The sequence below is a fragment of the Ranitomeya variabilis genome, chromosome 2, assembly GCF_051348905.1.
Source record: "Ranitomeya variabilis isolate aRanVar5 chromosome 2, aRanVar5.hap1, whole genome shotgun sequence".
Classification (NCBI taxonomy): Eukaryota; Metazoa; Chordata; class Amphibia; order Anura; family Dendrobatidae; genus Ranitomeya; species Ranitomeya variabilis.
The window spans coordinates 402,405,983-402,550,161 of NC_135233.1; positions in this window are offsets into that span (position 1 = coordinate 402,405,983).

Here is a 144,179-nt window from a genome sequence, read left to right on the forward strand (position 1 = left end):
GAGTGCCAAGTATATTTTCAGTTATATTTACGGGTTGGATCCCCAAACTTGTGCACCTCCCAAGAAACCCTGAGTGCCGTGGTCACCTCTTTCCGTAACAAAATATAATGTCATGAAAAAAACTCCCAAATAATAATAATGCCCCAAAGTAGAATATATATAATATAACTACTATAATACTGCCCCTATGTACAAGAATATAACTACTATAATACTGCTCCTATGTACAAGAATAAAACTTTTAAGATACTGCTCCTATATACAAGAGTATAACTACTATAATACTGCTCCTATGTACAAGAATATAATATAATACTGCTCCTATGTACAAGAGTATAACTACTATAATACTGCTCCTATGTACAAGAATATAACTACTATAATACTGCTCCTATGTACAAGACTATAACTACTATAATACTGCTACTATGTACAAGAATATAACTACTATAATATTGCCCCTATGTACAAGAATATAACTACTATAATACTGCTCCTATGTACAAGACTATAACTACTATAATACTGCTCCTATGTACAAGAACATAACTACTATAATACTGCTCCTATATACAAGAGTATAACTACTATAATACTGCCGCTATGTACAAGAATATAACTACTATAATACTGCTCTTATGTACAAGACTATAACTGCTATAATACTGCTGTTATGTACAAGAATATAACCACTATAATACTGCTCCTATGTACAAGAATATGACTACTGTAATACTGCTCCCTATCTACAAGAATATAACTACTATAATACTGCTCCTATGTACAAGACTATAACTACTATAATACTGCTCTTATGTACAATAATATAACTACTATAATACTGCCCCAATGTACAAGAATATATCTACTATAATAGTGCTCCTATGTACAAGAATATAACTACTATAATACTGCTCCTATGTACAAGATTATAACTACTATAATACTGCTCCTATGTACAAGACTATAACTACTATAATACTGCTCCTACGTACAAGACTATAACTACTATAATACTGCTCCTATGTACAAGAATATAACTACTATAATACTGCTCCTATGTACAAGAATATAACTACTATAATACTGCTCTTATGTACAAGAATATAACTACTATAATACTGCTCCCTATCTACAAGAATATAACTACTATAATACTGCTCCAACGCCAAGAATATATCTACTATAATACTGCTCCTATATACAGGAGTATAACTACAATATTACCGCCCATATGTACAAGAATATAGCTGCTATAATACTGACCCCTATATACAAGAGTATAACTACTATAATACCGCCCCTATGTACAAGAATATAACTACTATAATACTGCCCCTTTGTACAAGAATATAACTACTATAATACAGCTCCTATGTACAAGAATATAACTACTATAATACTGCCCCCTATGTTCAACAATATAACTACTATAATACTGCTCCTATGTACAAGAATATAATTACTATAATTCTGCTCCTATGTACAAAAATACAACTACTACAATACTGCCCCTATGTACAAGAATATAACTACTATAATGCTACCCCTATGAACAAGAATATAAATACTATAATACTGCCCCTATGTAGAAGAAATAACTACTATAATACTGCTCCTATGTACAAGAATATAAATACTATAATACTGCTCCTATGTGCAAGAATATAACTGCTATAATACTGCTTCTATGTACAAGAATATAACTACTATAATACTGCTCCTACATACAAGAATATAAATACTATAATACTGCTCCTATGTGCAAGAAGATAACTGCTATAATACTGCTCCTATGTACAAGAAAATATAACTACTATAATACTGCCCATATATACAAGACTATAACTACTATAATACTGCTCCTATGTACAAGAATATAACTACTATAATACTGTCCCCTATGTACAAAAATATAACTACTACAATACTGCTCCTATGTGCAAGAATATAACTACTATAATACTGCTCCTATGTACAAGAATATAACTACTATAATACTGCTCCTATGTACAAGAATATAACTACTATAATACTGCTCCTATGTACAAGAATATAACTACTATAATACTGCTCCTATGTACAAGAATATAACTACTATAATACTGCTCCTATGTACAAGAATAAAACTTTTAAGATACTGCTCCTATATACAAGAGTATAACTACTATAATACTGCTCCTATGTACAAGAATATACTATAACACTGCTCCTATGTACAATAGTATAACTACTATAATACTGCTCCTATGTACAAGAATATAACTACTATAATACTGCTCCTATGTACAAGACTATAACTACTATAATACTGCTCCTATGTACAAGAATATAACTACTATAATACTGCCCCTATGTACAAGAATATACTATAATACTGCTCCTATGAACAAGAGTATAACTACTATAATACTGCTCCTATGTACAAGACTATAACTACTATAATACTGCTCCTATGTACAAGAATATAACTACTATAATACTGCTCCTATGTACAAGACTATAACTACTATAATACTGCTCCTATGTACAAGAACATAACTACTATAATACTGCTCCTATATACAAGAGTATAACTACTATAATACTGCCGCTATGTACAAGAATATAACTACTATAATACTGCTCTTATGTACAAGACTATAACTGCTATAATACTGCTGTTATGTACAAGAATATAACCACTATAATACTGCTCCTATGTACAAGAATATGACTACTGTAATACTGCTCCCTATCTACAAGAATATAACTACTATAATACTGCTCCTATGTACAAGACTATAACTACTATAATACTGCTCTTATGTACAATAATATAACTACTATAATACTGCCCCAATGTACAAGAATATATCTACTATAATACTGCTCCTATGTACAAGAATATAACTACTATAATACTGCTCCTATGTACAAGATTATAACTACTATAATACTGCTCCTATGTACAAGACTATAACTACTATAATACTGCTCCTACGTACAAGACTATAACTACTATAATACTGCTCCTATGTACAAGAATATAACTACTATAATACTGCTCCTATGTACAAGAATATAACTACTATAATACTGCTCTTATGTACAAGAATATAACTACTATAATACTGCTCCCTATCTACAAGAATATAACTACTATAATACTGCTCCAACGCCAAGAATATATCTACTATAATACTGCTCCTATATACAGGAGTATAACTACAATATTACTGCCCATATGTACAAGAATATAGCTGCTATAATACTGACCCCTATATACAAGAGTATAACTACTGTTGTGAATTTGCTTTTTGCTCCCTCTAGTGGTTACTAGTTTTTTGACTCTGGTTTTTCTGTCATTCCTTTTATCCGCACCTGGGTCGTTAGTTAGGGGTGTTGCTATATAAGCTCCCTGGACCTTCAGTTCAATGCCTGGCAACGTAGTTATCAGAGCTAGTCTGCTGTGCTCTTGTCTACTGATCCTGGTTCCAGTTATATCAGCTAAGTCTGCCTTTTGCTTTTTGCTATTTGTTTTGGTTTTGTATTTTTGTCCAGCTTGTTCCAAAACTATATCCTGACCTTTGCTGGAAGCTCTAGGGGGGCTGGTGTTCTCCCCCCGGACCGTTAGACGGTTCGGGGGTTCTTGAATTTCCAGTGTGGATTTTGATAGGGTTTTTGTTGACCATATAAGTTACCTTTCTTTATTCTGCTATCAGTAAGCGGGCCTCTCTGTGCTAAACCTGGTTCATTTCTGTGTTTGTCATTTCCTCTTACCTCACCGTCATTATTTGTGGGGGGCTTCTATCCAGCTTTGGGGTCCCCTTCTCTGGAGGCAAGAAAGGTCTTTGTTTTCCTCTACTAGGGGTAGCTAGATTCTCCGGCTGGCGCGTGTCATCTAGAATCAACGTAGGAATGATTCCCGGCTACTTCTAGTGTTGGCGTTAGGAGTAGATATATGGTCAACCCAGTTACCACTGCCCTATGAGCTGGATTTTTGTATTCTGCAGACTTCCACGTTCCTCTGAGACCCTCGCCATTGGGGTCATAACAGTTTGCCAGGCCAGTATTAAATGTTTAATGCATTGCAGAAGAGGGATTATAAGAAAGAAGATTCTGAGTTTTTTTTTTTTTCTTCTTCCCCTTTACCTCAGAGTGGCTATGCTTGCTGCAGACATGAATGTCCAGACCTTGATTACAAGTGTGGACCAGCTGGCTACTCGTGTGCAGGGCATACAAGACTATGTTATCAGAAATCCTAGGTCAGAACCTAAAATACCGATTCCTGAACTGTTTTCCGGAGACAGGTTTAAGTTTAGGAATTTCGTGAATAATTGTAAATTGTTTTTGTCCCTGAGACCCTGTTCATCTGGAGATTCTGCTCAGCAAGTAAAAATTGTTATTTCGTTCTTACGGGGCGACCCTCAGGATTGGGCTTTTTCGCTGGCGCCAGGAGATCCGGCATTGGCTGATCTTGATGCGTTTTTTCTGGCGCTCGGTTTACTTTATGAGGAACCCAATCTTGAGATTCAGGCAGAAAAGGCCTTGCTGGCTATGTCTCAGGGGCAGGACGAGGCTGAAGTGTATTGCCAAAAATTTCGGAAATGGTCCGTGCTGACACATTGGAACGAGTGTGCACTGGCCGCTAATTTTAGAAATGGCCTTTCTGAAGCCATTAAGAATGTTATGGTGGGTTTTCCCATTCCCACAGGTCTGAATGATACTATGGCACTGGCTATTCAAATTGACCCGCGGTTGCGGGAGCGCAAAACCGCAAATTCCCTCATGGTGTTGTCTGAACAGACACCTAATTCGGTGCAATGTGATAGAAAAACCGCAAATTCCCTCATGGTGTTGTCTGAACAGACACCTGATTTAATGCAATGTGATAGAATCCTGACTAGAAATGAGCGGAAAATTCATAGACGCCGGAATGGCTTGTGCTACTACTGTGGTGATTCTACACATGTTATCTCAGCATGCTCTAAACGTATAGCTAAGGTTGTTAGTCCTGTCACCGTTGGTAATTTGCAACCTAAATTTATTCTGTCTGTAACTTTGATTTGCTCACTGTCATCTTATCCTGTCATGGCGTTTGTAGATTCAGGTGCTGCCCTGAGTCTCATGGATCTCTCATTTGCTAAGCGCTGTGGTTTTACTCTTGAACCATTAGAAAATCCTATTCCTCTTAGGGGTATTGATGCTACACCATTGGCTGCAAATAAACCGCAGTATTGGACACAGGTTACCATGTGCATGACTCCTGAACACCGCGAGGTGATACGTTTCCTGGTTTTACATAAAATGCATGATTTGGTTGTTTTAGGGCTGCCATGGTTACAGACCCATAATCCAGTCCTGGACTGGAAGGCTATGTCAGTCTCAAGTTGGGGCTGTCGTGGTATTCATGGGGATTCCCTGCCTGTGTCTATTGCTTCTTCTACGCCTTCGGAAGTTCCGGAGTATTTGTCTGATTATCAGGACGTCTTCAGTGAGTCTGAGTCCAGTGCACTGCCTCCTCATAGGGACTGTGACTGTGCTATAGATTTGATCCCAGGCAGTAAATTTCCTAAGGGAAGACTGTTTAATCTGTCGGTACCTGAACATACCGCTATGCGTTCATATATCAAGGAGTCTCTGGAGAAAGGACATATTCGTCCGTCTTCTTCCCCTCTTGGTGCGGGATTCTTTTTTGTGGCAAAAAAGGACGGATCTTTGAGACCTTGTATTGATTATCGGCTTTTAAATAAGATCACTGTCAAATTTCAGTATCCTTTACCGCTGTTGTCTGACTTGTTTGCCCGGATTAAGGGTGCCAAGTGGTTCACCAAGATAGACCTTCGTGGTGCGTACAACCTTGTGCGCATTAAGCAAGGTGATGAATGGAAAACCGCATTCAATACGCCCGAAGGTCATTTTGAGTACTTGGTGATGCCTTTTGGTCTCTCCAATGCGCCTTCAGTTTTTCAGTCCTTTATGCATGACATTTTCCGGAAGTATCTGGATAAATTTTTGATTGTTTATCTGGATGATATTTTGGTTTTTTCTGATAATTGGGATTCGCATGTGGAGCAGGTCAGGTTGGTCTTTAAAATTTTGCGTGAAAATTCTTTGTTTGTCAAGGGCTCAAAGTGTCTCTTTGGTGTACAGAAGGTTCCCTTTTTGGGGTTCATTTTTTCCCCTTCTGCTGTGGAGATGGACCCAGTCAAGGTCCGAGCTATTCTTGATTGGACTCAGCCCTCGTCAGTTAAGAGTCTTCAGAAGTTCTTGGGCTTCGCTAACTTCTACCGTCGTTTTATCGCTAATTTTTCTAGCATTGTGAAACCTTTGACGGATATGACCAAGAAGGGCTCCGATGTAGCTAACTGGGCTCCTGCTGCCGTGGAGGCTTTCCAGGAGTTGAAACGCCGGTTTACTTCGGCGCCTGTTTTGTGCCAGCCTGACGTCTCACTTCCCTTTCAGGTTGAGGTGGATGCTTCGGAGATTGGGGCAGGGGCCGTTTTGTCGCAGAGAGGCCCTGGTTGCTCTGTTATGAAACCTTGTGCCTTTTTCTCTAGGAAGTTTTCGCCTGCCGAGCGAAATTATGATGTGGGCAATCGGGAGTTGTTGGCCATGAAATGGGCATTTGAGGAGTGGCGTCATTGGCTCGAGGGTGCTAAGCATCGTGTGGTGGTCTTGACTGATCACAAAAATCTGATGTATCTCGAGTCTGCTAAACGCCTTAATCCGAGACAGGCCCGCTGGTCATTGTTTTTCTCCCGCTTTGATTTTGTTGTCTCGTATTTACCTGGTTCAAAGAATGTGAAGGCCGATGCTCTTTCTAGGAGCTTTGTGCCTGATGCTCCTGGAGTCGCCGATCCTGTTGGTATTCTTAAAGATGGAGTTATCTTGTCAGCTATTTCTCCGGATCTGCGACGTGTGTTGCAGAGATTTCAGGCTGATAGGCCTGAGTCTTGTCCACCTGACAGACTGTTTGTCCCGGATAAGTGGACCAGCAGAGTCATTTCCGAGGTTCATTCCTCGGTGTTGGCAGGTCACCCGGGAATTTTTGGCACCAGAGATCTGGTGGCCAGGTCCTTTTGGTGGCCTTCCTTGTCAAGGGATGTGCGGTCATTTGTGCAGTCCTGTGGGACTTGTGCTCGAGCTAAGCCTTGCTGTTCTCGTGCCAGCGGTTTGCTCTTGCCCTTGCCTGTCCCGAAGAGACCTTGGACACATATCTCCATGGATTTCATTTCTGATCTTCCGCTATCTCAGGGCATGTCCGTTATCTGGGTGATATGTGATCGCTTCTCCAAGATGGTCCATTTGGTTCCTTTGCCTAAGCTGCCTTCCTCTTCCGATCTGGTTCCTGTGTTTTTCCAGAACGTGGTTCGTTTGCACGGCATCCCTGAGAATATTGTGTCTGACAGAGGATCCCAGTTCGTTTCCAGGTTCTGGCGATCCTTTTGTAGTAGGATGGGCATTGATTTGTCATTTTCGTCTGCTTTCCATCCTCAGACTAATGGACAGACGGAGCGAACCAATCAGACTTTGGAGGCTTATTTGAGGTGTTTTGTCTCTGCTGATCAGGACGATTGGGTGACATTCTTGCCATTGGCTGAGTTTGCCCTTAATAATCGGGCTAGTTCCGCCACCTTGGTTTCACCTTTTTTCTGCAACTCTGGTTTCCATCCTCGCTTTTCTTCGGGTCATGTGGAGCCTTCTGACTGTCCTGGGGTGGATTCTGTGGTGGATAGGTTGCAGCAGATCTGGAATCATGTGGTGGACAACTTGAAGTTGTCACAGGAGAAGGCTCAGCGCTTTGCCAACCGCCGCCGCGGTGTGGGTCCCCGACTACGCGTTGGGGATTTGGTATGGCTTTCTTCCCGCTTTGTTCCTATGAAGGTCTCCTCTCCCAAATTTAAACCTCGTTTTATTGGGCCTTACAAGATATTGGAAATCCTTAATCCTGTATCTTTTCGTCTGGATCTTCCTGTGTCGTTTGCTATTCACAATGTATTTCATAGGTCCTTGTTGCGGCGGTACATTGTGCCTGTAGTTCCTTCTGCTGAGCCTCCTGCTCCGGTGTTGGTTGAGGGCGAGTTGGAGTACGTGGTGGGGAAGATCTTGGATTCTCGCCTCTCCAGGCGGAGGCTTCAGTACCTGGTCAAGTGGAAGGGCTATGGTCAGGAGGATAATTCCTGGGTGGTCGCCTCTGATGTTCATGCGGCCGATTTAGTTCGTGCCTTTCATGCCGCTCATCCTGATCGCCCTGGTGGTCGTGGTGAGGGTTCGGTGACCCCTCACTAAGGGGGGGGTACTGTTGTGAATTTGCTTTTTGCTCCCTCTAGTGGTTACTAGTTTTTTGACTCTGGTTTTTCTGTCATTCCTTTTATCCGCACCTGGGTCGTTAGTTAGGGGTGTTGCTATATAAGCTCCCTGGACCTTCAGTTCAATGCCTGGCAACGTAGTTATCAGAGCTAGTCTGCTGTGCTCTTGTCTACTGATCCTGGTTCCAGTTATATCAGCTAAGTCTGCCTTTTGCTTTTTGCTATTTGTTTTGGTTTTGTATTTTTGTCCAGCTTGTTCCAAAACTATATCCTGACCTTTGCTGGAAGCTCTAGGGGGGCTGGTGTTCTCCCCCCGGACCGTTAGACGGTTCGGGGGTTCTTGAATTTCCAGTGTGGATTTTGATAGGGTTTTTGTTGACCATATAAGTTACCTTTCTTTATTCTGCTATCAGTAAGCGGGCCTCTCTGTGCTAAACCTGGTTCATTTCTGTGTTTGTCATTTCCTCTTACCTCACCGTCATTATTTGTGGGGGGCTTCTATCCAGCTTTGGGGTCCCCTTCTCTGGAGGCAAGAAAGGTCTTTGTTTTCCTCTACTAGGGGTAGCTAGATTCTCCGGCTGGCGCGTGTCATCTAGAATCAACGTAGGAATTATCCCCGGCTACTTCTAGTGTTGGCGTTAGGAGTAGATATATGGTCAACCCAGTTACCACTGCCCTATGAGCTGGATTTTTGTATTCTGCAGACTTCCACGTTCCTCTGAGACCCTCGCCATTGGGGTCATAACAAACTACTATAATACCGCCCCTATGTACAAGAATATAACTACTATAATACTGCCCCTTTGTACAAGAATATAACTACTATAATACAGCTCCTATGTACAAGAATATAACTACTATAATACTGCCCCCTATGTTCAACAATATAACTACTATAATACTGCTCCTATGTACAAGAATATAATTACTATAATTCTGCTCCTATGTACAAAAATACAACTACTACAATACTGCCCCTATGTACAAGAATATAACTACTATAATGCTACCCCTATGAACAAGAATATAAATACTATAATACTGCTCCTATGTGCAAGAATATAACTGCTATAATACTGCTTCTATGTACAAGAATATAACTACTATAATACTGCTCCTACATACAAGAATATAAATACTATAATACTGCTCCTATGTGCAAGAAGATAACTGCTATAATACTGCTCCTATGTACAAGAAAATATAACTACTATAATACTGCCCATATATACAAGACTATAACTACTATAATACTGCTCCTATGTACAAGAATATAACTACTATAATACTGTCCCCTATGTACAAAAATATAACTACTACAATACTGCTCCTATGTGCAAGAATATAACTACTATAATACTGCTCCTATGTACAAGAATATAACTACTATAATACTGCTCCTATGTACAAGAATATAACTACTATAATACTGCTCCTATGTACAAGAATATAACTACTATAATACTGCTCCTATGTACAAGAATATAACTACTATAATACTGCTCCTATGTACAAGAATAAAACTTTTAAGATACTGCTCCTATGTACAATAGTATAACTACTATAATACTGCTCCTATGTACAAGAATATACTATAATACTGCTCCTATGTACAATAGTATAACTACTATAATACTGCTCCTATGTACAAGAATATAACTACTAAAATACTGCTCCTATGTACAAGACTATAACTACTATAATACTGCTCCTATGTACAAGAATATAACTACTATAATACTGCCCCTATGTACAAGAATATACTATAATACTGCTCCTATGTACAAGAGTATAACTACTATAATACTGCTCCTATGTACAAGACTATAACTACTATAATACTGCTCCTATGTACAAGAATATAACTACTATAATACTGCTCCTATGTACAAGACTATAACTACTATAATACTGCTCCTATGTACAAGAACATAACTACTATAATACTGCTCCTATATACAAGAGTATAACTACTATAATACTGCCGCTATGTACAAGAATATAACTACTATAATACTGCTCTTATGCACAAGACTATAACTGCTATAATACTGCTGTTATGTACAAGAATATAACCACTATAATACTGCTCCTATGTACAAGAATATGACTACTGTAATACTGCTCCCTATCCACAAGAATATAACTACTATAATACTGCTCCTATGTACAAGACTATAACTACTATAATACTGCCCCAATGTACAAGAATATATCTACTATACTGCTCCTATGTACAAGAATATAACTACTATAATACTGCTCCTATGTACAAGATTATAACTACTATAATACTGCTCCTACGTACAAGACTATAACTACTATAATACTGCTCCTATGTACAAGAATATAACTACTATAATACTGCTCCTATGTACAAGAATATAACTACTATAATACTGCTCTTATGTACAAGAATATAACTACTATAATACTGCTCCCTATCTACAAGAATATAACTACTATAATACTGCTCCAACGCCAAGAATATATCTACTATAATACTGCTCCTATATACAGGAGTATAACTACAATATTACCGCCCATATGTACAAGAATATAGCTGCTATAATACTGACCCCTATATACAAGAGTATAACTACTATAATACTGCCCCTTTGTACAAGAATATAACTACTATAATACTGCCCCTTTGTACAAGAATATAACTACTATAATACTGACTCTATGTACAAGAATATAGCTACTATAATACAGCTCCTATGTACAAGAATATAACTACTATAATACTGCCCCCTATGTTCAACAATATAACTACTATAATACTGCTCCTATGTACAAGAATATAATTACTATAATTCTGCTCCTATGTACAAAAATACAACTACTACAATACTGCCCCTATGTACAAGAATATAACTACTATAATGCTGCCCCTATGAACAAGAATATATATACTATAATACTGCCCCTATGTACAAGAATATAACTACTATAATACTGCTCCTACATACAAGAATATAAATACTATAATACTGCTCCTATGTGCAAGAAGATAACTGCTATAATACTGCTCCTATGTACAAGAAAATATAACTACTATAATACTGCCCATATATACAAGACTATAACTACTATAATACTGCTCCTATGTACAAGAATATAACTACTATAATACTGTCCCCTATGTACAAAAATATAACTACTACAATACTGCTCCTATGTGCAAGAATATAACTACTATAATACTGCTCCTATGTAAAAGAATATAACTACTATAATACTGCTCCTATGAACAAGAATATAACTACTATAATACTGCTGCTATGTACAAGAATATAACTACTATAATACTGCTCCTATGTACAAGAATATAACTACTATAATACTGCTCCTATGTACAAGAATAAAACTTTTAAGATACTGTTCCTATATACAAGAGTATAACTACTATAATACTGCTCCTATGTACAAGAATATACTATAATACTGCTCCTATGTACAATAGTATAATTACTATAATACTGCTCCTATGTACAAGAATATAACTACTATAATACAGCTCCTATGTACAAGAATATAACTACTATAATACTGCCCCCTATGTTCAACAATATAACTACTATAATACTGCTCCTATGTACAAGAATATAATTACTATAATTCTGCTCCTATGTACAAAAATACAACTACTACAATACTGCCCCTATGTACAAGAATATAACTACTATAATGCTGCCCCTATGAACAAGAATATAAATACTATAATACTGCCCCTATGTAGAAGAAATAACTACTATAATACTGCTATGTACAAGAATATAAATACTATAATACTGCTCCTATGTGCCAGAATATAACTGCTATAATACTGCTTCTATGTACAAGAATATAACTACTATAATACTGCTCCTACATACAAGAATATAAATACTATAATACTGCTCCTATGTGCAAGAAGATAACTGCTATAATACTGCTCCTATGTACAAGAAAATATAACTACTATAATACTGCCCATATATACAAGACTATAACTACTATAATACTGCTCCTATGTACAAGAATATAACTACTATAATACTGTCCCCTATGTACAAAAATATAACTACTACAGTACTGCTCCTATGTGCAAGAATATAACTACTATAATACTGCTCCTATGTAAAAGAATATAACTACTATAATACTGCTCCTATGTACAAGAATATAACTACTATAATACTGCTCCTATGTACAAGAATATAACTACTATAATACTGCTCCTATGTACAAGAATATAACTACTATAATACTGCTCCTATGTACAAGAATAAAACTTTTAAGATACTGCTCCTATATACAAGAGTATAACTACTATAATACTGCTCCTATGTACAAGAATATACTATAATACTGCTCCTATGTACAATAGTATAACTACTATAATACTGCTCCTATGTACAAGAATATAACTACTATAATACAGCTCCTATGTACAAGAATATAACTACTATAATACTGCCCCTATGTTCAACAATATAACTACTATAATACTGCTCCTATGTACAAGAATATAATTACTATAATTCTGCTCCTATGTACAGAAATACAACTACTACAATACTGCCCCTATGTACAAGAATATAACTACTATAATGCTGCCCCTATGAACAAGAATATAAATACTATAATACTGCCCCTATGTAGAAGAAATAACTACTATAATACTGCTATGTACAAGAATATAAATACTATAATACTGCTCCTATGTGCAAGAATATAACTGCTATAATACTGCTTCTATGTACAAGAATATAACTACTATAATACTGCTCCTACATACAAGAATATAAATACTATAATACTGCTCCTATGTGCAAGAAGATAACTGCTATAATACTGCTTCTATGTACAAGAATATAACTACTATAATACTGCTCCTATGTACAAGAATATAACTACTATAATACTGCTCCTATGTACAAGAATATAACTACTATAATACTGCTCCTATGTACAAGAATAAAACTTTTAAGATACTGCTCCTATATACAAGAGTATAACTACTATAATACTGCTCCTATGTACAAGAATATACTATAATACTGCTCCTATGTACAATAGTATAACTACTATAATACTGCTCCTATGTACAAGAATATAACTACTATAATACTGCTCCTATGTACAAGACTATAACTACTATAATAATGCTCCTATGTACAAGAATATAACTACTATAATACTGCCCCTATGTACAAGAATATACTATAATACTGCCCCTATGTACAAGAGTATAACTACTATAATACTGCTCCTATGTACAAGACTATAACTGCTATAATACTGCTCCTATGTACAAGAAAATATAACTACTATAATACTGCCCATATATACAAGACTATAACTACTATAATACTGCTCCTATGTACAAGAATATAACTACTATAATACTGCTCCTATATACAAGAGTATAACTACTATAATACTGCCGCTATGTACAAGAATATAACTACTATAATACTGCTCCTATGTACAAGAATATAACTACTATCATACTGCCCCTATGTGCAAGAATATAACTACTATAATACTGCTCCTATGTACAAGAATATAACTACTATAATACTGCCCCTATGTGCAAGAATATAACTACTATAATACTGCTCCTATGTACAAGAATATAACTACTATAATACTGCCCCTATGTGCAAGAATATAACTACTATAATATTGCTCCTATGTATAAGAACATAATGCTGCTTCCTACGTATTATCTTGTTTGTGCCTTCTTCCCGTCTTATATTTATAATTATGTATATTCTTTTTATATTTCTTCTTTCCCCCCAATTTGATTCACTTTGGCCACTTTCCAGACATTTTTTCGCTTTCTGTTCATTGCACCAGTGAGACAACCCCCATCCTCCCTGGCCGCTGCGGTATTACCCTTATTACTAAGCGCACATTGATGATACCAGTGCAGCTATATGATAACATTTAATTACCCATATGCTGCAGATGTTAATGTTAACAATAAAGTGAGTGTAAATCTCTTTACAGCCGGTGAGACCCCCAGAGCAGAGCGGAGATGGCGTCTTATACACTACATATCTTAATACAGCAGATGCTTTCAGCACCAAAACTTCTGCAATATAAAATGTCTGGATAGATGGTAAACAAGGGGGGCGGTAAATTAAATTGAAGCCTCCATCAGATAATGAGAAGATGCTGTAATTAGGATCCTTCCAGAATAATTAATCATTAAGAATAATGTATATTACATTTTCTATGGATATAGCGCTCCCGGGGAGACCTTCTCTGGTGCAGGAATGGATGTCAGACCCCGCTGAGCGATCCACGGCACGTCATCACTTTATAGGGATTTCTGGAAGCAGTCGCGGCTCTTTTACCTTATCGGATTCTTATTGTAATTAAAGTTAAACTTTCATCCTCAGCAACACAATTTTATTATTTAACCCCAAACATCTAATAATTATGAAAGTATTTCCTACACTGACATCTACTCCAATCACATCTGAAGCTGCAACACAATGTTTACATTTTCTCTTATGACAAGGAACAGGTGTTGGGGCAAATGTTTGACTGTGACAGAAATTGACTACAGATATTTCTAAGAATTACATGGAACGCTTCATGTAACTAGAGAACATCATGTTACTAAAAATCATCAGACAGCAGATAATGTGACATCAATTGATGGGAACGGATTACAACTGTGACATTTGGAGTTTAAAGGATTATTTATAACTAGTGTTGAGCGATACCTTCCAATATCCAAAAGTATCGGTATCAGATTGTATCGGCCGATATTCAAAAAATATCGGATATCGCCGATACCGATATCCAATACCAATGCAAGTCTATGGGACAAAAATATCGGAATTAAAATAAACCCTTTCTTTCCTTGCAGGTTATTTCTACCTGAAGGAAAACAACTAAGAATAATGTAGGATGTATTGGGGGAGGTGGCGGAGACATTAAAGGCATAGAGGTTTAGCCCAATCAAATGGAATAGCAGGAATTATTTATTTTTTTTACGATGTTCGGAGTTACAAAGCTATTGACTATGTTAAGATTTTTTATATTTAGTCAGATATTTATGTTTCACTACTTCCATGCTGTTCACCTTCTTTTTAACTTCTCCCACTTTCTTCTTCATCATCCTCAGCAGCAGCATCTTTTTCATCAACTTCTCCTTCACCTTATTCATCTTCTTCTTCTTCACCTTCTTCGTATTATTCTTTTTTTTTACATTCTTCATATTCTTTTTATTCAACTATTATTCTTCTTAATAATCAACTTCTTCATCTTCTTCATATTCTTCTTCATTATATTCTTATTTGTCACAGGCCTTCCTGTAGTTGTTATCTATAAAAGTTTGAAGATTACACCTTCCGTTCTGCCTGTCACAAAAGATTTACAACAGGATTGGAGCAAGTTGAAAGGGAACCTTTAACCCCCCCCCAGGTGTTTGCAACTAAAAGAGCCAACTTATGCAGCACTAATGCTGCGTTTGGACAAGGTGGCTCTTTTAGTTATGCTCCTTGCACCCGCTGAACTTAACACTTATAAAATGTGTCCCCTCATACCCTGAAACTGTCAAGGAGGCGGGACTTTCCTTCTTCATGAGACGTAGCACAGTCGCCATTCACACCCCCTTGGCGCCGGGTGCCGACTCCTCAGCATTGTTTGAATCTGTCCCGGAGCCTGCGCGGTTATGTTATCCCTTGGCCATGCACAGTTAGCGCTGCCCGTCTTTAGACATCATTTGTTGTCAGGCTGGCTGCGCCTGTGCGGCTGCCCTGCCAGAGATCCTGCCACGCAGTGTCTTCTGATTTATTCACACTGCGGGACTGGGATTCATGGGCATGCGCAGTGCATATCTTTGTCTTTCACTCATCTCCTTCCGCCTTCTTCAGACTGTGCCACATCAGCTGATCCCTAATCGCATGCCACGGCCGTGACGTGGCACAGTCTGAAGAAGGCAGAAGGAGATGAGTGAAAGGCGAAGATATGCACTGCGCATGCCCCTGAATCCCAGCCCCGCAGTGTGATTAAATCTAAAGACACTGTGGGGCTGGGATTCATGGGCATGTGCAGTGCATATCTTTGCCTCTCACTCATCTCCTTCCGCCTTCTTCAGACTGTGCCGCGTCAGCTGATCCCTAATCGCATGCCACGGCCGTGATGCGGCACAGTCTGAAGAAGGCGGAAGGAGATGAGTGAGAGGCGAAGATATGCACTGCGCATGCCCATGAATCCCAGCCCCGCAGTGCGAATAAATCAGTAGACACTGCGGGGCGGGATCTCGGGCAGGGCGGCTGCACAGGCGCAGTCAGCCTGACAACAAATAATGTCAGAAGATGGGCAGTGCTCACTGCGCATGGCCAAGGGATAACATAACAGCGCAGGCTCCGGGACAGATTCAAACAACGCTGAGGAGGCGGCGCCCGGTGCCAAGGGGGTAGGAATGACGGCTGTGCTGCGTCTCATTAAGAAGGAAAGTCCCACCTCCGGGACGGTTTCACAGTATGAGGCGACATATTTTATAAGTGTTTAGTTCTGCGTGTGCAAGGAGAATAACTAAAAGAGCCACCTTGTCCAAATGCAGCATTAGTGTTGCACAACGTGGCTCTTTTAGTTACAAACGCCTGGGGGGGACAGGTTCCCTTTAATTTCTGTTGTGGTGTCAGCATGGAGGTAGCAGGACACATTGCCGGATACACAGCAGGGGAGCAGCTGACGTTACTGAACCTGTTGTGAATTCCGCTCTTGGGCTCCCTTTGGTGGTTGTAAGTAGCACTTTTGTGAGTTCTGCTCTTGGGCTCCCTCCGGTGGTTTTGAGTGGTATGGCTGCTTCTTGGATTTAGCATCAGCAGCTGCTTCCACTGATCGTCTTTCTGGCTCGGCTATTTTAGTCTGGCCTTATCCCTCAATCAATGCCAGTTGTCAATTATTCCTGCTTGGAGTCACGGCTCTTTTGGATTTCCCTGACACTCTGACCTGTTCATCAAAGATAAGTCCTTGCTTGTCCTTTTGCAGTCCTCTTGTTGTGGACTTTACTGTTCAGCACATTCTATGTTTTGCTCATTTGTCCAGCTTATCAGTATGGATCTATTCAGCTAAGCTGGAAGCTCTGGGCAGCAGATTTTGCCCTCCACACCTTTAGTCAGGTGTGGAGATTTTTGCATTTCTCTGCGGTGGACTTTTTCTAGTTTTTATTACGGACCGCACAGTGTTCTGTCCTGTACTATCTATCTAGCTAGAAGTGGCCTCCTTTGCTAAATCTTGTTTCATTCTATGTATGTCATTTCCTTCTCCACTCACAGTCATTATTTGTGGGGGGCTGTCTATCCTTTGGGGATTCTCTCTGAGGCAAGATAGCTTTCCTGTTTCTACCTTTAGGGGTAGCTAGTTCTCCGGCTGTGACGAGGTGTCCAGGGAGTGACAGGAACATCCCACGGCTACTGCTAGTGTTGTGTTAAGATCAGGAACTGTGGTCCGTATAGTTACCACCTGCTCAGAGCTAGTCGCATGTCGTTCCTAAATCACCAGTCCATAACAGTACAACTGGCCAAAAATGAGTTGAATGCATCTCAAAAGAAGGAAAAGAAAAAGAGTTCTGAGCCATTTTTTTTCCTTTAGTCTGTTTTGTCTTTTTCCTTCCTCTTAATCTCTGGGTGGTTCAGGGTTTGTTTTCTCATGTGGATCAGCTTGCTGCAAGAGTACAGAGTATCCAAGATTATGTTGTTCAGACTCCGGTTTTAGAGCCTAGAATTCCTACTCCAGATTTGTTTTATGGGGATAGATCCAAGTTTTTGAACTTTAAAAATAACTGCAAATTGTTTTTTGCTCTGAAACCCCGTTCCTCTGGTGATCCCATTCAGCAAGTTAAAATAGTTATTTCTTTGCTGCGTGGTGACCCTCAGGACTGGGCATTCTCCCTTGAGTCAAGGGATCCGGCATTGCTTAATGTAGATGCATTTTTTCAATCGCTCGGATTATTGTATGACGAACCTAACTCTGTGGATCATGCGGAAAAAACCTTGTTGGCCCTGTGTCAGGGTCAGGAAGCGGCAGAATTATACTGCCAGAAATTTAGAAAATGGTCTGTGCTCACTAAATGGAATGAGGACGCTCTGGCAGCAATTTTCAGAAAGGGTCTTTAAAGCCCTTAAAGATGTTATGGTGGGGTTCCCCACGCCGGTTGGTTTGAGCGAATCTATGTCTCTAGCCATTCAGATTGATCGTTGCCTGCGCGAGCGCAAAGTGGTGCACTGTTGTGAATTTGGATTCTGGGCTCCCCCGGTGGCCGCTTGTGGAATTGGACTTGTCATCCTCTTTCCTGTTTCACCTGGTTCCATCAGTAGTGGGTGTCGCTATTTAAGCTCATTTCTCTGGTGGTTTCTTGCCGGTCAACAATGTTATCTGATGCCTCTCAGTGCTTGTTCCTGCTTCTAGACAACTACTAGATAAGTTGGACTTTTGTCCATGTTTTGTTTTGCCTATTTGTTCCAGTTCACAGCTGAAGTTTTGTTACTGTGTCTGGAAAGCTCTCGTTGATCAGGGATTGCTACTCTGGCGTTATGAGTTAATGCCAGAGTTTAAGGTAATCTCTGGATGGTGTTTTGTTAGTGTTTTTCTGCTGACCATGAAAGTATACTATCTGTCTTCTGCTATCTAGTAAGCGGACCTCAAATTTGCTAAGACTATTTTCCTGCTGCGTTTGTTGTTTCATCTGAACTCACCGTCATTATATGTGGGGGGCTACTGTCTTCTTTGGAATATTTCTCTAGAGGTGAGCCAGGTCTTATATTTCCCTCTGCTAGCTATTTAGGTCTTAGGCCAGAGCTGGGCATCTAGCGATAAATAGGAAATGCTACCTGGCTATTTCTAGTTGCGCGGCAGGCTTAGTTCATGGTCAGTATAGTTCCATCTTCCGAGAGCTTGTCCCTCTATAGGCTTGCTATGATCTCTGCCTGCAGAGATCATGACAGTGGATGATTGAGCTGGGGATGTAAGGGTATTCATGGGGACTTACCTTTGGTTTCTATTTCGTCGTCCATTCCCTCTGAAGTCCCTGAGTTCCTTTCTGATTATCAAGACGTCTTTGACGAACCCAAGCTTGGGTCGTTACCTCCGCACCGTGAGTGCGATTGTGCCATAGATTTGATACCGGGTTGTAAATATCCAAAGGGTCGTTTGTTTAATTTGTCTGTGCCGGAACATGCTGCTATGCGGGAATATATAAAGGAGTCTTTGGAAAAGGGACATATTCGTCCATCTTCTTCTCCCTTGGGAGCTGGGTTTTTCTTTGTCTCAAAAAAAGACGGCTCTTTGAGACCATGTATTGATTATCGGCTTCTGAATAAGATCACTGTTAAGTATCAATACCCATTGCCATTGCTTACTGATTTGTTTGCTCGTATAGAGGGTGCTAAGTGGTTCTCTAAAATTGATCTTCGTGGGGCGTATAATTTGGTGCGGATCAGGCAGGGGGATGAGTGGAAGACCGCATTTAATACGCCCGAGGGCCACTTTGAGTATTTGGTCATGCCTTTTGGTCTTTCTAATGCCCCTTCAGTTTTCCAGTCTTTTATGCATGATATTTTCCGCGATTTTCTGGATAAATTTATGATAATATATCTGGATGATATTCTGATTTTTTCTGATGACTGGGACTCTCATGTCCAGCAGGTCAGGAGAGTTTTTCAGGTTCTGCGGTCTAATTCTTTATGTGTGAAGGGGTCTAAGTGCGTTTTTGGGGTCCAGAAAATTTCCTTTTTGGGGTATATTTTTTCTCCCTCTTCCATTGAGATGGATCCCGTCAAGGTGCAAGCTATTTGTGACTGGACTCAGCCCTCCTCTCTTAAGGGTCTTCAGAGATTTTTGGGCTTTGCCAACTTTTACCGCCGATTTATTGCTGGTTTTTCGGATGTCGTTAAACCACTGACTGATTTGACCAGACAAGGCGCTGATGTTGCTAATTGGTCCCCTCATGCTGTAGAGGCCTTTCAGGAGCTTAAGCGCCGTTTTGCCTCTGCCCCTGTGTTGCGTCAGCCTGATGTGAATCTGCCTTTTCAGGTTGAGGTTGACGCTTCGGAGATCGGAGCTGGGGCAGTGTTGTCGCAGAAAGGTTCCGACTGCTCCGTCATTAGGCCTTGTGCCTTCTTTTCTCGCAAATTTTCGCCCGCAGAGCGGAATTATGATGTTGGGAATCGGGAGCTTTTGGCCATGAAGTGGGCGTTTGAGGAGTGGCGCCATTGGCTCGAGGGGGCTAGGCATCAGGTGGTGGTATTGACTGACCACAAAAATTTGATTTATCTTGAGACTGCCAGACGCCTGAATCCTAGACAGGCGCGCTGGTCTTTATTTTTTTCTCGCTTTAATTTTGTGGTGTCATACCTACCGGGTTCTAAGAATGTTAAGGCAGATGCCCTTTCTAGGAGTTTTGACCCGGACTCTCCTGGTAATTCTGAACCCACAGGTATCCTTAGGGAGGGAGTAATTTTGTCGGCCGTTTCTCCTGATCTGCGGCGGTCCTTGCAAGAGTTTCAGGCGGATAGACCGGATCGTTGTCCGCCTGATAGACTGTTTGTTCCGGATGATTGGACCAGCAGAGTCATCTCTGAGGTACATTCTTCTGCATTGGCAGGTCATCCCGGAATTTTTGGTACCAGGGATTTGGTGGCAAGATCCTTCTGGTGGCCTTCCCTGTCACGAGATGTGCGAGTCTTTGTGCAGTCATGTGACGTTTGTGCTCGGGCCAAGTCTTGTAGTTCTCGGGCTAGCGGACTGCTGTTGCCCTTGCCTATTCCTAAGAGGCCTTGGACACACATCTCGATGGATTTTATTTCAGATCTGCCTGTTTCCCAGAAGATGTCTGTCATCTGGGTGGTCTGTGACCGTTTCTCTAAAATGGTCCATTTGGTTCCTCTGCCCAAGTTGCCTTCTTCTTCTGAGTTGGTTCCTCTGTTTTTTCAGAATGTTGTCCGATTGCACGGTATTCCTGAGAATATTGTTTCTGACAGAGGTACCCAATTTGTGTCTAGATTTTGGCGGGCATTCTGTGCTAGGATGGGCATAGATTTGTCTTTTTCATCTGCTTTTCACCCTCAGACTAATGGCCAGACCGAGCGGACTAATCAGACCCTTGAGACATATCTGAGGTGTTTTGTCTCTGCTGACCAGGATGATTGGGTTGCTTTTTTGCCATTGGCAGAGTTCGCCCTCAATAATCGGGCCAGTTCTTCCACCTTGGTGTCCCCGTTTTTCTGTAATTCGGGGTTTCACCCTCGATTTTCCTCCGGTCAGGTGGAATCCTCGGATTGTCCTGGAGTGGATGCGGTGGTGGAGAGATTGCATCACATCTGGGGGCAGGTTATGGACAATTTGAAGTTGTCCCAGGAGAAGACTCAGCGTTTTGCCAACCGTCATCGTCGTGTTGGTTCTCGGCTTTGTGTTGGAGATTTAGTGTGGTTGTCTTCTCGTTTTGTCCCTATGAGGGTCTCTTCTCCTAAGTTTAAACCTCGGTTCATCGGCCCTTATAGAATATTGGAGATTCTTAATCCTGTTTCTTTCCGTTTGGACCTCCCTGCGTCCTTTTCCATTCATAACGTTTTTCATCGGTCGTTATTGCGCAGGTATGAGGTACCTGTTGTACCTTCAGTTGAGCCTCCTGCTCCGGTGTTGGTTGAGGGTGAGTTGGAGTACGTTGTGGAGAAAATTTTGGACTCTCGTGTTTCCAGACGGAAACTCCAGTATCTGGTCAACTGGAAGGGTTACGGCCAGGAGGATAATTCTTGGGTCAATGCATCTGATGTTCATGCTTCTGATCTTGTTCGTGCCTTCCATAGGGCTCATCCTGGTCGCCCTGGTGGATCTGGTGAGGGTTCGGTGCCCCCTCCTTGAGGGGGGGGTACTGTTGTGAATTTGGATTCTGGGCTCCCCCGGTGGCCGCTTGTGGAATTGGACTTGTCATCCTCTTTCCTGTTTCACCTGGTTCCATCAGTAGTGGGTGTCGCTATTTAAGCTCATTTCTCTGGTGGTTTCTTGCCGGTCAACAATGTTATCTGATGCCTCTCAGTGCTTGTTCCTGCTTCTAGACAACTACTAGATAAGTTGGACTTTTGTCCATGTTTTGTTTTGCCTATTTGTTCCAGTTCACAGCTGAAGTTTTGTTACTGTGTCTGGAAAGCTCTCGTTGATCAGGGATTGCTACTCTGGCGTTATGAGTTAATGCCAGAGTTTAAGGTAATCTCTGGATGGTGTTTTGTTAGTGTTTTTCTGCTGACCATGAAAGTATACTATCTGTCTTCTGCTATCTAGTAAGCGGACCTCAAATTTGCTAAGACTATTTTCCTGCTGCGTTTGTTGTTTCATCTGAACTCACCGTCATTATATGTGGGGGGCTACTGTCTTCTTTGGAATATTTCTCTAGAGGTGAGCCAGGTCTTATATTTCCCTCTGCTAGCTATTTAGGTCTTAGGCCAGAGCTGGGCATCTAGCGATAAATAGGAAATGCTACCTGGCTATTTCTAGTTGCGCGGCAGGCTTAGTTCATGGTCAGTATAGTTCCATCTTCCGAGAGCTTGTCCCTCTATAGGCTTGCTATGATCTCTGCCTGCAGAGATCATGACAGTGCACCATATGGCAGCATCCTCTGAAGAGAGTCCTGAGCCTATGCAATGTGATAGGATTTTGACTAGAGCAGAACAGAGGGGATACAGACATCAGAATGGGCTGTGTTTTTACTGTCGTGATTCTTCTCATGCTATTTCTGTTTGCCCTAAGCGTATTAAGAGGGTAGCTAGATCTGTTACCATCAGTACTGTACAGCCTAAATTTCTCCTGTCTGTGACCCTGATTTGCTCATTGTCATCCTTTTCTGTCATGGCATTTGTGGATTCAGGTGCTGCCCTGAACTTAATGGACTTAGAATTCGCCAGGCGCTGTGGTTTTTCTTTGCAGCCTTTGCAGAGCCCTATTCCTTTGAGGGGTATTGATGCTACACCGTTGGCCAAGAATAAACTTCAGTATTGGACTCAGCTGACTATGTGCATGGCTCCAGCACATCAGGAAGATTGCCGTTTTATGGTGTTGCATAATTTACATGATGTTGTTGTATTGGGTTTTCCATGGTTACAAGTACACAATCCAGTGCTGGATTGGAAATCTATGTCTGTGACTAGTTGGATACATAGTGACGTTCCTTTGATGTCAATTTCCTCTTCCCCCTCTTCTGATGTTCCTGAATTTTTGTCAGATTTCCAGGATGTATTTGATGAGCCCAAGTCCAGTTCCCTTCCTCCACATAGGGACTGTGATTGTGCTATTGAATTGATTCCTGGCTGCAAGTTCCCTAAGGGCCGACTTTTCAATCTATCTGTGCCAGAGCATGCTGCCATGCGGAGCTATGTGAAGGAGTCTTTGGAGAAGGGGCATATTCGGCCGTCTTCGTCACCATTGGGAGCGGGATTCTTTTTTGTTGCCAAGAAGGATGGCTTCTTGAGACCCTGTATTGATTATCGCCTTCTTAATAAGATCACGGTCAAATTCCAATACCCTTTACCTTTGCTTTCAGGTTTGTTTGCTCGGATTAAGGGGGCTAGTTGGTTTACCAAGATTGACCTTCGAGGGGCATATAATCTTGTTCGTATTAACCCCTTCACCCCCAAGGGTGGTTTGCACGTTAATGACCGGGCCAATTTTTACAATTCTGACCACTGTCCCTTTATGAGGTTATAACTCTGGAACGCTTCAACGGATCTTGGCGATTCTGACATTGTTTTCTCGTGACATATTGTACTTCATGACAGTGGTAATATTTCTTCAATATAACTTGCATTTATTTGTGAAAAAAACAAATATTTGGCGAAAATTTTGAAAATTTCGCAATTTTCCAACTTTGAATTTTTATGCCCTTAAATCACAGACATATGTCACGCAAAATACTTAATAAGTAACATTTCCCACATGTCTACTTTACATCAGCACAATTTTGGAACCAAATTTTTTTTTTGTGATGGAGTTGTAAGGGTTAAAAGTTGACCAGCAATTTCTCATTTTTACAACACCATTTTTTTTTAGGGACCACATCTCATTTGAAGTCATTTTGAGGGGTCTATATGATAGAAAATACCCAAGTGTGACACCATTCTAAAAACTGCACCGCTCAAGGTACTCAAAACCACTTTCAAGAAGTTTATTAACCCTTCAGGTGTTTCACAGGAATTTTTGGAATGTTTAAATAAAAATAAACATTTAACTTTTTTTCACACAAAATTTATTTCAGCTCCAATTTGTTTTATTTTACCAAGGGTAGCAGGAGAAAATAGACCCCAAAATTTGTTGTACAATTTGTCCTGAGTATGCTGATACCCCATATGTGGGGGTAAACCACTGTTTGGGCGCATGGCAGAGCTCGGAAGGAAAGGAGCGCCACTTTTCAATGCAAAATTGACTGGAATTGAGATGGGATGCCATGTTGCGTTTGGAGAGCCCCTGATGTGCCTAAACATTGAAACCCCCCACAAGTGACACCATTTTGAAAAGTAGACCCCTTAAGGAACTTATCTAGATGTGTGTTGAGCACTTTGACCCAACAAGTGCTTCACAGAAGTTTATAATGCAGAGCCGTAAAAATAAAAAATCATATTTTTTCACAAAAATGATATTTTCGCCCCCATTTTTTTATTTCCCCAAGGGTAAGAGAAGAAATTAGACCACAAAAGTTGTTGTGCAATTTGTCCTGAGTACGACGATACCCCATATGTGGGGGTAAACCACTGTTTGGGCGCATAGCAGAGCTCGGAAGGGAAGGAGCGCTATTTTACTTTTCAATGCAAAATTGACTGGAATTAAGATGGGATGCTATGTTGCGTTTGGAGAGCCCCTGATGTGCCTAAACATTAAAAACCCCCACAAGTGACACCATTTTGTAAAGTAGACCCCCTAAGGAACTTATCTAGATGTGTTTTGATAGCTTTGAACCCCCAAGTGTTTCACTACAGTTTATAACGCAGAGCCGTGAAAATAAAAATTCCTTTTTTTTTTCACAAAAATGATTTTTAGCCCCCAGTTTTGTATTTTCACAAGGGTATCAGGATAAATTGGACCACAAACATTGTTGTCCAATTTGTTCTGAGTACGCTGATACCCCATATGTGGGGGGGAACCACTGTTTGGGCGCATGACAGAGCTCGGAAGGGAAGGAGCGCCATTTGGAATGCAGACTTAAATGGATTGGTCTGCAGGCGTCACGTTGCATTTGCAGAGCCCCTGATGTACCCAAACAGTACAAACCCCCCACAAGTGACCCCATATTGGAAACTAGACCCCCCAAGGAACTTATCTAGATGTGTTGTGAGAACTTTGAACCCCCAAGTGTTTCACTACAGTTTATAATGCAGAGCCGTGAAAATAAAAATTCTTTTTTTTTTTCACAAAAATGATTTTTTAGCCCCCAGTTTTGTATTTTCACAAGGGTGTCAAGATAAATTGGACCCCGAAAGTTGTTGTTCAATTTGTCCTGAGTACGCTGATACCCCATATGTGGGGGGGAACCACTGTTTGGGCGCATGACAAAGCTCGGAAGGGAAGGAGCGCCATTTGGAATGCAGACTTAAATGGATTGGTCTGCAGGCGTCATGTTGCATTTGCAGAGCCCCTGATGTACCCAAACAGTACAAACCCCCCACAAGTGACCCCATATCGGAAACTAGACCCCCCCAAGGAACTTATCTAGATGTGTTGTGAGAACTTTGAACCCCCAAGTGTTTCACTACAGTTTACAACGCAGAGCCGTGAAAATAAAAAATATTTTTTTTCCCACAAAACTTATTTTTTGGCCCCCAGTTTTGTATTTTCCCAAGGGTAGCAGGATAAATTGGACCCCAAAAGATGATGTCCAATTTGTCCTGAGTACGCTGATACCCCCTATGTTGGGGTAAACCCCTGTTTGGGCACACGGGAGAGCTCTGAAGGGAAGGAGCACTGTTTTCCTTTTTCAACGCAGAATTGGCTGGAATTCAGATCGGATGCCATGTCCCGTTTGGAGAGCCCCTGATGTGCCTAAACAGCGGAAACCACCCAATTATAACTGAAACCCTAATCCAAACACACCCCTTACCCTAATCCCAACAGTAACCCTAACCACTCCTCTAACCCAGACACACCCAACCCTATTCCCAACCGTAAATGTAATCCAAACCCTAACCCTATCTTTAGCCCCAACCCTAACTGTAGCCCCAACCCTAGCCCCAACCCTAGCCCTAACCCTAGCCCTAACCCTAGCAATAACCCTAGCCCTATCACTAGCCCTAACACTAGCCGTAACACTAGCCCTAACCCTAGCCCTAACCCTAGCCCTAACCCTAGCCCCAACCCTAGCCCTAACCCTAGCCCTAACCCTAGCCCCAACCCTAGCCCTAACCCTAGCCCTAACCCTAACCCTAGCCCCAACCCTAGCCCTAACCCTAGCCCTAACCCTAGCCCCAACCCTAGCCCTAACCCTAGCCCTAACCCTTGCCCTAACCCTAACCCTAGCCCTAACTCTAGTCCTAACTCTAGCCCTAACCCTAACCCTAACCCTAATGGGAAAATGGAAATAAATACATTTTTAAATTTTTTTATTTTTCCCTAACTAAGGGGGTGATGAAGGGGGGTTTGATTTACTTTTATAGCGGGTTATTTAGCGGATTTTTATGATTGGCAGCTGTCACACACTGAAAGACGCTTTTCATTGCAAAAAATATTTTTTGCGTTACCACATTTTGAGAGCTGTAATTTTTCCATATTTGAGTCCACAGAGTCATGTGAGATCTTGTTTTTTGCGGGACGAGTTGACGTTTGTATTGGTAACATTTTCGGACATGTGACATTTTTTGATCGCTTTTTATTCCGATTTTTGTGAGGCAGAGTGATCAAAAACCAGCTATTCATGAATTTCTTTTGGGGGAGGCGTTTATACCGTTCCGCGTTTGGTAAAATTGATAAAGTAATTTTATTCGTCGGGTCAGTACGATTACAGCGATATCTCATTTATATCATTTTTTTATGTTTTGGCGCTTTTATACGATAAAAACTATTTTATAGAAAAAATAATTATTTTGGTATCGCTTTATTCTCAGGACTATAACTTTTTTATTTTTTTGCTGATGATGGTGTATGGCAGCTCGTTTTTTGCGGGACAAGATGTCATTTTCAGCAGTACCATGGATATTTATATCAGTCTTTTTGATCGCGTGTTATTCCACTTTTTGTTCGGCGGTATGATAATAAAGCGTTGTTTTTTGCCTCGTTTTTTTTTTTTTTTTCTTACGGTGTTTACTGAAGGGGTTAACTAGTGGGGTATTTTTATAGGTTGGGTCGTTACGGACGCGGCGATACTAAATATGTGTACTTTTATTGTTTTTTTTATTTTATTTAGCTAAAGAAATGTATTTATGGGAATAATATTTTTATTTTTTTTCTTTATTTAGGATATTTTTTTTATTTTTTTTTTACACACATGTGGGGAATTTTTTTTAACTTTTTTACTTTGTCCCAGGGGGGGACATCACAGATCATTGATCTGGCAGTGTGCACAGCACTCTGCCAGATCTGCGATCTGCTGTGCAGGGCTGCAGGCTTACCAAGTGTCTGCTCTGAGCAGACACTCGGTAAGCCACCTCCCTCCCTGCAGGACCCGGATGCCACGGCCATCTTGGATCCGGGACCTGCGGATCACATCGCGTTGCTTCGGGGGTCTCAGGGAAGCCCGCAGGGAGCCCCCTCCCTGCGCGATGCTTCCCTATACCGCCGGTACACCGCGATCATGTTTGATCGCGGTGTGCCGGGGGTTAATGTGCCGGGGGCGGTCCGTGACCGCTCCTGGCACATAGTGCCGGATGTCAGCTGCGATATGCAGCTGACACCTGGCCGCGATCGGCCGCGCTCCCCCCATGAGCGCGGCCGATCGCGTATGACGTACTATCCCGTCGGTGGTCATACGGGCCCACCCCACCTCGACGGGATAGTACGTCAGATGTCAGAAAGGGGTTAAACAGGGTGACGAATGGAAAACTGCATTTAATACGCCCGAAGGCCATTTTGAATACCTTGTGATACCTTTCGGGCTTTCTAATGCTCCTTCTGTATTTCAGTCCTTCATGCATGATATTTTCCGCAATTATCTTGATAAATTCTTGATTGTGTATTTGGATGATATTTTGATTTTTTCTGATGATTGGGAGTCTCATGTGAAGCAGGTCAGGATGGTATTCCAGATCCTTCGTGATAATGCCCTATTTGTGAAGGGGTCTAAGTGCCTATTTGGAGTTCAGAAGGTCTCTTTTTTGGGGTTTATTTTTTCTCCTTCGTCTATAGAAATGGATCCTGTTAAGGTCCAAGACATTCATGGCTGGATTCAGCCCACATCTGTGAAGAGCCTTCAGAAATTTCTGGGCTTTGCTAATTTTTATCGCCGTTTCATTGCCAACTTCTCCAGTGTGGTTAAACCCCTGACTGATTTGACGAAGAAAGGCGCTCATGTGACGAATTGGTCCTCTGCGGCTGTTGAGGCCTTTCAGGAGCTTAAACGCCGATTTACTTCTGTCCCTATGTTGCGTCAGCCGGATGTTTCTCTTCCTTTTCACGTTGAGGTTGACGCTTCTGAGATTGGGGCAGGGGCCGTTTTGTCACAGAGGAATTCCGATGGTTCCTTGATGAAATCATGTGCCTTCTTTTCCCGAAAGTTTTTGCCTGCGGAACGCAATTATGATGTCGGTAATCGGGAGTTGCTGGCTATGAAGTGGGCATTTGAGGAGTGGCGACATTGGCTTGAGGGAGCCAGGCACCGCGTTGTGGTCTTGACCGATCATAAGAATCTGATTTACCTCGAGTCGGCCAAGTGGCTGAACCCTAGACAGGCTCGATGGTCCCTGTTTTTCTCCAGTTTCGATTTTGTGGTCTCATATCTTCCAGGATCTAAGAATGTTAAGGCAGATGCCCTCTCTAGGAGTTTTTTGCCTGATTCTCCTGGAGTTCTTGAGCCGGTTGGCATTCTTATGGAAGGGGTGGTTCTTTCTGCCATCTCCCCTGATTTACGGCGGGTGCTTCAGGAATTTCAGGCTGATAAACCTGATCGCTGTCCTATGGGGAAGCTGTTTGTTCCTGATAGATGGACAAGTAAGGTAATTTCTGAGGTCCATTGTTCGGTGTTGGCCGGTCATCCTGGGATTTTTGGTACCAGAGATTTGGTTGGTAGGTCCTTTTGGTGGCCTTCCTTGTCGCGGGATGTGCATTCTTTTGTGCAGTCCTGTGGGACTTGTGCCCGGGCTAAGCCTTGCTGTTCCTGCGCTAGTGGGTTGCTTTTGCCTTTGCCTGTCCCTGAGAGGCCCTGGACGCATATTTCCATGGATTTTATTTCGGATCTTCCTGTGTCCCAGAGGATGTCTGTTATCTGGGTGGTTTGTGACCGGTTCTCTAAAATGGTCCATTTGGTACCTTTGCCTAAATTGCCTTCCTCCTCTGATTTGGTTCCATTGTTCTTTCAGCATGTGGTTCGTTTGCATGGCATTCCGGAAAATATTGTGTCTGACAGAGGTTCCCAGTTTGTTTCCAGGTTTTGGCGGGCCTTTTGTGCTAGGATGGGCATTAATTTGTCTTTTTCTTCGGCGTTCCATCCTCAGACAAATGGCCAAACTGAGCGAACTAATCAAACCTTGGAAACCTATTTGAGATGCTTTGTGTCTGCTGATCAGGATGATTGGATGGCTTTCTTGCCGTTGGCCGAGTTTGCCCTTAATAATCGGGCCAGTTCGGCTACTTTGGTTTCGCCTTTTTTTTGTAAGTTTGGTTTCCATCCTAGTTTTTCTTCAGGGCAGGTTGAGCCTTCTGATTGTCCTGGTGTAGATTCTGTGATGGACAGGTTACAGCAGATTTGGACTCATGTGGTAGACAATTTGACGTTGTCTCAGGAAAAGGCTCAGCGTTTTGCTAACCGCCGTCGGTGTGTTGGTCCTCGGCTTCGGGTGGGGGATTTAGTTTGGTTATCTTCTCGTCATGTTCCTATGAAGGTTTCTTCCCCTAAGTTCAAGCCTCGGTTTATTGGTCCTTATAAGATTTCTATGATTATCAATCCAGTGTCTTTTCGTTTGGCCCTTCCAGCCTCTTTTGCCATCCACAATGTATTCCATAGATCTTTGTTGCGGAGATATGCGGTACCCGTTGTTCCCTCTGTTGATACTCCTGCCCCGGTGTTGGTTGAGGGGGAGTTGGAATATGTGGTTGAGAAAATATTGGATTCTCGTTTTTCGAGGCGGAGGCTTCAGTATCTTGTCAAGTGGAAGGGTTATGGCCAGGAGGATAATTCTTGGGTGGTTGCCTCCGATGTTCATGCCGCCGATTTGGTTCGTGCTTTCCACTTGGCTCGTCCTGATCGGCCTGGGGGCTCTGGTGAGGGTTCGGTGACCCCTCCTCAAGGGGGGGGTACTGTTGTGAATTCCGCTCTTGGGCTCCCTCCGGTGGTTGTAAGTAGCACTTTTGTGAGTTCTGCTCTTGGGCTCCCTCCGGTGGTTTTGAGTGGTATGGCTGCTTCTTGGATTTAGCATCAGCAGCTGCTGTTGTGAATTCTGTTCTCGAACTCCCTCCTGTGGTCAGGAATGGTACGAGTTCTGTCCATGGACTCCCTCTGGTGGCTGTGAGTGGAGCTGCTGGTTCTGTGGTTCGGTCTTCAGCTGACCTCGTTTAGTTCTGGCTGGCTGCTCTATTTAACTCCACTCAGATCGTTACTTGATGCCAGCTGTCAATGTCCTAGTACTGGTTCAGTTTTCTCTTGGATCATTCAGATGACCTGTCTACTCCAGCAAAAGCTAAGTCCCTGCTAGCTGTTTTGTTCACCACTGTTTTCTTTTCCAGCTTGCTATCATGATTTTGTCTTGTTAGCTGGAAGCTCTGGGATGCAGAGTGGCACCTCCGCACAGTGAGTCAGTGCGGGGGTCTCTTTTGCACACTCTGCGTGGTTTTTTGTAGATTTTTGTGCTGACCGCAAAGATACCTTTTCTATCCTCAATCTGTTTAGTTAAGTCTGGCCTCCTTTGCTGAAACCTGATTCATTCCTGTGTTTGTGACTTCCATCTTAACTCACAGTCAATATGTGTCGGGGGCTGCCTATTTCTTTGGGGAATTTCTCTGAGGCAAGTTAGGCTTAATTTTCTATCTTTAGTGGTAGTTAGCTCTTAGGCTGTGAAGAGGCGTCTAGTCAGAGTCAGGTACGCTCCACGGCTATTTCTAGTGTGTTGTGATAGGATTAGTGGTTGCGGTCAGCAGAGCTCCCACTTCCCAGAGCTAGTCCTGTATTATTAGTTTGCTCATCAGGTCATTTCGGGTGCTTCTAACCACCAGGTCAATCATAACAGTACAGCTGGCCCGTAAAGTGTTAATGCATCTCAATAGAGGGATAAGAGAAGTTCTGAGACCATTTTTTTTTTCCTCTGCAGCGTGTTTTGTCTTTCCTTTCCCCTAAATCTCTGGGTGGTTCAGGACACAGGTGTAGATATGGACATTCAAGGTCTGTCCTCTTGTGTGGATCAACTCACTGCAAGGGTACAAGGCATTCAAGATTATGTAGTTCAGAATCCGATGTTAGAACCCAGAATTCCAATTCCTGATTTGTTTTCTGGGGATAGATCTAAGTTCCTGAATTTCAAAAATATTTGTAGATTGTTTTTTGCTTTGAAACCCCTCTCCTCTGGTGACCCCATTCAGCAAGTAAAAATAATAATTTCTTTGCTACGTGGCGACCCTCAAGACTGGGCATTTTCCCTTGCACCAGGAGATCCTGCATTGCGTAATGTAGATGCGTTTTTTCTGGCGCTTGGAATGCTTTATGATGAACCAGATTCTGTGGATCAGGCAGAAAAAATTTTGCTGGCTTTGTGTCAGGGTCAGGATGAAGCGGAGGTATATTGTCAGAAGTTCAGAAAGTGGTCTGTGCTTACTCAGTGGAATGAGTGTGCCGTGGCGGCAATTTTCAGAAAGGGTCTTTCTGAAGCCCTTAAGGATGTTATGGTGGGATTTCCCACGCCTGCTGGTCTGAATGAGTCTATGTCCTTGGCCATTCTGATCGATCGACGCTTACGTGAGCGCAAAACTGTGCACCATTTGGCGGTGTCTTCTGGGCAGAGGCCTGAGCCTATGCAATGCGATAGGACTTTGACCAGAGCTGAACGGCAAGAATACAGACGTCAGAATGGGCTGTGTTTTTACTGTGGTGACTCCACTCATGCTATCTCTGATTGTCCTAAGCGCACTAAGCGGTTCGCTAGGTCTGCCACCATTGGTACTGTACAGCCAAAATTTCTTTTGTCCGTTACTCTGATTTGCTCTTTGTCGTCCTATTCTGTTATGGCATTTGTGGATTCAGGTGCTGCCCTGAATTTGATGGACTTGGAGTTTGCCAGGAGCTGTGGTTTTTTCTTGGAGCCCTTACAGTATCCTATTCCATTGAGAGGAATTGATGCTACGCCTTTGGCCAAGAATAAGCCTCAGTACTGGACTCAATTGACCATGTGCATGGCTCCTGCACATCAGGAGGATATTCGCTTTTTGGTGTTGCATAATCTGCATGATGTGGTCGTTTTGGGTTTGCCATGGCTACAGGTCCATAATCCAGTATTGGATTGGAAATCAATGTCTGTATCCAGCTGGGGTTGTCAAGGGGTACATGGTGATGTTTCACTGTTGTCAATTTCGTCTTCCCATCCTTCTGAAGTCCCTGAGTTCTTGTCGGATTACCGGGAAGTATTTGATGAGCCCAAATCCAGTGCCCTACCTCCTCATAGGGATTGCGATTGTGCTATTAATTTGATTCCTGGTAGTAAGTTTCTGAAGGGCCGACTGTTCAATTTGTCTGTGCCGGAACACGCCGCTATGCGGAGTTATATAAAGGAGTCCTTGGAGAAAGGGCATATTCGCCCGTCCTCGTCACCGTTGGGAGCAGGGTTCTTTTTTGTGGCCAAGAAGGATGGTTCTCTGAGACCTTGTATAGATTACCGCCTTCTCAATAAAATCACGGTCAAATTTCAGTACCCTTTGCCGCTACTGTCTGATTTGTTTGCTCGGATTAAGGGGGCTAGTTGGTTCACCAAGATAGATCTTCGAGGGGCGTATAATCTTGTGCGTATTAAACAGGGCGATGAATGGAAAACAGCATTTAATACGCCCGAGGGCCATTTTGAGTACCTGGTGATGCCATTCGGGCATCTGTGTTTCAGTCCTTTATGCATGACATCTTCCGAAAGTATCTGGATAGATTCATGATTGTATATTTGGATGATATTTTGGTCTTTTCGGACGATTGGGAGTCTCATGTGAAGCAGGTCAGAATGGTGTTTCAGGTCCTTCGTGCTAATTCCTTGTTTGTGAAGGAGTCTAAATGTCTCTTTGGAGTTCAGAAGGTTTCATTTTTGGGCTTCATTTTTTCCCCTTCTACTATCGAAATGGACCCTGTTAAAGTTCAGGCCATTTATGATTGGACTCAGCCTACTTCTGTGAGGAGCCTACAGAAATTCCTGGGCTTTGCTAATTTTTACCGTCGCTTCATCGCTAATTTTTCTAGTGTTGTTAAACCATTGACTGATTTGACCAAGAAAGGTGCGGATGTGGTCAATTGGTCCCCCGCGGCCGTTGAGGCTTTTCAGGAGTTGAAGCGTCGTTTTTCTTCTGCCCCTGTGTTGTGTCAGCCAGATGTTTCGCTCCCGTTTCAGGTCGAGGTGGATGCTTCTGAGATTGGAGCAGGGGCTGTCTTGTCTCAAAGAAGTTCTGATGGCTCGGTGATGAAACCATGTGCTTTCTTTTCTAGAAAGTTTTCGCCTGCTGAGCGCAATTATGATGTGGGCAATCGAGAGTTGTTGGCTATGAAGTGGGCGTTCGAGGAGTGGCGACATTGGCTTGAAGGAGCCAAGCATCGCGTGGTGGTCTTGACGGATCACAAGAATCTGACTTATCTCGAGTCAGCCAAGCGGTTGAATCCTAGACAGGCTCGATGGTCGCTGTTTTTCTCCCGCTTCGATTTTGTGGTTTCGTACCTTCCGGGTTCTAAGAATGTGAAGGCTGATGCCCTTTCAAGGAGTTTTGTGCCTGATTCTCCGGGAGTTCCTGAGCCGGTTGGTATTCTCAAACAGGGGGTAATTTTGTCTGCCATCTCCCCTGATTTGCGGCGGGTGCTGCAGGAGTTTCAGGCTGATAGACCTGACCGTTGCCCAGCGGAGAAACTGTTTGTTCCTGATAGATGGACTAGTAGAGTTATCTCTGAGGTTCATTGTTCGGTGTTGGCTGGTCATCTGTTGTGAACTCTGTTTTCAGGCTCCCTCTTGTGGTCACTGGTGGTATGGTGTGACTTTTGCTTTGGGCTCCCCCTGGTGGCTTTGTTTGTTATCCTGCTGGTCTCTGGCTATCAGCTGGTTCGTTATCCTCTGGGAGGTTCCTATATAGCTCTGTTTTGCTTTCACTTGTTGCCGGCTGTCGATGTAATCAGTGCTACTCAGATTCCTTCTGACTACCTTGCTCCCAGTCCATCCAGGACAAGATAAGTTTTGTTTGCTCATTTTTTGATCAGCAGTGTTTATCATGTTTTCTTGTCCAGCTTGCTAAAATGTGATTCCCTCGCTTGCTGGATGCTCTAGTGGACTGAGATTCTCCCCACACACCATTAGTTGGTGCGTGGGTTCTTGAAATTTTAGGATGGATATTTTGTAAGGGTTTTTTATTGATCGCATAGACCCCTGCTCTATTTTCTGCTTTCTAGTACTAGTGGGCCTCTTTTGCTGAATCTGATTTCATCCCTACGTATGTGCCTTCTTCTTACTTCACTGTTAATATTTGTTGGGGGCTTCTATATCTTTGGGGATTATTTCTCTGGAGGCAAGCGAGGTCTTTCTTTCTCTTTAGGGGTAGCTAGTTCCTCAGGCTGGCTCGAGACGTCTAGGAATTTTTTTAGGCACGTTCACCGGCTACCTCTATTTGTGTTGGATAGGTTCAGATTTGCGATCAGTCCAGTTACCATCTCCCTAGAGCTTGTCCTTAGTTTATTCACTTGCTGGTCTATTCGTGATCCTCAGCCACTAAGGATCATAACAGTACAGCCGGCCTTAAAGTGTTAATTGCATGGCAGAAGCAGGAGAAAAGAAGCCTTGAGAATTTTTTTTTTTTTTTTTTTTGCCGTGTGTCTAGCTGCTGTGGCTAGCTTCTCTCCTCCTCTTAATCTTGGTGTGGCTCTGAGTTCAGCTGCTGACATGGATGTCCAGAGCTTGGCTTCCAGTCTGGATCATCTTGCTGCTAGGGTTCAAAGTATTCAGGATTTTGTTGTTCACAGTCCTATGTCAGAGCCTAGAATACCTATTCCGGAGTTGTTTTCTGGAGATAGATCTAGGTTCCTGAATTTTAGGAACAATTGTAAGTTGTTTCTTTCTTTGAAACCTCGTTCCTCTGGTGATGCCGTTCAGCAAGTTAAGATTATCATTTCCTTTTTGCGCGGTGACCCTCAAGATTGGGCCTTCGCATTGGCTCCAGGGGATCCTGCATTGCTTAGTGTAGATGCGTTTTTTCTAGCCCTTGGATTGCTCTATGAGGAACCTAATCGTGAGAACCAGGCTGAAAAAACGTTATTGGCCCTCTCGCAGGGGCAAGATGAAGCAGAGGTGTACTGCCAGAAATTTCGGAAATGGTCCGTGCTTACTCAGTGGAATGAGTGTGCCCTGGCTGCAAATTTCAGAGAAGGTCTTTCTGAAGCCATTAAGAATGTCATGGTGGGGTTCCCTACGCCTGCAGGTCTGAATGAGTCAATGACTCTGGCCATTCAGATTGATCGGCGTTTGCGGGAGCGCAAACCTGTGCACCATTTGGCGGTGTCTTCTAAACAGACACCTGAATCTATGCAATGTGACAGAATTCTGACCAGAAGTGAACGGCAAAATTATAGACGGCAAAATGGGTTGTGCTTTTACTGTGGTGACTCAGCTCATGTTATCTCAGCATGCTCTAAGCGCAAAAAAAAGGTTGATAAATCTGTCACCATTGGTACTTTACAGCCTAAGTTCATTTTGTCTGTTACCCTGATTTGTTCCCTGTCATCTTACCCGGTTAATGCTTTTGTAGATTCAGGTGCCGCCCTGAGTCTGATGGATTGGTCATTTGCCAGGCGCTGTGGTTTTGATTTGGAGCCTTTAAAATTCCCTATTCCACTAAGGGGAATTGATTCTACACCATTGGCTACGAATAGACCTCAGTACTGGACACAAGTGACCATGTGCATGACTCCTGTTCATCAGGAGGTGATTCGCTTTCTTGTACTGCATAATTTGCATGATGTCGTCGTGTTGGGTCTACCATGGTTGCAGACTCATAATCCAGTCCTGGATTGGAAAGCTATGTCGGTGTCAAGTTGGGGTTGTCAGGGAATTTATGGTGACGCTCCTGTGGTGTCAATTGCTTCGTCCACTCTTTCTGAAGTCCCTACGTTTTTGTCAGACTACCAGGATGTATTTGAGGAGCCCAAACTCAATTCTCTACCTCCTCATAGGGACTGTGATTGTGCTATAAATTTGATTCCTGGTAGTAAGTTTCCTAAGGGACGACTTTTCAATTTATCTGTGCCGGAGCATGCTGCCATGCGGAGTTATATAAAGGAGTCTTTAGAGAAGGGACATATTCGCCCGTCCTCATCCCCTCTTGGTGCAGGATTCTTTTTTGTGGCTAAAAAGGATGGTTCCCTGAGACCCTGTATTGATTATCGCCTTTTGAATAAAATCACGGTCAAATTTCAGTATCCTTTGCCATTGTTAACTGATTTGTTTTCTCGCATTAGGGGGTCTAGTTGGTTTACCAAGATAGATCTTCGTGGTGCGTATAACCTTGTGCGTATAAAACAGGGTGATGAATGGAAAACTGCATTTAATACGCCTGAAGGCCATTTTGAGTACTTGGTGATGCCTTTTGGACTTTCTAATGCTCCTTCAGTCTTTCAGTCCTTTATGCATGACATCTTCCGTGAATATCTGGATAAGTTTATGATTGTGTATCTGGATGATATTCTGTTTTTTTCGGATGATTGGGAGTCTCATGTTAAGCAGGTGAGGATGGTCTTTCAGGTCCTGCGTGACAATGCTTTATTTGTGAAGGGCTCAAAATGTCTTTTTGGAGTCCAGAAGATTTCTTTTTTGGGTTTCATTTTTTCTCCTTCTACTATTGAGATGGACCCAGTCAAGGTTCAGGCTATTCATGACTGGACGCAGCCTACATCTGTTAAGAGTCTTCAGAAGTTCTTGGGTTTTGCTAATTTTTACCGTCGCTTCATAGCTAATTTTTCTGGCGTTGTTAAGCCTTTGACGGATTTGACCAAGAAGGGTTCTGATGTGACTAATTGGTCTTCTGCAGCTGTGGAGGCCTTTCGGGAGCTGAAGCGTCGGTTTTCTTCGGCTCCGGTCTTGTGTCAGCCAGATGTCTCACTTCCCTTCCAGGTGGAGGTTGATGCTTCCGAGATTGGAGCGGGGGCTGTTTTGTCGCAGAGAAGCCCCGATGGCTCTGTGATGAAGCCATGTGCTTTCTTTTCAAGAAAGTTTTCGCCTGCCGAGCGGAATTATGATGTCGGTAATCGGGAGCTGTTGGCTATGAAGTGGGCATTTGAGGAGTGGCGACATTGGCTCGAGGGAGCTAAACATCGTGTGGTGGTCTTGACTGATCACAAGAATTTGATTTATCTCGAGTCGGCAAAGCGGCTGAATCCCAGACAGGCTCGTTGGTCGTTGTTTTTCTCTTGTTTTGATTTCATGGTCTCGTACCTGCCGGGTTCGAAGAATGTGAAGGCTGATGCTCTTTCTAGGAGTTTTGTGCCTGACTCTCCTGGAGATTCAGAGCCGGCTGGTATCCTTAGAGAAGGGGTGATTTTGTCTGCCATCTCCCCAGATTTGCGACGTGTGCTGCAAGAGTTTCAGGCGGATAGACCTGACCGCTGTCCACCGGAGAGACTGTTTGTCCCGGATAGATGGACCAACAGAGTCATCTCCGAGGTTCATTCTTCGGTGTTGGCGGGCCATCCTGGAATATTTGGTACTAGAGACTTGGTGGCCAGGTCTTTTTGGTGGCCTTCCTTGTCACGGGATGTGCGTTCCTTTGTGCACTCTTGTGGAATTTGTGCTCGGGCGAAGCCTTGCTGTTCCCGTGCCAGTGGTTTGCTGTTACCTTTGCCTGTCCCGAAGAGGCCTTGGATGCACATTTCCATGGATTTTATTTCAGATCTCCCTGTCTCTCAGAGAATGTCTGTCATCTGGGTGGTGTGTGATCGTTTTTCTAAGATGGTCCATTTGGTGCCCTTGCCTAAGTTTCCTTCCTCCTCCGAGTTGGTTCCACTGTTTTTTCAAAATGTGGTTCGTTTGCACGGGATTCCTGAGAACATTGTTTCTGACAGAGGATCCCAGTTTGTGTCTAGATTTTGGCGGACCTTTTGTGCTAAGTTGGGCATTGAATTGTCTTTTTCGTCGGCCTTCCATCCTCAGACGAATGGCCAAACCGAGCGAACTAATCAGACCTTGGAGACTTATTTAAGATGTTTTGTTTCTGCTGACCAGGACGACTGGGTTACTTTTTTGCCGTTGGCCGAGTTTGCCCTTAATAATCGGGCTAGTTCTGCTACTTTGGTTTCTCCTTTTTTTTGCAATTCGGGGTTTCATCCTCGTTTTTCCTCGGGTCAGGTGGAGCCTTCTGACTGTCCTGGAGTGGATGTTGTGGTGGATAGGTTGCATCAGATTTGGAATCATGTGGTGGACAATTTGAAGCTGTCACAAGAGAAGGCTCAGCTCTTTGCCAACCGCCGTCGCTGTGTGGGTCCCCGACTTCGCGTTGGGGACTTGGTGTGGTTGTCTTCTCGCTTCGTTCCTATGAAGGTCTCCTCTCCTAAGTTCAAGCCTCGGTTTATCGGCCCTTATAAGATTCTGGAAGTCCTTGGCCCTGTGTCATTCCGTCTGGACCTCCCGGCATCATTTGCTATTCATAATGTGTTCCATCGCTCGTTGTTGCGGAGGTATGTGGTACCTGTGGTTCCTCCGGTTGAGCCTCCTGCCCCGGTGCTGGTTGAGGGAGAATTGGAATACGTGGTGGAGAAGATCTTGGATTCTCGTGTTTCTAGACGGAGGCTCCAGTATTTGGTCAAGTGGAAGGGCTATGGTCAGGAGGATAATTCTTGGGTTGTCGCCTCTGATGTTCATGCGGCCGATTTGGTTCGTGCCTTCCATGTGGCTCATCCTGATCGCCCTGGGGGTTTTCATGAGGGTTCGGTGACCCCTCCTTAAGGGGGGGTACTGTTGTGAACTCTGTTTTCAGGCTCCCTCTTGTGGTCACTGTTGGTATGGTGTGACTTTTGCTTTGGGCTCTCCCTGGTGGCTTTGTTTGTTATCCTGCTGGTCTCTGGCTATCAGCTGGTTCGTTATCCTCTGGGAGGTTCCTATATAGCTCTGTTTTGCTTTCACTTGTTGCCGGCTGTCGATGTAATCAGTGCTACTCAGATTCCTTCTGACTACCTTGCTCCCAGTCCATCCAGGACAAGATAAGTTTTGTTTGCTCATTTTTTGATCAGCAGTGTTTATCATGTTTTCTTGTCCAGCTTGCTAAAATGTGATTCCCTCGCTTGCTGGATGCTCTAGTGGACTGAGTTTCTCCCCACACACCATTAGTTGGTACGTGGGTTCTTGAAATCTCAGACTGGATATTTTGTAAGGGTTTTTTATTGATCGCATAGACCCCTGCTCTATTTTCTGCTTTCTAGTACTAGTGGGCCTCTTTTGCTGAATCTGATTTCATCCCTACGTATGTGCCTTCTTCTTACTTCACCGTTAATATTTGTTGGGGGCTTCTATATCTTTGGGGATTATTTCTCTGGAGGCAAGCGAGGTCTTTCTTTCTCTTTAGGGGTAGCTAGTTCCTCAGGCTGGCTCGAGACGTCTAGGAATTTTTTTAGGCACGTTCACCGGCTACCTCTATTTGTGTTGGATAGGTTCAGATTTGCGATCAGTCCAGTTACCATCTCCCTAGAGCTTGTCCTTAGTTTATTCACTTGCTGGTCTATTCGTGATCCTCAGCCACTAAGGATCATAACAGTCATCCTGGAATCTTTGGTACCAGAAATTTGGTGGCTAGATCCTTTTGGTGGCCTTCCTTGTCACGGGATGTGCGTTCTTTTGTGCAGTCCTGTGGGACTTGTGCTCGGGCTAAGCCCTGCTGTTCTCGTGCCAGTGGGTTGCTTTTGCCCTTGCCGGTCCCGGAAAGGCCCTGGATGCATATTTCCATGGATTTTATTTCAGATCTCCCTGTCTCTCAAAGGATGTCGGTTATCTGGGTGGTTTGTGATCGTTTTCTAAGATGGTCCATTTGGTACCTTTGCCTAAATTGCCTTCCGCCTCTGATTTGGTTCCATTGTTTTTCCAGCACGTGGTTCGTTTGCATGGCATTCCGGAGAACATCGTGTCGGATAGAGGTTCTCAGTTTGTTTCAAGGTTTTGGCGGTCCTTTTGTGCTAAGATGGGCATTGATTTGTCTTTTTCTTCGGCTTTCCATCCTCAGACAAATGGCCAAACCGAACGAACCAATCAGACTTTGGAAACATATCTGAGATGCTTTGTTTCTGCTGATCAGGATGATTGGGTGTCTTTCTTGCCTTTGGCTGAGTTCGCCCTTAATAATCGGGCCAGCTCGGCCACTTTGGTTTCGCCTTTTTTCTGTAATTCTGGTTTCCATCCTCGTTTTTCTTCCGGGCAGGTTGAGTCTTCGGATTGTCCTGGTGTGGATTCTGTGGTGGACAGGTTGCAGCAAATTTGGACTCATGTGGTGGACAATTTGACATTGTCCCAGGAGAAGGCTCAACGTTTTGCTAACCGCCGTCGCTGTGTTGGTCCCCGACTTCGTGTTGGGGATTTGGTTTGGTTGTCGTCTCGTTATGTTCCTATGAAGGTTTCGTCTCCTAAGTTTAAGCCTCGTTTCATTGGTCCGTATAAGATTTCTGAAATTCTTAATCCTGTGTCATTTCGTTTGGACCTTCCAGCTTCTTTCGCCATCCATAATGTGTTCCATAGGTCGTTGTTGCGGAGATATGTGGCTCCTATGGTTCCCTCCGTTGACCCTCCTGCCCCGGTGTTGGTTGAGGGGGAGTTGGAGTATGTGGTGGAGAAGATTTTGTATTCTCGTATTTCGAGATGGAAACTTCAGTACCTGGTCAAGTAGAAAGGTTATGGTCAGGAGGATAATTCCTGGGTTGTTGCCTCTGATGTTCATGCTGCCGATCTGGTTCGTGCCTTTCATTTGGCTCGTCCTGATTGGCCTGGGGGCTCTGGTGAGGGTTCGGTGACCCCTCCTCAAGGGGGGGGTACTGTTGTGAATTCTGTTCTCGAACTCCCTCCTGTGGTCAGGAATGGTACTTCGGTGAGTTCTGTCCATGGACTCCCTCTGGTGGCTGTGAGTGGAGCTGCTGGTTCTGAGGTTCAGTCTTCAGCTGACCTCGTTTAGTTCTGGCTGGCTGCTCTATTTAACTCCACTCAGATCGTTACTTGATGCCAGCTGTCAATGTCCTAGTACTGGTTCAGTTTTCTCTTGGATCATTCAGATGACCTGTCTACTCCAGCAAAAGCTAAGTCCCTGCTAGCTGTTTTGTTCACCACTGTTTTCTTTTCCAGCTTGCTATCATGATTTTGTCTTGTTAGCTGGAAGCTCTGGGATGCAGAGTGGCACCTCCGCACTGTGAGTCAGTGCGGGGGTCTCTTTTGCACACTCTGCGTGTTTTTTTGTAGATTTTTGTGCTGACTGCAAAGATACCTTTTCTATCCTCAATCTGTTTAGTTAAGTCTGGCCTCCTTTGCTGAAACCTGTTTCAGTCCTGTGTTTGTGACTTCCATCTTAACTCACAGTCAATATGTGTCGGGGGCTGCCTATTTCTTTGGGGAATTTCTCTGAGGCAAGTTAGGCTTAATTTTCTATCTTTAGGGGTAGTTAGCTCTTAGGCTGTGAAGAGGCGTCTAGGCAGAGTTAGGTACGCTCCACGGCTATTTCTAGTGTGTTGTGATAGGATTAGTGGTTGCGGTCAGCAGAGCTCCCACTTCCCAGAGCTAGTCCTGTATTACTAGTTTGCTCATCAGGTCATTTTGGGTGCTTCTAACCACCAGGTCAATCATAACAGTTGCTTCCACTGATCGTCTTTCTGGCTCGGCTATTTTAGTCTGGCCTTATCCCTCAATCAATGCCAGTTGTCAGTTGTTCCTGCTTGGAGTCACGGCTCTTTTGGATTTCCCTGACACTCTGATCTGTTCAGCAAAGATAAGTCCTTGCTTGTCCTTTTGCAGTCCTCTTGTTGTGGACTTTATTGTTCAGCACATTCTATGTTTTGCTCATTTGTCCAGCTTATCAGTATGGATCTATTCAGCTAAGCTGGAAGCTCTGGGCAGCAGATTTTGCCCTCCACACCTTTAGTCAGGTGTGGAGATTTTTGCATTTCACTGCGGTGGACATTTTCTAGTTTTTATTATGGACCGCACAGTGTTCTGTCCTGTACTATCTATCTAGCTAGAAGTGGCCTCCTTTGCTAAATCTTGTTTCATTCTATGTATGTCATTTCCTTCTCCACTCACAGTCATTATTTGTGGGGGGCTGTCTATCCTTTGGTGATTCTCTCTGAGGCAAGATAGCTTTCCTGTTTCTACCTTTAGGGGTAACTAGTTCTCCGGCTGTGACGAGGTGTCCAGGGAGTGACAGGAACATCCCACGGCTACTGCTAGTGTTGTGTTAAGATCAGGAACTGCGGTCCGTATAGTTATCACCTGCTCAGAGCTAGTCGCATGTCGTTCCTAAATCACCAGTCCATAACATGAACCCCATTAACACGGCAGCAAGTGTTGACTGTGCAAACGTCACTTCCGGGCAGCAACTGGCTGTGTTGGAGCCCAGGGTCAATCAGGGTGTAGGCTGAGGCCTAATTGGAGCAAGTTTCAAATCTGTAGTAGTGTGAATGTAGAGGGAGCAGGAGAAACTGCCACAGACTCAGCTGGGGATCAGCTGATGTTACTGAACCCTAAAACACTGAAGAAGGTGTTGACTGTGCAGACAGCACTTCCGGGCAGCAACTTGCGGTGTTGGAGCCCAGGGATTACATGAGAAGCAGAGTGTAGGCCGAGTCCTAATTGGAGCAATTTTCTAATCTAGAGTAGTGTGAATGTGAAGGGAGCAGGATAAACACACAGCTGGGGATCAGCTGATGTTACTGAACCCCAATAATGGAGGAGCAACTGTTAACTGTGCAGCTAGCACTTCCGGGCAGCAACTGGTGGTGTTGGAGCCCAGGGAAAGCAGGAGGAGCAGACTGGAGGTATTACCGCACACACAGCAGGGGAGCAGCTGGCGTTACTGAACCCCAATAACAGAGGAGCAACTGTTGACTGTGCCGCTAGCACTTCCGGGCAGCAACTGGCGGTGTTGGAGCCCAGGGAAAGCAGGAGGAGCAGACTGGAGGTATTGCCACACACAGCAGGGGAGCAGCTGGCGTTACTGAACCCCAATAACAGAGGAGCAACTGTTGACTGTGCAGACAGCACTTCTGGGCAGCAACTGGCGGTGTTGAAGCCCAGGGAATGCATGAGGAGCAGAGTGTAGGCCGAGGTGTTATGATCCTTAGTGGCTGAGGATCACAGAATGAACTAGCTAAGTAACTGAACATAGAACGAGCTCTAGTGAGGTGGTAACTAGACTGACCGCAAACCTGATCCTAACCAAACACACTGAAGGTAGCCGGTGAACGTGCCTAAATTCCTGGACGTCTCGACGCAGCCTGAGAAACTTGCTACCCCTATAGAGAAAGTAAGACCTCACTTGCCTCAGAGAAATGACCCCAAAGATATAGGAAGCCCCCAACAAATAATAACGGTGAGGTAAGGGGAAAATACAAAACGTAGAAATGAAAACAGATTCAGCAAATGAGGCCCACTAATACTAGATAGCAGAAGACAGGCAGGGAACTGTGCGGTCAGTAAAAAACCCTATACAAAATATCCACGCTGAGAATTCAAGAACCCCCAAACCAACTAACGGTGTGAGGGGAGAAACTCAGCCCCCTAGAGCTACCAGTAAGCAAGGAAATCACATATTAGCAAGCTGGAAAAGAACAAGTAAATAACCAAGAAACATATTGAACACTGATGAGCAAAAAATAACCAAACAGAAAACTTAGCTTCTCTTGGAGAGACTGATAGCGAAGGAATTCAGGAGAGATCAAAATAGCACTGAATACAACGACAGCAGGCAAACACTGAAAGTCCAGGTGAGCTAAATAGGAAACCAGCTAACAGATAACGAGACAGCTGATCCAGCCTCAGACCTGCAGAATGACACAAAGAGCCACCAGAGGGAGCCCAAAGACAGCACTCACACAGTACCACTTGTGACCACAAGAGGGAGCCCAAAAACAGAGTTCACAACACCGAGGCCTGCACTCGAGGCAGTTTAATATCTGTTGTAGTGTCAGCGTGGAGGTAGCAGGACACATTGCCGGATACACAGCAGGGGAGCAGCTGACGTTACTGAACCCCACTAACACAGGAGCGTTTTTCTCTGTGCAGACAGCACTTCCGAGCAGCAACTAGCGGTGTTGGAGCCCAGGGAATCCAGAATAAGCAGAGTGTAGGCCGAGGCCTGCACTCGAGGCAGTTTAATATCTGTTGTAGTGCCAGCGTGGAGGTAGCAGGCCAAATTGCCAGATACACAGCTGGGGATCAGCTGACGTTACTGAAACCCAATAACACGGCAGCAAGTCTTGACTGTGCAAACGGCACTTCCGGGCAGCAACTGGCGGTGTTGGAGCCCAGGGAATGCAGGAGAAGCAGAGTGTAGGCTGAGGCCTAATTGGAGCAAGTTGAAAGGGAACCTTTAACCCCCCCCCCAGGCGTTTGGAACTGAAAGAGCCAACTTGTGCTGCACTAATGCTGCACAAGGAAAGGGTGGCTCTTTTATTTATGCTCCTTGCAAATGCAACACTTATAAAATGTGTCCCCTGATACCGTAAAACTGTCCCGGAGGTGGGACTTTCCTTCGTAATGAGAAGCAACACAGCCGTCATTCCTACCCCCATGGCGCCGGGCGCCGCCTCTTCAGCGTTGTTTGAATCTGTCCCGGAGCCTGCGCTGTTATGTTAAACCTTAGGCATGCGCACTTAGCGTCTGCCCGTCTGCGCATGCCCATAAATCCGAGGCCCGCAGTGTGAATAAATCAGAAGACACTGCGAGGTGGGATCTCGGTTAGCGCGGCCGCACAGGCACAGTCAGTGTGACACCAAATGATGTCAGAAGATGGGCAGCGCTAACTGCGCATGCCCAAGGTTTAACATAACAGCGCAGGCTCCGGGACAGATTCAAACAACGCTGAGGAGGCGGCTCCCAGCGCCAAGGGGGTAGGGATGACGGCTGTGTTGCGTCTCATAACGAAGGAAAGTCCCACCTCCGGGACGGTTTCACGGTAGGAGGGGACACATTTTATAAGTGTTAAGTTCAGGGTGTGCAAGGAGCATAACTAAAAGAGCCACCTTTTCCTTGTGCAGCATTACTGCTGCACAAGGTGGCTCTTTCAGTTACAAATGCCTGGGGGGGACAGGTTCCCTTTAATTTCTGTAGTAGTGTGAGCGTGGAGGTAGCAGGAGCAATTGCCGGATACACAGCTGGGGATCAGCTGATGTTACTGAAACCCGATAACACTGAGTCATGTGTTGACTGTGCAGACGGCTCTTCTGAGCAGCAACTGGCGGTGTTGGAGCCCAGGGATTACAGTTCAGGTGGAAGAAACATGAACACAACAGGAGACCTGGATACTGTAGCCAACCAATTATTTACTCTGGAAGAGAAGTGGCAAATTCCTGTGAGATCCAGGCCTTGTTCATTTTCAGAAAAGTAAGCCGGTCAACGTTATTGGAGGATAGTCGCATGCGACGGTCTGTTAGTACACCACCTGCGGCACTAAAGACGCGTTCCGATAATACACTAGCAGCAGGGCAAGCCAGCACCTCCAATACATACTGGCTAAGCTCTGGCCATGTATCCAGCTTAGAGACGCAAAACTTGAAGGGGGAAGAGCCGTCTGGGAGTACACTGAGAGGGCAAGACATGTAGTCTGTCACCATCTGATGGAAACGTTGCCTCCTGCTGACTGGAGCCGTCTGTGATGGTGTAGACATTTGTGGCAGGCACACAAAACTTTGCCACTGTTGGGCCATACTGGTCTTGCCTTGTGCTGAGGCACTGCTTCTGCTTCCTCTTTTTGCAGAGCTTCCTCCACTGCCTCGACTGTTGTGAACTCCGTTTTCAGGCTCCCTCTTGTGGTCACAGATGGTATTGTGTGACTTTGGTTTTTTGGCTCCCCCTGGTGGTTTGGTTTATTATCCTGTGGGTCTGCTGGATCAGCTGCCTCGTTATTCACCAGGGAGGCTCCTATTTAGCTCTGCTTCACTTCCACTTGTTGCCGGCTGTCAATGTATTCAGTGCTATTCTGATTACTCCTGATTATCTCGTTTTCTGCCTCTTCAGGATAAGCTAAGTTCTGTTTGAATATTTTTTGCTCATCTGCCTGCAATATGATTTCTGTGTATGATGAGTCTAGTTCAGCTTGCTAACATGTGATTTCTTTTTGCTGGTAAGCTCTGGGGTACGGAGTTGCTTCCCCCGCACCGTTAGTTGGTGCGGGGGCTCGAGCAATCTCTGCGTGGATATTTTGAATAGGGTTTTTTATTGACCGCACAGTTTCCTTCCTATTTTCTGCTATCTAGTATTAGCGGGCCTCATTTGCTAAATCTGATTTCATCTCTGCGTTTGTGCTTTCTCCTTAACTCACCGTTAATATTTGTGGGGGGCTATTCTATATCTTTGGGGTCTTCCACTGAGGCAAGTGAGGATTTACTTTCCCTCCAGGAATAGTCAGTTTCTCAGGCCGTGACTAGACGTCTAGGATTTTTAGGTAACGTTCCACGGCTGCCTATAGTTGTTTGCGGATAGGATCAGGTTGCTGTCAATCTAGTTACCACTTCCCCAGAGCTAGTAGTCTGTTCAGTTACTTAGCTAGTCCGACCTGCGATCCTTGCCACTAGGATCATAACAGTACAGCCGGCCTATAAAGTGTTAATTGCATGGCAGAAGCAGGAGAAAAGAAGCTTGGAGATATTTTTTTTTTTTTTTTTTTGCCGTGTGTCTAGCTGCTGTGTGTCTGGCTTCTCTCCTCCTCTTAATCTTGGTGTGGCTCTGAGTTCAGCTGCTGATATGGATATCCAGAGTTTAGCCTCCAGTGTAGATCATCTTGCTGCAAGGGTACACAGTATTCAGGATTTTGTTGTGCACAGTCCTATGTCAGAGCCTATAATACGTATTCCGGAGTTGTTTTCTGGAGATAGATCTAGGTTCCTGAATTTTAAGAACAATTGCAAGTTGTTTCTTTCTTTGAAACCTCGTTCCTCTGGGGATTCTGTTCAGCAAGTTAAGATTATTATTTCTTTCTTGCGTGGCGATCCTCAAGATTGGGCTTTCGCATTGGCTCCAGGGGATCCTGCATTGCTCAGTGTGGATGCGTTTTTTCTGGCCCTTGGATAGCTCTATGAGGAACCTAATCTTGAGAACCAGGCTGAAAAAGCGTTGTTGGCCCTCTCTCAGGGGCAAGATGATGCAGAGGTGTACTGCCAGAAATTTCGGAAATGGTCGGTGCTTACTCAATGGAATGAGTGTGCCCTGGCTGCAAATTTCAGAAAAGGTCTTTCTGAAGCCATTAAGAATGTCATGGTGGGGTTCCCTACGCCTGCAGGTCTGAATGAGTCAATGACTCTGGCCATTCAGATTGATCGGCGTTTGCAGGAGCGCAAACCTGCGCACCATTTGGCGGTGTCTTCTGAACAGACACCTGAGTCTATCCAATGTGATAGAATTCTGACCAGAAGTGAACGGCAAAATTATAGACGGTAAAATGGGTTGTGCTTTTACTGTGGTGACTCAGCTCATGTTATCTCAGCATGCTCTAAGCGCACAAAAAAGATTGATAAATCTGTCACCATCGGTACTTTACAGCCTAAGTTTATTTTGTCTGTTACCCTGATTTGTTCCCTGTCATCTTACCCGGTTATGGCTTTTGTGGATTCAGGTGCTGCCCTGAGTCTGATGGATTTGTCATTTGCCAGGCGCTGTGGTTTTGTTTTGGAGCCTTTAAAATTCCCTATTCCACTAAGGGGAATTGATGCTACACCATTGGCTACGAATAAACCTCAGTACTGGACACAAGTGACCATGTGCATGACTCCTGTTCATCAGGAGGTGATTCGCTTTCTTGTATTGCATAATTTGCATGATGTTGTCGTGTTGGGCCTGCCATGGTTGCAGACTCATAATCCAGTCCTGGATTGGAAAGCAATGTCTGTGTCAAGTTGGGGTTGTCAAGGAATTCATGGCGACGCTCCTGTGGTGTCAATTGCTTCATCCACTCCTTCTGAGGTCCCTGCGTTTTTGTCAGATTACCAGGATGTATTTGATGAGCCCAAACTCAGTTCTCTACCTCCTCATAGGGATTGTGATTGTGCTATAAATTTGATTCCTGGTAGTAAGTTTCCTAAGGGACGACTTTTCAATTTGTCAGTGCCGGAGCATGCTGCTATGCAGAGTTATATAAAGGAGTCTTTAGAGAAAGGACTTATTCGCCCCTCATCCTCCCCTCTTGGTGCGGGGTTCTTTTTTGTGGCTAAGAAGGATGGTTCCTTGAGACCTTGTATTGATTATCGCCTTCTAAACAAAATCACGGTCAAATTTCAGTATCCTTTGCCATTGTTATCTGATCTGTTTGCTCGCATTAGGGGGTCTAGTTGGTTCACCAAGATAGATCTTCGTGGTGCGTATAACCTTGTGCGTATTAAGCAGGGTGATGAATGGAAAACTGCATTTAATACGCCCGAAGGCCATTTTGAGTACTTGGTGATGCCTTTTGGACTTTCTAACGCTCCTTCTGTCTTTCTGTCCTTTATGCACGACATATTCCGCGAATATCTGGATAAATTTATGATTGTGTATCTGGATGATATTCTGTTTTTTTCGGATGATTGGGAGTCCCATGTTAAGCAGGTCAGGATGGTGTTTCAGGTCCTGCGTGCCAATGCTTTATTTGTGAAGGGCTCAAAATGTCTTTTTGGAGTCCAGAAGGTCTCTTTTTTGGGTTTCATTTTTTCTCCTTCTGCTATTGAGATGGACCCAGTCAAGGTTCAGGCTGTTCATGACTGGACTCAGCCTACATCTGTTAAGAGTCTTCAGAAGTTCTTGGGCTTTGCTAATTTTTACCGTCGCTTCATCGCTAATTTTTCTGGTGTTGTTAAGCCATTGATGGATTTGACCAAGAAGGGTTCTGATGTTACTAATTGGTCTCCTGCGGCTGTGGAGGCCTTTCGGGAGCTGAAGCGCCGGTTTTCTTCGGCTCCGGTCTTATGTCAGCCAGACGTCTCCCTTCCTTTCCAGGTCGAGGTTGATGCTTCTGAGATTGGAGCGGGGGCTGTTTTGTCGCAGAGAAGCTCTGATGGCTCTGTGATGAAGCCATGTGCTTTCTTTTCAAGAAAGTTTTCGCCTGCCGAGCGGAATTATGATGTCGGTAATCGGGAGTTGTTGGCTATGAAGTGGGCATTTGAGCAGTGGCGACATTGGCTCGAGGGAGCTAAGCATCGTGTGGTGGTCTTGACTGATCACAAGAATTTGATTTATCTCGAGTCGGCCAAGCGGCTGAATCCTAGACAGGCTCGTTGGTCGTTGTTTTTCTCTCGTTTTGATTTCGTGGTCTCATACCTGCCTGGTTCGAAGAATGTGAAGGCTGATGCTCTTTCTAGGAGTTTTGTGCCTGACTCTCCTGGTGATTCAGAGCCAGCTGGTATCCTCAGAGAAGGGGTGATTTTGTCTGCCATCTCCCCAGATTTGCGACGAGTGCTGCAGGAGTTTCAGGCGGATAGACCTGACCGTTGTCCACCGGAGAGACTTTTTGTCCCGGATAGATGGACCAGCAGAGTTATTTCCGAGGTTCATTCTACGGTGTTGGCAGGCCATCCTGGGATTTTTGGTACCAGAGATTTGGTGGCTAGGTCCTTCTGGTGGCCTTCCTTGTCGCGGGATGTGCGTTCCTTTGTGCAGTCTTGTGGAATTTGTGCTCGGGCTAAGCCTTGCTGTTCTCGTGCCAGTGGCTTGTTGTTGCCTTTGCCTGTCCCGAAGAGGCCTTGGACGCACATTTCCATGGATTTTATTTCAGATCTCCCTGTCTCTCAGAGAATGTCGGTCATTTGGGTGGTGTGTGATCGTTTTTCTAAAATGGTCCATTTGGTGCCCTTGCCTAAGTTGCCTTCCTCCTCCGAGTTGGTTCCTCTGTTTTTTCAAAATGTGGTTCGTTTGCACGGGATCCCTGAAAATATTGTTTCCGACAGAGGATCCCAGTTTGTGTCTAGATTTTGGCGGACCTTTTGTGCTAAGATGGGCATTAATTTGTCTTTTTCGTCGGCCTTCCATCCTCAGACGAATGGCCAAACTGAGCGCACTAATCAGACTTTGGAAACCTATTTAAGATGTTTTGTTTCTGCTGATCAGGACGACTGGGTGACTTTTTTGCCATTGGCCGAGTTTGCCCTTAATAATCGGGCTAGTTCTGCTACTTTGGTTTCGCCTTTTTTTTGTAATTCAGGGTTTCATCCTCGTTTTTCCTCGGGTCAGGTGGAGTCTTCTGACTGTCCTGGAGTGGATGTTGTGGTGGATAGGTTGCATCAGATTTGGAATCATGTGGTGGACAATTTGAAGCTGTCACAAGAGAAGGCTCAGCGCTTTGCCAACCGCCGTCGCTGTGTGGGTCCCCGACTTCGCGTTGGGGATTTGGTGTGGTTGTCTTCTCGCTTTGTTCCTATGAAGGTCTCCTCTCCTAAGTTTAAGCCTCGGTTTATCGGTCCTTATAAGATTTTGGAAGTCCTTAACCCTGTGTCATTTCGTTTGGACCTCCCGGCATCATTTGCTATTCATAATGTGTTCTGTTATGGTTCTCAATGGCAAGAGAACATAGCCCAGCAAACATAAGTACTAGCTCTTGGAAGGATGGAAACTAAACTGACCATGAACTAAACCTGCCGCACAACTAACAGTAGCCGGGTAGCGTTGCCTACGTTTTTTATCCCTAGACGCCCAGCGCCGGCCGGAGGACTAACTAATCCTGGCAGAGGAAAATATAGTCCTGGCTCACCTCTAGAGAAATTTCCCCGATAGGCAGACAGAGGCCCCCACATATATTGGCGGTGATTTTAGATGAAATGACAAACGTAGTATGAAAATAGGTTTAGCAAAATTGAGGTCCGCTTACTAGATAGCAGGAAGACAGAAAGGGCACTTTCATGGTCAGCTGAAAACCCTATCAAAATACCATCCTGAAATTACTTTAAGACTCTAGTATTAACTCATAACATCAGAGTGGCAATTTCAGATCACAAGAGCTTTCCAGACACAGAAACGAAACTACAGCTGTGAACTGGAACAAAATGCAAAAACAAACGAGGACTAAAGTCCAACTTAGCTGGGAGTTGTCTAGCAGCAGGAACATGCACAGAAAGGCTTCTGATTACAATGTTGACCGGCATGGAAGTGACAGAGGAGCAAGGTTAAATAGCGACTCCCACATCCTGATGGAAACAGGTGAACTGAGGGGATGATGCACACCAGTTCAATTCCACCAGTGGCCACCGGGGGAGCCCAAAATCCAATTTCACAACAGTACCCCCCCCCCTCAAGGAGGGGGCACCGAACCCTCACCAGAACCACCAGGGCGATCAGGATGAGCCCTATGAAAGGCACGGACCAGATCGGAGGCATGAACATCAGAGGCAGTCACCCAAGAATTATCCTCCTGACCGTATCCCTTCCATTTGACCAGATACTGGAGTTTCCGTCTGGAAACACGGGAGTCCAAGATTTTTTCCACAACGTACTCCAACTCGCCCTCAACCAACACTGGAGCAGGAGGCTCAACGGAAGGGACAACCGGTACCTCATACCTGCGCAACAATGACCGATGAAAAACATTATGAATAGAAAAAGATGCAGGGAGGTCCAAACGGAAGGACACAGGGTTAAGAATCTCCAATATCTTGTACGGGCCGATGAACCGAGGCTTAAACTTAGGAGAAGAAACCCTCATAGGGACAAAACGAGAAGACAACCACACCAAGTCCCCAACACAAAGCCGAGGACCAACCTGACGCCGGCGGTTGGCAAAAAGCTGAGTCTTCTCCTGGGACAACTTCAAATTGTCCACTACCTGCCCCCAAATCTGATGCAACCTCTCCACCACAGCATCCACTCCAGGACAATCCGAAGATTCCACCTGACCAGAAGAAAATCGAGGATGAAACCCCGAATTACAGAAAAAAGGAGACACCAAGGTGGCAGAGCTGGCCCGATTATTGAGGGCAAACTCCGCTAAAGGCAAAAAAGCAACCCAATCATCCTGATCTGCAGACACAAAACACCTCAAATATGTCTCCAAGGTCTGATTCGTCCGCTCGGTCTGGCCATTAGTCTGAGGATGGAAAGCAGACGAGAAAGACAAATCTATGCCCATCCTAGCACAGAATGCTCGCCAAAATCTAGACACGAATTGGGTTCCTCTGTCAGAAACGATATTCTCCGGAATACCATGCAAACGGACCACATTTTGAAAAAACAGAGGAACCAACTCGGAAGAAGAAGGCAACTTAGGCAGGGGAACCAAATGGACCATCTTAGAGAAACGGTCACACACCACCCAGATGACAGACATCTTCTGAGAAACAGGAAGATCCGAAATAAAATCCATCGAGATGTGCGTCCAGGGCCTCTTCGGGATAGGCAAGGGCAACAACAATCCACTAGCCCGAGAACAACAAGGCTTGGCCCGAGCACAAACGTCACAAGACTGCACAAAGCCTCGCACATCTCGAGACAGGGAAGGCCACCAGAAGGACCTTGCCACCAAATCCCTGGTACCAAAGATTCCAGGATGACCTGTCAACGCAGAAGAATGAACCTCAGAAATGACTTTACTGGTCCAATCATCAGGAACAAACAGTCTACCAGGTGGGCAACGATCAGGTCTATCCGCCTGAAACTCCTGCAAGGCCCGCCGCAGGTCTGGAGAAACGGCAGACAATATCACTCCATCCTTAAGGATACCTGTAGGTTCAGAGTTACCAGGGGAGTCAGGCTCAAAACTCCTAGAAAGGGCATCCGCCTTAACATTCTTAGAACCCGGCAGGTAGGACACCACAAAATTAAACCGAGAGAAAAACAACGACCAGCGCGCCTGTCTAGGATTCAGGCGTCTGGCGGACTCAAGATAAATTAGATTTTTGTGGTCAGTCAATACCACCACCTGATGTCTAGCCCCCTCAAGCCAATGACGCCACTCCTCAAAAGCCCACTTCATGGCCAAAAGCTCCCGATTCCCAACATCATAATTCCGCTTGGCGGGCGAAAATTTACGCGAGAAAAAGGCACAAGGTCTCATCACGGAACAATCGGAACTTCTCTGCGACAAAACTGCCCCAGCTCCGATTTCAGAAGCGTCGACCTCAACCTGAAAAGGAAGAGCAACATCAGGCTGACGCAACACAGGGGCGGAAGAAAAGCGGCGCTTAAGCTCCCGAAAGGCCTCCACAGCAGCAGGGGACCAATCAGCAACATCAGCACCCTTCTTAGTCAAATCAGTCAATGGTTTAACAACATCAGAAAAACCAGCAATAAATCGACGATAAAAGTTAGCAAAGCCCAAAAATTTCTGAAGACTCTTAAGAGAAGAGGGTTGCGTCCAATCACAAATAGCCTGAACCTTGACAGGATCCATCTCGATGGAAGAGGGGGAAAAAATATATCCCAAAAAGGAAATCTTCTGAACCCCAAAAACGCACTTAGAACCCTTCACACACAAGGAATTAGACCGCAAAACCTGAAAAACCCTCCTGACCTGCTGGACATGAGAGTCCCAGTCATCCGAAAAAATCAAAATATCATCCAGATACACAATCATAAATTTATCCAAATAATCACGGAAAATGTCATGCATAAAGGACTGAAAGACTGAAGGGGCATTTGAAAGACCAAAAGGCATCACCAAATACTCAAAGTGGCCCTCGGGCGTATTAAATGCGGTCTTCCACTCATCCCCCTGCTTAATTCGCACCAAATTATACGCCCCACGGAGATCTATCTTAGAGAACCACTTGGCCCCCTTTATGCGAGCAAACAAATCAGTCAGCAGTGGCAACGGATATTGATATTTAACCGTGATTTTATTCAAAAGCCGATAATCAATACACGGTCTCAAAGAGCCATCTTTCTTAGCCACAAAGAAAAAACCGGCTCCTAAGGGAGATGACGAAGGACGAATATGTCCCTTTTCCAAGGACTCCTTTATATATTCTCGCATAGCAGCATGTTCAGGCACAGACAGATTAAATAAACGACCCTTAGGGTATTTACTACCCGGAATCAAATCTATGGCACAATCGCACTCCCGGTGCGGAGGTAATGAACCAAGCTTAGGTTCTTCAAAAACGTCACGATATTCAGTCAAGAATTCAGGAATCTCAGAGGGAATAGATGATGAAATGGAAACCACAGGTACGTCCCCATGCGTCCCCTTACATCCCCAGCTTAACACAGACATAGCTTTCCAGTCAAGGACTGGGTTATGAGATTGCAGCCATGGCAATCCAAGCACCAACACATCATGTAGGTTATACAGCACAAGAAAGCGAATAATCTCCTGATGATCCGGATTAATCCGCATAGTTACTTGTGTCCAGTATTGTGGTTTATTACTAGCCAATGGGGTGGAGTCAATCCCCTTCAGGGGTATAGGAGTTTCAAGAGGCTCCAAATCATACCCACAGCGTTTGGCAAAGGACCAATCCATAAGACTCAAAGCGGCGCCAGAGTCGACATAGGCATCCGCGGTAATAGATGATAAAGAACAAATCAGGGTCACAGATAGAATAAACTTAGACTGTAAAGTGCCAATTGAAACAGACTTATCAAGCTTCTTAGTACGCTTAGAGCATGCTGATATAACATGAGTTGAATCACCGCAATAGAAGCACAACCCATTTTTTCGTCTTAAATTCTGCCGTTCACTTCTGGACAGAATTCTATCACATTGCATATTCTCTGGCGTCTTCTCAGTAGACACCGCCAAATGGTGCACAGGTTTGCACTCCCGCAGACGCCTATCGATCTGGATAGCCATTGTCATGGACTCATTCAGACCCGCAGGCACAGGGAACCCCACCATAACATCCTTAATGGCATCAGAGAGACCCTCTCTGAAATTCGCCGCCAGGGCGCACTCATTCCACTGAGTAAGCACAGCCCATTTACGGAATTTCTGGCAGTATATTTCAGCTTCGTCTTGCCCCTGAGATAGGGACATCAAGGCCTTTTCCGCCTGAAGCTCTAACTGAGGTTCCTCATAAAGCAACCCCAAGGCCAGAAAAAACGCATCCACATTGAGCAACGCAGGATCCCCTGGAGCCAATGCAAAAGCCCAATCCTGAGGGTCGCCCCGGAGCAAGGAAATCACAATCCTGACCTGCTGAGCAGGATCTCCAGCAGAGCGAGATTTCAGGGACAAAAACAACTTGCAATTATTTTTGAAATTTTGAAAGCAAGATCTAATCCCCGAGAAAAATTCAGGCAAAGGAATTCTAGGTTCAGATATAGGAACATGAACAACAAAATCTTGTAAATTTTGAACTTTCGTGGTGAGATTATTCAAACCTGCAGCTAAACTCTGAATATCCATTTTAAACAGGTGAACACGGAGCCATTCCAGGATTAGAAGGAGAGAGAGAGAGAGAAAGGCTGCAATATAGGCAGACTTGCAAGAGATTCAATTACAAGCACACTCAGAACTGAAGGGAAGGGAAAAAAAAAAAAAAAAAATCTTCAGCAGACTTCTCTTTTCTTTCCTTTCTCTGTCAATTAATTTAACCCTTTTTGGGCCGGTCAAACTGTTATGGTTCTCAATGGCAAGAGAACATAGCCCAGCAAACATAAGTACTAGCTCTTGGAAGGATGGAAACTAAACTGACCATGAACTAAACCTGCCGCACAACTAACAGTAGCCGGGTAGCGTTGCCTACGTTTTTTATCCCTAGACGCCCAGCGCCGGCCGGAGGACTAACTAATCCTGGCAGAGGAAAATATAGTCCTGGCTCACCTCTAGAGAAATTTCCCCGATAGGCAGACAGAGGCCCCCACATATATTGGCGGTGATTTTAGATGAAATGACAAACGTAGTATGAAAATAGGTTTAGCAAAATTGAGGTCCGCTTACTAGATAGCAGGAAGACAGAAAGGGCACTTTCATGGTCAGCTGAAAACCCTATCAAAATACCATCCTGAAATTACTTTAAGACTCTAGTATTAACTCATAACATCAGAGTGGCAATTTCAGATCACAAGAGCTTTCCAGACACAGAAACGAAACTACAGCTGTGAACTGGAACAAAATGCAAAAACAAACGAGGACTAAAGTCCAACTTAGCTGGGAGTTGTCTAGCAGCAGGAACATGCACAGAAAGGCTTCTGATTACAATGTTGACCGGCATGGAAGTGACAGAGGAGCAAGGTTAAATAGCGACTCCCACATCCTGATGGAAACAGGTGAACTGAGGGGATGATGCACACCAGTTCAATTCCACCAGTGGCCACCGGGGGAGCCCAAAATCCAATTTCACAACAGTGTTCCATCGGTCGTTGTTGCGGAGGTATGTGGTGCCTGTGGTTCCTTCGGTTGAGCCTCCTGCCCCTGTGCTGGTTGAGGGAGAATTGGAATACGTGGTGGAGAAGATCTTGGATTCTCGTATTTCTAGATGGAGGCTTCAGTATTTGGTTAAGTGGAAAGGCTATGGTCAGGAGGATAATTCCTGGGTTGTCGCCTCTGATGTTCATGCGGCCGATTTGGTTCGTGCCTTCTATGTGGCTCACCCTGATCGCCCTGGGGGTTTTGATGAGGGTTCGGTGACCCCTCCTCAAGGGGGGGGTACTGTTGTGAACTCCGTTTTCAGGCTCCCTCTTGTGGTCACAGATGGTATTGTGTGACTTTGGTTTTTTGGCTCCCCCTGGTGGTTTGGTTTATTATCCTGCGGGTCTGCTGGATCAGCTGCCTCGTTATTCACCAGGGAGTCTCCTATTTAGCTCTGCTTCACTTCCACTTGTTGCCGGCTGTCAATGTATTCAGTGCTATTCTGATTACTCCTGATGATCTCGTTTTCTGCCTCTTCAGGATAAGCTAAGTTCTGTTTGAATATTTTTTGCTCATCTGCCTGCAATATGATTTCTGTGTATGATGAGTCTAGTCCAGCTTGCTAACATGTGATTTCTTTTTGCTGGTAAGCTCTGGGGTTTTTTATTGACCGCACAGTTTCCTTCCTATTTTCTGCTATCTAGTATTAGCGGGCCTCATTTGCTAAATCTGATTTCATCTCTGCGTTTGTGCTTTCCCCTTAACTCACCGTTAATATTTGTGGGGGGCTATTCTATATCTTTGGGGTCATTCCACTGAGGCAAGTGAGGACTTACTTTCCCTCCAGGAATAGTCAGTTTCTCAGGCCGTGACGAGACGTCTAGGATTTTTAGGTAACGTTCCACGGCTGCCTATAGTTGTTTGCGGATAGGATCAGGTTGCGGTCAATCTAGTTACCACTTCCCCAGAGCTAGTAGTCTGTTCAGTTACTTAGCTAGTCTGACCTGCGATCCTTGCCACTAGGATCATAACACAGAGTACATAGAACAATCATTAAGTTCAAAGGCTTCACTTTTATCTCTTGGACTCCTCATTATGGTTTAGATATGGTGAACAATGGTCCCGTCCAACTCTTCAGCTGTTCATAATAGACCTGGGCCCATCATGACCAATTAACCCCTCTCAGCATATAACATGCTGGAGCAAAACTTCCAGGTTTATATCACTGAAGCTGATAACCTCAGTGAAACATATCTCCCCTCCAGTACATTACCAGTGACCATCTTACATACCCCCCTCTCATAAACAGTTACCAATGATGTACTAGTCCAAAATTAAAAACATTAAACCTTTAACTATTAATAGAAAATTGACACAAGTGGACAATGGGAAACGACATAGAAATCACACCATAATTGTGCATATATGCTGTTACAAAGGAACACACTCATCCCACATGAATACCCCAACAAGAAGCAATATGGACAATGTAAAAAAATCTATTTAATCGACAATATGCGCCATTAATCAATATATCCCATATCATAGGATAGCATTAAAACTGCACAATGTATAGAAACCCACTGGGCATAGACCACACATAGTATCTATTAGGCTTTTAAAAAATCCATAATACAGCCACATATAAACTAATTTAGTAGTCAATGGTAAATGACCTAAAAATATTGTGCAGCGTGCGCAGCTCCTGGTAAGGTTCCAGAGGGGTGTGTGTGCCCGACCCAACGCACGTTGCGGTCCTGCCTTCATCAAGGGACACTCACAACTCATCCCTGGTGCAGATTTTATACAAGACGCAAAAAATACCACCGGTCCGAGAGCGGAGTCACGTGGCCGGAAGTGATGTTCCCTGTTCGGAACTGGTGCACGCATCGCTATGCCAACTGCGGCATCACACGGTGGTCAGCAAAAAGTGTCAATCACCGCACTGAGATGCCAAGAGCTGGGAGGGGGCACGGAGGCAGAGCAGACACGTGCATACAGGCAGGGGGCGCACCGCAGGCACATGAATAAAAACTAATGTGTAAGTGAATATGTGATGCCCCAGGGCCCTGGTCGTCACAGTGTCGTCGCTTTCCCCTTGGGGAGAGTGATGTCACGCTTGGAAGTGTTGAAGGATATCTTTCACCAGGTAATCACATACACACAACACGTTCACACTCTTGGCCAGAAGGGGGAGCTCTAAATCTGGTTTATTGTGGACTCCCCCATAAATACATTCTGGTCTGGAGGGAAAGGGTGAGTTAGTGAGCAGTCTGTCAGAAGACAGGGAAGAGGGCAGACAGACATAGAGTGTCAGAAGGTCTGAAGGGGCCATGTAGTCTGAGGTACTACAGCTCCTGGAGAAAAGAGAACTTAGAAAGAATGAACCACTTGTGGAAAGTGTGCAGGAGAGAAAAGGCACAGGAGAGTGATATCAGCGGAGCAGAGCAGTGAATTAGCTACCTCCCAGGCTGGCGCAGATTCCGGTATCGCGTGTTATTCCACTTTTTGTTCGGCGGTATGATAATAAAGCGTTGTTTTTTGCCTCGTTTTTTTTTTTTTTTTCTTACGGTGTTTACTGAAGGGGTTAACTAGTGGGGTATTTTTATAGGTTGGGTCGTTACGGACGCGGCGATACTAAATATGTGTACTTTTATTGTTTTTTTTATTTTATTTAGCTAAAGAAATGTATTTATGGGAATAATATTTTTATTTTTTTTCTTTATTTAGGATATTTTTTTTATTTTTTTTTTACACACATGTGGGGAATTTTTTTTAACTTTTTTACTTTGTCCCAGGGGGGGACATCACAGATCATTGATCTGGCAGTGTGCACAGCACTCTGCCAGATCTGCGATCTGCTGTGCAGGGCTGCAGGCTTACCAAGTGTCTGCTCTGAGCAGACACTCGGTAAGCCACCTCCCTCCCTGCAGGACCCGGATGCCACGGCCATCTTGGATCCGGGACCTGCGGCGAGGAGGGAGGTAGGAGACCCTCGGAGCAACGCGATCACATCGCGTTGCTCCGGGGGTCTCAGGGAAGCCCGCAGGGAGCCCCTCTGTTGTGAATTTGGATTCTGGGCTCCCCCGGTGGCTACTGGTGGAATTGAACTGGTGTCTTCATTTTCTTTGTTCACCTGTTCCCATCAAGATGTGGGAGTCGCTATATAACCTTGCTGCTCTGTTAGTTGCTTGCCGGTCAACAATGTTATCAGAAGCCTCTCTGTGCTTGTTCCTGCTCCTAGACAACTACTAGATAAGTTGGACTCTTGTCCATGTTTGTTTTTGCATTTTTGTTCCAGTTCACAGCTGTAGTTTCGTTACTGTGTCTGGAAAGCTCTTGTGAACAGGAATTGCCACTCTGGTGTTATGAGTTAATGCCAGAGTTTTAAAGTAATTTCTGGATGGTGTTTTGATAGGGTTTTCAGCTGACCATGAAAGTGTTCTTTCTGTCTTCTGCTATGTAGTAAGTGGACCTCAAATTTGCTAAACCTATTTTCATACTACGTTTTGTTATTTCATCTTAATTCACCGCCAGTACATGTGGGGGGCCTCTGTCTCCTTTCGGGGTATTTCTCTAGAGGTGAGCTAGGACTAATATTTTCCTCTGCTAGCATTATTTAGTCCTCCGGCTGGTGCTGGGCATCTAGAATCATCGTAGGCATGCTACCCGGCCACTGCTAGTTGTGTGTTAGGTTTAGTTCATGGTCAGCTCAGTTCCCATCTTCCAAGAGCTAGTTCCTATATATGCTGATGCTATGTTCTCTTGCCATTGAGAACATGACAGTTTGACCGGCCCACTAAAGGGTTAAAATCCTTGGCTGAGAAAGGAGAGAAATAAGTAGTCTGCTGATATTTTTTTTTTTTTTTTTTTTTTCTCTCTTTGAATGGCTCTGTGTCCACCTGTTTGTAATGGATCTTCAGAGTGTAACTGCAGGTTTGAATAATCTCGCCACGAAGGTACAAAATTTGCAAGATTTTGTTTGTCATGCACCTGTATCTGAGCCGAGAATTCCTTTGCCGGAATTTTTCTCGGGGAATAGATCTGGGTTTCAGAATTTTCGAAATAATTGCAAATTATTTTTGTCCCTGAAGTCTCGCTCTGCCGGAGACCCTGCACAGCAGGTCAGGATTGTGATTTCCTTGCTCCGGGGCGACCCTCAAGACTGGGCTTTTTCATTGACACCAGGGGATCCTGCGTTGCTCAATGTGGATGCGTTTTTTCTGGCCTTGGGGTTGCTTTATGACGAACCTCATTTGGAGCTTCAGGCAGAAAAAACTTTGATGTCCTTATCTCAGGGGCAAGATGAAGCGGAAATTTACTGCCAAAGATTCCGTAAATGGTCTGTGCTTACTCAGTGGAATGAGTGCGCCCTGGCGGCGACTTTCAGAGAGGGTCTCTCTGATGCCATTAAGGATGTTATGGTGGGGTTCCCTGTGCCTGCGGGTCTGAATGAGTCCATGACAATGGCTATTCAGATCGATAGGCGTTTGCGGGAGCGCAAACCAGTGCACCATCTGGCGGTGTCCACTGAGAAGTCGCCAGAGAGTATGCAGTGTGATAGAATTCTGTCCCGAAGCGAGCGGCAGAATTTTAGACGGAAAAATGGGTTGTGTTTCTATTGTGGTGATTCTACTCATGTTATATCAGCATGCTCTAAGCGCACTAAAAAGCTTGGTAAATCTGTTTCCATTTGCACCTCACCGTCTAAGTTTATTTTATCTGTGACCCTGATTTGCTCTTTGTCATCTATTACCACGGACGCCTATGTCGACTCTGGCGCCGCTTTGAGTCTTATGGATTGGTCCTTTGCCAAACGCTGTGGGTATGATTTAGAGCCTTTGGAGACTCCTATTCCTCTGAAGGGGATTGACTCCACCCCATTGGCTAATAATAAACCACAATACTGGACACAAGTAACTATGCGTATTAATCCGGATCACCAGGAGATTATTCGCTTTCTGGTGCTGTATAATCTACATGATGATTTGGTGCTAGGATTGCCTTGGCTGCAATCTCACAACCCAGTCCTCGACTGGAGAGCTATGTCTGTGTTGAGCTGGGGATGTAAGGGGGCTCATGGGGATGTACCTGTGGTTTCCATTTCATCATCTATTCCCTCTGAAATTCCTGAGTTCCTGTCTGACTATCGTGACGTCTTTGAAGAATCCAAGCTTGATTCGTTACCTCCGCACCGAGAGTGCGATTGTGCCATAGATTTAATCCCGGGTAGTAAATACCCAAAGGGTCGTTTATTTAATCTGTCTGTGCCTGAACATGCTGCTATGCGAGAATATATAAAGGAGTCCTTGGAAAAGGGACATATTCGTCCATCGTCATCTCCCTTAGGAGCCGGTTTTTTCTTTGTGTCAAAAAAAGACAGCTCTTTGAGACCATGTATTGATTATCGGCTTTTGAATAAAATCACTGTTAAATATCAATACCCATTGCCGTTGCTGACTGATTTGTTTGCTCGCATAAAGGGGGCCAAGTGGTTCTCTAAGATTGACCTTCGTGGGGCGTATAATTTGGTGCGAATCAGGCAGGGGGATGAGTGGAAAACCGCATTTAATACGCCCGAGGGCCACTTTGAGTATTTAGTGATGCCTTTTGGTCTTTCAAATGCTCCGTCAGTTTTCCAGTCCTTTATGCATGATATTTTTCGCGATTATTTGGATAAATTTATGATTGTGTATCTGGATGATATTCTGATTTTTTCGGATGACTGGGACTCTCATGTCCAGCAAGTCAGGAGGGTTTTTCAGGTTTTGCGGTCTAATTCTTTGTGTGTGAAGGGTTCTAAGTGTGTTTTTGGGGTACAGAGGATTTCCTTTTTGGGATATATTTTTTCCCCCTCTTCCATTGAAATGGATCCTGTCAAGGTTCAAGCTATTTGTGATTGGACGCAGCCCTCTTCTCTTAAGAGTCTTCAGAAATTTTTGGGCTTTGCTAACTTTTATCGTCGATTTATTGCTGGTTTTTCGGATATTGCTAAGCCATTGACCGATTTGACTAAGAAGGGTGCTGATGTTGCTGATTGGTCCCCTGATGCTGTGGAGGCCTTTCGGGAGCTTAAGCGCCGTTTTTCCTCTGCCCCTGTGTTGCGTCAGCCTGATGTTGCTCTACCTTTTCAGGTTGAGGTCGACGCTTCTGAGATCGGAGCTGGGGCAGTGTTGTCGCAGAAAAGTTCTGACTGCTCCGTGATGAGGCCTTGTGCCTTCTTTTCCCGTAAATTTTCGCCCGCTGAGCGGAATTATGATGTTGGGAATCGGGAGCTTTTGGCCATGAAGTGGGCTTTTGAGGAGTGGCGCCATTGGCTTGAGGGGGCCAGACATCAGGTGGTGGTATTGACTGACCACAAAAATTTGATTTATCTTGAGACCGCCAGGCGCCTGAATCCTAGACAGGCGCGCTGGTCATTATTTTTCTCTCGGTTTAATTTTGTGGTGTCATACCTACCGGGTTCTAAGAATGTTAAGGCGGATGCCCTTTCTAGGAGTTTTGAGCCTGACTCGCCTGGTAACTCTGAGCCCACAGGTATCCTTAAGGATGGAGTGGTATTGTCAGCCGTTTCTCCAGACCTGCGGCGGGCCTTGCAGGAGTTTCAGGCGGATAGACCTGATCGTTGCCCACCTGATAAACTGTTTGTTCCTGATGATTGGACCAGTAGAGTAATCTCTGAGGTTCATTCTTCTGCGTTGGCAGGTCATCCTGGCATTTTTGGTACCAGGGATTTGGTGGCAAGGTCCTTCTGGTGGCCTTCCCTGTCACGAGATGTGCGAGGCTTTGTGCAGTCTTGTGACGTTTGTGCTCGGGCCAAGCCTTGTTGTTCTCGGGCTAGTGGATTATTGTTGCCCTTGCCTATTCCTAAGAGGCCTTGGACGCACATCTCGATGGATTTTATTTCAGATCTGCCTGTTTCTCAGAAGATGTCTGTCATCTGGGTGGTGTGTGACCGTTTCTCTAAGATGGTCCATTTGGTTCCTCTGCCCAAGTTGCCTTCTTCTTCCGAGTTGGTTCCTCTGATTTTTCAAAATGTTGTTCGTTTGCATGGTATTCCTGAGAATATCGTTTCTGACAGAGGGACTCAATTCGTGTCTAGATTTTGGCGGGCATTCTGTGCTAGGATGGGCATAGATTTATCTTTTTCGTCCGCTTTCCATCCTCAGACGAATGGCCAGACCGAGCGGATTAATCAGACCCTGGAGACATATCTGAGGTGTTTTGTGTCTGCTGACCAGGATGATTGGGTTGCTTTTTTGCCATTGGCGGAGTTCGCTCTCAATAATCGGGCCAGCTCTGCCACTTTGGTGTCCCCGTTTTTCTGTAATTCGGGGTTTCATCCTCGATTTTCCTCTGGTCAGGTGGAATCTTCGGATTGTCCTGGAGTGGATGCTGTGGTGGAGAGATTGCATCAGATTTGGGGGCAGGTGGTGGACAATTTGAGGTTGTCCCAGGAGAAGACTCAGCTTTTTGCCAACCGCCACCGTCGTGTTGGTCCTCGGCTTTGTGTTGGGGATTTGGTGTGGTTGTCTTCTCGTTTTGTCCCTATGAGGGTCTCTTCTCCTAAGTTTAAGCCTCGGTTCATCGGCCCGTATAAGATATTGGAGATTCTTAACCCTGTTTCCTTCCGTTTGGACCTCCCTGCATCCTTTTCTATTCATAACGTTTTTCATCGGTCATTATTGCGCAGGTATGAGGTACCGGTTGTGCCTTCCGTTGAGCCTCCTGCTCCGGTGTTGGTTGAGGGTGAGTTGGAGTACGTTGTGGAGAAAATCTTAGACTCTCGTGTTTCCAGACGGAGACTCCAGTATCTGGTCAAGTGGAAGGGATACGGCCAGGAGGATAATTCTTGGGTGAATGCATCTGATGTTCATGCCTCTGATCTGGTTCGTGCCTTTCATAGGGCCCATCCTGATCGCCCTGGTGGTTCTGGTGAGGGTTCGGTGCCCCCTCCTTGAGGGGGGGGTACTGTTGTGAATTTGGATTCTGGGCTCCCCCGGTGGCTACTGGTGGAATTGAACTGGTGTCTTCATTTTCTTTGTTCACCTGTTCCCATCAAGATGTGGGAGTCGCTATATAACCTTGCTGCTCTGTTAGTTGCTTGCCGGTCAACAATGTTATCAGAAGCCTCTCTGTGCTTGTTCCTGCTCCTAGACAACTACTAGATAAGTTGGACTCTTGTCCATGTTTGTTTTTGCATTTTTGTTCCAGTTCACAGCTGTAGTTTCGTTACTGTGTCTGGAAAGCTCTTGTGAACAGGAATTGCCACTCTGGTGTTATGAGTTAATGCCAGAGTTTTAAAGTAATTTCTGGATGGTGTTTTGATAGGGTTTTCAGCTGACCATGAAAGTGTTCTTTCTGTCTTCTGCTATGTAGTAAGTGGACCTCAAATTTGCTAAACCTATTTTCATACTACGTTTTGTTATTTCATCTTAATTCACCGCCAGTACATGTGGGGGGCCTCTGTCTCCTTTCGGGGTATTTCTCTAGAGGTGAGCTAGGACTAATATTTTCCTCTGCTAGCATTATTTAGTCCTCCGGCTGGTGCTGGGCATCTAGAATCATCGTAGGCATGCTACCCGGCCACTGCTAGTTGTGTGTTAGGTTTAGTTCATGGTCAGCTCAGTTCCCATCTTCCAAGAGCTAGTTCCTATATATGCTGATGCTATGTTCTCTTGCCATTGAGAACATGACACCCCTCCCTGCGCGATGCTTCCCTATACCGCCGGTACACCACGATCATGTTTGATCGCGGTGTGCCGGGGGTTAATGTGCCGGGGGCGGTCCGTGACCGCTCCTGGCACATAGTGCCGGATGTCAGCTGCGATATGCAGCTGACACCTGGCCGCGATCGGCCGCGCTCCCCCCATGAGCGCGGCCGATCGCGTATGACGTACTATCCCGTCGGTGGTCATACGGGCCCACCCCACCTCGACGGGATAGTACGTCAGATGTCAGAAAGGGGTTAAACAGGGTGACGAATGGAAAACTGCATTTAATACGCCCGAAGGCCATTTTGAATACCTTGTGATACCTTTCGGGCTTTCTAATGCTCCTTCTGTATTTCAGTCCTTCATGCATGATATTTTCCGCAATTATCTTGATAAATTCTTGATTGTGTATTTGGATGATATTTTGATTTTTTCTGATGATTGGGAGTCTCATGTGAAGCAGGTCAGGATGGTATTCCAGATCCTTCGTGATAATGCCCTATTTGTGAAGGGGTCTAAGTGCCTATTTGGAGTTCAGAAGGTCTCTTTTTTGGGGTTTATTTTTTCTCCTTCGTCTATAGAAATGGATCCTGTTAAGGTCCAAGACATTCATGACTGGATTCAGCCCACATCTGTGAAGAGCCTTCAGAAATTTCTGGGCTTTGCTAATTTTTATCGCCGTTTCATTGCCAACTTCTCCAGTGTGGTTAAACCCCTGACTGATTTGACGAAGAAAGGCGCTCATGTGACGAATTGGTCCTCTGCGGCTGTTGAGGCCTTTCAGGAGCTTAAACGCCGATTTACTTCTGTCCCTATGTTGCGTCAGCCGGATGTTTCTCTTCCTTTTCAGGTTGAGGTTGACGCTTCTGAGATTGGGGCAGGGGCCGTTTTGTCACAGAGGAATTCCGATGGTTCCTTGATGAAATCATGTGCCTTCTTTTCCCGAAAGTTTTTGCCTGCGGAACGCAATTATGATGTCGGTAATCGGGAGTTGCTGGCTATGAAGTGGGCATTTGAGGAGTGGCGACATTGGCTTGAGGGAGCCAGGCACCGCGTTGTGGTCTTGACCGATCATAAGAATCTGATTTACCTCGAGTCGGCCAAGTGGCTGAACCCTAGACAGGCTCGATGGTCCCTGTTTTTCTCCAGTTTCGATTTTGTGGTCTCATATCTTCCAGGATCTAAGAATGTTAAGGCGGATGCCCTCTCTAGGAGTTTTTTGCCTGATTCTCCTGGAGTTCTTGAGCCGGTTGGCATTCTTATGGAAGGGGTGGTTCTTTCTGCCATCTCCCCTGATTTACGGCGGGTGCTTCAGGAATTTCAGGCTGATAAACCTGATCGCTATCCTATGGGGAAGCTGTTTGTTCCTGATAGATGGACAAGTAAGGTAATTTCTGAGGTCCATTGTTCGGTGTTGGCCGGTCATCCTGGGATTTTTGGTACCAGAGATTTGGTTGGTAGGTCCTTTTGGTGGCCTTCCTTGTCGCGGGATGTGCATTCTTTTGTGCAGTCCTGTGGGACTTGTGCCCGGGCTAAGCCTTGCTGTTCCTGCGCTAGTGGGTTGCTTTTGCCTTTGCCTGTCCCTGAGAGGCCCTGGACGCATATTTCCATGGATTTTATTTCGGATCTTCCTGTGTCCCAGAGGATGTCTGTTATCTGGGTGGTTTGTGACCGGTTCTCTAAAATGGTCCATTTGGTACCTTTGCCTAAATTGCCTTCCTCCTCTGATTTGGTTCCATTGTTCTTTCAGCATGTGGTTCGTTTGCATGGCATTCCGGAAAATATTGTGTCTGACAGAGGTTCCCAGTTTGTTTCCAGGTTTTGGCGGGCCTTTTGTGCTAGGATGGGCATTAATTTGTCTTTTTCTTCGGCGTTCCATCCTCAGACAAATGGCCAAACTGAGCGAACTAATCAAACCTTGGAAACCTATTTGAGATGCTTTGTGTCTGCTGATCAGGATGATTGGATGGCTTTCTTGCCGTTGGCCGAGTTTGCCCTTAATAATCGGGCCAGTTCGGCTACTTTGGTTTCGCCTTTTTTTTGTAAGTTTGGTTTCCATCCTAGTTTTTCTTCAGGGCAGGTTGAGCCTTCTGATTGTCCTGGTGTAGATTCTGTGATGGACAGGTTACAGCAGATTTGGACTCATGTGGTAGACAATTTGACGTTGTCTCAGGAAAAGGCTCAGCGTTTTGCTAACCGCCGTCGGTGTGTTGTTCCTCGGCTTCGGGTGGGGGATTTAGTTTGGTTATCTTCTCGTCATGTTCCTATGAAGGTTTCTTCCCCTAAGTTCAAGCCTCGGTTTATTGGTCCTTATAAGATTTCTATGATTATCAATCCAGTGTCTTTTCGTTTGGCCCTTCCAGCCTCTTTTGCCATCCACAATGTATTCCATAGATCTTTGTTGCGGAGATATGCGGTACCCGTTGTTCCCTCTGTTGATACTCCTGCCCCGGTGTTGGTTGAGGGGGAGTTGGAATATGTGGTTGAGAAAATATTGGATTCTCGTTTTTCGAGGCGGAGGCTTCAGTATCTTGTCAAGTGGAAGGGTTATGGCCAGGAGGATAATTCTTGGGTGGTTGCCTCCGATGTTCATGCCGCCGATTTGGTTCGTGCTTTTCACTTGGCTCGTCCTGATCGGCCTGGGGGCTCTGGTGAGGGTTCGGTGACCCCTCCTCAAGGGGGGGGTACTGTTGTGAATTCCGCTCTTGGGCTCCCTCCGGTGGTTGTAAGTAGCACTTTTGTGAGTTCTGCTCTTGGGCTCCCTCTGGTGGTTTTGAGTGGTATGGCTGCTTCTTGGATTTAGCATCTGCAGCTGCTGTTGTGAATTCTGTTCTCGAACTCCCTCCTGTGGTCAGGAATGGTACGAGTTCTGTCCATGGACTCCCTCTGGTGGCTGTGAGTGGAGCTGCTGGTTCTGTGGTTCGGTCTTCAGCTGACCTCGTTTAGTTCTGGCTGGCTGCTCTATTTAACTCCACTCAGATCGTTACTTGATGCCAGCTGTCAATGTCCTAGTACTGGTTCAGTTTTCTCTTGGATCATTCAGATGACCTGTCTACTCCAGCAAAAGCTAAGTCCCTGCTAGCTGTTTTGTTCACCACTGTTTTCTTTTCCAGCTTGCTATCATGATTTTGTCTTGTTAGCTGGAAGCTCTGGGATGCAGAGTGGCACCTCCGCACTGTGAGTCAGTGCGGGGGTCTCTTTTGCACACTCTGCGTGGTTTTTTGTAGATTTTTGTGCTGACCGCAAAGATACCTTTTCTATCCTCAATCTGTTTAGTTAAGTCTGGCCTCCTTTGCTGAAACCTGATTCATTCCTGTGTTTGTGACTTCCATCTTAACTCACAGTCAATATGTGTCGGGGGCTGCCTATTTCTTTGGGGAATTTCTCTGAGGCAAGTTAGGCTTAATTTTCTATCTTTAGTGGTAGTTAGCTCTTAGGCTGTGAAGAGGCGTCTAGTCAGAGTCAGGTACGCTCCACGGCTATTTCTAGTGTGTTGTGATAGGATTAGTGGTTGCGGTCAGCAGAGCTCCCACTTCCCAGAGCTAGTCCTGTATTATTAGTTTGCTCATCAGGTCATTTCGGGTGCTTCTAACCACCAGGTCAATCATAACAGTACAGCTGGCCCGTAAAGTGTTAATGCATCTCAATAGAGGGATAAGAGAAGTTCTGAGACCATTTTTTTTTTCCTCTGCAGCGTGTTTTGTCTTTCCTTTCCCCTAAATCTCTGGGTGGTTCAGGACACAGGTGTAGATATGGACATTCAAGGTCTGTCCTCTTGTGTGGATCAACTCACTGCAAGGGTACAAGGCATTCAAGATTATGTAGTTCAGAATCCGATGTTAGAACCCAGAATTCCAATTCCTGATTTGTTTTCTGGGGATAGATCTAAGTTCCTGAATTTCAAAAATATTTGTAGATTGTTTTTTGCTTTGAAACCCCTCTCCTCTGGTGACCCCATTCAGCAAGTAAAAATAATAATTTCTTTGCTACGTGGTGACCCTCAAGACTGGGCATTTTCCCTTGCACCAGGAGATCCTGCATTGCGTAATGTAGATGCGTTTTTTCTGGCGCTTGGAATGCTTTATGATGAACCAGATTCTGTGGATCAGGCAGAAAAAATTTTGCTGGCTTTGTGTCAGGGTCAGGATGAAGCGGAGGTATATTGTCAGAAGTTCAGAAAGTGGTCTGTGCTTACTCAGTGGAATGAGTGTGCCGTGGCGGCAATTTTCAGAAAGGGTCTTTCTGAAGCCCTTAAGGATGTTATGGTGGGATTTCCCACGCCTGCTGGTCTGAATGAGTCTATGTCCTTGGCCATTCTGATCGATCGACGCTTACGTGAGCGCAAAACTGTGCACCATTTGGCGGTGTCTTCTGGGCAGAGGCCTGAGCCTATGCAATGCGATAGGACTTTGACCAGAGCTGAACGGCAAGAATACAGACGTCAGAATGGGCTGTGTTTTTACTGTGGTGACTCCACTCATGCTATCTCTGATTGTCCTAAGCGCACTAAGCGGTTCGCTAGGTCTGCCACCATTGGTACTGTACAGCCAAAATTTCTTTTGTCCGTTACTCTGATTTGCTCTTTGTCGTCCTATTCTGTTATGGCATTTGTGGATTCAGGTGCTGCCCTGAATTTGATGGACTTGGAGTTTGCCAGGAGCTGTGGTTTTTTCTTGGAGCCCTTACAGTATCCTATTCCATTGAGAGGAATTGATGCTACGCCTTTGGCCAAGAATAAGCCTCAGTACTGGACTCAATTGACCATGTGCATGGCTCCTGCACATCAGGAGGATATTCGCTTTTTGGTGTTGCATAATCTGCATGATGTGGTCGTTTTGGGTTTGCCATGGCTACAGGTCCATAATCCAGTATTGGATTGGAAATCAATGTCTGTATCCAGCTGGGGTTGTCAAGGGGTACATGGTGATGTTTCACTGTTGTCAATTTCGTCTTCCCATCCTTCTGAAGTCCCTGAGTTCTTGTCGGATTACCGGGAAGTATTTGATGAGCCCAAATCCAGTGCCCTACCTCCTCATAGGGATTGCGATTGTGCTATTAATTTGATTCCTGGTAGTAAGTTTCTGAAGGGCCGACTGTTCAATTTGTCTGTGCCGGAACACGCCGCTATGCGGAGTTATATAAAGGAGTCCTTGGAGAAAGGGCATATTCGCCCGTCCTCGTCACCGTTGGGAGCAGGGTTCTTTTTTGTGGCCAAGAAGGATGGTTCTCTGAGACCTTGTATAGATTACCGCCTTCTCAATAAAATCACGGTCAAATTTCAGTACCCTTTGCCGCTACTGTCTGATTTGTTTGCTCGGATTAAGGGGGCTAGTTGGTTCACCAAGATAGATCTTCGAGGGGCGTATAATCTTGTGCGTATTAAACAGGGCGATGAATGGAAAACAGCATTTAATATGCCCGAGGGCCATTTTGAGTACCTGGTGATGCCATTCGGGCATCTGTGTTTCAGTCCTTTATGCATGACATCTTCCGAAAGTATCTGGATAGATTCATGATTGTATATTTGGATGATATTTTGGTCTTTTCGGACGATTGGGAGTCTCATGTGAAGCAGGTCAGAATGGTGTTTCAGGTCCTTCGTGCTAATTCCTTGTTTGTGAAGGAGTCTAAATGTCTCTTTGGAGTTCAGAAGGTTTCATTTTTGGGCTTCATTTTTTCCCCTTCTACTATCGAAATGGACCCTGTTAAAGTTCAGGCCATTTATGATTGGACTCAGCCTACTTCTGTGAGGAGCCTACAGAAATTCCTGGGCTTTGCTAATTTTTACCGTCGCTTCATCGCTAATTTTTCTAGTGTTGTTAAACCATTGACTGATTTGACCAAGAAAGGTGCGGATGTGGTCAATTGGTCCCCCGCGGCCGTTGAGGCTTTTCAGGAGTTGAAGCGTCGTTTTTCTTCTGCCCCTGTGTTGTGTCAGCCAGATGTTTCGCTCCCGTTTCAGGTCGAGGTGGATGCTTCTGAGATTGGAGCAGGGGCTGTCTTGTCTCAAAGAAGTTCTGATGGCTCGGTGATGAAACCATGTGCTTTCTTTTCTAGAAAGTTTTCGCCTGCTGAGCGCAATTATGATGTGGGCAATCGAGAGTTGTTGGCTATGAAGTGGGCGTTCGAGGAGTGGCGACATTGGCTTGAAGGAGCCAAGCATCGCGTGGTGGTCTTGACGGATCACAAGAATCTGACTTATCTCGAGTCAGCCAAGCGGTTGAATCCTAGACAGGCTCGATGGTCGCTGTTTTTCTCCCGCTTCGATTTTGTGGTTTCGTACCTTCCGGGTTCTAAGAATGTGAAGGCTGATGCCCTTTCAAGGAGTTTTGTGCCTGATTCTCCGGGAGTTCCTGAGCCGGTTGGTATTCTCAAACAGGGGGTAATTTTGTCTGCCATCTCCCCTGATTTGCGGCGGGTGCTGCAGGAGTTTCAGGCTGATAGACCTGACCGTTGCCCAGCGGAGAAACTGTTTGTTCCTGATAGATGGACTAGTAGAGTTATCTCTGAGGTTCATTGTTCGGTGTTGGCTGGTCATCTGTTGTGAACTCTGTTTTCAGGCTCCCTCTTGTGGTCACTGGTGGTATGGTGTGACTTTTGCTTTGGGCTCCCCCTGGTGGCTTTGTTTGTTATCCTGCTGGTCTCTGGCTATCAGCTGGTTCGTTATCCTCTGGGAGGTTCCTATATAGCTCTGTTTTGCTTTCACTTGTTGCCGGCTGTCGATGTAATCAGTGCTACTCAGATTCCTTCTGACTACCTTGCTCCCAGTCCATCCAGGACAAGATAAGTTTTGTTTGCTCATTTTTTGATCAGCAGTGTTTATCATGTTTTCTTGTCCAGCTTGCTAAAATGTGATTCCCTCGCTTGCTGGATGCTCTAGTGGACTGAGTTTCTCCCCACACACCATTAGTTGGTGCGTGGGTTCTTGAAATTTTAGGATGGATATTTTGTAAGGGTTTTTTATTGATCGCATAGACCCCTGCTCTATTTTCTGCTTTCTAGTACTAGTGGGCCTCTTTTGCTGAATCTGATTTCATCCCTACGTATGTGCCTTCTTCTTACTTCACTGTTAATATTTGTTGGGGGCTTCTATATCTTTGGGGATTATTTCTCTGGAGGCAAGCGAGGTCTTTCTTTCTCTTTAGGGGTAGCTAGTTCCTCAGGCTGGCTCGAGACGTCTAGGAATTTTTTTAGGCACGTTCACCGGCTACCTCTATTTGTGTTGGATAGGTTCAGATTTGCGATCAGTCCAGTTACCATCTCCCTAGAGCTTGTCCTTAGTTTATTCACTTGCTGGTCTATTCGTGATCCTCAGCCACTAAGGATCATAACAGTACAGCCGGCCTTAAAGTGTTAATTGCATGGCAGAAGCAGGAGAAAAGAAGCCTTGAGAATTTTTTTTTTTTTTTTTTTTGCCGTGTGTCTAGCTGCTGTGGCTAGCTTCTCTCCTCCTCTTAATCTTGGTGTGGCTCTGAGTTCAGCTGCTGACATGGATGTCCAGAGCTTGGCTTCCAGTCTGGATCATCTTGCTGCTAGGGTTCAAAGTATTCAGGATTTTGTTGTTCACAGTCCTATGTCAGAGCCTAGAATACCTATTCCGGAGTTGTTTTCTGGAGATAGATCTAGGTTCCTGAATTTTAGGAACAATTGTAAGTTGTTTCTTTCTTTGAAACCTCGTTCCTCTGGTGATGCCGTTCAGCAAGTTAAGATTATCATTTCCTTTTTGCGCGGTGACCCTCAAGATTGGGCCTTCGCATTGGCTCCAGGGGATCCTGCATTGCTTAGTGTAGATGCGTTTTTTCTAGCCCTTGGATTGCTCTATGAGGAACCTAATCGTGAGAACCAGGCTGAAAAAACGTTATTGGCCCTCTCGCAGGGGCAAGATGAAGCAGAGGTGTACTGCCAGAAATTTCGGAAATGGTCGGTGCTTACTCAGTGGAATGAGTGTGCCCTGGCTGCAAATTTCAGAGAAGGTCTTTCAGAAGCCATTAAGAATGTCATGGTGGGGTTCCCTACGCCTGCAGGTCTGAATGAGTCAATGACTCTGGCCATTCAGATTGATCGGCGTTTGCGGGAGCGCAAACCTGTGCACCATTTGGCGGTGTCTTCTAAACAGACACCTGAATCTATGCAATGTGACAGAATTCTGACCAGAAGTGAACGGCAAAATTATAGACGGCAAAATGGGTTGTGCTTTTACTGTGGTGACTCAGCTCATGTTATCTCAGCATGCTCTAAGCGCAAAAAAAAGGTTGATAAATCTGTCACCATTGGTACTTTACAGCCTAAGTTCATTTTGTCTGTTACCCTGATTTGTTCCCTGTCATCTTACCCGGTTAATGCTTTTGTAGATTCAGGTGCCGCCCTGAGTCTGATGGATTGGTCATTTGCCAGGCGCTGTGGTTTTGATTTGGAGCCTTTAAAATTCCCTATTCCACTAAGGGGAATTGATTCTACACCATTGGCTACGAATAGACCTCAGTACTGGACACAAGTGACCATGTGCATGACTCCTGTTCATCAGGAGGTGATTCGCTTTCTTGTACTGCATAATTTGCATGATGTCGTCGTGTTGGGTCTACCATGGTTGCAGACTCATAATCCAGTCCTGGATTGGAAAGCTATGTCGGTGTCAAGTTGGGGTTGTCAGGGAATTTATGGTGACGCTCCTGTGGTGTCAATTGCTTCGTCCACTCTTTCTGAAGTCCCTACGTTTTTGTCAGACTACCAGGATGTATTTGAGGAGCCCAAACTCAATTCTCTACCTCCTCATAGGGACTGTGATTGTGCTATAAATTTGATTCCTGGTAGTAAGTTTCCTAAGGGACGACTTTTCAATTTATCTGTGCCGGAGCATGCTGCCATGCGGAGTTATATAAAGGAGTCTTTAGAGAAGGGACATATTCGCCCGTCCTCATCCCCTCTTGGTGCAGGATTCTTTTTTGTGGCTAAAAAGGATGGTTCCCTGAGACCCTGTATTGATTATCGCCTTTTGAATAAAATCACGGTCAAATTTCAGTATCCTTTGCCATTGTTAACTGATTTGTTTTCTCGCATTAGGGGGTCTAGTTGGTTTACCAAGATAGATCTTCGTGGTGCGTATAACCTTGTGCGTATAAAACAGGGTGATGAATGGAAAACTGCATTTAATACGCCTGAAGGCCATTTTGAGTACTTGGTGATGCCTTTTGGACTTTCTAATGCTCCTTCAGTCTTTCAGTCCTTTATGCATGACATCTTCCGTGAATATCTGGATAAGTTTATGATTGTGTATCTGGATGATATTCTGTTTTTTTCGGATGATTGGGAGTCTCATGTTAAGCAGGTGAGGATGGTCTTTCAGGTCCTGCGTGACAATGCTTTATTTGTGAAGGGCTCAAAATGTCTTTTTGGAGTCCAGAAGATTTCTTTTTTGGGTTTCATTTTTTCTCCTTCTACTATTGAGATGGACCCAGTCAAGGTTCAGGCTATTCATGACTGGACGCAGCCTACATCTGTTAAGAGTCTTCAGAAGTTCTTGGGTTTTGCTAATTTTTACCGTCGCTTCATAGCTAATTTTTCTGGCGTTGTTAAGCCTTTGACGGATTTGACCAAGAAGGGTTCTGATGTGACTAATTGGTCTTCTGCAGCTGTGGAGGCCTTTCGGGAGCTGAAGCGTCGGTTTTCTTCGGCTCCGGTCTTGTGTCAGCCAGATGTCTCACTTCCCTTCCAGGTGGAGGTTGATGCTTCCGAGATTGGAGCGGGGGCTGTTTTGTCGCAGAGAAGCCCCGATGGCTCTGTGATGAAGCCATGTGCTTTCTTTTCAAGAAAGTTTTCGCCTGCCGAGCGGAATTATGATGTCGGTAATCGGGAGCTGTTGGCTATGAAGTGGGCATTTGAGGAGTGGCGACATTGGCTCGAGGGAGCTAAACATCGTGTGGTGGTCTTGACTGATCACAAGAATTTGATTTATCTCGAGTCGGCAAAGCGGCTGAATCCCAGACAGGCTCGTTGGTCGTTGTTTTTCTCTTGTTTTGATTTCATGGTCTCGTACCTGCCGGGTTCGAAGAATGTGAAGGCTGATGCTCTTTCTAGGAGTTTTGTGCCTGACTCTCCTGGAGATTCAGAGCCGGCTGGTATCCTTAGAGAAGGGGTGATTTTGTCTGCCATCTCCCCAGATTTGCGACGTGTGCTGCAAGAGTTTCAGGCGGATAGACCTGACCGCTGTCCACCGGAGAGACTGTTTGTCCCGGATAGATGGACCAACAGAGTCATCTCCGAGGTTCATTCTTCGGTGTTGGCGGGCCATCCTGGAATATTTGGTACTAGAGACTTGGTGGCCAGGTCTTTTTGGTGGCCTTCCTTGTCACGGGATGTGCGTTCCTTTGTGCACTCTTGTGGAATTTGTGCTCGGGCGAAGCCTTGCTGTTCTCGTGCCAGTGGTTTGCTGTTACCTTTGCCTGTCCCGAAGAGGCCTTGGATGCACATTTCCATGGATTTTATTTCAGATCTCCCTGTCTCTCAGAGAATGTCTGTCATCTGGGTGGTGTGTGATCGTATTTCTAAGATGGTCCATTTGGTGCCCTTGCCTAAGTTTCCTTCCTCCTCCGAGTTGGTTCCACTGTTTTTTCAAAATGTGGTTCGTTTGCACGGGATTCCTGAGAACATTGTTTCTGACAGAGGATCCCAGTTTGTGTCTAGATTTTGGCGGACCTTTTGTGCTAAGTTGGGCATTGAATTGTCTTTTTCGTCGGCCTTCCATCCTCAGACGAATGGCCAAACCGAGCGAACTAATCAGACCTTGGAGACTTATTTAAGATGTTTTGTTTCTGCTGACCAGGACGACTGGGTTACTTTTTTGCCGTTGGCCGAGTTTGCCCTTAATAATCGGGCTAGTTCTGCTACTTTGGTTTCTCCTTTTTTTTGCAATTCGGGGTTTCATCCTCGTTTTTCCTCGGGTCAGGTGGAGCCTTCTGACTGTCCTGGAGTGGATGTTGTGGTGGATAGGTTGCATCAGATTTGGAATCATGTGGTGGACAATTTGAAGCTGTCACAAGAGAAGGCTCAGCTCTTTGCCAACCGCCGTCGCTGTGTGGGTCCCCGACTTCGCGTTGGGGACTTGGTGTGGTTGTCTTCTCGCTTCGTTCCTATGAAGGTCTCCTCTCCTAAGTTCAAGCCTCGGTTTATCGGCCCTTATAAGATTCTGGAAGTCCTTGGCCCTGTGTCATTCCGTCTGGACCTCCCGGCATCATTTGCTATTCATAATGTGTTCCATCGCTCGTTGTTGCGGAGGTATGTGGTACCTGTGGTTCCTCCGGTTGAGCCTCCTGCCCCGGTGCTGGTTGAGGGAGAATTGGAATACGTGGTGGAGAAGATCTTGGATTCTCGTGTTTCTAGACGGAGGCTCCAGTATTTGGTCAAGTGGAAGGGCTATGGTCAGGAGGATAATTCTTGGGTTGTCGCCTCTGATGTTCATGCGGCCGATTTGGTTCGTGCCTTCCATGTGGCTCATCCTGATCGCCCTGGGGGTTTTCATGAGGGTTCGGTGACCCCTCCTTAAGGGGGGGTACTGTTGTGAACTCTGTTTTCAGGCTCCCTCTTGTGGTCACTGTTGGTATGGTGTGACTTTTGCTTTGGGCTCTCCCTGGTGGCTTTGTTTGTTATCCTGCTGGTCTCTGGCTATCAGCTGGTTCGTTATCCTCTGGGAGGTTCCTATATAGCTCTGTTTTGCTTTCACTTGTTGCCGGCTGTCGATGTAATCAGTGCTACTCAGATTCCTTCTGACTACCTTGCTCCCAGTCCATCCAGGACAAGATAAGTTTTGTTTGCTCATTTTTTGATCAGCAGTGTTTATCATGTTTTCTTGTCCAGCTTGCTAAAATGTGATTCCCTCGCTTGCTGGATGCTCTAGTGGACTGAGTTTCTCCCCACACACCATTAGTTGGTACGTGGGTTCTTGAAATCTCAGACTGGATATTTTGTAAGGGTTTTTTATTGATCGCATAGACCCCTGCTCTATTTTCTGCTTTCTAGTACTAGTGGGCCTCTTTTGCTGAATCTGATTTCATCCCTACGTATGTGCCTTCTTCTTACTTCACCGTTAATATTTGTTGGGGGCTTCTATATCTTTGGGGATTATTTCTCTGGAGGCAAGCGAGGTCTTTCTTTCTCTTTAGGGGTAGCTAGTTCCTCAGGCTGGCTCGAGACGTCTAGGAATTTTTTTAGGCACGTTCACCGGCTACCTCTATTTGTGTTGGATAGGTTCAGATTTGCGATCAGTCCAGTTACCATCTCCCTAGAGCTTGTCCTTAGTTTATTCACTTGCTGGTCTATTCATGATCCTCAGCCACTAAGGATCATAACAGTCATCCTGGAATCTTTGGTACCAGAAATTTGGTGGCTAGATCCTTTTGGTGGCCTTCCTTGTCACGGGATGTGCGTTCTTTTGTGCAGTCCTGTGGGACTTGTGCTCGGGCTAAGCCCTGCTGTTCTCGTGCCAGTGGGTTGCTTTTGCCCTTGCCGGTCCCGGAAAGGCCCTGGATGCATATTTCCATGGATTTTATTTCAGATCTCCCTGTCTCTCAAAGGATGTCGGTTATCTGGGTGGTTTGTGATCGCTTTTCTAAGATGGTCCATTTGGTACCTTTGCCTAAATTGCCTTCCGCCTCTGATTTGGTTCCATTGTTTTTCCAGCACGTGGTTCGTTTGCATGGCATTCCGGAGAACATCGTGTCGGATAGAGGTTCTCAGTTTGTTTCAAGGTTTTGGCGGTCCTTTTGTGCTAAGATGGGCATTGATTTGTCTTTTTCTTCGGCTTTCCATCCTCAGACAAATGGCCAAACCGAACGAACCAATCAGACTTTGGAAACATATCTGAGATGCTTTGTTTCTGCTGATCAGGATGATTGGGTGTCTTTCTTGCCTTTGGCTGAGTTCGCCCTTAATAATCGGGCCAGCTCGGCCACTTTGGTTTCGCCTTTTTTCTGTAATTCTGGTTTCCATCCTCGTTTTTCTTCCGGGCAGGTTGAGTCTTCGGATTGTCCTGGTGTGGATTCTGTGGTGGACAGGTTGCAGCAAATTTGGACTCATGTGGTGGACAATTTGACATTGTCCCAGGAGAAGGCTCAACGTTTTGCTAACCGCCGTCGCTGTGTTGGTCCCCGACTTCGTGTTGGGGATTTGGTTTGGTTGTCGTCTCGTTATGTTCCTATGAAGGTTTCGTCTCCTAAGTTTAAGCCTCGTTTCATTGGTCCGTATAAGATTTCTGAAATTCTTAATCCTGTGTCATTTCGTTTGGACCTTCCAGCTTCTTTCGCCATCCATAATGTGTTCCATAGGTCGTTGTTGCGGAGATATGTGGCTCCTATGGTTCCCTCCGTTGACCCTCCTGCCCCGGTGTTGGTTGAGGGGGAGTTGGAGTATGTGGTGGAGAAGATTTTGTATTCTCGTATTTCGAGATGGAAACTTCAGTACCTGGTCAAGTAGAAAGGTTATGGTCAGGAGGATAATTCCTGGGTTGTTGCCTCTGATGTTCATGCTGCCGATCTGGTTCGTGCCTTTCATTTGGCTCGTCCTGATTGGCCTGGGGGCTCTGGTGAGGGTTCGGTGACCCCTCCTCAAGGGGGGGGTACTGTTGTGAATTCTGTTCTCGAACTCCCTCCTGTGGTCAGGAATGGTACTTCGGTGAGTTCTGTCCATGGACTCCCTCTGGTGGCTGTGAGTGGAGCTGCTGGTTCTGAGGTTCAGTCTTCAGCTGACCTCGTTTAGTTCTGGCTGGCTGCTCTATTTAACTCCACTCAGATCGTTACTTGATGCCAGCTGTCAATGTCCTAGTACTGGTTCAGTTTTCTCTTGGATCATTCAGATGACCTGTCTACTCCAGCAAAAGCTAAGTCCCTGCTAGCTGTTTTGTTCACCACTGTTTTCTTTTCCAGCTTGCTATCATGATTTTGTCTTGTTAGCTGGAAGCTCTGGGATGCAGAGTGGCACCTCCGCACTGTGAGTCAGTGCGGGGGTCTCTTTTGCACACTCTGCGTGTTTTTTTGTAGATTTTTGTGCTGACTGCAAAGATACCTTTTCTATCCTCAATCTGTTTAGTTAAGTCTGGCCTCCTTTTCTGAAACCTGTTTCAGTCCTGTGTTTGTGACTTCCATCTTAACTCACAGTCAATATGTGTCGGGGGCTGCCTATTTCTTTGGGGAATTTCTCTGAGGCAAGTTAGGCTTAATTTTCTATCTTTAGGGGTAGTTAGCTCTTAGGCTGTGAAGAGGCGTCTAGGCAGAGTTAGGTATGCTCCACGGCTATTTCTAGTGTGTTGTGATAGGATTAGTGGTTGCGGTCAGCAGAGCTCCCACTTCCCAGAGCTAGTCCTGTATTACTAGTTTGCTCATCAGGTCATTTTGGGTGCTTCTAACCACCAGGTCAATCATAACAGTTGCTTCCACTGATCGTCTTTCTGGCTCGGCTATTTTAGTCTGGCCTTATCCCTCAATCAATGCCAGTTGTCAGTTGTTCCTGCTTGGAGTCACGGCTCTTTTGGATTTCCCTGACACTCTGATCTGTTCAGCAAAGATAAGTCCTTGCTTGTCCTTTTGCAGTCCTCTTGTTGTGGACTTTATTGTTCAGCACATTCTATGTTTTGCTCATTTGTCCAGCTTATCAGTATGGATCTATTCAGCTAAGCTGGAAGCTCTGGGCAGCAGATTTTGCCCTCCACACCTTTAGTCAGGTGTGGAGATTTTTGCATTTCACTGCGGTGGACATTTTCTAGTTTTTATTATGGACCGCACAGTGTTCTGTCTTGTACTATCTATCTAGCTAGAAGTGGCCTCCTTTGCTAAATCTTGTTTCATTCTATGTATGTCATTTCCTTCTCCACTCACAGTCATTATTTGTGGGGGGCTGTCTATCCTTTGGTGATTCTCTCTGAGGCAAGATAGCTTTCCTGTTTCTACCTTTTGGGGTAACTAGTTCTCCGGCTGTGACGAGGTGTCCAGGGAGTGACAGGAACATCCCACGGCTACTGCTAGTGTTGTGTTAAGATCAGGAACTGCGGTCCGTATAGTTATCACCTGCTCAGAGCTAGTCGCATGTCGTTCCTAAATCACCAGTCCATAACATGAACCCCATTAACACGGCAGCAAGTGTTGACTGTGCAAACGTCACTTCCGGGCAGCAACTGGCTGTGTTGGAGCCCAGGGTCAATCAGGGTGTAGGCTGAGGCCTAATTGGAGCAAGTTTCAAATCTGTAGTAGTGTGAATGTAGAGGGAGCAGGAGAAACTGCCACAGACTCAGCTGGGGATCAGCTGATGTTACTGAACCCTAAAACACTGAAGAAGGTGTTGACTGTGCAGACAGCACTTCCGGGCAGCAACTTGCGGTGTTGGAGCCCAGGGATTACATGAGAAGCAGAGTGTAGGCCGAGTCCTAATTGGAGCAATTTTCTAATCTAGAGTAGTGTGAATGTGAAGGGAGCAGGATAAACACACAGCTGGGGATCAGCTGATGTTACTGAACCCCAATAATGGAGGAGCAACTGTTAACTGTGCAGCTAGCACTTCCGGGCAGCAACTGGTGGTGTTGGAGCCCAGGGAAAGCAGGAGGAGCAGACTGGAGGTATTACCGCACACACAGCAGGGGAGCAGCTGGCGTTACTGAACCCCAATAACAGAGGAGCAACTGTTGACTGTGCCGCTAGCACTTCCGGGCAGCAACTGGCGGTGTTGGAGCCCAGGGAAAGCAGGAGGAGCAGACTGGAGGTATTGCCACACACAGCAGGGGAGCAGCTGGCGTTACTGAACCCCAATAACAGAGGAGCAACTGTTGACTGTGCAGACAGCACTTCTGGGCAGCAACTGGCGGTGTTGAAGCCCAGGGAATGCATGAGGAGCAGAGTGTAGGCCGAGGTGTTATGATCCTTAGTGGCTGAGGATCACAGAATGAACTAGCTAAGTAACTGAACATAGAACGAGCTCTAGTGAGGTGGTAACTAGACTGACCGCAAACCTGATCCTAACCAAACACACTGAAGGTAGCCGGTGAACGTGCCTAAATTCCTGGACGTCTCGACGCAGCCTGAGAAACTTGCTACCCCTATAGAGAAAGTAAGACCTCACTTGCCTCAGAGAAATGACCCCAAAGATATAGGAAGCCCCCAACAAATAATAACGGTGAGGTAAGGGGAAAATACAAAACGTAGAAATGAAAACAGATTCAGCAAATGAGGCCCACTAATACTAGATAGCAGAAGACAGGCAGGGAACTGTGCGGTCAGTAAAAAACCCTATACAAAATATCCACGCTGAGAATTCAAGAACCCCCAAACCAACTAACGGTGTGAGGGGAGAAACTCAGCCCCCTAGAGCTACCAGTAAGCAAGGAAATCACATATTAGCAAGCTGGAAAAGAACAAGTAAATAACCAAGAAACATATTGAACACTGATGAGCAAAAAATAACCAAACAGAAAACTTAGCTTCTCTTGGAGAGACTGATAGCGAAGGAATTCAGGAGAGATCAAAATAGCACTGAATACAACGACAGCAGGCAAACACTGAAAGTCCAGGTGAGCTAAATAGGAAACCAGCTAACAGATAACGAGACAGCTGATCCAGCCTCAGACCTGCAGAATGACACAAAGAGCCACCAGAGGGAGCCCAAAGACAGCACTCACACAGTACCACTTGTGACCACAAGAGGGAGCCCAAAAACAGAGTTCACAACACCGAGGCCTGCACTCGAGGCAGTTTAATATCTGTTGTAGTGTCAGCGTGGAGGTAGCAGGACACATTGCCGGATACACAGCAGGGGAGCAGCTGACGTTACTGAACCCCACTAACACAGGAGCGTTTTTCTCTGTGCAGACAGCACTTCCGAGCAGCAACTAGCGGTGTTGGAGCCCAGGGAATCCAGAATAAGCAGAGTGTAGGCCGAGGCCTGCACTCGAGGCAGTTTAATATCTGTTGTAGTGCCAGCGTGGAGGTAGCAGGCCAAATTGCCAGATACACAGCTGGGGATCAGCTGACGTTACTGAAACCCAATAACACGGCAGCAAGTCTTGACTGTGCAAACGGCACTTCCGGGCAGCAACTGGCGGTGTTGGAGCCCAGGGAATGCAGGAGAAGCAGAGTGTAGGCTGAGGCCTAATTGGAGCAAGTTGAAAGGGAACCTTTAACCCCCCCCCAGGCGTTTGGAACTGAAAGAGCCAACTTGTGCTGCACTAATGCTGCACAAGGAAAGGGTGGCTCTTTTATTTATGCTCCTTGCAAATGCAACACTTATAAAATGTGTCCCCTGATACCGTAAAACTGTCCCGGAGGTGGGACTTTCCTTCGTAATGAGAAGCAACACAGCCGTCATTCCTACCCCCATGGCGCCGGGCGCCGCCTCTTCAGCGTTGTTTGAATCTGTCCCGGAGCCTGCGCTGTTATGTTAAACCTTAGGCATGCGCACTTAGCGTCTGCCCGTCTGCGCATGCCCATAAATCCGAGGCCCGCAGTGTGAATAAATCAGAAGACACTGCGAGGTGGGATCTCGGTTAGCGCGGCCGCACAGGCACAGTCAGTGTGACACCAAATGATGTCAGAAGATGGGCAGCGCTAACTGCGCATGCCCAAGGTTTAACATAACAGCGCAGGCTCCGGGACAGATTCAAACAACGCTGAGGAGGCGGCTCCCAGCACCAAGGGGGTAGGGATGACGGCTGTGTTGCGTCTCATAACGAAGGAAAGTCCCACCTCCGGGACGGTTTCACGGTAGGAGGGGACACATTTTATAAGTGTTAAGTTCAGGGTGTGCAAGGAGCATAACTAAAAGAGCCACCTTTTCCTTGTGCAGCATTACTGCTGCACAAGGTGGCTCTTTCAGTTACAAATGCCTGGGGGGGACAGGTTCCCTTTAATTTCTGTAGTAGTGTGAGCGTGGAGGTAGCAGGAGCAATTGCCGGATACACAGCTGGGGATCAGCTGATGTTACTGAAACCCGATAACACTGAGTCATGTGTTGACTGTGCAGACGGCTCTTCTGAGCAGCAACTGGCGGTGTTGGAGCCCAGGGATTACAGTTCAGGTGGAAGAAACATGAACACAACAGGAGACCTGGATACTGTAGCCAACCAATTATTTACTCTGGAAGAGAAGTGGCAAATTCCTGTGAGATCCAGGCCTTGTTCATTTTCAGAAAAGTAAGCCGGTCAACGTTATTGGAGGATAGTCGCATGCGACGGTCTGTTAGTACACCACCTGCGGCACTAAAGACGCGTTCCGATAATACACTAGCAGCAGGGCAAGCCAGCACCTCCAATACATACTGGCTAAGCTCTGGCCATGTATCCAGCTTAGAGACGCAAAACTTGAAGGGGGAAGAGCCGTCTGGGAGTACACTGAGAGGGCAAGACATGTAGTCTGTCACCATCTGATGGAAACGTTGCCTCCTGCTGACTGGAGCCGTCTGTGATGGTGTAGACATTTGTGGCAGGCACACAAAACTTTGCCACTGTTGGGCCATACTGGTCTTGCCTTGTGCTGAGGCACTGCTTCTGCTTCCTCTTTTTGCAGAGCTTCCTCCACTGCCTCGACTGTTGTGAACTCCGTTTTCAGGCTCCCTCTTGTGGTCACAGATGGTATTGTGTGACTTTGGTTTTTTGGCTCCCCCTGGTGGTTTGGTTTATTATCCTGTGGGTCTGCTGGATCAGCTGCCTCGTTATTCACCAGGGAGGCTCCTATTTAGCTCTGCTTCACTTCCACTTGTTGCCGGCTGTCAATGTATTCAGTGCTATTCTGATTACTCCTGATTATCTCGTTTTCTGCCTCTTCAGGATAAGCTAAGTTCTGTTTGAATATTTTTTGCTCATCTGCCTGCAATATGATTTCTGTGTATGATGAGTCTAGTTCAGCTTGCTAACATGTGATTTCTTTTTGCTGGTAAGCTCTGGGGTACGGAGTTGCTTCCCCCGCACCGTTAGTTGGTGCGGGGGCTCGAGCAATCTCTGCGTGGATATTTTGAATAGGGTTTTTTATTGACCGCACAGTTTCCTTCCTATTTTCTGCTATCTAGTATTAGCGGGCCTCATTTGCTAAATCTGATTTCATCTCTGCGTTTGTGCTTTCTCCTTAACTCACCGTTAATATTTGTGGGGGGCTATTCTATATCTTTGGGGTCTTCCACTGAGGCAAGTGAGGATTTACTTTCCCTCCAGGAATAGTCAGTTTCTCAGGCCGTGACTAGACGTCTAGGATTTTTAGGTAACGTTCCACGGCTGCCTATAGTTGTTTGCGGATAGGATCAGGTTGCTGTCAATCTAGTTACCACTTCCCCAGAGCTAGTAGTCTGTTCAGTTACTTAGCTAGTCCGACCTGCGATCCTTGCCACTAGGATCATAACAGTACAGCCGGCCTATAAAGTGTTAATTGCATGGCAGAAGCAGGAGAAAAGAAGCTTGGAGATATTTTTTTTTTTTTTTTTTTGCCGTGTGTCTAGCTGCTGTGTGTCTGGCTTCTCTCCTCCTCTTAATCTTGGTGTGGCTCTGAGTTCAGCTGCTGATATGGATATCCAGAGTTTAGCCTCCAGTGTAGATCATCTTGCTGCAAGGGTACAAAGTATTCAGGATTTTGTTGTGCACAGTCCTATGTCAGAGCCTAGAATACCTATTCCGGAGTTGTTTTCTGGAGATAGATCTAGGTTCCTGAATTTTAAGAACAATTGCAAGTTGTTTCTTTCTTTGAAACCTCGTTCCTCTGGGGATTCTGTTCAGCAAGTTAAGATTATTATTTCTTTCTTGCGTGGCGATCCTCAAGATTGGGCTTTCGCATTGGCTCCAGGGGATCCTGCATTGCTCAGTGTGGATGCGTTTTTTCTGGCCCTTGGATAGCTCTATGAGGAACCTAATCTTGAGAACCAGGCTGAAAAAGCGTTGTTGGCCCTCTCTCAGGGGCAAGATGATGCAGAGGTGTACTGCCAGAAATTTCGGAAATGGTCGGTGCTTACTCAATGGAATGAGTGTGCCCTGGCTGCAAATTTCAGAAAAGGTCTTTCTGAAGCCATTAAGAATGTCATGGTGGGGTTCCCTACGCCTGCAGGTCTGAATGAGTCAATGACTCTGGCCATTCAGATTGATCGGCGTTTGCAGGAGCGCAAACCTGCGCACCATTTGGCGGTGTCTTCTGAACAGACACCTGAGTCTATGCAATGTGATAGAATTCTGACCAGAAGTGAACGGCAAAATTATAGACGGTAAAATGGGTTGTGCTTTTACTGTGGTGACTCAGCTCATGTTATCTCAGCATGCTCTAAGCGCACAAAAAAGATTCATAAATCTGTCACCATCGGTACTTTACAGCCTAAGTTTATTTTGTCTGTTACCCTGATTTGTTCCCTGTCATCTTACCCGGTTATGGCTTTTGTGGATTCAGGTGCTGCCCTGAGTCTGATGGATTTGTCATTTGCCAGGCGCTGTGGTTTTGTTTTGGAGCCTTTAAAATTCCCTATTCCACTAAGGGGAATTGATGCTACACCATTGGCTACGAATAAACCTCAGTACTGGACACAAGTGACCATGTGCATGACTCCTGTTCATCAGGAGGTGATTCGCTTTCTTGTATTGCATAATTTGCATGATGTTGTCGTGTTGGGCCTGCCATGGTTGCAGACTCATAATCCAGTCCTGGATTGGAAAGCAATGTCTGTGTCAAGTTGGGGTTGTCAAGGAATTCATGGCGACGCTCCTGTGGTGTCAATTGCTTCATCCACTCCTTCTGAGGTCCCTGCGTTTTTGTCAGATTACCAGGATGTATTTGATGAGCCCAAACTCAGTTCTCTACCTCCTCATAGGGATTGTGATTGTGCTATAAATTTGATTCCTGGTAGTAAGTTTCCTAAGGGACGACTTTTCAATTTGTCAGTGCCGGAGCATGCTGCTATGCGGAGTTATATAAAGGAGTCTTTAGAGAAAGGACTTATTCGCCCCTCATCCTCCCCTCTTGGTGCGGGGTTCTTTTTTGTGGCTAAGAAGGATGGTTCCTTGAGACCTTGTATTGATTATCGCCTTCTAAACAAAATCACGGTCAAATTTCAGTATCCTTTGCCATTGTTATCTGATCTGTTTGCTCGCATTAGGGGGTCTAGTTGGTTCACCAAGATAGATCTTCGTGGTGCGTATAACCTTGTGCGTATTAAGCAGGGTGATGAATGGAAAACTGCATTTAATACGCCCGAAGGCCATTTTGAGTACTTGGTGATGCCTTTTGGACTTTCTAACGCTCCTTCTGTCTTTCTGTCCTTTATGCACGACATATTCCGCGAATATCTGGATAAATTTATGATTGTGTATCTGGATGATATTCTGTTTTTTTCGGATGATTGGGAATCCCATGTTAAGCAGGTCAGGATGGTGTTTCAGGTCCTGCGTGCCAATGCTTTATTTGTGAAGGGCTCAAAATGTCTTTTTGGAGTCCAGAAGGTCTCTTTTTTGGGTTTCATTTTTTCTCCTTCTGCTATTGAGATGGACCCAGTCAAGGTTCAGGCTATTCATGACTAGACTCAGCCTACATCTGTTAAGAGTCTTCAGAAGTTCTTGGGCTTTGCTAATTTTTACCGTCGCTTCATCGCTAATTTTTCTGGTGTTGTTAAGCCATTGATGGATTTGACCAAGAAGGGTTCTGATGTTACTAATTGGTCTCCTGCGGCTGTGGAGGCCTTTCGGGAGCTGAAGCGCCGGTTTTCTTCGGCTCCGGTCTTATGTCAGCCAGACGTCTCCCTTCCTTTCCAGGTCGAGGTTGATGCTTCTGAGATTGGAGCGGGGGCTGTTTTGTCGCAGAGAAGCTCTGATGGCTCTGTGATGAAGCCATGTGCTTTCTTTTCAAGAAAGTTTTCGCCTGCCGAGCGGAATTATGATGTCGGTAATCGGGAGTTGTTGGCTATGAAGTGGGCATTTGAGCAGTGGCGACATTGGCTCGAGGGAGCTAAGCATCGTGTGGTGGTCTTGACTGATCACAAGAATTTGATTTATCTCGAGTCGGCCAAGCGGCTGAATCCTAGACAGGCTCGTTGGTCGTTGTTTTTCTCTCGTTTTGATTTCGTGGTCTCATACCTGCCTGGTTCGAAGAATGTGAAGGCTGATGCTCTTTCTAGGAGTTTTGTGCCTGACTCTCCTGGTGATTCAGAGCCAGCTGGTATCCTCAGAGAAGGGGTGATTTTGTCTGCCATCTCCCCAGATTTGCGACGAGTGCTGCAGGAGTTTCAGGCGGATAGACCTGACCGTTGTCCACCGGAGAGACTTTTTGTCCCGGATAGATGGACCAGCAGAGTTATTTCCGAGGTTCATTCTACGGTGTTGGCAGGCCATCCTGGGATTTTTGGTACCAGAGATTTGGTGGCTAGGTCCTTCTGGTGGCCTTCCTTGTCGCGGGATGTGCGTTCCTTTGTGCAGTCTTGTGGAATTTGTGCTCGGGCTAAGCCTTGCTGTTCTCGTGCCAGTGGCTTGTTGTTGCCTTTGCCTGTCCCGAAGAGGCCTTGGACGCACATTTCCATGGATTTTATTTCAGATCTCCCTGTCTCTCAGAGAATGTCGGTCATTTGGGTGGTGTGTGATCGTTTTTCTAAAATGGTCCATTTGGTGCCCTTGCCTAAGTTGCCTTCCTCCTCCGAGTTGGTTCCTCTGTTTTTTCAAAATGTGGTTCGTTTGCACGGGATCCCTGAAAATATTGTTTCCGACAGAGGATCCCAGTTTGTGTCTAGATTTTGGCGGACCTTTTGTGCTAAGATGGGCATTAATTTGTCTTTTTCGTCGGCCTTCCATCCTCAGACGAATGGCCAAACCGAGCGCACTAATCAGACTTTGGAAACCTATTTAAGATGTTTTGTTTCTGCTGATCAGGACGACTGGGTGACTTTTTTGCCATTGGCCGAGTTTGCCCTTAATAATCGGGCTAGTTCTGCTACTTTGGTTTCGCCTTTTTTTTGTAATTCAGGGTTTCATCCTCGTTTTTCCTCGGGTCAGGTGGAGTCTTCTGACTGTCCTGGAGTGGATGTTGTGGTGGATAGGTTGCATCAGATTTGGAATCATGTGGTGGACAATTTGAAGCTGTCACAAGAGAAGGCTCAGCGCTTTGCCAACCGCCGTCGCTGTGTGGGTCCCCGACTTCGCGTTGGGGATTTGGTGTGGTTGTCTTCTCGCTTTGTTCCTATGAAGGTCTCCTCTCCTAAGTTTAAGCCTCGGTTTATCGGTCCTTATAAGATTTTGGAAGTCCTTAACCCTGTGTCATTTCGTTTGGACCTCCCGGCATCATTTGCTATTCATAATGTGTTCTGTTATGGTTCTCAATGGCAAGAGAACATAGCCCAGCAAACATAAGTACTAGCTCTTGGAAGGATGGAAACTAAACTGACCATGAACTAAACCTGCCGCACAACTAACAGTAGCCGGGTAGCGTTGCCTACGTTTTTTATCCCTAGACGCCCAGCGCCGGCCGGAGGACTAACTAATCCTGGCAGAGGAAAATATAGTCCTGGCTCACCTCTAGAGAAATTTCCCCGATAGGCAGACAGAGGCCCCCACATATATTGGCGGTGATTTTAGATGAAATGACAAACGTAGTATGAAAATAGGTTTAGCAAAATTGAGGTCCGCTTACTAGATAGCAGGAAGACAGAAAGGGCACTTTCATGGTCAGCTGAAAACCCTATCAAAATACCATCCTGAAATTACTTTAAGACTCTAGTATTAACTCATAACATCAGAGTGGCAATTTCAGATCACAAGAGCTTTCCAGACACAGAAACGAAACTACAGCTGTGAACTGGAACAAAATGCAAAAACAAACGAGGACTAAAGTCCAACTTAGCTGGGAGTTGTCTAGCAGCAGGAACATGCACAGAAAGGCTTCTGATTACAATGTTGACCGGCATGGAAGTGACAGAGGAGCAAGGTTAAATAGCGACTCCCACATCCTGATGGAAACAGGTGAACTGAGGGGATGATGCACACCAGTTCAATTCCACCAGTGGCCACCGGGGGAGCCCAAAATCCAATTTCACAACAGTACCCCCCCCCTCAAGGAGGGGGCACCGAACCCTCACCAGAACCACCAGGGCGATCAGGATGAGCCCTATGAAAGGCACGGACCAGATCGGAGGCATGAACATCAGAGGCAGTCACCCAAGAATTATCCTCCTGACCGTATCCCTTCCATTTGACCAGATACTGGAGTTTCCGTCTGGAAACACGGGAGTCCAAGATTTTTTCCACAACGTACTCCAACTCGCCCTCAACCAACACCGGAGCAGGAGGCTCAACGGAAGGGACAACCGGTACCTCATACCTGCGCAACAATGACCGATGAAAAACATTATGAATAGAAAAAGATGCAGGGAGGTCCAAACGGAAGGACACAGGGTTAAGAATCTCCAATATCTTGTACGGGCCGATGAACCGAGGCTTAAACTTAGGAGAAGAAACCCTCATAGGGACAAAACGAGAAGACAACCACACCAAGTCCCCAACACAAAGCCGAGGACCAACCCGACGCCGGCGGTTGGCAAAAAGCTGAGTCTTCTCCTGGGACAACTTCAAATTGTCCACTACCTGCCCCCAAATCTGATGCAACCTCTCCACCACAGCATCCACTCCAGGACAATCCGAAGATTCCACCTGACCAGAAGAAAATCGAGGATGAAACCCCGAATTACAGAAAAAAGGAGACACCAAGGTGGCAGAGCTGGCCCGATTATTGAGGGCAAACTCCGCTAAAGGCAAAAAAGCAACCCAATCATCCTGATCTGCAGACACAAAACACCTCAAATATGTCTCCAAGGTCTGATTCGTCCGCTCGGTCTGGCCATTAGTCTGAGGATGGAAAGCAGACGAGAAAGACAAATCTATGCCCATCCTAGCACAGAATGCTCGCCAAAATCTAGACACGAATTGGGTTCCTCTGTCAGAAACGATATTCTCCGGAATACCATGCAAACGGACCACATTTTGAAAAAACAGAGGAACCAACTCGGAAGAAGAAGGCAACTTAGGCAGGGGAACCAAATGGACCATCTTAGAGAAACGGTCACACACCACCCAGATGACAGACATCTTCTGAGAAACAGGAAGATCCGAAATAAAATCCATCGAGATGTGCGTCCAGGGCCTCTTCGGGATAGGCAAGGGCAACAACAATCCACTAGCCCGAGAACAACAAGGCTTGGCCCGAGCACAAACGTCACAAGACTGCACAAAGCCTCGCACATCTCGAGACAGGGAAGGCCACCAGAAGGACCTTGCCACCAAATCCCTGGTACCAAAGATTCCAGGATGACCTGTCAACGCAGAAGAATGAACCTCAGAAATGACTTTACTGGTCCAATCATCAGGAACAAACAGTCTACCAGGTGGGCAACGATCAGGTCTATCCGCCTGAAACTCCTGCAAGGCCCGCCGCAGGTCTGGAGAAACGGCAGACAATATCACTCCATCCTTAAGGATACCTGTAGGTTCAGAGTTACCAGGGGAGTCAGGCTCAAAACTCCTAGAAAGGGCATCCGCCTTAACATTCTTAGAACCCGGCAGGTAGGACACCACAAAATTAAACCGAGAGAAAAACAACGACCAGCGCGCCTGTCTAGGATTCAGGCGTCTGGCGGACTCAAGATAAATTAGATTTTTGTGGTCAGTCAATACCACCACCTGATGTCTAGCCCCCTCAAGCCAATGACGCCACTCCTCAAAAGCCCACTTCATGGCCAAAAGCTCCCGATTCCCAACATCATAATTCCGCTTGGCGGGCGAAAATTTACGCGAGAAAAAGGCACAAGGTCTCATCACGGAACAATCGGAACTTCTCTGCGACAAAACTGCCCCAGCTCCGATTTCAGAAGCGTCGACCTCAACCTGAAAAGGAAGAGCAACATCAGGCTGACGCAACACAGGGGCGGAAGAAAAGCGGCGCTTAAGCTCCCGAAAGGCCTCCACAGCAGCAGGGGACCAATCAGCAACATCAGCACCCTTCTTAGTCAAATCAGTCAATGGTTTAACAACATCAGAAAAACCAGCAATAAATCGACGATAAAAGTTAGCAAAGCCCAAAAATTTCTGAAGACTCTTAAGAGAAGAGGGTTGCGTCCAATCACAAATAGCCTGAACCTTGACAGGATCCATCTCGATGGAAGAGGGGGAAAAAATATATCCCAAAAAGGAAATCTTCTGAACCCCAAAAACGCACTTAGAACCCTTCACACACAAGGAATTAGACCGCAAAACCTGAAAAACCCTCCTGACCTGCTGGACATGAGAGTCCCAGTCATCCGAAAAAATCAAAATATCATCCAGATACACAATCATAAATTTATCCAAATAATCACGGAAAATGTCATGCATAAAGGACTGAAAGACTGAAGGGGCATTTGAAAGACCAAAAGGCATCACCAAATACTCAAAGTGGCCCTCGGGCGTATTAAATGCGGTCTTCCACTCATCCCCCTGCTTAATTCGCACCAAATTATACGCCCCACGGAGATCTATCTTAGAGAACCACTTGGCCCCCTTTATGCGAGCAAACAAATCAGTCAGCAGTGGCAACGGATATTGATATTTAACCGTGATTTTATTCAAAAGCCGATAATCAATACACGGTCTCAAAGAGCCATCTTTCTTAGCCACAAAGAAAAAACCGGCTCCTAAGGGAGATGACGAAGGACGAATATGTCCCTTTTCCAAGGACTCCTTTATATATTCTCGCATAGCAGCATGTTCAGGCACAGACAGATTAAATAAACGACCCTTAGGGTATTTACTACCCGGAATCAAATCTATGGCACAATCGCACTCCCGGTGCGGAGGTAATGAACCAAGCTTAGGTTCTTCAAAAACGTCACGATATTCAGTCAAGAATTCAGGAATCTCAGAGGGAATAGATGATGAAATGGAAACCACAGGTACGTCCCCATGCGTCCCCTTACATCCCCAGCTTAACACAGACATAGCTTTCCAGTCAAGGACTGGGTTATGAGATTGCTGCCATGGCAATCCAAGCACCAACACATCATGTAGGTTATACAGCACAAGAAAGCGAATAATCTCCTGATGATCCGGATTAATCCGCATAGTTACTTGTGTCCAGTATTGTGGTTTATTACTAGCCAATGGGGTGGAGTCAATCCCCTTCAGGGGTATAGGAGTTTCAAGAGGCTCCAAATCATACCCACAGCGTTTGGCAAAGGACCAATCCATAAGACTCAAAGCGGCGCCAGAGTCGACATAGGCATCCGCGGTAATAGATGATAAAGAACAAATCAGGGTCACAGATAGAATAAACTTAGACTGTAAAGTGCCAATTGAAACAGACTTATCAAGCTTCTTAGTACGCTTAGAGCATGCTGATATAACATGAGTTGAATCACCGCAATAGAAGCACAACCCATTTTTTCGTCTTAAATTCTGCCGTTCACTTCTGGACAGAATTCTATCACATTGCATATTCTCTGGCGTCTTCTCAGTAGACACCGCCAAATGGTGCACAGGTTTGCACTCCCGCAGACGCCTATCGATCTGGATAGCCATTGTCATGGACTCATTCAGACCCGCAGGCACAGGGAACCCCACCATAACATCCTTAATGGCATCAGAGAGACCCTCTCTGAAATTCGCCGCCAGGGCGCACTCATTCCACTGAGTAAGCACAGCCCATTTACGGAATTTCTGGCAGTATATTTCAGCTTCGTCTTGCCCCTGAGATAGGGACATCAAGGCCTTTTCCGCCTGAAGCTCTAACTGAGGTTCCTCATAAAGCAACCCCAAGGCCAGAAAAAACGCATCCACATTGAGCAACGCAGGATCCCCTGGAGCCAATGCAAAAGCCCAATCCTGAGGGTCGCCCCGGAGCAAGGAAATCACAATCCTGACCTGCTGAGCAGGATCTCCAGCAGAGCGAGATTTCAGGGACAAAAACAACTTGCAATTATTTTTGAAATTTTGAAAGCAAGATCTATTCCCCGAGAAAAATTCAGGCAAAGGAATTCTAGGTTCAGATATAGGAACATGAACAACAAAATCTTGTAAATTTTGAACTTTCGTGGCGAGATTATTCAAACCTGCAGCTAAACTCTGAATATCCATTTTAAACAGGTGAACACAGAGCCATTCCAGGATTAGAAGGAGAGAGAGAGAGAGAAAGGCTGCAATATAGGCAGACTTGCAAGAGATTCAATTACAAGCACACTCAGAACTGAAGGGAAGGGAAAAAAAAAAAAAAAAAAAATCTTCAGCAGACTTCTCTTTTCTCTCCTTTCTCTGTCAATTAATTTAACCCTTTTTGGGCCGGTCAAACTGTTATGGTTCTCAATGGCAAGAGAACATAGCCCAGCAAACATAAGTACTAGCTCTTGGAAGGATGGAAACTAAACTGACCATGAACTAAACCTGCCGCACAACTAACAGTAGCCGGGTAGCGTTGCCTACGTTTTTTATCCCTAGACGCCCAGCGCCGGCCGGAGGACTAACTAATCCTGGCAGAGGAAAATATAGTCCTGGCTCACCTCTAGAGAAATTTCCCCGATAGGCAGACAGAGGCCCCCACATATATTGGCGGTGATTTTAGATGAAATGACAAACGTAGTATGAAAATAGGTTTAGCAAAATTGAGGTCCGCTTACTAGATAGCAGGAAGACAGAAAGGGCACTTTCATGGTCAGCTGAAAACCCTATCAAAATACCATCCTGAAATTACTTTAAGACTCTAGTATTAACTCATAACATCAGAGTGGCAATTTCAGATCACAAGAGCTTTCCAGACACAGAAACGAAACTACAGCTGTGAACTGGAACAAAATGCAAAAACAAACGAGGACTAAAGTCCAACTTAGCTGGGAGTTGTCTAGCAGCAGGAACATGCACAGAAAGGCTTCTGATTACAATGTTGACCGGCATGGAAGTGACAGAGGAGCAAGGTTAAATAGCGACTCCCACATCCTGATGGAAACAGGTGAACTGAGGGGATGATGCACACCAGTTCAATTCCACCAGTGGCCACCGGGGGAGCCCAAAATCCAATTTCACAACAGTGTTCCATCGGTCGTTGTTGCGGAGGTATGTGGTGCCTGTGGTTCCTTCGGTTGAGCCTCCTGCCCCTGTGCTGGTTGAGGGAGAATTGGAATACGTGGTGGAGAAGATCTTGGATTCTTGTATTTCTAGATGGAGGCTTCAGTATTTGGTTAAGTGGAAAGGCTATGGTCAGGAGGATAATTCCTGGGTTGTCGCCTCTGATGTTCATGCGGCCGATTTGGTTCGTGCCTTCCATGTGGCTCACCCTGATCGCCCTGGGGGTTTTGATGAGGGTTCGGTGACCCCTCCTCAAGGGGGGGGTACTGTTGTGAACTCCGTTTTCAGGCTCCCTCTTGTGGTCACAGATGGTATTGTGTGACTTTGGTTTTTTGGCTCCCCCTGGTGGTTTGGTTTATTATCCTGCGGGTCTGCTGGATCAGCTGCCTCGTTATTCACCAGGGAGTCTCCTATTTAGCTCTGCTTCACTTCCACTTGTTGCCGGCTGTCAATGTATTCAGTGCTATTCTGATTACTCCTGATGATCTCGTTTTCTGCCTCTTCAGGATAAGCTAAGTTCTGTTTGAATATTTTTTGCTCATCTGCCTGCAATATGATTTCTGTGTATGATGAGTCTAGTCCAGCTTGCTAACATGTGATTTCTTTTTGCTGGTAAGCTCTGGGGTTTTTTATTGACCGCACAGTTTCCTTCCTATTTTCTGCTATCTAGTATTAGCGGGCCTCATTTGCTAAATCTGATTTCATCTCTGCGTTTGTGCTTTCCCCTTAACTCACCGTTAATATTTGTGGGGGGCTATTCTATATCTTTGGGGTCATTCCACTGAGGCAAGTGAGGACTTACTTTCCCTCCAGGAATAGTCAGTTTCTCAGGCCGTGACGAGACGTCTAGGATTTTTAGGTAACGTTCCACGGCTGCCTATAGTTGTTTGCGGATAGGATCAGGTTGCGGTCAATCTAGTTACCACTTCCCCAGAGCTAGTAGTCTGTTCAGTTACTTAGCTAGTCTGACCTGCGATCCTTGCCACTAGGATCATAACACAGAGTACATAGAACAATCATTAAGTTCAAAGGCTTCACTTTTATCTCTTGGACTCCTCATTATGGTTTAGATATGGTGAACAATGGTCCCGTCCAACTCTTCAGCTGTTCATAATAGACCTGGGCCCATCATGACCAATTAACCCCTCTCAGCATATAACATGCTGGAGCAAAACTTCCAGGTTTATATCACTGAAGCTGATAACCTCAGTGAAACATATCTCCCCTCCAGTACATTACCAGTGACCATCTTACATACCCCCCTCTCATAAACAGTTACCAATGATGTACTAGTCCAAAATTAAAAACATTAAACCTTTAACTATTAATAGAAAATTGACACAAGTGGACAATGGGAAACGACATAGAAATCACACCATAATTGTGCATATATGCTGTTACAAAGGAACACACTCATCCCACATGAATACCCCAACAAGAAGCAATATGGACAATGTAAAAAAATCTATTTAATCGACAATATGCGCCATTAATCAATATATCCCATATCATAGGATAGCATTAAAACTGCACAATGTATAGAAACCCACTGGGCATAGACCACACATAGTATCTATTAGGCTTTTAAAAAATCCATAATACAGCCACATATAAACTAATTTAGTAGTCAATGGTAAATGACCTAAAAATATTGTGCAGCGTGCGCAGCTCCTGGTAAGGTTCCAGAGGGGTGTGTGTGCCCGACCCAACGCACGTTGCGGTCCTGCCTTCATCAAGGGACACTCACAACTCATCCCTGGTGCAGATTTTATACAAGACGCAAAAAATACCACCGGTCCGAGAGCGGAGTCACGTGGCCGGAAGTGATGTTCCCTGTTCGGAACTGGTGCACGCATCGCTATGCCAACTGCGGCATCACACGGTGGTCAGCAAAAAGTGTCAATCACCGCACTGAGATGCCAAGAGCTGGGAGGGGGCACGGAGGCAGAGCAGACACGTGCATACAGGCAGGGGGCGCACCGCAGGCACATGAATAAAAACTAATGTGTAAGTGAATATGTGATGCCCCAGGGCCCTGGTCGTCACAGTGTCGTCGCTTTCCCCTTGGGGAGAGTGATGTCACGCTTGGAAGTGTTGAAGGATATCTTTCACCAGGTAATCACATACACACAACACGTTCACACTCTTGGCCAGAAGGGGGAGCTCTAAATCTGGTTTATTGTGGACTCCCCCATAAATACATTCTGGTCTGGAGGGAAAGGGTGAGTTAGTGAGCAGTCTGTCAGAAGACAGGGAAGAGGGCAGACAGACATAGAGTGTCAGAAGGTCTGAAGGGGCCATGTAGTCTGAGGTACTACAGCTCCTGGAGAAAAGAGAACTTAGAAAGAATGAACCACTTGTGGAAAGTGTGCAGGAGAGAAAAGGCACAGGAGAGTGATATCAGCGGAGCAGAGCAGTGAATTAGCTACCTCCCAGGCTGGCGCAGATTCCGGTAGCTAGAAGACCGTGGCCGTGCTGAACTCTAAGTGGCATAGCTGAAATCGGCAGGACAGCTGAACTTCAAGTTACCTGTCCGCCTTTACACCCAGGAGACACAGTATTACTTATAGGGCCCGGGTGGTGATAGAGACGCTATAAAAAGGCCTGCTTCACCTGTCATACGAGTTATGACTAGTGTTGAGCGATACCGTCCGATACTTGAAAGTATCGGTATCGGAAAGTATCGGCCGATACCGGCAAAATATCGGATCCAATCCGATACCGATACCCGATACCAATACAAGTCAATGGGACTCAAGTATCGGACGGTATTCCTGATGGTTCCCAGGGTCTGAAGGAGAGGAAACTCTCCTTCAGGCCCTGGGAACCATATAAATGTGTAAAAGAAAGAATTAAAATAAAAAATATCGCTATACTCACCTCTCCGACGCAGCCGGGACTTCAGCGAGGGAACCGGCAGCGTTGTTTGTTTAAAATTCGCGCTATTACTTGGTTACGTGAATTCCCGGCTTGTGATTGGTCAGGTCGGCCATGTTGCCGGGACGCGGACCAATCACAGCAAGCCGTGACGAAATTACGTCACGGCTTGCTGTGATTGGTCCGCGTCCCGGCAATATGGCCGCCCTGACCAATCACAAGCCGTGACGTCACGGGAGGCTGGACACGCGCTCATTTTAAAATGGGCGCGTGTCCAGCCTCCCGTGACGTCACGGCTTGTGATTGGTTGCGCCGCGGTCAACCAATCACAAGCCGGGAGGCTGGACGCGCTCATTTTAAAATGGGCGCGTGTCCAGCCTCCCGTGACGTCACGGCTTGTGATTGGTTGCGCCGCGGTCAACCAATCACAAGCCGGGAGGCTGGACGCGCTCATTTTAAAATGGGCGCGTGTCCAGCCTCCCGTGACGTCACGGCTTGTGATTGGTTGCGCCGCGGTCAACCAATCACAAGCCGGGAGGCTGGACGCGCTCATTTTAAAATGGGCGCGTGTCCAGCCTCCCGTGACGTCACGGCTTGTGATTGGTCAGGGCGGCCATATTGCCGGGACGCGGACCAATCACAGCAAGCCGTGACGTAATTTCGTCACGGCTTGCTGTGATTGGTCCGCGTCCCGGCAACGTGGCCGACCTGACCAATCACAAGCCGGGAATTCACGTAACCAAGTAATAGCGCGAATTTTAAACAAACAACGCTGCCGGTTCCCTCGCTGAAGTCCCGGCTGCGTCGGAGAGGTGAGTATAGCGATATTTTTTATTTTAATTCTCTCTTTTACACATTTTAACATTAATGTTGTTGCGATACCCGATACCCGATACCACAAGAGTATCGGAATCCCGGTATCGGAATTCCGATACAGCAAGTATCGGCCGATACCCGATACTTGCAGCATCGGAATGCTCAACACTAGTTATGACCTAACCTTTATGGGGGACAGAGAGGAACTGGGAGGACCTTATCAAAAGCCATAGGCAGTAAGGGACTACAACACCACCACGCTTTGAGGAAGCCTTTCATCTCCACCTGGTAAAGGGGACTCTGGATTCGCTTCCAAGCCGGCCGCACCCTGCCTGTCCTGTGGTCTGATGCCCTGGACTGCGGTTGCCTGAAGCTTCAGTAAACCAGGTAAAGAGACTGCAAACCTTTGTCCGCGTTCCTTACTGCACCATTCACCATATTCTATCTACACACCGGGAGCCCTAGGGATATACTTAGCCTGTGGGAAGTTATACCATCTGGCTGCCATAAGATCACCCCAGAGGACCCCTTTAAGCAGTGTCGGTCTCTACTGACCGAATACCACAGGTGGCGTCACGAACATAAGCTTTAATCAATACCCTTTTACATGGGCGCCCAGGGCCACGGACCGGGTCACTGCCGTGACACGTCCCCTTAAGTACTGGACCTGGTACCGAGTACCCCACAGCCCAGGCGGGCGTTTCAAATATCTTAACCTGGCAAAGAATCTCTCTATCCTTAAAGGGCAATCAACATCCCAGGAGAGAATAGATGGCCCACATATGAAAACTATATCCCACACCATGGCATAAACAATATATAGATGAATAACATAACAGAGATAAATAAGAACCAAATATACTTTAAATCATAACTATGAATCATAATATTTCAAATATCCGCATGCAAATCCACCATCAATCATCTTGGGAGGTAACTATCCAATCCTGATCTTGTATGGGGAATCCATAAAGAACTACTGCATGAGAGACAGACATTATTACTACAATATTAAAAAAAAAACACAACCAAGCAGCATATAGGTATAGATAATATATACATATTATATAGTCCAAAAAGTTGAGTCCAGATGGATGCAGTGTACCCAATGTTCCAATCCATCTGGACCAATGCCAGGGGGTTTGGCACCTTTCACCGTTAGACAGGGAAGCCTTGACAGGGCATCTGCGTTAACGTGTTGTTTCCTTGACCTATGCTCTGCATGGAAGCCTGAAGTCCTGGAGTACCAGAAACCCTCTTACAGTTAATAAAAGCTGAGGCAGGGAATAAAGCAGTCATTTTAGGGTGAATCTAGATAGTGAGAAGACATCACAGCTCAGCAATAAATATTATGAGAGAATGTCATAAAACACGGAATAAACATTACAAATACTGACAGCGCAGCAGTGAAGGACAGTTACCTGTTTTCCCACAGTCATATAAGAGGAGGTCACTTAGAAAATGTGAAGACTGCGATTGTGTTAAAGTGCTTGAAAGAAGTTGGATATAGCCCTAGGAGACCTCAGAGTGTTACAAATCTTTCCAGAGCAATTGGAGGCCGTACTAAACATGCCATTCATGGCAAAACAAATTTTGGGAAAAAATTCAATGATGCTGGTCAATTCAAATTTCGTACAATTCTTCCAGCTGACCCACCCGAGAGGAAGGGCGCTATAAATGGCTTTTGTTAGTTCGGGGCCCTGTTATGATCCTAGGCCTCGGCTCGTGATCTTGCAGTCAGTCTCCCGGTTTCATTTGCATCATGTGACAGATTCTCCGGTAGTGATGTCGCCTGTTACCTGCATTTTTGGAATATATTTGATGCATTTGATGTAATGGTGCTGCCGTGCTCTTGTTTTCATCTGTTCTCTTATAAACTAGTCACGTGCAGATATTTTAAGCGTTGGTAAAGGACACCGCGCTCCTCAGGTGATCATCACACGGCTCCCTGAAGACTTAGCACCTACAAGGCAGAAGTGCCGCATCCATGGTGCAGAGCGATGGGATTCTTCACAGCGCAGGTAACAGTTCCCCAATACCATTGATTGTATGCGACGAGCGCTAATTCTTACCACGACGCATAAAGCACAACGGTTAATAAAAAGAACTGACATAAATGTCACCCCCGACATCTGCACAGAGGATAACGGAGGAAGACGCCGGATCTCAGCTCACATGTGGCAGACGCTGTTGTTTGGTATAATTGGCCAATTAAAGAGCTTTTGACCAAATTATCTGCAGAAATCATAGCGATGCAGAGAGGAATTCAGTGACCTCCAACCTACGGCTCTCCAGCCATTGCAAAACTTCAACATCCTGACAGCCATGCTGGGAGTTGTAGTTATATATCAGCTAGACACCGGGAGTCTGGAAAATACTGTACTGTCATCTGTATTGTAAGCACTTGGATATAAGAGGCAGCTGCAGGCATGAGGACGAGCGAGGCTCCTGAGATACTGAGGGCACTAACATACCAATCATTCATATTTTCCACTTTTAGAAACCCCCTTAAACTGTATGTTCCACTATGAACAACCTTTGTTTTGATTTATTTTATTAATCTTTATAGGCTTCATGCTGACATTTTCTAATGCACAGCTCCAAATCCCCTCTATAGACAAAACGAGCCAGCACTAGGGGGCGCTCCAGAGCTCACTGCATACAATGGGGCAGGTCTGATAATCCTCATGGCTAGACAAAGCCCTAAATGAAGACCTGTGACTAAAGATGCACCAAACTGATCACAGCAGCCCCTGCTCATGCTTGGATACATCTGTAGTCACATTTTATAACTTTATATCCCTAATAGATAGCTCACTTTGCTGAAAGTAAGCTAAATAATTCAATAAATTCCAAACTTTAGTACAAAGTGTCAGATGCCAAGCTACACCCTTTACTATAAAACCACATCCACTGTCACTTTAAGCTCCTCTCCTTCTTAATTAAAACATAAAAATTGGGTCGTAAGGTCAACAGGTAACTGATATAAGAATCAGTAGAATAGGACCCGGACATGATCCCTGCTGATTGCTCACGTGTTCTGGCAGGTTTTTGGTGAAAATTGCTTCTGAATTCGGTAGCATTTAGTGTCCTCTAATTCGGGTAATCGACCACTTTCCACTAAGCTCCCAGACAAATCATTTCATTTATCGCTTTGTTTTTAATTTCACAAACACAAGACCGAGGCCATCATAATAAAAATATAGAAATAATTACTAAATGTTGGAACAAATAACAATGTGATGAAAGGTGCACAATAAGGCCCTGATTCATCCAGGTGCTTTTGCCTTTTTCTGTCAGTTGATTGATTGTTAACGAGTTAAACTAGTGATAGATTTAAGAACAAACATTCATATATATTTAGACACAGCTCAGGGGAGGCATTTGCGCAGATTTTATCCAAATGCCATATTTTTCAAAGTGCCAGGGCAGTTAAACATGGAAGGTGAAAACGGCAGGAGACAGGCAAGCCATGCAAGACATTCAAAGAAACTTGTTTCAGGTCAGTTCCATTGCAAAATGTATTCACTGTATGTATTTGTATCATTTACCTTCTAGCTGCTGCAATCGCTCACATCTACTGCCCTTTCACACACTGTGTGCTCTCCATCCATATCAGCCCCTCTCTTCTCCTCTGTTTGGCTCTCGTGCTCTTTTCAGAATCTTAAACCGCACAGAGTCATTCACTCTCATCATAGAACACAAATGACACTCTTACAAATAACTTAACCACCTGCTCACTCTTTCTCTTCTCCTTCTCCTAGTCACAGGAGATATCTCTCCTAACCCCTGCCCTATATATAAAAATAAGATGAACTCCTTCCCTGCTACACTCATAAACCCTGAAAATCTCATTAATGTTCCTTGCATGCCTTCTATCCCCTTTAACTATGTCCTCTTGAATTCATGGTCAGCATTGTTGTGAATTCTGTTCTCGAACTCCCTCCTGTGGTTATGAATGGTACTTCGGCGAGTTCTGTCCATGGACTCCCTCTGGTGGCTGTGAGTGGAGCTGCTGGTTCTGAGGTTCCTTCTCCAGCTGATATCGTTTAGGCCTTGGCTGGCTGCTCTATTTAACTCCAGTCAGATTGTTACCTGATGCCAGCTGTCAATGTCCTAGTACTGGTTCAGTTTTCTTGGATCTTTCAGATGACCTGTCTACTTCAGCAAAAGCTAAGTTCCTGCTAGCTTATTTGTTACCATTATGTTTTTGTCCAGCTTGCTATTATGATTTTGTCTTGTTAGCTTGAAGCTCTGGGATGCAGAGTGGCACCACCGCGCCGTGAGTCGGTGCGGTGCTCTCTTTTGCACACTCTGCGTGGTTTTTTGTTAGTTTTTTATGCTGACCGCAAAGATACCTTTTCTATCCTCAGTCTATTTAGTTAAGTCTGGCCTCGTTTGCTGAAACCTATTTCATTCCTGTGTTTGTGACTTCCATCTTAACTCACAGTCAATATATGTGGGGGGCTGCCTATTTCTTTGGGGAATTTCTCTGAGGCAAGGTAGGCTGTATTTTCTATCTTTAGGGGTAGTTAGCTCTTAGGCTGTGAAGAGGCGTCTAGGCAGAGTCAGGAACGCTCCGCGGCTATTTCTAGTTGTTGTGATAGAATTAGGGGTTGCGGTCAGCAAATTTCCCACTTCCCAGAGCTCGTCCTGTATTACTAGTTTGCTTATCTGGTCATTTCTAGTGCTCCTAACCACCAGTTTAATCATAACAGTACAGCTGGCCAGCAAAGTGTTAATGCATCTCAATAGAGGGATAAGAGAAGTTCTGAGACCATTTTTTTTTTCTCTGCAGTGTGTTTTGTTTTTCTTTTCCCCTAAATCTCTGGGTGGTTCAGGACACAGGTGTAGATATGGACATTCAAGGTCTGTCCTCTTGTGTGGATCAACTCACTGCAAGGGTACAAGGCATTCAAGATTATGTAGTTCAGAACCCGATGTTAGAACCCAGAATTCCAATTCCTGATTTGTTTTCTGGGGATAGATCTAAGTTCCTGAATTTCAAAAATAATTGTAGACTGTTTTTTGCTTTGAAACCCCGCTCCTCTGGTGACCCCATTCAGCAAGTAAAAATCATTATTTCTTTGCTGCGTGGAGACCCTCAAGACTGGGCATTTTCCCTTGCGCCAGGAGATCCTGCATTGCGTAATGTAGATGCGTTTTTTCTGGCGCTTGGATTGCTTTATGATGAACCAGATTCAGTGGATCAGGCAGAGAAAATTTTGCTGGCTTTGTGTCAGGGTCAGGATGAAGCGGAGGTATATTGTCAGAAGTTTAGAAAGTGGTCTGTGCTTACTCAGTGGAATGAATGTGCCCTGGCGGCAATTTTCAGAAAGGGTCTTTCTGAAGCCCTTAAGGATGTTATGGTGGGATTCCCCACGCCTGCTGGTCTGAATGAGTCTATGTCCTTGGCCATTCAGATCGATCGACGCTTACGTGAGCGCAAAAATGTGCACCATTTGGCGGTGTTTTCTGAGCAGAGGCCTGAGCCTATGCAATGTGACAGGACCTTGACCAGAGCTGAACGGCAAGAGTACAGACGTCAGAATGGGCTGTGTTTTTACTGTGGTGACTCCACTCATGCTATCTCTGATTGTCCTAAGCGCACTAAACGGTTCGCTAGGTCTGCCACCATTGGTACGGTACAGCCAAAATTTCTTTTGTCCGTTACTCTGATTTGCTCTTTGTCGTCCTATTCTGTTATGGCATTTGTGGATTCAGGCGCTGCCCTGAATTTGATGGACTTGGAGTTTGCCAGGTGCTGTGGTTTTTTCTTGGAGCCCTTACAGCATCCTATTCCATTGAGAGGAATTGATGCTACACCTTTGGCCAAGAATAAGCCTCAGTACTGGACTCAATTGACCATGTGCATGGCTCCTGCACATCAGGAGGATATTCGCTTTTTGGTGTTGCATAATCTGCATGATGTGGTCGTTTTGGGTTTGCCATGGCTACAGGTCCATAATCCAGTATTGGATTGGAAATCAATGTCTGTATCCAGTTGGGGTTGTCAAGGGGTACATGGGGATGTCCCATTGTTGTCTATTTCGTCTTCCCATCCTTCTGAAGTCCCTGAGTTCTTGTCAGATTACCGTGATGTATTTGATGAGCCCAAATCCAGTGCCCTAGCTCCTCATAGGGATTGCGATTGTGCTATTAATTTGATTCCTGGTAGTAAGTTTCCGAAGGGCCGACTGTTCAATTTATCTGTGCCAAAACACGCTGCAATGCGGAGTTATATAAAGGAGTCCTTGGAGAAAGGGCATATTCGCCCGTCGTCGTCACCGTTGGGAGCAGGGTTCTTTTTTGTGGCCAAGAAGGATGGTTCTCTGAGACCTTGTATAGATTACCGTCTTCTCAATAAAATCACCGTCAAATTTCAGTACCCTTTGCCGCTACTGTCTGATTTGTTTGCTCGGATTACGGGGGCTAGCTGGTTCACCAAGATAGATCTTCGAGGGGCGTATAATCTTGTGCGTATTAAACGGGGCGACGAATGGAAAACAGCATTTAATACGCCCGAGGGCCATTTTGAGTACTTGGTGATGCCATTCGGGCTTTCTAATGCTCCATCTGTGTTTCAGTCCTTTATGCATGACATCTTCAGAAAGTACCTGGATAGATTCATGATTGTATATTTGGATGATATTTTGGTCTTTTCGGACGATTGGGAGTCTCATGTGAAGCAGGTCAGAATGGTGTTCCAGGTCCTTCGTGCTAATTCCTTGTTTGTGAAGGGGTCTAAATGTCTCTTTGGAGTTCAGAAGGTTTCATTTTTGGGCTTCATTTTTTCCCCTCCTACTATCGAGATGGACCCTGTTAAAGTTCAGGCCATTTATGATTGGACTCAGCCCACTTCTGTGAAGAGCCTTCAGAAATTCCTGGGCTTTGCTAATTTTTATCGTCGCTTCATCGCTAATTTTTCTAGTGTTGTTAAACCATTGATTGATTTAATCAAGAAAGGTGCGGATGTAGTCAATTGGTCCTCTGCGGCCGTTGAGGCTTTTCAGGAGCTGAAGCGTCGTTTTTCTTCTGCCCCTGTGTTGTGTCAGCCAGATGTTTCGCTCCCGTTTCAGGTCGAGGTGGATGCTTCTGAGATTGGAGCAGGGGCTGTTTTGTCTCAAAGAGGTTCTGATGGCTCTGTGATGAAACCATGTGCTTTCTTTTCTAGAAAGTTTTCGCCTGCTGAGCGCAATTATGATGTGGGCAATCGAGAGTTGTTGGCTATGAAGTGGGCGTTTGAGGAGTGGCGACATTGGCTTGAAGGAGCCAAGCATCGCGTGGTGGTCTTGACGGATCACAAGAATCTGACTTATCTCGAGTCTGCCAAGTGGTTGAATCCTAGACAGGCTCGATGGTCGCTGTTTTTCTCCTGCTTCAATTTTGTGGTTTCGTACCTTCCGGGTTCTAAGAATGTGAAGGCTGATGCCCTTTCAAGGAGTTTTGTGCCTGATTCTCCGGGAGTTCCTGAGCCGGCTGGTATTCTCAAAGAGGGGGTAATTTTGTCTGCCATCTTCCCTGATTTGCGGCGGGTGCTGCAGGAGTTTCAGGCTGATAGACCTGACCGTTGCCCAGTGGAGAAGCTGTTTGTCCCTGATAGATGGACTAGTAGAGTTATCTCTGAGGTTCATTGTTCGGTGTTGGCTGGTCATCCTGGAATCTTTGGTACCAGAGATTTGGTGGCTAGATCCTTTTGGTGGCCTTCCTTGTCACGAGATGTGCGTTCTTTTGTGCAGTCCTGTGGGACTTGTGCTCGGGCTAAGCCCTGCTGTTCTCGTGCCAGTGGGTTGCTTTTGCCCCTGCCGGTCCCGAAGAGGCCCTGGACGCATATTTCCATGGATTTTATTTCAGATCTCCCTGTCTCTCAGAGGATGTCAGTTATCTGGGTGGTTTGTGATCGCTTCTCTAAGATGGTCCATTTGGTACCTTTGCCTAAATTGCCTTCCTCCTCTGATTTGGTTCCATTGTTTTTCCAGCATGTGGTTCGTTTACATGGCATTCCGGAGAACATCGTGTCGGACAGAGGTTCCCAGTTTGTTTCGAGATTTTGGCGGTCCTTTTGTGCAAAGATGGGCATTGATTTGTCTTTTTCTTCAGCTTTCCATCCTCAGACAAATGGCCAAACCGAACGAACCAATCAGACTTTGGAAACATATCTGAGAAGCTTTGTTTCTGCTGATCAGGATGATTGGGTGTCCTTCTTGCCTTTGGCTGAGTTCGCCCTTAATAATCGGGCCAGCTCGGCCACTTTGGTTTCGCCTTTTTTCTGTAATTCTGGTTTCCACCCTCGTTTTTCTTCAGGGCAGGTTGAGCCTTTGGACTGTCCTGGTGTGGATTCTGTGGTGGACAGGTTGCAGCAAATTTGGACTCACGTAGTGGACAATTTGACATTGTCCCAGGAGAAGGCTCAACGTTTTGCTAACCGCCGTCGCTGTGTTGGTCCCCGACTTCGTGTTGGGGATTTGGTTTGGTTGTCGTCTCGTTATGTTCCTATGAAGGTTTCGTCTCCTAAGTTTAAGCCTCGTTTCATTGGTCCTTATAAGATTTCTGAAATTCTTAATCCTGTGTCATTTCGTTTGGACCTTCCAGCTTCTTTCGCCATCCATAATGTGTTCCATAGGTCGTTATTGCGGAGATATGTGGCTCCTATGGTTCCCTCCGTTGATCCTCCTGCCCCGGTGTTGGTTGAGGGGGAGTTGGAGTATGTGGTGGAGAAGATTTTGGATTCTCGTGTTTCGAGACGGAAACTTCAGTACCTAGTCAAGTGGAAAGGTTATGGTCAGGAGCATAATTCCTGGGTGGTTGCCTCTGATGTTCATGCTGCCGATCTTGTTCGTGCCTTTCATTTGGCTCGTCCGGATCGGCCTGGAGGCTCTGGTGAGGGTTCGGTTACCCCTCATCAAGGGGAGGGTACTGTTGTGAATTCTGTTCTCGAACTCCCTCCTGTGGTTATGAATGGTACTTCGGCGAGTTCTGTCCATGGACTCCCTCTGGTGGCTGTGAGTGGAGCTGCTGGTTCTGAGGTTCCTTCTCCAGCTGATCTTGTTTAGGCCTTGGCTGGCTGCTCTATTTAACTCCAGTCAGATCGTTACCCGATGCCAGCTGTCAATGTCCTAGTACTGGTTCAGTTTTCTTGGATCTTTCAGATGACCTGTCTACTTCAGCAAAAGCTAAGTTCCTGCTAGCTTATTTGTTACCATTATGTTTTTGTCCAGCTTGCTATTATGATTTTGTCTTGTTAGCTTGAAGCTCTGGGATGCAGAGTGGCACCACCGCGCCGTGAGTCGGTGCGGTGCTCTCTTTTGCACACTCTGCGTGGTTTTTTGTTAGTTTTTTATGCTGACCGCAAAGATACCTTTTCTATCCTCAGTCTATTTAGTTAAGTCTGGCCTCGTTTGCTGAAACCTATTTCATTCCTGTGTTTGTGACTTCCATCTTAACTCACAGTCAAGATATGTGGGGGGCTGCCTATTTCTTTGGGGAATTTCTCTGAGGCAAGGTAGGCTGTATTTTCTATCTTTAGGGGTAGTTAGCTCTTAGGCTGTGAAGAGGCGTCTAGGCAGAGTCAGGAACGCTCCACGGCTATTTCTAGTTGTTGTGATAGGATTAGGGGTTGCGGTCAGCAAACTTCCCACTTCCCAGAGCTCGTCCTGTATTACTAGTTTGCTCATCTGGTCATTTCTAGTGCTCCTAAACACCAGTTCAATCATAACACAGCATGTAACAAACTCTCCTACATCCATTACTTTTTCTTTTCAAACTCCCTTACTCTTTTGGCTCTTACTGAAACCTGGATTCAGAAGTTAGATACCACTGCTTCTGCTGCTCTCGTATGGTGGACTACATTTTCATCATAACACCAGACCTGACAAGAGATCAGGTGGAGGAGTTGGTTTGCTCTTTTCAGCAAAATGTACTTTTCAGCTTTTTCCCATGTACCATTCCTTATCTTCCCATCTTTTGAGGTCCATGCTGTCAGACTCTTCCAGCCCTTCTCCCTGCAAGTGGCGGCTGTGTATTGCCCTTCTGGACCCCTACTATTAGTTGTCTGGATCACTTTGCCACCTTGCTTAAACACTTGCCATCCTGTGACATTCTCACCCTCATCATGGGAGACTTTAACATCCCTATTGGTGATCACCTCTCCCCATCTGCCACTCACCTTTTATCTCTAACCTCCTCTGTCGTCCTGTTACATCATACTAACTCTCCTACGCATGAAGACGGGAATACGCTGGACCTGATCTTTTGCGACCTCTGCTCAGTGCAGGACTTTACTAACTCCCCTCATCGCTCTCTGATCACAACCTTCTTTCCTACTCTGTCAATAACCGTCACTCCATTCAGGACACCACCATTTTCCACACTTATAGAAATATACCTGCCATTAACACCCAGAAACGTATGAAGAATTTGAAGTAATCATTGGTCCCAATCTCCTCCCTCTCATGTCCTAACTCTGCACTGAAACATTGTAATGAAACACTGCAAAGTTCTCTGGATGAAGCTGCACATCCTACACATAGAACAACCTGGCATAGAAGGTGACAACCCTGGCACACGCTGCAAACACGTTTCCTACACGGTGTTCCAGGTGTGCCGAACGTCTGTGGAGAAAATCCAATCTGCCTGAAGATTTCATCCATTATAAGTTAATGCTTTAAACATACAACACTGCCCTTCACCTCTCCAAACAAACCTATTTCAACACCCTCATCACCTCACTAGCCAACAATCCTAAATGTCTCTTTCACACTTTTCACTCTCTCCTCAATCCAAAAGTTCAGGCCGTAGCCTGACAGGAAGTTTTATCCCAATTACCTAATATCATGCACTCTCTATCCTCCTGTACTGCATCTCATTTTCTGTCTTTTGTTTGTTTTAAACATCTTTTTATTAGGTTTAATGTAAGAAACATGTCATAAATACAGTTGTTTTCAGAAACAGGTGAATTCTTGATGTAATCGGTGACTCATTTTGAGACAAAACCAGTAGAAACTAATATTTAACATGAATAATCCTAAGATATTTGGAATACAGCTTATCAGAAACAGATTAGGATAAATAAATGATTAAATTTGGCACGATAATAGAGCATCAAGGTTGTAACGCCTGTTGCGATCTTGAAAGGTAAAGTAAGGAAGAAGAGAAGAGAAGGATGGGGAATAGCATGGTAGGGAATTTTCACCTCAAGTGGGGGTGATGTTTGCCGAATTGTGAAGAAAATAAGGAAAATATCAGGAGTCCGATCAGGATATTTGTGGTTAGGTCTTTAAATGTTTGAAATCTTAAAAATTTCATTGGTGATTTGTGATTGTTAGGTATTCCTCACTCACTCTAAAAGCTTTCCATGGGGCCCAGGTTTTGAAGAATTTATCTTGTGAGAAATAAGTATATGCAATGATTTCCTCTATATAGTAGAGTTGGTCTACCTTATGTACCCAATCTGATAGGCTTGGACAGTCCCTGGATAGCCAGTGGGAGGGGATAAGCAGTTTGGCTGCCGCAAGCAAAAAAAAAAAGTAAAGATTTATTTCTATATTTGGCATTATCTCCTGACCAGTTCAGGAAGATAAGTGACATAGACGGAGGGCCTAGTAATTTGCAAATCTTAGTTATGTATGTAAAAATTACCTTCCAGAAGACTTGTATGTTATCGCATGACCACCACATGTGTAAAAAAGTCCCTATTTCTTTAGAACATCTCCAGCAGGTGGCCGTGGAGTTAGGATACCAAAGGTGGGATAGGATTGGGGTGGTGTACCATCTGGTGACAATTTTGTATGAATTTTCCTGTACTCTGATGCAGCTTGATGGGCCATGTGAGTTTTTATAGATTTGGTCTACTTCCCAGTCTTGTAGATCGATACCCAGATCTTTTTCCCAACTAGAAATGAAGGCCCGTTTGATTGGGGTTGAGTTGATTATTATTATTTGGTAGATTTTGGTTAGTACACCTTTTGAAGGTTTCTGTTGGGCTAGGAGTTTCTCAAAAGTTTTTAATTCCCTATTGATAATACCTGCGCTGAGGTAGGATTTTATAGCGATCTTGAGACTGTTGTAGTGAAGAAAATTTAAATGATATTGAGGGAATTTTGTCTGTAACTCCCTCAGTGGAAGTAGAGTGCCATCTGTCATTATGCATTCTAGGTTATCTCTAATCCTGTATAGGGGGTCATAATTCGTGGTTGGAGAGCCGTTCGGATAAAGCCCAGGAAGATCTATTACTCTAATCAATGGGGATGGTAAGGGCATTAACAGTGGAGAGTATTTGGACCAAGTCCGAATCAAATTTTTAGTTATGGTATTTGGGATTTTTAAGTTGTGTATGAATTCTTTAGAGGCATGAAGTATAGTGTGCAGAGGGACTGGGACCGTTGTGTCTGCAATTTGTGTCCAGAGTTTATTGGGGTTATCCCTCCATCAATCTATTAGTAAGGATAGTGTTGCCGCAGTGTGGTATTTTTGGGGATCGGGAGCTCCCATTCCTCCCCTAGATCTGGGGAGTGAGAGCGTCGTGTAATTGAGTCTGGGTCTAGAGTCTCTCCAAATATATTTCCTAAAGATTGTGCGGACTTTTTGAAAGAACGCGTCGGGGACAGATATTGGTAGCATTCTAGATATGTAACTCTCATTTTCTGTCTTTTAACTGGTCACAGAAGAAGTGACGAGACTCCTTACATCTTCTCGCCATATTACCGGCATCAGTGACTGTATTTTCCTTCAGTCCCTTTTCTTGCTTTCATCACTCACCTAACTAAAATATTTAGTCTCTCTCTCATCTGATATCTTTCCCTCCTCATTAAAATACACCAGCATACACCCATTACTTAAAAAAACCCATCACTCGACCAGAACTGTGCTGCTAAATACAGACCTATCTCTAATCTTTCTTTCATCTCAAAACTCCTGGAACGCTTGGTCCACACTCATCTAATCCACCATCTCTCTGCTCTTTACACTCTACTGAAACTGCCCTTAGGGTATGTGCACATGTTGCGGATTTCTTGCAGAAATTTCCTGAAGAAAACCGGAAATTTTTTGCAAGAAATCCGCATTTTTTTTTTGGCGTTTTTTTCCGTTTTTTTCGCGTTTTTTTAGCATTCTGCAAGCGTAATTAGCTTGCAGAAAAGTTTTCCAAGCGATCTGTAGCATCGCTTGGAAAACTGACTGACAGGTTGGTCACACTTGTCAAACATACTGTTTGACAAGTGTGACCAACTTTTTACTATAGATGCAGCTTATGCAGCATCTATAGTAAAAGATAGAATGTTTAAAAATAATAAAAAAAATTAAAAAAAAGGTTATACTCACCCAGACATCTCCTCACCAGTGTCCGTTCCTCTTCCTATAGCTGGTCTGTGCGCACAGGACCTTCCGTGACGTCACGGTCACGTGAGCGGTCACATGACCGCTCACGACCAATCACAGGACAGTGACGTCATCGGCAAGGTCCTTCAGCGTACATCAGCTACAGGAACCGAAGCGACAGCGTGCAGTGGAGGCGGGAAGACATCGAGGGTGTTGTGAAATTGGATTCTGGGCTCCCCCGGTGGCCACTTGTGGAATTGAACTTGTGTGCATCATCCCCTCTGTTCACCTGCTCCTATCAGGATGTGGGAGTCGCTATATAACCTTGCTCCTCTGTCAGTTTCTTGCCGGTCAACAATGTAATCAGAAGCCTTCTGTGCTTGTTCCTGCTACTAGACAACTCCCAGCTAAGTTGGACTTTTGTCCTTGTGTGTTTTTGCATTTTGTTCCTGTTCACAGCTGCTGTTTCGTTACTGTGTCTGGAAAGCTCTTGTGATCGGAAATTGCCACTCTGGTGTTATGAGTTAATGCTAGAGTTTTAAAGGAATTTCTGGATGGTGTTTTGATAGGGTTTTCTGCTGACCATGAAAGTGTCCTTTCTGTCTTCCTGCTATCTAGAAAGCGGACCTCGATTTTGCTAAACCTATTTTCATACTACGTTTGTCATTTCATCTAAAATCACCGCCAATATATGTGGGGGCCTCTGTCTGCCTTTTGGGAAAATTTCTCTAGAGGTGAGCCAGGACTGTCTTTTCCTCTGCTAGGATTAGGTAGTTCTCCGGCTGGCGCTGTGCATCTAGGGTTAAAAAACGTAGGCATGCTACCCGGCCACTTCTAGTTGTGCGGCAGGTTTAGTTCATGGTCAGTATAGTTTCCATCTTCCAAGAGCTAGTTCTCATATATGCTGGGCTATGTTCTCTCGCCATTGAGAATCATGACAGTTTGACCGGCCAAAAAAAGGGTTAAATTACTGGCTGAGAAAGGAGAGAAAAAAGAAGTCTGCTACAATTTTTTTTTTTTTTTCCTCTAGTTCTGAGTGTGCTCTTAATTGAATCACTTGCTAGTCTGCCTATACTGCAGCCTTCCTCTCTTTCTCTCCTTCTAATCCTTGAATGGCTCTGTGTTCACCTGTTTCAAATGGATCTTCAGAGTGTAGCTACAGGTTTGAATAATCTCGCCACAAAGGTACAAAATTTGCAAGATTTTGTTGTTTATGCACCTATGTCTGAGCCTAGAATTCCTTTGCCTGAATTCTTCTCGGGGAATAGATCTCACTTTCAAAATTTTAAAAATAATTGCAAATTGTTTTTGTCCCTGAAGTCTCGCTCTGCCGGAGACCCTGCACAGCAGGTCAGGATTGTAATTTCCTTGCTCCGGGGCGACCCTCAGGACTGGGCTTTTGCATTGGCACCAGGGGATCCTGCGTTGCTCAATGTGGATGCGTTTTTTCTGGCCTTGGGGTTGCTTTATGAGGAACCTCATTTAGAGCTTCAGGCGGAAAAGGCCTTGATGTCCTTGTCTCAGGGGCAAGATGAAGCTGAAATATACTGCCAAAAATTCCGCAAATGGTCTGTGCTTACTCAGTGGAATGAGTGCGCCCTGGCGGCGATTTTCAGAGAAGGTCTCTCTGATGCCATTAAGGATGTTATGGTGGGGTTCCCTGTGCCTGCGAGTCTGAATGAGTCCATGACGATGGCTATTCAGATCGATAGGCGTCTGCGGGAGCGCAAACCTGTGCACCATTTGGCGGTGTCTACTGAGAAAACGCCAGAAAATATGCAATGTGATAGAATTCTGTCCAGAAGCGAGCGGCAGAATTTTAGACGAAAAAATGGGTTGTGCTTCTATTGTGGTGATTCAACTCATGTTATATCAGCATGCTTTAAGCGTACTAAGAAGCCTGACAAGTCTGTTTCAATTAGCACTTTACAGTCTAAGTTTATTCTATCTGTGACCCTGATTTGTTCTTTGTCATCTATTACCGCGGACGCCTATGTTGACTCTGGCGCTGCTTTGAGTCTTATGGATTGGTCCTTTGCCAAACGCTGTGGGTATGATTTGGAGCCACTGGAGGCTCCGATACCTCTGAAAGGGATTGACTCCACCCCATTGGCTAGTAATAAACCACAATACTGGACACAAGTGACTATGCGTGTTAATCCGGATCACCAGGAGGTTATTCACTTTCTGGTGCTGTATAATCTACATGATGTTTTGGTGCTGGGATTGCCATGGCTGCAATCTCATAACCCAGTCCTCGACTGGAGAGCTATGTCTGTGTTAAGCTGGGGATGTAAAGGAACTCATGGGGACGTACCTTTGGTTTCCATTTCATCATCTATTCCCTCTGAGATTCCTGAATTCTTGTCTGACTTTCGTGACGTTTTTGAAGAACCCAAGGTTGGTTCACTACCTCCGCACCGGGAGTGCGATTGTGCCATAGACTTGATTCCGGGTAGTAAATACCCTAAGGGTCGTTTATTTAATCTGTCTGTGCCTGAACACGCTGCTATGCGAGAATATATAAAGGAGTCCTTGGAAAAGGGACATATTCGTCCTTCGTCATCTCCCTTAGGAGCCGGTTTTTTCTTTGTGTCTAAGAAAGACGGCTCTTTGAGGCCGTGTATTGATTATCGACTTTTGAATAAAATCACGGTTAAATATCAATATCCGTTGCCATTGCTTACTGATTTGTTTGCTCGCATAAAGGGGGCCAAGTGGTTCTCTAAGATTGATCTCCGTGGGGCGTATAATTTGGTGCGAATCAAGCAGGGGGATGAGTGGAAAACCGCATTTAATACGCCCGAGGGCCATTTTGAGTATTTGGTGATGCCTTTTGGTCTTTCAAATGCCCCTTCAGTCTTCCAGTCCTTTATGCATGACATTTTCCGCGATTATTTGGATAAATTTATGATTGTGTATCTGGATGATATTCTGATTTTTTCGGATGACTGGGACTCTCATGTCCAGCAGGTCAGGAGGGTTTTTCAGGTTTTGCGGTCTAATTCCTTGTGTGTGAAGGGTTCTAAGTGTGTTTTTGGGGTTCAAAAGATTTCTTTCTTGGGATACATTTTTTCCCCCTCTTCCATCGAGATGGATCCTGTCAAGGTTCAGGCTATTGGTGATTGGACGCAACCCTCTTCTCTTAAGAGTCTTCAGAAATTTTTGGGCTTTGCTAACTTTTATCGTCGATTTATTGCTGGTTTTTCTGATGTTGTAAAACCATTGACTGATTTGACTAAGAAGGGTGCTGATGTTGCTGATTGGTCCCCTGATGCTGTGGAGGCCTTTCGGGAGCTCAAGCGCCGCTTTTCTTCCGCCCCAGTGTTGCGTCAGCCTGATGTTGCTCTTCCTTTTCAGGTTGAGGTCGACGCTTCTGAAATCGGAGCTGGGGCGGTGTTGTCGCAGAGAAGTTCCGACTGCTCCGTGATGAGACCTTGTGCTTTTTTTTTCCGTAAATTTTCGCCCGCCGAGCGGAATTATGATATTGGGAATCGGGAGCTTTTGGCCATGAAGTGGGCTTTTGAGGAGTGGCGTCACTGGCTTGAGGGGGCCAGACATCAGGTGGTGGTATTGACTGACCACAAAAATTTAATTTACCTTGAGTCTGCCAGGCGCCTGAATCCTAGACAGGCGCGCTGGTCGTTGTTTTTCTCTCGGTTTAATTTTGTGGTGTCGTACCTACCGGGTTCTAAGAATGTTAAGGCGGATGCCCTTTCTAGGAGTTTTGAGCCTGACTCCCCTGGTAATTCTGAGCCCACAGGTATCCTTAAAGATGGAGTGATATTGTCTGCCGTTTCTCCAGACCTGCGGCGGGCCTTGCAGGAGTTTCAGGCGGATAGACCTGATCGTTGCCCACCTGGTAGACTGTTTGTTCCTGATGATTGGACCAGTAGAGTCATCTCTGAGGTTCATTCTTCTGCGTTGGCAGGTCATCCTGGAATCTTTGGTACCAGGGATTTGGTGGCAAGGTCCTTCTGGTGGCCTTCCCTGTCACGAGATGTGCGAGGCTTTGTGCAGTCTTGTGACGTTTGTGCTCGGGCCAAGCCTTGTTGTTCTCGGGCTAGTGGATTGTTGTTGCCCTTGCCTATCCCGAAGAGGCCTTGGACGCACATCTCGATGGATTTTATTTCGGATCTGCCTGTTTCTCAGAAGATGTCTGTCATCTGGGTGGTGTGTGACCGTTTCTCTAAGATGGTCCATCTGGTTCCCTTGCCTAAGTTGCCTTCTTCTTCCGAGTTGGTTCCTCTGTTTTTTCAAAATGTTGTTCGTTTGCATGGTATTCCTGAGAATATCGTTTCTGACAGAGGGACCCAATTCGTGTCTAGATTTTGGCGGGCATTCTGTGCTAGGATGGGCATAGATTTGTCTTTTTCGTCTGCTTTCCATCCTCAGACTAATGGCCAGACCGAGCGGACTAATCAGACCTTGGAGACATATTTGAGGTGTTTTGTGTCTGCGGATCAGGATGATTGGGTTGCTTTTTTGCCTTTGGCGGAGTTCGCCCTCAATAATCGGGCCAGCTCTGCCACCTTGGTGTCCCCGTTTTTCTGTAATTTGGGGTTTCATCCTCGATTTTCCTCCGGTCAAGTGGAATCTTCGGATTGTCCTGGAGTGGATGCTGTGGTGGAGAGGTTGCATCAGATTTGGGGGCAGGTGGTGGACAATTTGAAGTTGTCCCAGGAGAAGACTCAGCTTTTTGCCAACCGCCGTCGTCGTGTTGGTCCTCGGCTTTGTGTTGGGGACTTGGTGTGGTTGTCTTCTCGTTTTGTCCCTATGAGGGTTTCTTCTCCTAAGTTTAAGCCTCGGTTCATCGGCCCGTACAAGATATTGGAGATTCTTAACCCTGTGTCCTTCCGTTTGGACCTCCCTGCATCCTTTTCGATTCATAATGTTTTTCATCGGTCATTGTTGCGCAGGTATGAGGTACCGGTTGTGCCTTCCGTTGAGCCTCCTGCTCCGGTGTTGGTTGAGGGTGAGTTGGAGTACGTTGTGGAAAAGATCTTAGACTCTCGTGTTTCCAGACGGAGACTCCAGTATCTGGTCAAATGGAAGGGATACGGTCAGGAGGATAATTCTTGGGTCACTGCCTCTGATGTTCATGCCTCCGATCTTGTCCGTGCCTTTCATAGGGCTCATCCTGATCGCCCTGGTGGTTCTGGTGAGGGTTCGGTGCCCCCTCCTTGAGGGGGGGGTACTGTTGTGAAATTGGATTCTGGGCTCCCCTGGTGGCCACTTGTGGAATTGAACTTGTGTGCATCATCCCCTCTGTTCACCTGCTCCTATCAGGATGTGGGAGTCGCTATATAACCTTGCTCCTCTGTCAGTTTCTTGCCGGTCAACAATGTAATCAGAAGCCTTCTGTGCTTGTTCCTGCTACTAGACAACTCCCAGCTAAGTTGGACTTTTGTCCTTGTGTGTTTTTGCATTTTGTTCCTGTTCACAGCTGCTGTTTCGTTACTGTGTCTGGAAAGCTCTTGTGATCGGAAATTGCCACTCTGGTGTTATGAGTTAATGCTAGAGTCTTAAAGGAATTTCTGGATGGTGTTTTGATAGGGTTTTCTGCTGACCATGAAAGTGTCCTTTCTGTCTTCCTGCTATCTAGAAAGCGGACCTCGATTTTGCTAAACCTATTTTCATACTACGTTTGTCATTTCATCTAAAATCACCGCCAATATATGTGGGGGCCTCTGTCTGCCTTTTGGGAAAATTTCTCTAGAGGTGAGCCAGGACTGTCTTTTCCTCTGCTAGGATTAGGTAGTTCTCCGGCTGGCGCTGGGCATCTAGGGTTAAAAAACGTAGGCATGCTACCCGGCCACTTCTAGTTGTGCGGCAGGTTTAGTTCATGGTCAGTATAGTTTCCATCTTCCAAGAGCTAGTTCTCATATATGCTGGGCTATGTTCTCTCGCCATTGAGAATCATGACAGAGGGTGAGTATAGGACTATTTTTTATTTTAATTCTTATTTTTTTACCAATTATATGGTGCCCAGTGCGTGGAGGAGAGTCTCCTCTCCTCCACCCTGGGTACCAACCGCACATAATCTGCTTACTTCCCGCATCGTGGGCACAGCCCCGTGCGGGAAGTAAGCAGATCAATGGACCCCTAGGTGTGCGGAATCCCCGCAATTCCGCATTTTAATGAACATGTTGCTTTTTTTTCCGCGATGCGATTTTTTCGCGGAAAAAAAGGCTACATTTGCACAAAAAATGCGGAATACACTTAAAATAATGGGAGGCATATGTAAGCGTTTTTTTTCACGTTTTTATCACGTTTTTATAGCGAAAAAACGCGAAAAAAACGCGAAAAATACTTAACGTGTGCACATGGCCTTACTGAAGTCTGTAGTGATCTACTAACAGCTAAATCTAATGGTCACTACTCCCTGCTGATTCTCCTGGATCTCTTTACATCATCTGACATTATAGATCACCAGGTCCTCCTCACTATGTGCCGTTCTATTGGCCTCAAAGATATCGCTCTCTCCTGGTTCTCCTCCTACCTCTCTGACCGCTCCTTCACTGTATCTTTTTCTGGCTCCTCAGGGTTCTGTCCTGTGTCCTCATACAGTCGGGGTTCTTCAAGGTTCTGTCCTAGGCCCCCTCCTCATACTGGCGAAGTTCTTCAAGATTCTGTCCTAGCCCCCTCCTCTTACTGTCGGGGTTCTTAAGGGCTCAGTCCTAGGTCCCCTACTCTTACTGTTGAGGTTCCTCAGGGTTCAATCCTAGAACCCCTCCTCTTCTCCTTATATACTGCCCCTATTGGACAAACCATCAGTAGATTCAGTTTTCAGTCTCATCTCTATGCTGGTGACACCCATTATACACATCGTCCCCTGACATCAACCCTGTATTTCTACAAAATACTGGTGCTTGTCCACTATCTTGAACATCATGTCCTCACTTTGTCTTAAAGTGAATATATCAAATACTGAACCCCTTGTGCTTCCTCCCTCAACTAACCTACCTATGCCAATATTGCAATTTCTGTGTGTGGTTCCACCATTACTCCCCAGAAACATGCCTGTAGTCTTGGTGTCATATTTGATTCAGATCTTTTCTTCACTCCCCACATCTGATCACTCGCTCACTCATGTCACCTGTACCTCAAAAAAAGCTCTAGAATTCAACCTTTTCTTAGCTTTGACTTTTACTGTAGCTCTTATTCATTCTCATCTGGACTGCTGCAACTATTTACTGATGAGGCTCCTTCTTATTAAATTCTTCCCTCTCCAATCTGTCCTGAATGCTGCAGTCAGGGTCATGTTCCTTTCCAACCTCTACACCGATGCCTCTACCCTGTGCCAGTCACTGCACTGGTTGCCCATCCAATACAGAGCTTAATGTAAACTTATCACTGTCACCCACGAAGCTCTAGATGGTGCTGAGCCTCCGTACATCTCCTGACTCGTCATAGTCTACCATAAGAGGGTGAGGAGTGTTCAAGAATATGTTGTAGCAAGTGTTTTAAATTTGATTAAAAATGTTTTGTTTGCATATGTTATTTATATATCAAATAGTTTGATTTCATCCTTAAAGGGCCACTGTCACCCCCCTCCAGCCGTTATAAACTAAAAGAGCCACCTTGTGCAGCAGTAATGCTGCATTCTAACAAGGTGGCTCTTTTAGTTTTAGGTTCAAGTATACCCCAAATAAAGCGTTTTTATACTTAGCCACAATTCCTGTCTCTAGCCAGGTAGGCGGGTCCTCACTCCCCAGCTTGGCCAGCTCCTCTGCGGTCACTCACATCTTCCTGCGCTTTCGGCGCCGCCCCCTCAGCGCTGTTATCGTTTCAAAACCGGCGCCTGCGCTGTGTACTGGTGTCCTGCACAGACGCAGTAAGCTCTGGCCGTCTGATGTCCCAGCTAGGCTTGCACACTGCGCCTGTGCGGGCATTGCGGCCAGCCACCTTTGGAATCCCCGCCCCGCACTGTGTTATGCATTATGCACAGTGCGGGGCGGGGATTCCAAAGGTTCCATCTATACAGAATATTCCGTGTAATGGCTGATACCAGAGAACAAAAGACATCCACAGAACACCAGGATGGATCGCTGCACAGCAAATAGCTGTAGGACCTGCGATGACGTCACTGCCATGTGATTGCCCTAATCACATGGCAGTGACGTCATCGCAGGTCCTACAGCTATTTGCTGTGCAGCAGATCCATCCTGGTGTTCTGTGGATGTCTTTTGTTCTCTGGTATCAGCCATTACACGGAATATTCTGTATAGGTGAAACAAAAATATATACTGATAAGAAGACGTTTTCCGGGGATTCCAAAGGTGGCTGGCCGGCGGCCGCAACGCCCGCGCAGGCGCAGTGTGCAAGCCTGGCTGGGACATCAGACGGCCAGAGCTTACTGCGTCTGCGCAGGACACCAGTACACAGCGCAGGCACCGGTTTTGAAACGATAACAGCGCTGAGGGGGCGGTGCCGAAAGCGCAGGAAGATGTGAGTGACGGCAGAGGAGCTGGCCAAGCTGGGGAGTGAGGACCCGCCTACCTGGCTAGAGACAGGAATTGTGGCTAAGTATAAAAATGCTTTATTTGGGGTATACTTGAACCTAAAACTAAAAGAGCCACCTTGTTAGAATGCAGCATTACTGCTGCACAAGGTGGCTCTTTTAGTTTATAACGGCTGGAGGGGGGTGACAGTGGCCCTTTAAGGCAAGTTAGTGTTCAGTTTCCTGGAGGTTTAACCTTAAAGTCCTGAGAATTGGGGAGCACTATAACTATTGGAACTATTGGAGGGCTGTAGAGATATAGCTAGTACACACTGGGTAAGAAACAGTTAAATGGTTTGGGAATAGCCCACATACTGGGAGGGGTCATAGAAAAACAAAAATGGAAAGCACTTTCTGAATGGGGGTGAGGGTCTCAGACGGTGTTAGTGCAAGGTTCACGTTCACGTAGAAGCTGCAATGGGCCCTAACAGTACCAAGCTTCCAGAAAGCAGGAGGTCGCACAGAGAGTCTAGCACAGATCTCTGGATGGTCCGGGGCTTATAAGAGAAATTGGAGTCCATATCTCATTGTCTCCTAAGAGGAAGAGGCCAGTCGGGGAAGAGCAAGTTGAAATGGTAGTGGGCCTCATGAAAGCTGGGTTGCTGGACAAGGAGTCCCTAGTGCCAACAGAAGCTGTTGAGGTGGGGACAGTTTGGGCAAACCAGAGGCAGGACCTTGAAGTGTACTGTTTTATGTGAACATCATCCAGAGGGGGCTCTGCCCCATACTGTATACCACAGCAAAATGTATCTGAGCTGTAGAGTAAAACCGAACCTGTTGAACCGAACCCATGGTCACCTGGTGTGTGTCTTACTAATCCTGGTCCTCAGGACAAAGATGTCGCAGAGGTTTTCAGCCCTCAAGTAAGTGCAGAGCGATCATAACAGCTCAGCACACATGGGAAAAATATCCGTTTACAAGAGGGGTGTCAGGGTGAAGAAAAGACAGAAACCGGCCCACAGCACCGGCCCTGAGCCCACATTCACTACCACCCTACCCATGCCATCTGCTGCGCTAATGACCTAAGACTAACTGGCATGGAGATACGGAGACAGAGATTGGCAGAAGATTGCAGCGTCTGTTCACATGATATCCTGCACTGATTAGAATTGCTTCACCATCCTATTAAACAGTGCAGGTTTCCTTACTGTCTTCATAAGGTTTAATCAGTTGATGTGATCTCCTGGAGCTCTCCATCCTGGATTGCCTCAGCTGTTCTGTGTTGACCACTCCCCTCTGGTATATATGTTTCCCACTGGCACTTGGGAATTGCCAGTGATAGCTCTTGCTTCCTGGTTAGGTGTTGGAGGAGAAAGTTCAGTATTTGGAGTAGGCGGTTGGAGAGTTGTTCAGGAGATTTCTGTTTGTAGTTCATTTGCATGCTTATCTTCAGCCTCTCCTATTTGGTTTATCCTACCTATCCCTCATCTGTGTTCCACTCTGTTGTTTTGTGAGTGCATTTGTATGATTGTAGTTTTCTTTTATCCCTGTCTAGTTAGTGTTTGTCTGTACACCTCAGCCTCACATTTCTCTGGCTGGTGGAGGGAACAGATAAGGTTTAAGATAGGATCATAGCAAGGCACATGACCCCACCATCCAGGGTAATCTGGGGCACAGGGATAGACTAGGGCGTCCTCTAATTTGAGGGATAAGGAAGGTGCCCACTGTTCCTAGTCATTACGTGAGAATAGCATGCTCAATAATTGTAACCTCAAACTCTTGTTGCCAAGATTTCTCTAGAAAGCACTACCCAGGGCAATTCAATTAAATCCCAATACCCACAGTTTTAAGCGTGGCCTAAAAATGTATTTTTTTTATATTGGCCTCTCGCCTCACCTCATTTATCTAGCTATTCCCATTTTGCAGTTGTTTAAACTTCTTAAATGTGCAAAATTGCAAACTGCATCTTTAATTTTTTACTACTTATTAAATATCCTTTCATTTCTCAAGAATGGAGAGACTGCTAATTTTAGCTTACTGCTTGTTGCCTAGTTTACTGACTACCGCTGCAGTCAATCAGCTGTGACCAGTTTCCTAGGCAAAGGAGCGCGTGCTTGCAAGTGTGGCTCTGAAGCTGGCCGGATGGCTGCCTCTGCTTGCGGCACTGCAGAGCGCACAATTCGCGTCCGTGCCGCTGGCCTGCATCGATAATCTTCAGGAGCGCACCGCCTGCTGCACTCGAGGAGCCGGGAGGAACTGGAGTGGTGAACTCCTGAAAAAAGAAATGTAGATAAACCACTTTGAGGAACCCGTAAGCATTTGTGGTTAGATCTGGAAATGTTAATGTCACCAGCTGATAATTAGGTTCCATGCACGATCTTAGAAGGAATGCTGAAGAATTCAGAATAGGAGACTGGATGTAAATATACAGAAGCAACTATATATAACTATATATGGTCCAGGTCTCTTCGCTGGCAGTAGATTTTCCCTGAACACTAAACCCCCGCGAGCTCCATTACTTCTCCGCTCAGTAATGAAATGATGCTGAGAACTGAGGAGTAACAAGTTGTGGATGGATTTTATCTGTTTCATTTATCTTTTACTGTTTTATGGTGCAATATCTGTAATTACAGCACAAGGAGCTCCATGAAGATTACACATCATTCTCCGCATCCAATTCACATATTATTAGGAAAATGCAACTTTCATTCCCAATTTCCTATGCGGCTGAGCACATCCTATTATGATACCAGCTCATATATCTGCCTGGATATTTCTGGGCTTTGTAATCTGGGGGAGGGGAAGAGCCCGAAACTTACAGAGCAATGGCAGGAGCCGCATAGACGGCAACCACAGCATTGCTGAGTATGACCTTGGGCCCCCACTTGTGCCTGTGTTCACCATGGGGTACACGCCGTGTCTAGGAGGGACCATGCACTGTGCTCAGGCATTGGTGCAGGATTATAACTCCGGGGGCACTTTAATATATATTTTTCACACACCGTGCCCTTGCTGAAGGAGCTATGCGAAACACACGATATACGTCAATACATTTATCCATATTTCAATTCATTGCATCTCATTTTCTGATGCTGGACCCATAGAAATGTTCATCCTGCACAAGGGCGACATGGTCGAGTAGACGCATTGCAGACAGTGAGGTGTTTCGTCGTTACAATGGCCATTTTCCCATTGTGACATTCATGCTGTCAATGTTTATTTTTAATATATATAACAAAGCTATGTTTTTAGAGGATCCTTGAAACTGGACTTTTTCTGTCTTCAATTCTATGTCCTGCTGCACTGCTGGTTTTCCTGGCTGACTTATTTTGGACTTTTCTCTTAAAAGTTCATACTGATCCACCTGATTCATGTGTGGAATGGAAATGAACACTGATGCATACTGGCGGAGCATTAGGAGAGTATGCTCTGGGCCATTCAGAGGCAGTACATTTCTAGGAAAGCAAGGTGACAACACAAGTACTGACATGATAGATGCAAAAATTCAATAAAATCCGCTGTTTCAGGTAAGTTTTCAGAATAAACTGAACTATGTGTGTTCATGAGGAATAACAAAATTCTTGGCCATTATATTAATTGAGCTGCATCATTCACCAATTGTGACCCATGCACAGTACATGCAAAAATAAGGGATTCTTGCTCTCCTTTGTCTACACAGCAGACATTCAGAATCATGAGTGACATAACACAGCAGCACTGAGCAGTGTAGCTGAGAATACAGAACTGGACTAAGATAAAACTCTTACTAGAAAAACACAGCAAGGTGGAAATTATATAACAATACTGAGCAGTGGAACGGTATATCTAGCTTTGACGTTTGATAAAACAATTCCTGGAAGCATAAGAAGCATGGACGACATTATACAGCAATACTGAGCAGTGCAGCTGTAAATCCAGCTCTGAAATGAGATAAAACAATCACTGTAAGCAACAGCAGCATGTACAACATTACACAGCAGTATTGAGCAGTATAACTGTGAATCCAGCTCTGAAGTGAGATAAAACAATCAATGGAAACATCAGAAGCATGAATGACATTATACAGCATTAGGCACATTGGCAGTGTAGCTGTCAACTCAGCTCTTGAGTGAGATAATACAGTTTCTGGAAGCAACAGATGCATAGACAACATTACATAGCAGTACTGAGCAATGTAGCTGTGAATCCAGCTCTGGAGTGAGCTGAAACAACCACTGGAAGCATCAGAAGCATGGATGACATTATACAGCAGGAGAGAGAAGTGTTGTTGTGAGTTTAGCTATGGCATGAGATGAAACACTTACTAGAAAACTGGAGCACAATCTTTGAGCAGGTGCTTGCCTCTCTTTCTCTTACTCTGCTAACCCCTGTTCCCCCCTCTCTTCTCCATAGAGTTCAATAGACAACTGTAATCTGATCTCTCAGTGAGCAGGTAGTCCATAGTGTTATCACATAGATTTTAAACAATTTTTCAGTGTGAATGATGAGTTCTGGAGTCAATTGGTCAAAAATGACTCAAAAGTGGAGAAAGAACAAGATTTCTCCAATAACAGATATTGAAAGTTTCTATTTGCTTTTGTGTCATCCATTTATATAAAGTTTGTTGAAAAGCCAGGTACACTTATTCCGGCTATAATAAGTAATCGGATTTCCACAGAAACTCTCCCAGATCATCTGATTGGAGCCGCAGTGCACATGGCTGACCGCAGCTCCATTCATTGACTATGGGACTGTCTATGAAAGCGGAGTACAGCCCCTTCTAAGCAATCAGCGGGGTCCTGACTCCAGATCTAGGACCCATCCTGTGGATAGACGGCAACTTCTTGTAACTGCAATAAGAAGTAAGAGGACGACTGAGGGTCATTTTTTTTTAGTTTAAGGTGAAATGCTTTAAATTCATTTGCTGAGATCTGGCGACTGCAGACTTATATTTGTTCTTACAGAATGAGTTGGTTGGTTACAGACCAAAACATATTTTGATTGCATTTGGCATGAGAAGACCTGCATCAATATGTCCCGATGAATAGCGTGCCATCTGGCCACCATTTTTAAATCACATATCACCTTCTGTGCCACAATTCTTCCTGCGCTGAGCTGACAAAGCGCCGAGGCTCAGGGACTTCTGCTTAATCTGATATCTTCCTGACATTTTTCTAGTTTCAGGCAAAATCTATGTAAACTCTGACACAACGAATTACAGGAGTGACACGAGCTGTCCAACGTGGCTCCAACACGGGCGTCTGGAGAAGGAAGTATGGTGGTGGAGTAGTGGGCGAATCCGAGAGTAACGTATCTGCTAGAAAACTATGTGGACTGGCGAGGACACACAACAAAAGCCCAATTTAAGCTGTGCGGCATGTGTGATGTGCGTGCATTATGTGTGCGAAGTATGTGTGTGCAGCGTATGTGTGCAGTATGTGTGTGCAGTATGTGTGTGCAGCATATGTGTGCAGTATGTGTGTGCAGCGTATGCCTGCAGTGTGTGTGCAGTATGTGTGTGCAGCGTATGCCTGCAGTGTGTGTGCAGTATGTTTGTGCAGCGTATGACTGCAGTGTGTGTGCAGTATGTGTGTGCATCGTATGCCTGCAGTGTGTGTGTGCAGTATGTGTGTGCAGCGTATGCCTGCAGTGTGTGTGTGCAGTATGTGTGTGCAGCGTATGCCCTCAGTGTGTGTCCTCAGTGTGTGTGTGCAGTATGTGTGTGCAGCGTATGCCTCCAGTGTGTGTATGCAGTATGTGTGTGCAGCGTATGCCTGCAGTGTGTGTGTGCAGTATGTGTGTGCACCGTATGCCCGCAGTGTGTGTGTGCAGTATGTGTGTGCAGCGTATGCCCGCAGTGTGTGTGTGCAGTATGTGTGTGCAGCGTATGCCCGCAGTGTGTGTGTGCACTATGTGTGTGCAGCGTATGCCTGCAGTGTGTGTGCAGCATATGTGTGCCGTATGTGTGTGCTTAGTGTATGTCTGCAGTATGTGTGTAGCATGTGGGTGCAGTGTGAGCGTGCAGCGTATATGTGCAGCATGCGCATGTAGCGTTTGTGTGCAGCATGTGTAGAACAGGCTGTCAGTCAATACACCAGGGAGTGATAACAGCCACTTGACTGTATATTGGGTGGTGACTTTGCTCCATACTCCGCCCCTATGAATTGAAGCCGGCAGCCACAGATGGATATTAGTTCACTTTCTTCCTGTAGCTGCTATTCAAGAAAATCAGATACATTGGATTGAAATGTTATTTACCTGCAGATTCCTCCAATATCTGTCTGGACATGGCAGGTTCCTTTTAAAGAGCAAGAAGGACCAATGTTAATTAAAATCAGCCTCAGGCCTCCTCACATGTCCGTTTTTTGTGTCTGTATGAGGTCCGTTCTTAAGGACCACAAATTCGGACACACGTACACCCACTGAATTCAGTAGTGGTGCGCACATGTCAGGTTTTTCACACGGATCGTGTTTCCCTCTGAAAAACCTGCAGACATGTTTGTTTTTAACCAGCAACATGAATGAAATGCATGCCGCACACATGCACACTGATGACACACATGACGTCCGTGAATGAGCCGTGTGACACGTATTCGCACCTGTTTGTACTGGCGCTTAGCCTTGCTCTTCTCCCTTGCCCTGGTGTGGTGGTAAGTGGGGTAATAGGATTGGGGGTTGATGTCAGTTGCTTTATGGCCACTGAGACCAGGACCAGGGGTTAGTAATGGAGAGTCGTCTATAAGATGTCCCCATTATTAACCCCTTTGTCATATCGTAAAAAAAATACACAACCAGAATAAAGTCCTTTAATTGAAAGAGAGACAGACTCCTTTACCTGAAATAAACAATCCACATCCTCTTCTACCTATTTATTAGTGTAAAATTAAAAATAAAAAAACACCATATTCCTCCCCCATCCGACGATAATCCATATGTCTAACGCTGTAATATATGTCCCCTGTTGTGAACTCTATTTTTGGGCTCCCTCTAGTGGTCACAAGCGGTACTGTGTAGTGTTGTCTTTCTGCAAGTTGCAGCATCAGCTGGTTCGTTATCCTTGGTTGGTTTCTTATTTAGCTCACCTGGATACTCAGTTCCTTGCCTGCTATCAATGTATTCAGTGCTCTTCAGATTCCTTGTGTCTACCTTGCTCCCAGTCTCTCCAAGACAAGCTAAGTTTTTGTTTGATAATTTTTTGATTATCAGTGTTCATTATGTTTTTAGTCCAGCTCGCTAAAATGTGATTTCCTCGCTTGCTGGTTGCTCTAGGGGACTGAGTTTCTCCCCCCACACCGTGAGTTGGTGTGGGGGTTCTTGAAATCTCAGTGTGGATATTTTGTAAGGGTTTTTTACTGACCGCATAGATTCCCTTTTCTATTTTCTGCTATCTAGTATTAGTGGGCCTCATTTGCTGAATCTGCTTTCACCCCTGTGTATGTGCCTTCCTCTTACCTCACCGTTATTATCTGTTGGGGGCTTCTATATCTTTGGGGATTATTTCTCTGGAGGCAAGAGAGGTCTTTCTTTCTCTCTAGGGGTAGTTAGTTCCTCAGGCTGGCTCGAGACGTCTAGGATTTTTAGGCACGTTCACCGGCTACTTCTAGTGTGTTTGGATAGGTTCAGATTTGCGGTCAGTCCAGTTTGCCACCTCCCTAGAGCTTGTCCTACGTTTGTTACTTAGCTGGAGTAATTTGTGATCCTCAACCACTAAGGATCATAACAGTCCCCCACCCTGGTATACATGACCCCCATCCTGGTATATTTGTCCCCCACCCTGGTATACATGACCCCCATCCTGATATATTTGTCCCCCATCCTGGTTTACATGTCCCCCATCCTGGTATACATGACCCCCTGTTATGGACCTGGTGGTTAGGAGCACCCGGAATGACCTGATGAGTAAACTAGTAATCGGAACAAGCTCTGGGAAAGTGGGAACTCTGCTGACCGCAAACCCTACTCCTATCACACACACTAGAAATAGCCGTGGAGCGTACCTAACTCTCCCTAGACGCCTCTTCACAGCCTAAGAGCTAACTACCCCTAAAGATAGAAATAGAAGCCTAACCTTGCCTCAGAGAAATTCCCCAAAGGTAAAGGCAGCCCCCCACATATATTGACTGTGAGTTAAGAGGAAAGTCACAAACACAGGAATGAAACAGGTTTTAGCAAAGGAGGCCAGACTTCACTAAATAGTCAGAGGATAGAAAAGGAAACTATGCGGTCAGCACAAAAAACTACAAAAACCACGCAGAGTATGCAAAAAGACCCCCACACCGACTCACGGTGTGGAGGTGCAACACTGCACCCCAGAGCTTCCAGCTAGCAAGGAAATGTCATGATAGCAAGCTGGACTAGAATTTAGCAGTACTAAGAAATATATTCAGGCAGCAGTAACAACAAATGACCTAGCAGGGACTTAGCTTCTGCTGGAGTAGACAGGTCCTCAGAGAAGCCCAAGAGAGATCTGAACCAATACTGATACATTGTCAGCTGGCATGAAGTAACGATCTGAGTAGAGTTAAATAGGGAAGCCAGCCTAACAATAAACGAGGGCAGCTGAGAAAGCAAACCTCAGAGACCAGAAGTTCCGCTCAAAGCCACCAGAGGGAGTCCAAGAGCAGAACTAACCAAAGTACCATTCATGACCACAGGAGGGAGTCCGAGAAATGGAATTCACAACAGTACCCCCCCCCTTGAGGAGGGGTCACCGAACCCTCACCAGGGCCCCCAGGCCGATCAGGACGAGCAAAATGAAAGGCACGAGCCAAATCGGCAGCATGGACATCGGAGGCAACAACCCAGGAATTATCCTCCTGACCATAGCCCTTCCACTTAACCAGGTACTGGAGCTTCCGTCTCGAAATACGAGAATCCAACATTTTCTCCACCACATACTCCAACTCCCCCTCAACCAACACCGGAGCAGGAAGATCAACGGAGGGAACCATAGGCACCACATACCTCCGCAACAACGACCTATGGAATACATTATGGATGGCAAAGGAAGCTGGAAGGACCAAACGAAATGACACAGGGTTGAGAATTTCAGAAATCTTATAAGGACCAATGAAACGAGGCTTAAACTTAGGAGAAGAAACCTTCATAGGAACATAACGAGAAGATAACCAAACCAAATCCCCAACATGAAGTCGAGGACCAACACAACGACGGCGGTTAGCGAAACGTTGAGCCTTCTCCTGGGACAACGTCAAATTGTCCACCACGTGAGTCCAAATTTGCTGCAATCTGTCCACCACAGAATCCACACCAGGACAGTCAGAAGGCTCAACTTGCCCTGAAGAAAAACGAGGATGAAAACCAGAATTGCAAAAAAAAGGCGAAACCAAAGTAGCCGAACTAGCCTGATTATTAAGGGCGAACTCAGCCAATGGCAAAAAGGTCACCCAATCATCCTGATCAGCAGAAACAAAGCATCTCAGATAGGTTTCCAAAGTCTGGTTGGTTCGTTCAGTTTGGCCATTTGTCTGAGAATGGAAAGCCGAAGAAAAAGACAAATCAATGCCCATCTTAGCACAAAAGGACCGCCAAAACCTAGAGACAAACTGGGACCCTCTGTCCGACACAATGTTCTCCGGAATGCCATGCAAACGAACCACATGCTGAAAGAATAATGGCACCAAATCAGAGGAGGAAGGTAATTTAGGCAAGGGTACCAAATGGACCATCTTAGAAAAGCGATCACAAACCACCCAGATGACAGACATCCTTTGAGAGACAGGAAGATCTGAAATAAAATCCATGGAAACATGCGTCCAGGGCCTTTTCGGGACTGGCAAGGGCAAAAGCAACCCACTGGCACGAGAACAGCAGGGCTTGGCCCGAGCACAAGTCCCACAAGACTGCACAAAAGAACGCACATCCCGTGACAAGGAAGGCCACCAAAAGGACCTAGCCACCAAATCCCTGGTACCAAAAATGCCAGGATGACCAGCCAACACCGAGCAATGAACCTCAGAAATAACTCTGCTAGTCCATCTATCAGGGACAAACAGTTTCTCCTCTGGACAACGGTCAGGTCTATCAGCCTGAAACTCATGCAGCACCCGCCGCAAATCAGGGGAGATGGCAGACAGAATTACCCCCTCCTTGAGAATACCAGCCGGCTCAGGGACTCCCGGAGAATCAGGCACAAAACTCCTAGAAAGGGCATCAGCCTTCACATTCTTAGAACCCAGAAGGTATGAGACCACAAAATCGAAACGGGAGAAAAACAGTGACCATCGAGCCTGTCTAGGATTCAACCGCTTGGCAGACTCGAGATAAGTCAAATTCTTGTGATCCGTCAAGACCACCACGCGGTGCTTGGCTCCCTCAAGCCAATGTCGCCACTCCTCGAAAGCCCACTTCATAGCCAGCAGCTCCCGATTGCCAACATCATAATTACGCTCAGCAGGTGAAAACTTTCTAGAAAAAAAGGCACATGGCTTCATCACAGAGCCATCAGAACTTCTTTGAGACAAATCAGCCCCTGCTCCAATCTCAGAAGCATCAACCTCAACCTGAAAAGGGAGCAAAACATCTGGCTGACACAACACAGGGGCCGAAGAAAAACGACGTTTCAGCTCCTGAAAAGCCTCCACAGCAGCAGAGGACCAATTCACCACATCAGCACCTTTCTTTGTCAAATCAGTCAAAGGTTTAACCACACTAGAAAAATTAGCGATGAAGCGACGGTAAAAATTAGCAAAGCCCAGGAATGTCTGAAGACTCTTCACAGATGTAGGTTGAGTCCAATCATAAATGGCCTGAACTTTAACAGGATCCATCTCGATAGTAGAAGGGGAAAAAATGAAGCCCAAAAAGGAAACCTTCTGAACTCCAAAGAGACACTTAGACCCCTTCACAAACAAGGAATTAGCACGAAGGACCTGAAATACCATTCTGACCTGCTTCACATGAGACTCCCAATCATCTGAAAAGACCAAAATATCATCCAAATATACAATCATGAATCTATCCAGATACTTTCGGAAGATGTCATGCATAAAGGACTGAAACACAGATGGAGCGTTAGAAAGCCCGAATGGCATCACCAGGTACTCAAAATGGCCCTCGGGCGTATTAAATGCTGTTTTCCATTCATCGCCCTGTTTAATACGCACAAGGTTATACGCCCCTCGAAGATCTATCTTGGTGAACCAACTAGCCCCCTTAATCCGAGCAAACAAATCAGACAGCAGAGGCAAAGGGTACTGAAATTTGACCGTGATTTTATTGAGAAGGCGGTAGTCTATACAGGGTCTCAGAGAACCATCCTTCTTGGCCACAAAAAAGAACCCTGCTCCCAACGGTGATGAAGACAGGTGAATATGCCCTTTCTCCAAGGACTCCTTTATATAACTCCGCATAGCGGCGTGTTCTGGCACGGATAAATTGAAAAGTCGGCCCTTAGGAAACTTACTACCAGGGATCAAATTTATAGCACAATCACAATCCCTATGAGGGGGTAGAATACTGGATTTGGGCTCATCAAATACATCCCGGTAATCCGACAGAAACTCAGGGACATCAGAAGGAGTGGATGAAGAAATTGACATCATCGGAACATCGCCATGTACCCCTTGACAACCCCAACTAGACACAGACATTGATTTCCAATCCAATACTGGATTATGAACCTGTAGCCATGGCAAACCCAACACGACCACATCATGCAAATTATGCAACACCAAAAAGCGAATATCTTCCTGATGTGCAGGAGCCATACACATGGTCAACTGAGTCCAATACTGAGGTTTATTCCTGGCCAAAGGCGTAGCATCAATTCCCCTTAATGGAATAGGATACTGCAAAGGCTCCAGGAAAAAACCACAACGCCTGGCAAACTCCAAGTCCATCAAATTCAGGGCAGCGCCTGAATCCACAAATGCCATAACCGAGTAGGACGACAGAGAGCAAATCAAAGTAACAGACAAAAGAAATTTAGGCTGTACAGTAGCAATGGTGACAGACCTAGCGAACCGCTTAGTGCGCTTAGGACAATCAGAGATAGCATGAGTAGGGTCACCACAGTAAAAACACAACCGATTCTGACGTCTGTGTTCTTGCCGTTCAGTTCTGGTCAAAGTTCTATCACATTCCATAAGCTCAGGCCTCTGCTCAGAGGACACCGCCAAATGGTGCACAACTTTGCGCTCACGCAAACGCCGATCAATTTGAATGGCCAAGGACATTGATTCATTCAGACCAGCAGGCGTGGGGAAGCCCACCATAACATCCTTAAGGGCCTCAGAGAGACCCTTTCTAAAAATTGCTGCCAGGGCACACTCATTCCATTGAGTAAGCACAGACCACTTTCTAAACTTCTGACAATATACCTCCGCTTCATCCTGACCCTGACACAAAGCCAGCAAGGCTTTCTCTGCCTGATCCACTGAATTAGGTTCGTCATAAAGCAATCCAAGCGCCAGAAAAAACGCATCTACATTAAGCAATGCAGAATCTCCTGGCGCAAGGGAGAATGCCCAGTCTTGAGGGTCGCCACGTAACAAAGAAATAATAATTTTTACTTGCTGAATGGGGTCACCAGAGGAGCGGGGTTTCAAAGCAAGAAACAGTCTACAATTATTTTTGAAATTCAGAAACTTAGATCTATCCTCAGAAAACAAATCAGGAATTGGAATTCTAGGCTCTAACATCGGATTCTGAACTACATAATCTTGAATGCTTTGGACCCTTGCAGTGAGTTGATCCACACAAGAGGACAGACCCTGAATATCCATATCTACACCTGAGTCCTGAACCACCCAGAGATTAAGGGGAAAAGATAGACAAAACACACTGCAAAGAAAAAAAATGGGTTCAGAACTTCTCTTATCCCTCTTTTGAGATGCATTAACACTTTGCTGGCCAGCTGTACTGTTATGGACCTGGTGGTTAGGAGCACCCGGAATGACCTGATGAGTAAACTAGTAATCGGAACAAGCTCTGGGAAAGTGGGAACTCTGCTGACCGCAAACCCTACTCCTATCACACACACTAGAAATAGCCGTGGAGCGTACCTAACTCTCCCTAGACGCCTCTTCACAGCCTAAGAGCTAACTACCCCTAAAGATAGAAATAGAAGCCTAACCTTGCCTCAGAGAAATTCCCCAAAGGTAAAGGCAGCCCCCCACATATATTGACTGTGAGTTAAGAGGAAAGTCACAAACACAGGAATGAAACAGGTTTTAGCAAAGGAGGCCAGACTTCACTAAATAGTCAGAGGATAGAAAAGGAAACTATGCGGTCAGCACAAAAAACTACAAAAACCACGCAGAGTATGCAAAAAGACCCCCACACCGACTCACAGTGTGGAGGTGCAACACTGCACCCCAGAGCTTCCAGCTAGCAAGGAAATATCATGATAGCAAGCTGGACTAGAATTTAGCAGTACTAAGAAATATATTCAGGCAGCAGTAACAACAAATGACCTAGCAGGGACTTAGCTTCTGCTGGAGTAGACAGGTCCTCAGAGAAGTCCAAGAGAGATCTGAACCAATACTGATACATTGTCAGCTGGCATGAAGTAACGATCTGAGTAGAGTTAAATAGGGAAGCCAGCCTAACAATAAACGAGGGCAGCTGAGAAAGCAAACCTCAGAGACCAGCAGTTCCGCTCAAAGCCACCAGAGGGAGTCCAAGAGCAGAACTAACCAAAGTACCATTCATGACCACAGGAGGGAGTCCGAGAAATGGAATTCACAACAACCCCCATCCTGGTATATATGTCCCCCACCCTGGTATACATGACCCCCATCCTGGTATATTTGTCCACCATCCTGGTTTACGTGTCCCCCATCCTGGTATACCTGACCCCCATCCTGGTATATATGTCCCCCACCCTTGTATACATGACCCCCATCCTGGTATTTATGTCCCCATCCTGGTTTACATGTGCCCCATCCTGTTATATATGTCCCTCATCCTGGTATACATGTCCCCGTCCTGATATAATGTCCCCCATCCTGGTATATATGTCCCCATCCTAGTATATTTGTCCCCCATCCTGGTATATATCTTCCCCATCCTCGTATATATGTCCCCATCCTGCTGTAATGTCCCCCATTCTGGTATAATGTCCTTCATCCTGGTATAATGTCCCCCATCCTGGTATAATGTCCTTCATCCTGGTATAATGTATCCCATCCTGGTATAATGTCCTTCATCCTGGTATAATGCTCCTTATTCTGTTATATATGTTACCACCCTGGTATAATGTTCCCCATCCTGGTATATGTTACCATCCTGGTATATTGTCCCTATCCTGGTATAATGTCCTTCATCCTGGCATAATGTCCCCCATCCTGGTATAATGACCTTCATCCTGGTATAATGCTCCTTATTCTGTTATATATGTTACCACCCTGGTATAATGCCCCCCCGTCCTGGTATATATGGAGTGCCCCCATGGGGCCGTGGGGTACTCGGTACCGGGTCCTTCGGTTCACAGGGGGAATGTCACGGTGGCTGACCCGGTCCGTGGCCCTGGGACGTCCGTGTAAAAAGCAAAGGTCTTTAAAGGGGAAATGTTCATGACGCCACCTGTAGCATTCGGTCAGGGTGACCGACGCTGCTTTAAGGGGTCCGCTGGGGTGATGTTATGGCAGCTAGATGGTACACCTTCCCACAGGTGAAGTATGTCCCCAGGGCTTCCCAGTATGTAGATGGTGGATGGTGAGAGGCGCAGAGAAGAACGAGGACACAAGGTTGCAGTCTCTTTACCTTTACTGAAAACTTCAGCGTCCACAGTCCAGGGCACCAGATCACAGGGTAGGCAGAGTCCGGCCGGTTTGGAGGCAAGTCCAGAGTCCCCTTTGTCCAGATGGAAATCAGTAGCCTTCCCTTGCGCTGTATTGGTGTAGTCCCTTACTGCCTATGGCTTCACATAAGGTCCTCACAGATGTAATGTCTCTCTCTCTATCCCCCATATAGGATAGGACAAACCTGTATGACTGGTGGCTTGAGGCTGTTTATAGGGAATCTAGCATGCCCTGGCCTCCATAGGTTGCCACTGTGCTTCCTGGGTGTAGGGCGGCCAGGTAACTTGCAATTAGCTGTCCTGCCAGTCTCTGGAGCAAAGCATAAAGGTCGTTACTCCCTCGGTGTTCCGGCTACCAGGATGGTGTGCCAAGGCCGACATTGCTGCTCACACCTGGTAGGTTTAATAAGGTATTATTTATCTATTTACGGTAAGTTAGGGAACACGCTGTGTATTTAGTATTGACCTTGAGGAAGATGCTACAGGCATCGATACGCGTGGGTCTCAACAACCGCACAGCCTGCCAGAATCCCACAAAACCTACCCTGCCAGGAGCCCTACTACATGCCTATCCGTTAGGTAGGGTAAGAACATAGGACTTGAATATTAGAGTCTAGGGATCCGAATAGTGCTTAGCATCTTTTAAGCATACCATTCATTTTTTTCTTGGACCCTTCCCTATAGGGCATAGTATTGTGTGCCTGGCTAATCTTAGGAGCATATAATCTGGGTTGAGGTTTTGTGGGCCTCATTACATTATATCACTTTCACATGTGAGGGATATTGGTTTTGTGATTTGTTTACTATGCATATTGGCTGTACAATGATGTATGCTGTGTTATGGTATTTACCTGTGATTTGTATGGACCCGTTACCCCAGGTCTAATTGTGGGGTTTTTAAATGTTTTTATGTTTTTTGTGTGGTGTTCCCTTAATAAAGATGTTTTTTGTACAATTTCTAAATTGATGTGGTGATCCCAATTTGTATGCATACACTTTGCTCTGTTTAGTTCTACTTATATATAGTATGCAGCTGGTGATCCCCTCAAATATATCATATATGCAGATGGTGCCCACTCAGTAAGCGTTTTTGGATTGTTACTATATAACCAGTTTTTTTTGCTGGTTTTCTTGAGTGGTGGCATGTCTTGGTGTAAGTTTGATTACTATGGATTTAAGTGCCAGGGAAGCAGCGTGGCGCAGTCAGGAAATGAACATTTTCGGACAGGAAGATATGATGTCAGGGACAAGCGTTTTGGGTGATAATGGTTTTGAGGCTCTGACCTCTGAAATTGTTAATTTGCACCGAAATTTGACCAAAACTTGGTGGAATATTAAGACGTTGGAGGAGTACAAAAAACAGATTCTCATTCCTAGGGGGTTAAGAGTCCAGATATTCCCTGCGTGGGAGGTTGACCCGGAATTCAGGGATATCTGGGAAAAGGGATTGCATAAATGCTCATTTATATTGATTGATCTCCTAATTAACCATGATCACCGTTTATTGACAAACCTGAAGGAGGAGATTAGGAATAAGGAGGTAAAATTGGATTCATTTGATAAAGAGGATAAAGTTAAACCATTTAAAGAACATCTTAAATCAGTTATAGAAAGATTTGAAAAAGACATAATCAGGGGAAAGAAAGACAAATTTCAGAGGGATAGGCTGGATTATGCGGAGGGTAGGGCCTTCAGATGGACACACCAGGGTAATAGAAGGATGGGTAAGAAGAGACAGCAAACCCAGGATGTTGATGGTGGCAAGGGGTCTCAGGAGGTTGCATCAAGCGATTTTTTATCCACCGATACCAGCGACCGCGAAAGCGACACAGACGGGGGAGAAGGAAGCACGGTGGGCCGCAGGAATAGGAACGGCCGACGCAAGGACTGGTCACCGAGCTTCAAGCGGGTCACCCGCTACAACAACTGCAAACGCTAGGAGGAGGCGCAACACCAGATTGTACCACGGGTGAGCTGAAAATCATTAACTTGTCCACCTATAATCTTTCTAGTACCGAAAGAAATTTTTTGTCCCGCGGCCTATCCTTTTCTCCAATGAGCACCCTTGATAAATTTAAGTTAACGAAGGACTTAAGGACTTATACCTGTTTTGTAGACAATTGACTTTCAGATTGTTATATCAGAACCCTACAATATTGGATGATATGACGGAGACAGACAGGCTACTACTGCGGGACCTGACGGAGTTACTAGAAGAGAGTGAGAACTATCAAGGTAAGCGCAGATTTAGTGGCAGATTGCCACCACAGGCTACCCCGTCATTCACCCTCTTTCCCGCGATACAAATTTTCTATGAGAAGATGAGCAGGGATATTCAGAATCTGAAACTGGATAAAATTGGTCATAGCAATTTGTCCAGGGAGGAGAAACAGGCTCTTAAGGAGCTAAAATCTAATGAGTCCTTCGAGATCAAGGAGGCAGATAAGGGGGGCAACATAGTGTTGCGGCCCAAAGATATGTATTGTAATGAAGCCAAAAAGCAATTGGGCAATCCACAACACTATGTTGCCCTACCCTCGGACCCCACTTTGATTTTCAAGTCAAGTCTTGATAGACTTTTGAGCAATGCCTATGCCCAGAACATCATCAATAAGAGAGAATTTGACTTTTTAACAGTCAAGCACCCGGTGGTTCCCACGTTTTATATGTTACCTAAGGTGCATAAATCTGTGTTGGAACCACCGGGTAGACCTATAGTCTCGGGGATTGGTGGGCTCTATGAGAAGTCTTGTATTTATCTTGATTTTTATCTACAGCCCATCGTCCTTAAATTGGATTCATACATACGGGACTCATCGTTCTTGATTCAGCAGTTGGACCCTCTGGTACTACCGGATGACATTATTCTTGCCACAATGGACGTGGAAGCGTTATACACCAATATCAAGCACGATTTAGGTATCTCGGCTATAGGTTATTTTTTGGATAAATTTACAACAGGGAATAGGGGGCATGGCTCATTCATCCTGGACCTTCTCAGAATGGTCCTAGAAAAGAGCTATTTCATCTTTGATAGGGTGTTTTATAAACAAGTGACTGGAACAGCTATGGGGGCTAGGTGCGCGCCCCCATATGCGAATCTCTTTATGGGGTGGTGGGAGGAAACTCAAGTATCTAAGAATCGGTACTTTCATGAGAATGTCTTAAAGTGGTACCGATTCATTGATGATATTGTTGTTTTGTGGACAGGTACGGCAGAGGCACTAGAAAAGTTTGTCGATGAACTCAATCCGAACCAATGTAACATTCGACTGACATCCTGCTACTCTAGGAGTTCGGTTGACTTCTTAGACTTGAAGATCATGGTCAAAGACAACCAGATTAACACTACCCTCTTCCGGAAGAAGACCGCCACAAACAATGTTTTGCATTACTCCAGTTTTCACCCAAACCACCTGCGCAATAGGATCCCAAAGGGACAGTTCCTTCGGGTGAGAAGGGACTGCAGCACCACAGCAGACTTCCAGAATGAATCGAGACAGCTCACGAACCGTTTCCACGAACGTGGATATCCACGGAGGGTTGTTTCAAGGGCATTTGAACATTCACGGCAGAGACCAAGGGAAGAAGTCCTTAAAGTACAGCAAAGAGCCAATAAGGACCAACTAAGTCTTATAACAAAATTTAACAACCAGTGGGATGATGTACGTCGCCTGATGGATGCGAACTGGGGGATCTTATTGAGTGATACGAGGTTGAAGGCACTTGTCCCCAGCAGACCGAGGATTGTGGCTAGAAGAGCGAGAAATCTGAAAGACCATTTGACTAGGAGCCACTTCAGAAGACCTACATCTAGAACCCATTCAGGTAACGTCATTTTTGGCTCTAACCCGTGTGGGAGTTGTTCTATATGCCCATTGATGTTGGCTGATACTGGTATTTCTGTTCCCTCTTTGTCCTTTCGGGTGAAATCAAGATCCTACTTTAACCCCTTCCTGACCTTTGACGCCACGTAGGCGTCATGAAAACCCGTGCCAATCCGACCCATGACGCCTATGTGGCGTCATAGAATGATCGCGTCCCTGCAGATCAGGTGAAAGGGTTAACTCCAATTTCACCTGATCTGCAGGGACAGGGGGAGTGGTACTTCAGCCCAGGGGGGGTGGCTTCACCCCCCCGTGGCTACGATCGCTCTGATTGGCTGTTGAAAGTGAAACTGCCAATCAGAGCGATTTGTAATATTTCACCTAAAAAACTGGTGAAATATTACAATCCAGCCATGGCCGATGCTGCAATATCATCGGCCATGGCTGGAAAACCTAATCTGTCCCCCCCACACCCACCGATCTCCTCCCCAGTCCTCCATTATGTGGTCCGCCCCCCTAAGTCATCCTGTCCGCTCCCCCGTCCTCCTGCCCGCTCCCCCCGTGCTCCGATGCCACCCCCCGTCCTCCGATCCACCCCCCATGCTCAGATCCCCCCCCATACTTACCGAGCCTCCGGGCGTCCGTCCGTCTTCTCCATGGGCACCGCCATCTTCCAAAATGGCGGGTGTTGTGAATTTGGTTTCTGGGCTCCCCCGGTGGTTTCTGGTGGTACTGCACTTATGTGCTTCATCTCCTCTGTTCACCTGTTTCCATCAGGATGTGGGAGTTGTCTATTTAGCCTTGCTCCTCAGTCATTTCTATGCCGGCCAACAATGTTACCAGAAGCCTTTCTGTTGCATGTTCCTGCTCCTAGACTACTATCAGCTAAGTTGGACTTGTAGTCCTAAGTTTGTTTTGCATTTTTGTTCCAGTTCTCTGTGTTTGAATATTTCTGAGGCTGGAAGCTCTTGTGAGCTGAAATTGCCACTCTGGTGTCATGAGTTGATATTAGAGTTTTAAAGTAATTTCAGGATGGTGTTTTGAGAGGGTTTTCAGCTGACTGTGTAGTTCCCTTTTCTGTCTTCCTACTATCTAGTAAGCGGACCTCAATTTGCTAAACCTATCTTCATACTTCGTATGTCAATTTCCTCTAAAATCACCGACATTATATGTGGGGGCTACTGTCTGCCTTTTGGGGAAAATTTCTCTAGAGGTAAGCCAGGTCTGTATTTTCCTCTGCTAGGGTCAGTCAGTTCTCCGGCTGGCGCTGGGCGTCTAGGGATAAAACGTAGGCACGCTACCCGGCCACTGTTAGTTGTGCGGTAGGTTTAGCTCACAGTCAGCTCGAGTTCCCATCTTCCAAGAGCTAGTCCTTTTGTATGCTTTACTACGGTCTCTTGCCATTGAGAACCATGACAGTTTGGCCGGCCAAGGGTTAAAATAATTGGCAGAAGAAAGGAGAGAAAAGAAGTCTGCAGAGAATTTTTTTTTTTTCCTGAGTTTGCTCATTAGTTGATTCACTAGCATCTCTGCTTACTGCAGCCTTCGTCTCTCTCTCCTTCTAATCCTTGAATGGTTCTGATTTCACCTGATTAATATGGATCCTCAGAGTTTAGCTACAGGTTTGGATAATCTCGCTGGGAAGGTTCAAAGTTTACAGGATTTTGTTATTCATGCTCCTATATCTGAACCTAGAATTCCTTTACCTGAATTTTTCTCCGGGGATAGATCTCGCTTCCAGAATTTCAAACATAATTGTAAATTATTTTTGTCTCTGAGATCTCGCTCCGCTGGAGATCCTGCACAGCAGGTCAGGATTGTAATTTCCTTGCTCCGGGGCGACCCTCAGGACTGGGCATTTGCTTTGACACTAGGGGATCCTGCGTTGCTCAATGTGGATGCGTTTTTCCTGGCTTTGGGGTTGCTTTATGAGGAACCTCATTTAGAGATTCAGGCTGAAAAAGCCTTAATGGCCCTGTCTCAAGGGCAAGATGAGGCTGAAATATACTGCCAAAAATTTCGTAAGTGGTCTGTGCTTACTCAGTGGAATGAGTGCGCCCTGGCGGCGAATTTCAGAGAGGGTCTCTCTGATGCCATTAAGGATGTTATGGTGGGGTTCCCTGTGCCTACAGGTCTGAATGAGTCCATGACAATGGCTATTCAGATTGATCGGCGTTTGCGGGAGCGCAAACCTGTGCACCATTTGGCAGTGTCTACTGAGAAGGCGCCAGAGATTATGCAATGTGATAGAATTCTGTCCAGAAGCGAACGACAGAATTTTAGGCGAAAAAATGGGTTATGCTTCTATTGTGGTGATTCAACTCATGTTATATCAGCATGCTCTAAACGTACTAAGAAGGTTGATAAGTCTGTTTCAATTGGCACTTTACAGTCTAAGTTTATTCTATCTGTGACCCTGATTTGCTCTTTATCGTCTATTACCGCGGACACCTATGTCGACTCTGGCGCCGCTTTGAGTCTTATGGATTGGTCCTTTGCCAAACGCTGTGGGTTTGATTTAGAGCCTCTGGAAGTTTCTATACCTCTGAAGGGTATTGACTCCACGCCATTGGCTAGTAATAAACCACAATACTGGACACAAGTAACTATGCGTATTAATCCGGATCACCAGGAGATTATTCGCTTCCTTGTGTTGTATAATCTACATGATGTGTTGGTGCTTGGATTGCCATGGCTGCAATCTCATAACCCAGTCCTCGACTGGAAAGCAATGTCTGTGTTAAGCTGGGGATGTCAGGGGACTCATGGGGACGTACCTTTGGTTTCCATTTCGTCATCTATTCCCTCTGAGATTCCGGAATTTTTATCTGATTATCGTGACGTTTTTGAGGAGCCTAAAATTGGTTCACTACCTCCGCACAGAGAGTGCGATTGTACTATAGATCTGATTCCGGGCAGTAAGTTTCCAAAAGGTCGTTTATTTAATCTATCTGTACCTGAACATGCTGCTATGCGGGAATATATTAAGGAGTCCTTGGAAAAGGGACATATTCGTCCTTCGTCATCTCCCTTAGGAGCCGGTTTTTTCTTTGTATCTAAAAAAGATGGCTCTTTGAGGCCGTGTATTGATTATCGGCTTTTGAATAAAATCACGGTTAAATATCAGTATCCTTTGCCACTGCTTACTGATTTGTTTGCTCGAATAAAGGGGGCCAAGTGGTTCTCTAAGATTGATCTTCGTGGGGCGTATAATTTAGTGCGAATTAAGCAGGGGGATGAGTGGAAAACCGCATTTAATACGCCTGAGGGCCATTTTGAGTATTTAGTAATGCCTTTTGGTCTTTCAAATGCCCCTTCAGTCTTTCAGTCCTTTATGCATGACATTTTCCGCGAATATTTGGATAAATTTTTGATTGTGTATCTGGATGATATTTTGATTTTTTCGGATGACTGGGACTCTCATGTCCAACAGGTCAGGAGGGTTTTTCAGGTTTTGCGCTCTAATTCCTTGTGTGTAAAGGGTTCTAAGTGCGTTTTTGGGGTTCAAAAGATTTCGTTTTTGGGGTACATTTTTTCCCCCTCTTCCATTGAGATGGACCCTGTCAAGGTTCAGGCTATTTGTGATTGGACGCAACCCTCTTCTCTTAAGAGCCTTCAGAAGTTTTTGGGCTTTGCTAATTTTTATCGTCAATTTATAACTGGTTTTTCTGATGTCGCTAAACCATTGACTGATTTGACTAAGAAGGGTGCTGATGTTGCTGAATGGTCCCCTGCGGCTGTGGAGGCCTTTCGGGAGCTTAAGCGCCGCTTTTCTTCCGCCCCTGTATTGCGTCAGCCTGATGTTACTCTTCCTTTTAAGGTTGAGGTCGACGCTTCAGAAATCGGAGCTGGGGCGGTTTTGTCGCAGAAAAGTTCCGACTGCTCCGTGATGAGGCCTTGTGCGTTCTTTTCTCGTAAGTTTTCGCCCGCTGAGCGAAATTATGATATTGGTAATCGGGAGCTCTTGGCTATGAAGTGGGCTTTTGAGGAGTGGCGTCATTGGCTTGAGGGGGCTAGACATCAGGTGGTGGTATTGACCGACCACAAGAATTTGATTTATCTTGAGTCCGCCAGGCGCCTGAATCCTAGACAGGCGCGCTGGTCGTTATTTTTCTCTCGGTTTAATTTTGTGGTTTCTTACCTACCGGGTTCTAAAAATGTGAAGGCGGATGCCCTTTCTAGGAGTTTTGAGCCTGATTCCCCTGGTAATTCTGAACCTACAGGTATCCTTAAGGATGGAGTGATATTATCTGCTGTTTCCCCAGATTTGCGACGGGTCTTGCAGGAGTTTCAGGCGGATAGACCTGATCGTTGCCCGCCTGGTAGATTGTTTGTTCCTGATGATTGGACCAGTAGAGTCATCTCGGAGGTCCATTCTTCTGCGTTAGCAGGTCATCCTGGAATCTTTGGTACCAGGGATTTGGTGGCTAGGTCCTTCTGGTGGCCTTCCCTGTCGCGAGATGTGCGAGGTTTTGTGCAGTCTTGTGATGTTTGTGCTCGGGCCAAGCCTTGTTGTTCTCGGGCTAGTGGATTGTTGTTATCCTTGCCTATTCCGAAGAGGCCTTGGACTCACATCTCCATGGATTTTATTTCTGATCTCCCTGTTTCTCAGAAGATGTCTGTCATCTGGGTGGTGTGTGACCGTTTTTCTAAGATGGCCCATTTGGTTCCCTTGCCTAAATTGCCTTCCTCATCCGAGCTGGTTCCTCTGTTTTTTCAAAATGTGGTGCGCTTGCATGGTATTCCGGAGAATATCGTTTCTGACAGGGGAACCCAATTCGTGTCTAGATTTTGGCGAGCGTTCTGTGCTAGGATGGGCATTGATTTGTCTTTTTCGTCTGCTTTCCACCCTCAGACTAATGGCCAGACCGAGCGAACTAATCAGACCTTGGAGACTTATTTGAGGTGTTTTGTGTCTGCGGATCAGGATGATTGGGTTGCCTTTTTGCCCTTGGCGGAGTTTGCCCTCAATAATCGGGCTAGTTCTGCCACCTTGGTTTCTCCTTTCTTCTGTAATTCGGGGTTTCATCCTCGTTTCTCTTCCGGTCAGGTGGAGTCTTCGGATTGTCCTGGAGTGGATGCTGTGGTGGAGAGGTTGCATCAGATTTGGGGGCATGTGGTGGACAATTTGAAGTTGTCCCAGGAGAAGACTCAGCATTTTGCCAACCGCCGTCGTCGTGTTGGTCCTCGTCTTTGTGTTGGGGACTTGGTGTGGTTATCTTCTCGTTTTGTCCCTATGAGGGTTTCTTCTCCTAAGTTTAAGCCTCGGTTCATCGGCCCGTACAAGATATTGGAGATTCTTAACCCTGTGTCCTTTCGTTTGG